General features: G+C 42.5%; 1 protein-coding gene, 1 non-coding gene and 1 pseudogene across 2 annotated transcripts; 2 read left to right on the top strand and 1 right to left on the bottom strand.

Moving 5' to 3' along the window:
- Nucleotides 1–53,842: 53,842 nt before the first annotated feature.
- Nucleotides 53,843–53,915, top strand: TRNAE-CUC (transfer RNA glutamic acid (anticodon CUC)). Its single transcript has one exon. It is a non-coding gene; the product is annotated as a tRNA-Glu (tRNA).
- Nucleotides 53,916–65,428: 11,513 nt separating this feature from the next.
- EIF2AK3 (eukaryotic translation initiation factor 2 alpha kinase 3) lies at nt 65,429–134,232 on the bottom strand. Its single transcript, XM_060027383.1, has 17 exons — nt 133,724–134,232; nt 118,723–118,852; nt 99,000–99,194; nt 96,812–96,945; nt 94,932–95,166; nt 94,188–94,350; nt 93,073–93,213; nt 91,980–92,102; nt 90,506–90,726; nt 90,020–90,132; nt 86,577–86,699; nt 83,804–83,953; nt 81,364–82,141; nt 78,926–79,093; nt 74,910–75,011; nt 67,961–68,023; nt 65,429–66,635 (listed from the first exon to the last, which is right to left on the bottom strand). Exons 1-17 carry the CDS (start codon nt 134,053–134,055, stop codon nt 66,435–66,437), a joined length of 3,372 nt encoding a protein of 1,123 aa, XP_059883366.1. The 5' UTR covers nt 134,056–134,232; the 3' UTR covers nt 65,429–66,434.
- LOC132434782 (eukaryotic translation initiation factor 4B-like) lies at nt 134,080–142,938 on the top strand (annotated as a pseudogene).
- The last annotated feature ends 1,241 nt before the right edge of the window (nt 142,939–144,179 follow it).

The raw sequence follows: 144,179 nt of genomic DNA, 5'->3' as shown, positions 1-144,179 counted from the left end.
TTGGTCATTGCCTTTCATAGGTAATAAGCGCTCTATAGATGGTTTTCGAGGGTGATGATGATGATGACAATGTTCATGACAACCTTGACCCTACGGCTGCCTCCTGACTCTAGTTCCACCCAGCCAGGGCAGAAATTGGAAAAGCTGGACTGACTTAATTTTCCAACCAGTGCTTCCCTGTCCTGTGGCAGAGTGACCCAGGGAGACAGTTAAAATGCAGATTCCTTGGCTCCACTCGGTGGAGTCTGAGTCTCTAGAGTAGGATGCCCGCAGGCTCTGTACTTAACCTCCACCCCTAATGATCCTAACACTTGAGTTTGGGAGCATAATCACCTGCTCAAAACTTTAAAAAGGAGGGACTTCCCTGGAAGTGCAGTGGTTAAGAATCCGTCTGCCAATGCAGGGGACATGGGTTCGATCCCTGGTCCGGGAAGATCCCACATGCCGCGGAGCAACTAAGCCCATGCGCCACATCTACTGAGCCTGCGCTCTAGAGCCTGTGAGCCACAACTACTGAAGCCCGCGCGCCTAGAGCCTGAGCTCCGCAACAAGAGGAGCCACCACAGTGAGAAGCCCACGCACCGCAAGGAAGAGTAGCCCCCGCTCGACACAACTGGAGAGAAAGCCCACACGCAGCAACGAAAACCCAACACCGCCAAAAATAAATAAATAAATATATAAATATATTAAAAATGAGGAAAAACAGTCCTTTATAGATACACAAAAGTGATAAAGCAATGATTCTCAAGTTGGAGAGATCAGAGAAAACTGTCAGAATCAATCAAAGTATTTTTCAAATCATAGGAGTCCTTGACTTTATCTCCATGTGGAGATGACGTGGAGAGCCACGACTAGCAAACACGTGCCTGTAGCATCCCTCAGAAATGGAGGGGCAGAGGCGGAAAGTTGAGATACAAGATATGGGAATAATCAGGATCACCTCATATGAATGTGTATATATATATATATATATATATATATATATATATATATATATATATATTCTGTGGGTTTTTAAAGAAATTTTCATTGAAATATAGTTGATTTATGATGTGTTAGTTTCAGGTATACAGCAAAGTGATTCAGTTATACATATATGCATATATATGTATCTATTCTTTTTTTTAGATTCTTTTCCATTATAGGTTATTACAAGATACTGAGTGTTGTTCCCTGTGCTATACAATAGGTTCTTGCCGGTTAACTATTTTATATATAGTAGTGTGTATATTTTAATCCCAAACTCCTAATTTATCCTTCCCTCCCCTTCCCCTTTGGTAAACTATAAGTTTGTTTTCTATGTCTCTGGGTCTATTTCTCTATATATTTTGGGGGAAAAGGAGGTGGTTTTGGGAGAAAAGAAAATCTCCTAAATAGAGTTGAGAGGTGAAAATGGAGTGAACTTGAATACAGAGGGCACAAGTCATTGTGGGATGCTAGTTCAATCTGCCCTTCTAAAGCAGAGCCTCCGGGACTTCCCTGGTGGCACAGTGGTTAAGACTCCAAGCTTCCAATGCAGGGAGACCAGGTTCGATCCCTGGTCAGGGAACCAGATCCCACATGCCTGCTGCAACTAAATGTTTGAATGCCCCAACTAAGGAGCCCACGTGCTGCAACTAAAGAGCCTGCCTGCCGCAACTAAGACCCAGAGCAACCAAATAAATAAATATTTTTTAAAAAAAGAAAGAAAGAAAAAGCAAAGCCTCCCATGAACCTCTGACAAAGGGCCTCAGAGGCTTTTTTGGCAATAGAGCAAAATGTTTCAGCTCTCTGGTTTCTGTAGTGGGAGAAACCTCGGTTCTGATCTCAGCTTAGCTGCTTATTAAGCTTAGGGAGTAACACCACCAGCTAAAGAACTACTTAAATCTCTAAATCATGATTTTCTCATGTATAAAAGGTTGATGGCAATACTAAAATTGTTCCAAGGATTGAATGTGATAATGTGTGTAAAATACTAGGCAGTCAATAAATGATAGTTTTTATCATTGCCTATTATTTATTTTCTGAATCGATAAACCTGGGAATGAAGTGCACTGCCTTTGATCATGGATAAGGCACAGATCAGAAACACAAAGCAAAGGTAAATGGGCACTTCCCTGCTGGAAAAATTAAAATATGAGGTTTCGCCTTGTAGAGCGTTATTTGGACAAATCTTATTAGGGGAGAGAGTATCTGGCAAAATGGTTGAAAATGCAATATATAACATACGAAACTTCTTAAATTAGCAAAAAAAACTAATGGAGTGACAAAGATGTGCCAGGTCCTGTACAAGGCAAAAGAAATAGAGTTTCTAGGGGCTTCCCTGGTGGCGCAGTGGTTGAGAGTCCGCCTGCCAATGCAGGGGACACGGGTTCGTGCCCCGGTCCGGGAAGATCCCACATGCCGCGGAGCGGCTGGGCCCGTGAGCCATGGCCGCTGAGCCTGCGCGTCCGGAGCCTGTGCTTCGCAATGGGAGAGGCCACAACAGTGAGAGGCCCGCGTACTGCAAAAAAAAAAAAAAAAAAAGAAATAGAGTTTCTGTCCTCAAGGTTCCCCCAGCTAAGGAAAAACAACAACAAAAAGGAAGTAATTAGGTTGGAAGTTGGATCTGTGGGAGTTGTGATAATACTTTCTTTTAAGGTATTAATAATTTTCTTATGAATTTCTAAGAGCTCCATATATTTTGGGGAGATTGAGCCCTTTGTCTGTAATATGAGTTACAACATGTTTTCCCAGGATTCTCTTTTGACTTTTTCCAGTGATATTTTTGTTTTTGTTTTTTTTTTGTTTTTTTTTTTTTACCATGCAGGTATCATTTTTATAACATCAAATGTCAATATCTTCTTTAAGGCTTCTAGAATTTGTGTCATAGTTGTCAGGTCTTCCCTATTCTGAAATTATAAAATAATGTTTTCTTCTAGTACGTTTACAGTTCTATTTTTTATATTCAAGATGACAGTTATTGATTTTCATCCGTGATGACCCCGAGTCTTCAATAAAAGATTAAATGACGTGTGTAGTCTCTGTTAAGAGGCAAGAGGAGGAGTGATTTATGTAGAATTATTTTATTTTATTTTTAAAATTTATTTATTTATGGCTGTGTTGGGTCTTCGTTGCTGCGCGCAGGCTTTCCCTAGTTGCAGCAAGCGGGGGTTAGTCTTTGTTGCAGTGTGCGGACTTCTCGTTGCAATGTCTTCTCTTGTTGCAGAGCACAAGCTCTAGGCATGCGGGCTTCAGTAATTGCAGGACGCGGGCTCAGTAGTCTTGGCTCCGGGCTCTAGAGCAAAGGCTCAGTAGTTGTGGTGCACAGGCTCAATTGCTCCACAGCATGTGGGGTCCTCCTGGACCAGGGCTCGAACCCGTGTTCCTGCACTGGCTGGTGGATTCTTAACCACTGCACCACCAGGGAAGTCCCAACATAGAATAATTTTAAACACTCATGTTAACATTTTTTGCTTTGTTGCCTTTTTAAAGGCAATTATTTCAAAAGTTGACACCTTATCACCCCAAAGCCAAGGTAAATCCAATACAAAATATACAATGAAGCACTCTTTCTTTTAAGCACTGAAATAATAAAAATTTCTTGGTAACTAAACTTAAAAGAAATGTGAAAACCTCAGAGAAAACCTTGGTAGTGATGAATTGCTGACTGGTGAAAGGTTGCCCATGTCCTGGGTCAGTTGGCAGTTATCCTAGATCAGAAACCCTGAGTATTGTTTTTTAATTTAATTTTTATTTTATATTGGGGTATGGTTGATTTATGATGTTGTGTTAGTTTCAGGTGTACAGCAAAGTGGTTCAGTTATACGTATACATATATCCACTCTTTTTCCGATTTTTTTCCCATATAGGTTATTACAGAGTACTGAGTAGAGTTCCCAGTGCTATACAGTAGGTCCTTGTTGATTATTTTATATATAGTAGTGTGTATATAAGAAACCCTGAGTATTTAAGGCATCCTTTTTTTTTTTTTTTTTTTTTTTTTTTATGGTACACGGGCCTCTCACTGTCGTGGCCTCTCCCGTTGCGGAGCACAGGCTCTGGACGCGCAGGCTCAGCGGCCATGGCTCACGGGCCCAGCCACTCCGTGGCATGTGGGATCTTCCCGGACCAGGGCACTAACCCACGTCCCCTGCATTGCAGGCGGACCCCCAACCACTGCGCCACCAGGGAAGCCCCTAAGCCATCCCTTTTTTCTGAAACTCTGGGTAGGAAGAAGCCTCATGAGATGACTTACAGGCCCATCAACGGTGTAAGAGACAGTTTCCTCACCGCTTTATTCAAGACTGAATATAACCAATGTTTACTAATCTGAGAGATGAAAAATGTCTCATTTATTGTTTTAACTTTCACTTCTTTAATTATGAGTAATTGTGTATATCTTTTTGTATGTTTTTTTTTCTGTGAACAGCGTCCTTTGCATATTTTTGTTGGATGATTTGCCTTTTTGTTATGCATCTATAAGAATCTTCATTCTGTAGCAGAGAAATCACTTAGCCTCTCTAGGCCTCCGTTTTCTCATCAGGAGAATGAGAACAATGTTAATGACAATCGTTAACTTGTACTGAACACTTACTGCAGGTATTGCTCCCCCACTGACTGGCTAGTCTTCCCAGGGAGCATTTCCTAGTATCTCATTTCATGGCCCCTAGTCCACAGGTGCCTTTGTGAAAATTAGAAAAAGGCACCCCTCCCTCAAGCTGGTTCCACCCTGCACTAGGGCACCTGGCTTGGAGAGCAGGTGCTGAGTATTAGACCTAATTATTGCCTTAGTAGCTCGTCCTTATGCAGGGCACAACCTGCCCCACTGTTCACAGCAATGCTGTCACAATTTTCATAAACAACCCTAGGAAGAAGGTACTATTATCCCCATTTTAGGTCACTTCCTCAAAGCCCCACAGCAAGTCAGCAGTGAATTTGGAGCCCATGATTAATCACTGTGCTGTATGGCACCTACCACACAGGGTTACAGTCAGTCTCAATCAGGACAATCCTTATAAAGCACTCAGCCCAGTGCCTGGTCGGTGGTAGATATTTAATGAAATGTATGTGATGTTAGCCTTTCATCCGTCACATGGTGCAAAACTGTTTTCCACTTTTGTCCTTTGACGTTTGATTTGACTTGTGGTGTTTGCTAACTTACAAAATTTTTACATAATCAAATTTCTTCATCTTTTCCATCATGACTTCGGTGATGACTTTTGTCTGGTTGGTATTATAAAGACAAAATAATTGAGTAAGATAACCGCTTCTGTGTTAATTAGGGGACAGGCTAACTTGAAGAAACCCCAAATTCAAGATTATAGTGAACTTCTCTCACAGGGAACAGTCCTGACCTGGGATGTGACTCTGCACCAGAGGCTTCCCAGTGACCCAGGAACTTTCTCTGTCAGAAAAGAACATGGTGGGACTTCCCTGGCTGGTGGTCCAGTGGTTAAGATTCCACGCTTCCACTGCAGGGGGCAAGGGTTTGATCCCTGGATGGGGAACTAAGATTCCACGTGCCACGTGGCGTGGCCAAAGCAAACAAACAAAAACGTGGCCACGGGGAGGGAAAACAAGCAATCTCCCTTAAAGGAAGCAACATTTATTTCCACTTAAATCCCGTTGGAACTTAGGTAGACACCCCATGGCTGCAAAGGAAGCTGGGAAATGTAGTCTCAAGCTGGGTGGCCTGTGCCCTGCTAAAACAATGGATCCAGTGAGCAGGGGCATGGCTCTTGTGCTAAAAGAAGGAAAGGGTACCAGGGTGTAGTTGGCAGTCAGGACCACACCTCCCCAAATCCTACATCCTCATATGTGAAATCCACCCCCTTCCTGAACTTACTTCTGGTAACTACTGTTCAGCTGCAAGAATTTCATTTCTTGTAGATGCAGTTCCCCCCCACACACCCCCCAAGCTCTTTTGTTGGGGATAATTATAAGAGTAACTCAGAGCTGAGAAAAGAAAAGAGAAATAATACTCCTTGCCTCCTGAGGGTCTTGGCAAATTCTCCTTCCTGGGCCTGGACCACCTTCCCAACTTTCAGCCAGTTAATTACTACCTGTTCTTCAGATGCCCGTGCAAAGCTCCATCCTCAGAAAAGCAGCCCTAGCCCCTTCCCTCCTACCCCTCCCAAAGTAGACGAAGCCTCCTTTATAATCATCTCATATTACTTTTATTCATAGTACTTTCATAGCTGGTAACTAAGATGTAGTTGTGTGACTCTTTGGTAGATGCGTTCTTGCAGTGCTGGACTCTGGACTTCCGGGGCAGGAACAGTGTCTGTTCGGCTCACCTCCAGGGATGGAACCTCATGCTTCATAAATATTTGCTGGATGAATGAATGAATGTTGAGAGAAAAAGGAAAGGCAGTGGAGCTCTGAGAGAGATGAAGGAGGCTGAGAAAAAAGTAGCTGATATCTTAGGATGTCATGAGTGGCCTGAACTTGGGGAAGGGGCAGGCCTATTGGATGCCAATGAGCTTGATAAGTTCCAGTTCTGTACTCTGGTCTGAAGCTGTCCACAGGCGGGGCTGAGAAGGTGCAACCCCTTCCGGGGCATCGGAGTGCTGATGAGAAACACTTGCTCAAGTCTGGTGCCACGGTTGAGGCCTCTGTCCCTTTAGCGGAGGCATAGACCCTTAATAACTGATTGTTGAATTAAGAAAACATTATGTGTTAGAATTTTCCTAGCTTTTTCTGTGAAATAAAATTACTTGTTCCATGACTTCATTCATTTTTTTTTGGGAGAAAGCTAAGTTCTCAAAGACTTACTTAAACAATTTGCTATTTAATCTAAAAGTGACACTGACATTTAAGGACAATCTGTATTAGGAGTGGTGGCAAAACAAACGTAATTAGGATTCCATTGTTTCCTATTGTCAGTATACTTTTTGACATTATTATTTACGTTTGACCAGTGTCCTAGTCAGTAAGATATATAGCATATTGACTATCGAATTAAACTTCTGAGATACTGTTTCATTTTGGATAGATGTAAGCTACACTATATATAATGTATCTATTTATGTACCTATCTTTTTTTTAAAAAAAAACCTAGACTGCTCAAAGTTTCTGCCTCTTTTGTAGGAATGGTAAGTCACTTATGAGCAAATATTTTAATTAAACGTTAAGAGAGAGAACAAGTGACTTCCCTGGTGGTCCAGTGGTTAAATTCTGTGCTTCCACTGCAGGGGGCATGGGTTTGATCCCTGGTTGGGGAACTAAAATGGCTCAGCAAAAAAAAAAAAAAAAAAAAAAAAAAAAAAGGTGGAACTATATTCAATAGCTATAATGGAAATAATAATAAACTGTAATGGAAAAGAATAGGAAAAAAAAGAATATATATAGATATATATGTATAACCGAATCACTTTGCTGTACACCTGAAACTAACACAATATTGTAAATAAGCTACACTTCAATAATAAATAAATACATACATACGTACATACAAAAAATGTTAAGGCCGGGGGAACACTTTGGAAAGCATGCCGTAAAGGTAGTTGATGTTGAATCACTTATAAAATGAAACACAGAGAATCTAAAAAAAAGTACTTTCAGTCTTTTGCTTTTTAAAATTTCTTATTTGGCGTCACTAGGAAATGACAGCAGCTGAGAGACGTATGGAGTCAAGAAGACTCCGGGAGAATCAGAGGGGTTGGGGTTATACTTTGGTGGTTTCCTGATCTTCTCTTCCTTAGTCTCACTTCCATCTCTCACTATCACCAGGGGCTGTGCAGAGCCCATGGCAACCTACTGTGTGAAAATGCTTCGCTACATCCAGTGATCTATCTATTCGTGACCAATGAAGAATTTTTGCATTGGTTCAATTTGGAACATTAAAGCACTTTATAATAAACCATCTTCCTGCCCGTTATTCAGGCTTTCTCCCATCAGATGATCTCAGCTTCCAGGGGGTGAGAAAAAAAGGCAGCACGGGTGAGTCGGCAGCCCCTCCAATCTTCTGTCTGTTCCATTACACTCAATGCAATGATGGCTCTTGCAAAAATTATTAGAAAAGGAAGACTTTCCCATAAGAACACATCTGCTAGGCTCTATTGCCTTAAATTAATCCATTTTTATTGTGGACGTTAGTTACAGAGAGTACTTGGAGGAAGGTCACTTGAAAATAAGAATTTAGCATTCCTTATATCCAATGATGCTTTGCTACTGTTTGCTGAGTTGTCTTTAGCGGAACATTTGAATGGCAGCCGCTTCAAAATAGGCAGTGTCCCTGCTACCGAGCATGTGAAAATGTATCTCAGTGTCCCGATATTTTCCAATCTAGTCTGGCAAAAGAGTTAGATCTGCTAAGAGACCTAATTTTGAGTTTAAAGAAAGCATGGAGGCAAAGTCTGGGAGGACCGGGGCTAGAAGCGCCAGCCTCAGATGGTGACGCCAGAAAGTCATCTTGTGGATGGTCGTGTTACCCATTTCCAAAAGAAACTGAAATCAGGGGCGTGGTTTGATCTGCGTCTCCAGACTTGAAGGAAGCAAGGAGATGAAGCCTCCCACTGTGCTCTTCACAAAGCAAAGAGGCACCGGGCATGAGCCCAACACCTTTGTCAGGTAGGCTTTCTCTATTGTTCTCCAAATGACAAGGGATTAAGATGAGGGGGTTGGAGCGGCAATTTTTTTTATGATTCTTCTTAAACCAGAAGAGACACTTTTCTTAGAGAGTTGTGGAAAGGAATGCAGACTGCTGAGTGTGTTGGGAAAGTTGTCTCAAAACACCAGGTGTGTGTGTCTTTAAAACAGCTGACTGCTGCTTCCTCAAAGCCGGCTCCCCTGGCTGGACCCAACCCCTTCCCTTGCATGCCACTGTTCTGCTGGCCTCCAAAGGCTTGCTCTTTGAATTTTGGGAAGAAAAGAAGTCTTGTGCCCACAGCTATAAGCGGGACGCATCACATGTCTTCTCGAGAACGGGGAAACTGTGCCACCCTCTCCCCGACCTCCACTGAGGTTCCAGTCAAGGAGGAGACTTGGATTTTCAAAATGATCTGTACCTATAGCCGCTCAAGCGGACAAGGTCTGCGTTTGCGACTGTTTATGCAAATGTGGGCCTGGGGCTTCTGTTAGGAGATGATGTCTCGTTAGTGTTATTATTCTCAGCGCCTTTGAACCCTCAGAGAAAGGCCCTGTAGAAATCCAGAAAACAGAAGCCGGTCCTCCTTGAATTGCATCTTGACTTGCTGCCCATTTTTGGACAATTTACTCCCCGAGAAGTCCTGCAAGCCAGCATAGAGACGACTGTATGACACAAAACGTCACTGAAATTTTTCAGAATGGATAGGCTTCGTGGAATTTCCCCCCTCACTATGGGGTGGTGGGCTAGGCACTCGGAGAACTCTCATGTACACCTTTCTCTGTGGACTCTATGAAGTAATAGCCGTCAACAGAGATACTCAGAGATTTCAAGCTGCGTAAAAAGGTCTTAAACTCCTCAGAAACAAAGGTGGTTCTGTAAGTAGTACGCAAAGAATGAGAATCAATTCTGCCTCAGGAGGTAAAAGAAGTAAGATGATCATATCTTGTAATAACCTATATTGGGAAAGACACTGAAAAAGAATGTGTGTGTGTGTGTGTGTGTGTGTGTGTGTGTGTATGAATCACTTTGCTGAAATTAACACATTATAACTCAACTATAGTTCGATAAGAAAGAAAGAAGAAAGAATGAAAAAGAAAGAAGGAAGGAAAGAGAAGCAAGGTGACACGTGACTGGTCATCTCTGCTCTGTCCACAATGCAAAGAACCTGGTTTATGTTGCTTGTGTAACTCCCATGCCCCGAAGGATGCTTGGTGCCCAGACAGCAGTCATGGGTGATTACCTCCAAGACTACCATGCTAACTGAGAGCGAGGGCTGTGACCGCTGTGTCCCCTGCTGTATTGCTAACCTGGCACATAATCAACCAACACTGATTGTTGAGTAAATGCTTGCGATGTGTCTTGTTATTAATCGGTTAGAGGGTCTGATGCCACCATACCTCCTCAGGTGTGTCCCTTTAGCTTCCTAAGAATCTAGGGGTAGGGAATTAAGAGGTACAAACTATTATGTGTAAAATAATCTGCAAACATATATTGTATAGCACAGGGAACACAGCCAATATTTTATGGTAACTATACATGGAGCACAACTTTTAAAAATTGTGAATCACTCTACTGTACACCTGTAACTTATTTAATATTGTACATCAACTATACTTCAATAAAAAATTTTTTTTGTAAAGAATCTGTTTCTGGGACTTCCCTGGTGATCCCGTGGTCCAGTGGTTAAGAATCTGCCATCCGATGCAGGGGACGCGGGTTCAATCCCTGGTCAGGGAACTAAGATCCCACATGCCGCGAGGCAACTAACCCCACGGGCCGCAACTACTGAGCACCCTGGAGCCTGCTCACCACAACTGGAGAGAAGCCCACGTGCTGCAACAAAGATCCTGCATGCTGTAACTAAGACCCAACACAGCCAAAGAAATAAATTTCTTTTAATTTAAAAAAAAAAAACAATAGGTCAAATAAGAAATTAAAAAAATAATAATCTGTTTCTGTGAAAGGTAAGGGGTGTTTATTTTTAATCTCAAGCGTATCCTTGAAGGAGCCTCTAATTGATGACAGCACGGAAGGTTCCAGTTTGCTGTTACTCAGCTCTTTTCACCTACAAACTATACATCGTGCTTATCGGATGATGGTTCCTTCAGAGCCTGGGTTTCTGGAGGAAATAGACATGTTCAGGTATGTGAGAAAATTGCATGTTCTCCATCATTTCTCCACTCTTGATTCTCCCATATAAATCCTACATCTTTTTACTATAAAGATTTTATATAAAATGGGGAACATTGAAAACATTTTCCTGCTTAGATCATTCCAGGTTTCAATTTTAAAATGCATTTCTAAATAAATACTTTCAACAATATGAATAAGCAGTACTCAGGTAACTCACTACTTTGTAATATATTCCAGTGCATAAATAAGATTAATCCCAGATAATAAATTTTAAAGTGCATAGGAAGAAACTATTTACGTCTAAATAAGGCAGGGGTTTGCCATGGTTTAGGTTTGGAGCCCTGAAATCCTAGGAACTGGATGCAGCTGGGTTGCAGCATTCAAATCTAATTATTAATTGAGTTGTAGAAGTGACTACATTAATCTCTTTTGTAGAAAAAGAGAAAATGTCATTGCTAGAAAAACTAACATGTAGAAACGATGAAAATGCAATCCAGTGGTTCTCTCTTACCAGGCAGATTATTGAGAGTGTTTCTCAAGTGATCCAGCATCTCCAGGTGGCAGAGAAAGTCAGGGAGAAGTTATAGATAATAACCAGCTTATTATTTAATCAAAGGCTAAGCGCTAGCTTTAACCTGGTCCTGCATCCTCTACCTGGGCAGATCTAAATACAGAGAGAGAGAGAGAGAAAAGAAAAAAGAAAGCTGGCTTTCTCTATAAGGACAAGAGCATTTCTTTAGATATGTCTGCAGAAAAAGCCAACTTTGTGATGTACCATCTCTAAATCACACACACACACACACACACACACACACACACACACTACTTTCTATATATGTATATATACTTTTTGTTTTTTAACTAAAGGAAATGCTTAGTTGCCTGGTTGATTTGCATTCTGATTTAAGCCCCTCAGCCATCTCCTTGCAGACTAGTAAGAACAGGTAAGTGACTGCACTGGTGGGCAGATCACATTTTAGGTGGCTCTGCTCTAGAAAGGCGTGAGCAGAGATGGGAGGGTGATTAATTCTGAGGTGTGTGCACTCACTCTCTGGCATTTATGACATTTGGCCTCAGGGCAAGCCAGCATATTTCAAGAAATTGCAACCATCGAAGACCTTTAAAATTATACGTTCCAGGACTTCCCTGTAGTGGTTAAGAATCCACTGGCCAATGCAGGGGACACAGGTTTGAGCCCTGGTCCGGGAAGATCCCACACGCCGCGGAGCCACAAAGCCCATGCACCACAACTACTGAGCCTGCGTTCTAGAGCTCGTGAGTCACAACTACTGAAGCCCACGCACCTGGAGCCTGTGCTCCGCAACGAAGAGTAGCCCCCGCTCGCCACAACTAGAGAAAGCCTGTGCGCAGCAACGAAGACCATAGATAAATAAATCAATAAATATAATAAAGAAATATTTTTTAAAAATTTTAAATAAAATTATACTTGCACTTTAAAATTAAAACAACCAAATTAACCCTGCACTGCATGTTGTAAACAATAGGGAATTAACTCTTTGACAAATGAAATAAGTGTATAATAAACATAACAGTATTTTTTACTTATCAACTTTTGAGGACTAAGTGACATTTTATATCAACAAGACGTTTTATCAACATCATCATCCTGTCAACATGGGCACTACATTTACCAAGCACGGAAGTACCATCTTTTATTATATAATACAGAAGGACAATGTTTCCACCAACTTGGCAAGACAGCTGTGGCAGGCAAAGGAATGCTGCCCCAAAGATATTCCCAGATTCCCTGGCAACTGTGACTGTGTTTGCTTACTTGGTAAAATGAACTTTGCAGGGAATTCCCTGGCGGTCCAGTGGTTAGGACTCCATGCTTCCACTGCAGGGGGCATAGGTTGGATCCCTGTTTGGGGAATTATGATCCCGCAAGCTGCGAGGTGCAGCCTATATATATATATATATATATATATATATATATATATATATATGGGCTTCCCTGGTGGTGCAGTGGTTGGGGGTCCGCCTGCCGATGCAGGGGACGCGGGTTCGTGCCCCGGTCCGGGGGGATCCCACATGCCGCGGAGCCTGCGCGTCCGGAGCCTGTGCTCCACAGCGGGAGAAGCCACAGCAGTGAGAGGCCTGCATACCGCAAAAAAAAAATATATATATATATAATATATATATAAAAATATATATATATTTATAAAATATATAAAATATAATATATATATAATATATTATATATAATATATATTATATATATAATTTATATATTATATATAATATATTATGTATTATATATATATTTATATATAAATATATATTTATATATAAATATATAAATATAAAATATATATATAATATATATATAATATATATATATATATTATATATATATTACATGAACTTTGCAGAGGTCATTAAATTCAGGATCTCAAGATGGACAATGATCCTGGATTCTCCGGGTGGGCCCAGTGTTATCACAAGGGTCCTTGTAAGAGGGAGGCAGGAGGATCAGAGTCAGAGATGTGACAACAGAAGCAGAAGTTGGAATGATGTGCTTTGAAGATGAAGGAAAAAACCATGAGTCAAGGAATATAGGTGACTTCTAGGAACTGGAAAAAGCAAGGCAACAGATGACATTCCCCCTTGAACCTTCTAAAAGAAATGTAGCCCTGCTGACATCTTGATTTTAGAACTTCCGACCCCCAGACCTGTAAGATCATAAATTTGGGTTGTTTTAGGCTACTAAACTTGTGGAAATTTTTACAGCAGCAATAGGAAACCAATACCAGAGGACAGGGGCTAACAGCACTGCTCAGCTAGACCCTGTTCCAAGTGCTTCCCACACAGTAACACAGCTATGTCTCACAGCCACAACATGAGTAGCTTCTATTATTAACTGCATTTTACAGAAGAAGAAACTGAGACAGGAGGAGTTAAGGTCCAAGATCCCACAGCTTGTACAGTCAGAATCAGTATGTGAAATGAGTCTCTTGGGTTTCAGAACGTGTGCACTAAACCACATACTCTATTGCTTCCTGAAAAGGTGAAAGGCTTCAGGGATGGACAGGAAGGGTTACAAGCCACATGTCACCCCTAAAGGACATTTTACTTTATAGATTTACCATTATCTTCCACAAAATTATTGTAGAAGACAAGGAAAGATGAGGACCCTCCTCTCAGTGCCTTGCCCTCTGCCCAAGGGGCCGACTTACCCAGGTCACAGAATGGCCACGTGTAAAAGAACAAACACATGGGGACAGATTACATATGAGATGGGTTATGAGCTGTTATTCAACAGAAGGTGCACACAATGTAACCCACAATAAGAGAACCTTTACATGCTTTTCATTGTCCTTTAAAATGTTTATTTCAAAGCTTGCTTAGTGAGTAATGATCACATTCTACTGTGAGAACAAAATACTCAGATATGTCACTTAGAAAATTGATCGCCGGACTTCCCTGATGGGGCAGTGGTTAAGAATCTGCCTGCCAATGCAGGGGACACGGGTTCGAGCCCTGGTCCAGGAATATCCCACATGCTGTGGAGCAACTAAGCCCATGCACCACAACTACTGAAGCCCACACACCTAGGGCCTGTGCTCCGCAACTAGAGAAGCCACTGCAATGAGAAGCCTGCAGACCGCAACGAAGAGTAGCCCCCGCTCGCCACAAATAGAGAAAGCCCGCTCGCAGCAGCAGAGACCCAACACAGCCAAAAATAAATAAATAAAAGAAAGTTGATGACCATTTTAATAGGAAAAGACACACACATACACACCAGTTTAACAGAAAGTTTAGAAACTGAAGTTGAAAGAATGTCCTGGAAACTAGAACAAAAATACAAAGAAATGAAAAGTAGGAGAGGATAAGAAAGAGTTTCAAGCCAGAAGATCCAACATCCAATAATATGAATTCAAAAAAGAGTCAAGAAGATGGAAGAAAAGAAAGTGAAAAGAGATAATACAAGAGTATTTCCCAGTTTTGAGGCCTCGGGTATCTCAATTAAAAGGGTCCATTGAGAGGTCAGGGCACTGAATGATAAATGACTCACCATGGCACACCATCATGAAATTTCAGCACTAGAAATGGAGAGGATATTCTGAAAGATTATAAGAGAAGAAAAGTCAAAAGTCACACACAAAGGATTGCATTAGATTGCAATAATAACTGGATAAGAGGGCGAGAATCATAGAAGTGTCATCAAAATTTGGAGAGAGAGCCACAAAGGGGAAACAACCCAGGGGTCCATTAACTGATGAGTAGATAAATAAAAGTGGTATAGCAATACAAAGGAACATATTTGGCGATAAAAAGGAAGGAAATACTGATACATACTACAACATGGATGAACCTGGGAAACATGATGCTAAGCCAGTTACAAAAGACCATATACTGCACTTCCCTGGTGGTCCAGTGGTTAAGACTCCGAGCTTCCACTGCGGGTAGTGGGCTTCGATCCCTGGTTGGGGAAGATCCTGCATGCTACGTGGCACAGCCAAAAAAAAAAAAAAAAAAAAAGACCCTATACTGTAGGATTCCATTTATATGGCTTGGAGGGCGGAAGTGTCTGCTAATGCGTATGGAGTTTCTTTTGGGGATGATGAAAGTTTTTTCAGCTGGTGTCTTGAGGCTATTCACTGTTCCAAAATATCATTTCCACTCATTTGTCTGTTATAACTTTGCTGTTTCGTGTGCTAAAATCTCTTGTTTTCTAGAATCATCAGACTAAATGGAAATATCTTTTGGAATGGGTATATGTTATTATTAATTAACACATCAGTTAATACCTTACTAGAGTTTAGCTGCCTGATGATATATAAGAATCTCCCAGACCCAAGCTTGTCGGTCACGGATGCTCGTACCTGCTCACCTGTCCTTCAAACGCCAGCTATGATAGTGGAAACAAGTCTTTCCAGGTGACCAAGGAAGGGGTCAAGACACACAAGGTAGGGAAGGCACACAACTCTCCCTGCAGTGGAGGTAACAAAGAGAACAATGTTTCTCTTGTTTATCTGTGCGTGCAAGGACATTTTAAAAATTAGTTTGTTCATTTATCTACCCATCATTTTGCCTACCTGGATACAGGTATTCTGCCAGGTGCAGGAATACAGGGGTGAACAAGGCATCACCCACCCCCACTCCCGCCCCGTGAGCTCTCGGCCTCTTGAGAAAAGTAGGAGAATGCTTGAGACACAACGTCTCATATTTTTGCCAAACTTGATTTATTCCAGATCACCCTTCTGCCACTCTACCCCTTTAGTGCCATTAATTGACTATTAAGGCAAATTCTCTTTTCTTAGTAAAATATGTTGGATGGGAGGGTTGCATGATCTGTGACGGGCGCCCCTTTGACTGTCTGGGATGATACAGCCCGTGAGGCTGGCTAAGCCCGCATCATTCAGCAAATATTTTTTGAGCTGCTTCTATGGGCCAGGTTCATGGAACCATACAGAAGAGGTCCCTTCACTTTGGCCCGGGGGTGGGTCAGGAGGGAGGTGAAGGGCAGGCCTCTCTGAAGAATGAGAACGGAACAGCTAGGCAATGAATTGGGGAAAAGGTATTTTTCAACCATACTGCCTTGGAGCCCCACATTATCAATCCCACTTCACAGAGGACGCATCCAGCTCCCAGAGGCTGAGGTCCTGCAGCCTTCAGTCGGCAAAGAAGACCTTCAGCCCCACCCTGTCCCCCTCCACCCTGGCCATTCTCTGTCTGCCACTTCACTGTGTCAGCCGGACATGAAAGATTAGAGGACCAGGAAATCAGATGGGGGGAAGTGGGATCCAAGTTGAATGTTAAAGGATGAGCTGGAGGTAGAGGGGGCCCAGAGGAACAGGTGAGAGGTCTCCTTCCTTCTCTGCTGCTCTCCGGCCATTTTCCCTAAACACTGCTCCTGGTTGGGGAAGATGAGCTTTTCAAAGAATGGAGGCTTATTTTTGCACCAAGAGAAGGCGTGAATAAAACATCTGCACTGATTTTCAAGCATCTGAGAAGGGTGTGAGGCTCTCCCTAGCCAAGCTGGCCAGCCAGGGACGCTCGTATCTCCATGCCAGCCAGGGACGCTCGTATCTTCTTATCTGGCCTTCAAAGACCAACCACAGGTGGTGGGAAGGAATCTTTTCAGGTGGCCGAGAAGGGAGGACAGAGGGAAAACACACAGCTCTCTCTGCACTGGAGGTAACAGAGAGGATGGGTCTCGTGTTGTGCCTGAAAACATTAATGCACATGCATAAGAAGCTGGCCTTTCACAGAGTGCGAGGCCCTCAGTCTGTCATCAGCCGGGCGGGGAGACGGGGATCCCACCTGAGCCATCCTTCTTCTTCAGGATGCTTCACCGACTGGGCCTCTGAGAACCATAAATAAAGACCACTGCGAATGGCTTTTCTGTCTGACCCTTTAACCTGAAATAAAAATAAAGCTTGGAGAATGTCATCCTGACTCGAGGTTCCTTTACGGGCTCCTCCTTCCCTTACCTGTTGACAGGTGCCTGCCAGACCTCACAGTTACCTTTGATTTAGCTGTAATGGCATCTCCACACTTAGCCAAGGTCTGCCCTGTAATCCTCTCCGGAGCTTAAGTCAATTTATATGGTAACCTGAGAGCCATTTCTTGACTCCAGATGATGTCACTGTCTGTTAACACATTACTGGAATGACCATGAAACTCATGCTTAGGGCAACAGAGCAGGAGATCACTCTCAAAGCCAGAGCTCGGTTCAAACAAATGTTAAATGAATTTTCAAAATAAAAAGCAAGATTAGTTCCATACACCCTTTTGTAAACTTCTAAGATAGTTCAGTACTTGTTTTCAGAGAAGTGGTTTTTCTGAATCGATAATCCTTACCTGAGAAGTCTAAATGCATTAGGGAGATAAGGGTGGCAAATTTGAAAATGGGAGCAGAAAATTATGGACAGAAATGATCAAAACCTCCAACTGAATTTTAAACCATGTATTTGTCTCCACTCAAGCTCTAAAGTGAGTTTGCATTAATAAAAGTTACCCCCAGCATTTGTTTGAGCACAGTTCTGGCTAGAAAAGGATTCTAAGTTTATTCGTCCTTACTTTATTTGGGGTTCTGGAGGGAACAGTATAACAATTTCTTGTGTTAAACAGTATTTACTAAACATAGCAAAAATTAGAATCATTTTGTTATAGGATGGATGGACTATATTAATTAAGCCACAGACAGAGATGTGTGTGTGTGTGTTCACATTTTGCTTCGTTTTAAATGTGGGGCAATGATTAAAATAAAGAATCTCTGGCTTTACATTTTATAAATACATCTAATTCCAAAATATCGATGTTCTCCTTCCCTACTGTATGTCTCCTATTAATGCTGTAATAAATTACCACAAATTTAGTGACTTAAAGCAACACATTTTTTCTCTTACAACGCTGGAGGTCAGAAGTCTAAAACGAAGGTGTCACTAGGCTTGCATTCCTCCTGGTGTTTTCAGGGGAGAATCCATTTCTTTGCCTTTTCCAGCTTCTAGAGGTCGCTTGCATTCCTAGGCTTGTGGTCCCATCCCTCCATCTTCAAAGAACATCACTCCAACCTCCGCTTCCATCTTCATGGGTTTTTTTTTTTTTTTTTTGACTCGGACCCTCCAGCATCCCTCTGACAAGGACCCTGGTCATTACAATGGGCCCACCTGGATAATCCAGGATAATCTCTCACCTTGAGATCCTTAATTTAATCACATTTGCAAAATCTCCTTATCATGTGAAGTAATATATTGCCATATTCTGGGAATTAGAGCCCTGGCATCTTTGCAGGGTCATTATTCATCTTATGCACCTACTATCACACGTATTTACAAACCTGTGAACTGGAAGTAGGGCTTCCAGAAGCAATAGCTAATATGTAGACAAAGAGTTGTTTACGCACCTGGAGTGCTCTCCGTAGCTCACTGGAGGTACCGAGCTTTTCTGTCTGACCCTCAGCCCAAAGCCTTCTCCCCAGCCAGTCACCGCTGCTCTGCCCCTTGCTGTGGGATGGCCGAAAGAGATTGGACTTGGCGTGACGTTAAGTGAGACTGTTTAACGGTTTCCTGTGTAAAAGGCTAATAACGACATACACTCCACAGGGCCTCCAGCGGGTGAATGAGGTTGGTGCTAACAGTGCTTCATAAACTGTAAAGACTTTGTAAATGTGTATTTCAGTAGGACTCAGGGTATAAATTACGTAACCAGAAGACTGTTAGAGGAAGAGGCTTGAGAGCCATCATTCCAAACCCTCCTGACAGATGCGACGTCCGGCGTCACACAGGCCATTCCTGGTTGGGCTGTGGCTGGAACCCAGATATCCCAACTCTTGGCTCCATATTCTTTCCATTGCATCCTGACATCATGGTGACGTGCTCAACTCAGTACATAGTGATCCATTCACTGGGCTGCTCTCTCCAGGGTTGTCCTGTGTCCTCCTCCATTGTTACCACAACCAGACATCAGCCATCGCCCTCCCGCTGTGTTGATCAAAGGGTAATTAAGGTGCCAGTGGGGCAGCCCCTGTGTTCTCATGTCCATGCTTTCCTCTTCTCTGTTTGCTTGATCATCTCTTCTCCAGCTCCCACTTTGACTATTTCAAATCCTTTACTGATTTCTTTGTTTTTTACCATTTTCAGACTCTCCCTAGTTGTCTTTGCCTCCAAACCCAGCCAACGCCACTGCATTTGTCACCTATAGGATGATTAGTTCCTAACAAACTTTGCATTTACAGAGTTCTAGTATTTACATGTCAGACTTTTTGTTTGCATTTGATTTTTTTATTAAGTGACAATTGACATACATTAAATTCACCATTTTTTTAGTGTACAGCTCTGTGAGTTTTGACAAACACATATAGAGGTGTAACCACTACCACAGAAATAAAACCAATTTCTTCATGGGTAGTGCTTTTAGTGTCTTATCCAAAAAATCTTTGCCTATCCCAAAGTAACAAAGATTTTCTTCTATATTTTTTTCTGGAAATTTTATAATGTAAGATTTTACATGTAGGTCCATGATTCATTCTGAGTTAATTTTTGCAAGGTATAGACTGAGATTCTATTGTTGACCTTATATACTGTAATCTTGCTAAACTTATTAGTTTTGGAACTCTTTTGTATATTCTTTTTTATTTTCTACATAAGTAATTATGTTCTTTGCAAAGAGTGACAGTTTAATTTGTTCTTTTCCAATATGTTGGGAAACATTTCTTTTTCTTGACTTATTGCATTAGCTAGGACTCCAATATGACCTTGAATAGGAGTGGTGAGAGTAGACACACTTGTCTTGTTTCCAATCTTAAGGGGAAGGCATGTAGTCCTGTACCACTGAGGACGGTATTAGCTATATGTTTTCTGGTTGAGGAAGTTCCCTTATAATTCTAGTTTACTGAGAGTTTTTGTGAATACATGTTTAATTTTGTAAATGCTTTTTCTGCATCTATTGAAATGATGATATGTTTTTTCTTCTTTAGTCTGTTAATTTGATGAATTTATTAACTGATTTTCAAATGTTAAACTTTTCATTCCCAGAATAAACCCCATCTAGTCCTGAAGTATTATCATTTTTGAAGCATATTTTTGGATTTGATTTTCTAAAATTTTGGTGAGAATTTTTGTGTCTATGCTATGTTCATGAGGGATATTTGTATGTTTTCTTTTCTTGTAAGGTCTTTATCCGGTTTTGATATAAGGATTATGTCACCTCACAAAATAAATTGGGAGATGTTTCATCCTCTTCAATTTTCTGGAAGAGTTTGTACAGAATTGATATTTTCTCCTTAAATGTTTGGTAGAATTCACCAGTGAAGCCATCTGAGCCTGGAGTTTTCTTTGTGGGAAGTTTTCAGTTACACATCCAATTTCTTTAATAAATATAAAGCTATTCAGATTATTGTTTCTTCATAAGTGGGTTTTAGTAGTTTGTATCTTTCAAGGAATTTGTCTGTTTCTCCTAAGTTGTTAAATTTTGTGACATGAAGTTGTTCATATTTTCTTATTATCCTTGTAATATTTCTAGGATCTGTAGTGATGGTCCCCTTCTCTCATTCCTGATATTTGTAACTTTTATCTTTCATGAATTAGGCTAGAGATTTATTAATTTTATTAATCTCCAAGAATGATTTTTGGTCTCATTGATTTTCTCTATTTTTTTTCTGTTTATTTTTGCTTTGAATTTTTTTTTTTCCCCTTTTCTCTGGTTCCTTTGACTTTGATTTGATCTTCTTTTTCTACTTTCTTAAGGTGGAAGCTGAGTGCATTGATTTAGTTAGGTTGCTTGATGGAATGCAGGATGCTCAGTTAAATTTTAATTTTAGATAAACAATAAATAACTTTTTAATTTATCTTAAATATTGCATGGGACATACTTATACTAAATTAAATTTTATTATTTACCTGAAATTCAAATTCAACTGGGTATCCTGTATTTTTATTTGCTAAGTCTGGCAACCCTAACTTAAGACCTTTCTTCATTTCTATTATAGGTACTTAACGTTAAAAATCTCTCTCTAAGGGCTTCCCTGGTGGCGCAGTGGTTGAGAGTCCGCCTGCCGATGCAGGGGACACAGGTTCGTGCCCCAGTCCGGGAGGATCCCACATGTGGAGCTCCTGGGCCGCTGAGCCTGCACGTCCAGAACCTGTGCTCCGCAATGGGAGAGGCCACAACTGTGAGAGGCCCGCATAACGCAAAAAAAAAAAAAAAAAAAAAAAAAAAAAAAAATCTCTCTCTAAGTTTTATCTGCATCATTCAAATTTTGATGTTACATTTTTATTTTCATTCAGTTTAAAAATACTATCTCATTTCCCTTTTTGATGTCTTCTTGAGTTATTTAGAAGTGTGTTATTTAGTTTTTAAACAGTTGATTTGATTTCAGCTAATTTAATTCCACTGTAGTCTGAGAATGTGTTTTGTATGATTTAAATCATTTAAAATTTCTTAAGACTTGTGTTATGGCCCAGAACATAGTCAACCTTAGTAAATGTTCTCTGTGAATTTGAAAAGAGTGTATATTTTGCTGTTCTTGGATGGAATGTTCTATAAATGTCAAGTAGGTCAAGTTGGTAGATTGTATTGATCAAGTCTTCTATGTCCTTACTGATTTTCAGTCTCCTTGTTCTATCAGACATTGACAGAGTGTTGAAATCTCCAACTTTAACTGTAGGTTCATCTATTTCTCCTCGTATTTCTCTCAGCTTTTTTTTTTTTTTTTTTTTTTTTTTTTTTTTTTTTGCGGTATGCGGGCCTCTCACTGCTGTGGCCTCTCCCACCACGGAGCACAGGCTCCGGACGCGCAGGCCCAGCGGCCATGGCTCACGGGGCCAGCCGCTCCGCGGCATGTGGGATCTTCCTGGACCGGGGCACAAACCCGTGTCCCCTGCATCAGCAGGTGGACCCCCAACCGCTGTGCCACCAGGGAAGCCCTCTCAGTTTTTAGTTTTGAAGCGCTGATATTAGATGCACAAACATTTAGGATTGTTCTGTGTTCTTGGTGAACTGACATTTTCATCATTATGAAGTGACTCTCTTTATCTCTGGAATGTGAAATCTTCTTTATCTGATATTAATATAACCATACCAAACTTTTCATTTCAGTGTTAGCATGGTATATATTTTTCCATATTTTTAATTGATTGTATCTTTATATTTAAAGTGGGTTTCTTGTAGGCAACATCTAACTGCTTTTTATTCAATCGGATAGTTTCTGACTTTTCATTGTGATGTTTAGATGTTTATCCTATATTTACATGTCAGACATTTAAAGTAGCTCTTTTGCCTGAAAGAAGGAATACCAAGATACATATATTGAACAGAAGGGCTGGGGGAGCAACGGGAGAGGCCACAACAATGAGAGACCCGTGTACTACAGCAAAATAAATTAAATTAAATTAAATTAAATGTTTTCAAGATCCATATTTCATTCTTGGCATATTTATTTATTTGCATTTGTTCTCAAACTTGAATGAATGAAAAAGCACCAGGTTTTTAAATTCAATTCTTGGCTCCACTTCTGAAGGGTCTGATATGGGTCTGGGTCTGGTCCTGGAGCCTGTACTTTATGACACACACTGCCCCTCCCTCCGTTATCACCATGGTCATACCACCCATGCAGGATATTCTCGGATCACAGCTGGAGGAAGAACACTGTGGAAAGCAGCCTGGTCCACTGAATGTACTATCATCTATTGTTCTTCTTTTGAGGTTACCAAAAATATTGATCAAATATACTAGGGTTCGCCTTCCAAGACCCAGCTGTGTGACAGAATGAGCCAACTTCCATTTAACTCAAGCCAATTTCCATTGACATAAGTTGAACGTCTTAGGGAGGCAAACTTGTTCTTCCAGGCTAGATCTCCATCCTTTAGCAGAACCTATGTCACCAAGAAATGGAAGAAAAGAAGGCAGCTACTAAACAAAATCTTAATCTAACGAAGACAAAAGGTTTTGACGATTTATTCAGTTGTAGCAATAAGAGCATATATAACCACCAGGAAGTATCCTGTATTCACCAACCATCTATTTTGAAACTATTCCCCCCCAACCCCCTGCTTCTTTTGTTAGAAATTTTTTTGCTCATATGCTGGTTCCTTCCTCTGGAATGTCCCTTTTCTCTTCTCCCTTATCATGGCTCATCTGAATTCTGCCCATTCTTTGAGATCCAGCCTAAATACCTCCTTTTTCACAATTCTGCCTCCCAGACTTACTATAAAGATAGGGTTGATTCAGCTAATTGGTCATTTGGTAAATTGATATTCAGTTAGTTGGGCTGCTGGGCCCATGACATTATAACAAATCAACAGTCTTAGAAACCAGATGTCAAATGAGGAGGAGAAATTTTTTTAAGTTCTCCAGTATTGGTTCCTTGGATGCTGGGATGGATAGGAAATCCCACCTGCCAGAGCAGCTACTGAGAAGGAACAACAGGTATAAGGAGAGAATACTGCCAAATGCAGAGCACTAAAGTTGTTTTTTTTTTTTAATTTCCTTGTGCTGGTAAATATATATGTAAATAAATTCAATAAGCTTTAACATTCCAGCAGCAAGGAATCATTCAGCATCTCCCACACCAGGAGTTCTCAAATATAGTCTCAGCCTATTTGGGACAGGAGTCAGGCACATAAACAGACGGTGCGGTGAAAATCCGGGGCAATTAGAGAAGGCTTCTGGGGAAGGTGGCATTTGAGCTGGGTAATCGCTAAAGAAGGAAGGATGGGCATTTGGGACAAAATGAATAACACAGAGGTTTTTAAAAAAGGAAGAGACAGCTGGTGAGGAAAAGGAGTCGTTTTGGGGGATGAATGGAAGAGCTAGATGAAGTTGGAGAGGTGAGAGGCTGATTGGCACCAGACCAAGGAGGGCCTTACCTGTCCCAAGTTTATAATTTGTAAGAAGCCAGGATGCTTCCAGTTGGCAGTGGGAACTCTTCAAGTCACTCAGGGTCTAAAGGAAGCCATACAGAGATACAGAAACAATATCTTGCGTTTGTATAGCAATTAAGTGAGCATTTGATTTTTTTTTTTTTTTTTTAATGCCTGTTGAGGTTTCTAGGCCATTTCACCAAGGATAGGCAGTGATCCGTGCATAAACCAAGCAGGGCAAGAAGATAGATCACCCAGAGAAGGGGCTGTGTTTATCCACAAACACCCTGACAACTTGCAGTGATGGAAGAGGAGACATAGGCAAAACGTCAGGTAGAATAGGCAACAAACTGGCAGTGCTTCTCATAACTCTCTCAACTTTGTTCTTTTCCTCGCCATCTCTCTGCCCCCTTGTGACTGCTCAGTTTTCTATGTGAATAACGCTAATGCAGAGATCTTTTCAAAGTATTGCTTTGAGCAGATGTTTATGGGCTATCAAATATAACCCAGGGAGTTTCAAATCCAGGAACAAACCCAGGAAGAGAAAATAGGAGTATCAGACTTTCCAGATGGTCTCGCTAAAATACGTGCCACTAGGAAGCATCTCCCCAGCTGTCATTCAAACTATGCCCAATTTTTGGGTCCTCATGTAGTTCAGTGTACCTCACAAAGAGTAGAGACACTCAACATTCAATAAAAATGGACTTCTCTTGGTGGTTATTTGAATCTATACTTGATATTAGGATTCTCCTCGTGGAAATGAAAAATGAGATTACGAAAGGAGCGCTGGAGAGAATGGAGCTCACGTATTTTAAACATTGATTCAGATCATCGGTGAATAGTTTCTTTAAAAAAAAAAAAAGTTTGTGAAGGCTGGTACCCAGACTGGAGGCTCTGCAGATCCCTATGCATTTATCCTCCTAGCCCCTGACCTTGTTCTGTGTTTTGGGTAGGCGCTGTTCGGGCCTGGATAGATCACAGCAGCATTAAAAGTTAGTTGGGGACATAAGTCAGTGTGACTATAAAAGAACTTGTGGGAAACTTCTGTATCTTCACCTTATGGATGTCAGTATCCTGTTGTGATATAGTGCTACAGTTTTGGGGGGTTTTTAATTTTTTATTTATTAATTGAAGTAGAGTTGATTTACACTGCTGTGTTAATTTTTGGTGTACAGCAAAGTGATTCAGTTTATATATATATATATATATATATATATATATATATATATATATATATATATATATATATCTGTTTGTTTGTTTGTTTTCTTTTTCAGATTCTTTTCCCCTATAGGTTGTTACAAAATATTGAGTATAGGGCTTCCCTGGTGGCGCAGTGGTTGAGAGTCCGCCTGCCGATGCAGGGGACACGGGTTCGTGCCCCGGTCCGGGAAGATCCCACATGCCGCGGAGCGGCTGGGCCCGTGAGCCACGGCCGCTGAGCCTGCGCGTCCGGAGCCTGTGCTCCGCAATGGGAGAGGCCACAACAGTGAGAGGCCCACGTACTGCAAAAAAAAAAACAAAAAAAGAAATTAAAAAATACAAAACTGTATATGGTCAAAGCTCAAACATATGACAGGGTGACCCGCTATAAGGGCACGACCAAGTTGCTTCCTCGGGTAAACTTCCTCCAACTTCTGGATAAAGTGAGTGGCAGAGGGAGACCTTAGGGAGAGCAAATTTCCTTCAGAGGAACCCTGCTGCTTCCCCATCAGGGACCGTTGTGGAGACAAGGCAGCCAGATCTGTCATCCACTCTCTTACATCTCACACAGCTCCCCTGGACACACCCTCATTTATTGATAGCAGCTAAAGTCCAGAGAGGTCCAAGAACGTCGGCAAGCCCTCACAGCCCAGGAGATGTTGAAGCTGGCATCCAAACGGTACCTTCTACTCTTGAAAAACGAAATGTCTCAACTCTTGGAGCAAAAACATTGCCCTGTTGGCGGTACATGGGTAGGAGGTGGGAGCACGGGGGGGACATAAGGATCACACTCTCAGGTCCCCAGAAAACCATATCTACACATCAGAAAGCAATAGCGCCACGTTTCAGTCTACAATGAGTAACTAATCACTTGAATCAGTGTCACCTTCAAATTGTAACAGCAAATATATATATATATATACATATTTTAATAGTGCTGTAACAGCAAATATTTTATTTCACAGTTGTACAGGGTAAAAAATAGAAACCTTGAGTCCTAGAGAGCCCATGTTTTTGTCTACGGGCTACCACTTCCACAAAGCTACTAGTGACATCTCTGCTCTTTTCTAGGATTTCTGATTTCTAAAATTAGGAGGCAAGTACTTTTGACAACCAAATTAAGAAGGGTGGGGGCAGGATTCCTGAGATAGGGGGTGAGGATTCCTGGGATAGTGGCTCTGGTTCCCTAGTGCCTCATCTCTGCTCTGCCTAATCTCTTTGAAATTAATGGGGCCTCAGGGCCTTGCAGTTGGGGGTGACACAAAGATGCACAAAGAGAGAATTTCAAATTTTACTGCGCTGTCAATGGTATGAAAACATAGGAGGCAGAAAAGATAAGAAGAAAGTTTTAAGGCTAGAAATAGTCAGTGGAAACCTCCTTTAACATTTCCCCTCCGCCTCCAAGCCAGATAAAAGCCCTCTTTTTGCATAGGGGTATCTGTAGGACCCTCAATGTGTGGTAATCTTCATGGAGTAAGGGATAAAGAGGGGAGTTGTAATTGAGGGGTTAAATAAAATGCTGTGACTTTTACTTAAATTATAATGAAGACGATTTTCAGTAGTACAGAGATGCTGCCTCTAGATTGATAACAAAAAATTTCCACATACAAAAAAAAAAAAAAAAATCAGAAAAACCTCCAAAAAACTCCCAGCATGTTTTAGAATACACAGATTTCACGGTATTTTAGAAAGACATCACTTCATTTGGAGCTTCCTAAAGTTTTGGGAAAGGCAGCTGAAGAATGCCAGGGTGGGTTCATTAAGGAATATGGAGGGTAGATTTTCACTAGAGAGGAAGTGAGATGAGATGTCTGGTGAAAAGCAAACACTTCACACTTCAAGGTGGACTGAAATTTCTCTCTTGCCCTGCCCCTCTTCTCCCATGACCCCTAAGATCCGTGATGCACCTTAACTGAAGTACAGATCAAAGGAAGAGGGTGACTCTTGACACAAACTGAAACCATCCAGTTGCTTAATTATCTCCTGATGGGAAAGGCCAGGTCTTGCTTTGCTTGTCTATCAATGAAAGCAGGTGGTTGTCTGGTACTGGGGGCTTTTATTTTCCGGCACAGGTTTATGTTACCTAACAGAGCAAAAGTGGGCCAATGGGAGAAAATCTTGGACTTTTAAAATCTTGGATTTTAATCATTTTGGAATGATTCTTATGGACAAAAAAATTTTTAGGCATATATGGAATGTAGGTTCTACGCTTTCAATTTAGAATCTGATTCTAGCCATGCATGTGCTTAGGTTAAAAACAAAATGCTCTAAGTTAAATTGCCAAATTCTTTGCTTACTCTAAAAATAAACAGATAGTGTGGCAATGTTAAAGACATCAACCTAAAAAATTCTCTGCTAGTTCCCCTAGAGGATCCCCTTTGTGTCAACTTCAAGTTTTAGGGACATAAGGAGTTTCAGTAAAGGCAGCCCTGTTTAAGGATAAAAAGAACATTTCTACTTGCAAGGAGAGATACCCTATAAACACGGGTCCAGGTCCAAATTGAAGCCGAAGCCAGAGAGGCAATGTGGTAGCTGAAAAAAAGTGGGCTTTTAAGCCAAACAAATCATGGGTCGCTTCCTAGCTGTGTGATCTTGGGCAAGGTCCTTAAATTCTCTGGTCCTCAGTTTCTTCGTCTGTAAATTTGGCATTCTGATCCATTACAGGATCGTTGTGAGGATTAGCGATAATATACATGGAATAGGCAGTGCACGATCGCTTTTTAAGTGACCTTGGGTAAAGATTATAACCACAGCATAATCTCAGAGTCACACCATATTATACCATATTATAGTTCATCAATTAGCACCATAATTATAAATGCAAGTCTGGTAAATTTGGAGATCATAAGAGTTGTGCTCTCACATCAAATTTGGACCCACCCATTAAATATCATGCTGTAAGTGAAGTGTGTGAAGAACTTTTAAACCCAAAGTCCCCTGCAAGTAGTAACCGAAAGAGATGACTATATTGTCAACAGTTCGTATCTCTTAGGCGAACAAGTGGGCTACTTCTGTAGCAAGGGTGGAAACTATTCCCCAACTGCTCCCTCAAATCGATCTGGTTCTATAGTTCTAGGGCTATAGCAATACTGAACATATTGACATTTTGCAAGAAACCTACAAACCAATTCAAAGACAAAATCAGGTTGAAAATGAAAGATCTGCACATTCGTTGCAGTATCAGTTTAGCCAAATGATGTAGCTAAAATTTTGCTTAATTCGTGTTTTGGGAGATTCAAGGGCTTGTTATGGTAACATTTGTTTGCAACACAGAATATAAAAAAGGGAAAACTACTCTGATGATAAATAAACATGATGGTCGACAGTTCATGAGTGAATATACTGTGATGTGTGTGTGTACAGAGGGAGAGACAGAGAGAGAGAGAAAGAGAGACAGAGTTATAAAATGCAAGTCAGAGGAACAACATTTGCTTCACAAAGGATTTCCCCGTTTGTAAACCCGTAGAACAACTCTTATCATTGGGGTGAAAGGATGAGCCTCAGGGGCTCTGAGAACTCCAGGGGCTCTGAGAACTCCTTGACGGCACAGATATGATTTTTTTGGCATGTAAAATCCACGTTTCTGGAGAAAGTGTCCATGGCTTTCATCAGATTATCAAAAAAAAAAAAAAAAAAGGTGTGGAGGCACTGACTGTTGCATTAAACATTGAACTTTTAAAAACACTTCAGGGACTTCCCTGGTGGCGCAGTGCTTAAGAATCTGCCTGCCAATGCAGAGGACACAGGTTCGAGCCCTGGTCTGAGAAGATCCCACGTGCCGCAGAGCGACTAAACCCGTGCACCACAACTACGGAGCCTGCACTCTAGTGCCCGTGAGCCACAACTACTGAGCCCACGTGCCACAACTACTGAAGCCTGCGCACCTACAGCCCGTGCTCCACAACAAGAGAAACCACTGCAATGAGAAGCCCGCGCACTGCAATGAAGAGTAGCCCCCACCCCTCACCGCAACTAGAGAAAGCCTGCACACAGCAACGAAGACCCAACGCAGCCGTAAAAAAAAAAAAAAAAATTCACATAGGTTTTTGTTACCTATTCAGGGGAAATGTAGTTAAAATTGACTGTTAATCATCCTTGCATTAGAGTTCATCAGAGCACCCTAATTTTAAAATCAGTAAAATTTCAGATCATAAGAATTCTGTTTTCATATCACATTTTGACCCACCCATTGGATGTCATGTTGTAAGTGAAAAAAGAAAAAAAATAACATAAAAGTGCTTTGTGTTGTTGCTGACATGTAAGGTGATAAAATGTGGAACAAACTCACTTTTCTCAGGTGATGCTACAGCACATTGATCAAAACCTAGAGAGTCGGGATTAGATCCTGCCTCTGTTACTGTTGTGTGATTCTGGACCTGGACTTGACCTTACTAGGATAATAATAGCTGGTTTTCATATGAGAACACCGGGAGGATTAAATGGACAGTGCATGTGGATTCTTGGTTTTTTTAAAAAAAATTATTTTATTGAAGTATAGTTGATTTACATTGTGTTAATTTCTGCTGTACAGCAAAGTGATTCAGTTATACATATATGTATACATATAATCTTTTTCCTATTCTTTTCTATTATGGTTTATCACGGGGTATGGAATATAGTTCCCTGTGTTATACAGGACTTTGTTGTTTATCCATTCTATAACTGCGAGTTTGCATCTGCTAATCCCAAACTCCCGATCTTTCTTTTTTTTTTTTTTTTGGCCATGCCCCGTGGCATGCAGGATCTTAGTTCCCCGACCAGGGATCGAACCCGGGCCCCCTGCATTGGGATCATGGAATCTTAACTACTGCACCACCAGGGAAGTCCCCCAAATTCCCAATCCTTAACACGGTTTCTGGATCAGAAAAAAAACGCTCACAGATGTCTGCTGTGGTCTCTGTGGGGCAGGAGAGAGAAGAACCATGTGCAGAAGCGGCCAGGAATTTCCCCATTAATATTGCCCTTGAGCTCCAGGGTCTATTGAGCTGGGCATTACCAGTTGTTTTAGGTAGAACAGTGGTATGTAAAATATAAATGTCCTTGCTAGAATGGGCACTGCCATCGGCACTCTTGGAAATGAGCCTCACTGTTGGCTTTCTCAGCTGAGGGCTGGAGCAGTGCCCCGGGCCAGCACAGAGCTGGGACCGACAACACCTGCCAGAAGCCAGTAACTGAACTGAATTCAGTAGTGGTGCTGGAGGCCACGAAGCAGAGTGGCAAAGTCAGCCTGGGTTTGATACTCAGTGCCTCAGTTCTTTCGCTGTGCAACTTAGGGCAAGTTATTTTTTTATTTATTTATTTTTTTGGCCGAGCTGCGCGGCTTGCGGGATCTTAGTTCCCTGACCAGGGATTGAATCCGGGCCACCGCGATGAAAATGCAGAGTCCTAACCACTGGACAGCCAGAGAATTCCCAGGGCAAGTTAAGCCTTCATGTCCTCCTCTGTAGGATGGGCTTGATAATGGGAGCTCCCTCCCAAGGCTGTCGTGCGGACGAAAGGAAGTGAGCCTTGCAGGGTGTTTGCAAAGTGTCTGGCACCCCAAAGTAAATGATAGATATTACGTGGCATGAGTTAAGAAGTGCTTACTGCGTGTCTGGCCCTGTGCTGAATTTTTTATCTGAATTAGCTCTTATAAAGTACCTATAGGGAATTCCCTGGCCGTCCCGTTGTTAGGACTTGGCACTTTCACTGCCACGGCTCAGGTTCAATCCCTGGTTGGGGAAAGAAGACCCCACAAGCTGCGTGGCAAGGCCAAAAAATAGAAAAACAAAATACCTGTAAATTAGGTGCTAGTAACTATATTGCTATTTTACAAAATGAGGAATCTGGGCACAGAAAGTTTGAGAAAGCTGTCCAAGTTTAGACAGCTAGAGAAGGAGAGAGGTAGATTCATCTCCGAGCATCCCCAGTGTACCCACTCCACTCCCAGTCCGGGTCCCTGTTGGCTCAAAAGAGTCCTATGTGCCCTCCACTTGCCTTGGGGTCCCCAAGTCCCCCTGCTTTTAACGTGGCGGGAAGCGGAGAGAGAGCAAATCCCTTGACCCAGGAATCTGTCCTTAGATTACTCAGAGCTCACAAAATGTGCAAAATGGACACAGAACAGGGATATCTTAGGTTTGTTTAGCATCTTCTATGCGTGGCCACATAAAAACACGTACACAAGACATTTGTGCTCAAAAAAATATTTGTGCACATAGGTCATGATTCGTCAGCACAGTAATAGATTCTTCAATGTCTGGCTTCTAGTTATTGGGGGGCTCTGGTATTACTACGTGGGTTCAAGCCTGTGGATTGTGAGACATAAATACAAGGGACTCTGGATCCTGCAGAGTAACATTGATGAAGGATGATAAACACAGAAGGGCTTCCAAGAAGCAGCGTGCTTGGAGGAAACTAGAGAAGAGCGATGCTTTAAGCAGCTGCGGTGAGAAAGTCTTTGAGGAAAAAGATAACCTGTGGCATTTAGGTAAGGGCCTCACTTCAGGGTATGGTTGGCCTAAGGCACTGTCTGAAGGAACTTTTGTAGGAGTTGCCTCAGAAGTACAGGTCATGGGGCGGGGGAAGGGGAAGCTGGGACAAAGTGAGAGAGTGGCATGGACATATGTACACTACCAAACGTAAAATAGATAGCTAGTGGGAAGCAGCCGCATAGCACAGGGAGATCAGCTCGGTGCTTTGTGACGACCTAGAGGGGTGGGATAGGGAGCGTGGGAGGGAGATGCAAGAGAGAGGGGATATGGGAACATATGTATATGTATAGCTGATTCACTTTGTTATACAGCAGAAACTAACACACCATTGTAAAGCAATGATACTCCAATAAAGATGTTAAAAAAAAAAAAAAAGAATTACAGGTTAGATTCCCCACCCTGTTCTGCAGCCAGAGAGAACCTGCTTTGCCTCTCTGGCCCAACAGTGTCCTCTGAGTTAACACTAGGGGACCTGGGCTTTGTGACACCAGCAGCCCAATAACCCTATCTTTATGGTTATTAGTGGCAATATCAGTGTAAATGCCTTACCTAGGCAGAGCCCTTCGTTTGGCCACATGGGTGGGCCTTGTCATTCCAATGAGATCAATGCTGTCAGAACTGTCCCAGGGCAGTCAGGGGAGGAGAGCATGTAATTTTAGCTGTTCACATCTCCTGGTCCTGAGAACTAAAAGAACTCACACTTCTGCAGAAACAGATCTTTGCACACCCTCTGATCTATTGAGTCATGTTATTTTTCTGGAAATTAACTTGACATTTAAGACTTCACAAGTAGCAAAGGAAATAGCGTTGCAGCAAGCCCTGAAACTCTCACCATCTTTATTATTTTTATGGCCACGCTGCATGGCTTGCAGCATCTTACTTCCCTGACCAGGGATTGAACTCGGAGCCACGGCAGTGAAAGCACCATGTCCTAACCACTAGACCACCAGGGAGCTCCCATCTCACCATCTTCTTTAAGTATTTATAATTTTGAAGCATACATGATGTTGTCATGGATGGCTCTCCTCCTTCCAGCCTCAAAAAGGAAATAGCTTTAAAGGATGTGAAGACTTGGCCACATTCCAAGGCCCTCCGAAGGCGTTAGAAGTTGAGAGTTCTTTGTATTCAGACATTCTCATGGCAATTCAAACGGAACTTGGCTGATGTGTACTGCGGGGGATAAACTGGAAAGAAAATCAAGGGGGCAATACTCTAAAAATCAGGATATCAGTTACCTCTGCGGGGAGGGGTATCTGATCAGGAAGAACGTTGGTGGGGTGAGTCGTCTGCAGGGTTCTATTTCTTGATCTGGGTAGAGATTACATACATATGTTAGAATAATTTGTTAAATTGTCTGTGTACATTTTAAGCATTTTTCTTTATGTGAACTTTTTCACAATGAACTAAGGAAAAAGCTGCGCTACACGCACAGCCGAGTCTTCCTCCCTTTTCCACCGTTTCAGTAATTGCTGGTACCACCATCCATCCAGTTACCGAGGTCCAAGACCTGAGGGTTATTCTTGACTCTCTTTTCCTCCCTTTCCTCCACCCCTAGACCCATTCCATCAGCAGCCTCAAACGTTCTCTCCCTTCCCTCCAAGCCCCATACCTCCCCCGTCACTACTCTGTCCCACCTCCGTCAAGTCTTTAGGGATAGCTGGACCACTTACATCCACTCTTTCTTCCCACACAAAGACCATAAACTTTTTTAAAAAACTGTTTATCTGAAATGATTGCAGAGTCACAGGAAGTTGCAAAAATAGTACAGAGAGTTCTCTTGAGTACCCTTCATCCAGTTGCCTCAGTGTTAACATCTTGTGTAACCTATTGTGCGATCAATACCAGGAAATTGACATGGATGTCATCCAGGGAGTTTATCAAGATTTCACTAGTTTGGCCTGCACTCATTTGGTTTTTTTTTTTAATTTTATTTTATCATTATTTTTTAAATTTTTGGCCGCTCCGCACGGCATGTGGGATCTTAGTTCCCCAACAAGGCATCGAACCCGGGCCTCCTGAAGTGACTGCCAGGGAAGTCCCAGACCGGCACTCATCTGAGTGTGGGACGTGTGTGTGAGTGGGTGGGTGGGTGTAACTCTACCACGTGTAGATTCATGTAACCACCACCACAATTAAGATATAGAACAGGTCCATCACCACAAGATCTTCCTTGTGCTGTGCTTTATCGTCACACCCAGTCTTCTCCCCCTAACCCCTGGCAACCCCTCTGTAATTGTCTATAACTCCACCTCTATCACGTTGTCATTTTGATAATGTTCTATGAATGGAATCATGCCGTATGTGACCCTTCGAGATCAGCTTTCCTTTTTCACTCAGCATAATACCCTTGGGATCCATCCAAGTCATTGCGTGTATGAATAGTTGTTCCTTCGTATTCTGAGTGGTATTCCATGGTATTGATGTAACCTTTTAGAAACAGAACCTGTCACTTCCAGGTACAAGCAGGGCTTTCCCGTTGCACCGAGACCAACATCTGCGTTCCTGGCTGGCAAGGCCGTCCCCGCCTGGCCGGCCTGCTGCCTTTCCCCTGCCTTCCCTTGCTACCTTTCCCCTCCCTCTCACACACCATCCTTCTGTCCCTCCCAAAACCCACACAGCTTGTTTCTCTGTGCTGCTCACCTGGGATGACCTCCCCGACATCGTCTTGTCCTCCGGATCCCTGCTTAAGCGTCCCCTCCTCAGAGGCCTTGCCTGTACCTTCCTGTAAAAACACTGCCCTCCTTCCCTATTTTCCTGCTTATATCCTCCCTCGCACTAATTCTACCTGGTAACAATTGTCTTTCTTTGCTCATTTAGTGTCTGTCGCCCACCCCCTAGCAGGGTGAGCCGTATGTAACAGACACTAACAACGGAATGACTTGAATAAAGGAGTTCATTGGTCTCTGAGAAAGAATGCTCATCATTAATAATATACTTGTTTGTACCTGGCCTTATTCCAGAAGGATTCAGGGTGATTTGCAAAAACACAGACAACACAACAAGATACAAAATACTAAGTAGGGAAAATAAGAATAGGAAATGATGAAGCCAGGGTAGAGATGGCCCCCAGCCTGCAGATGGGATGCAGAGCTGGCAGCCATGCAACATGTGCGAGAAGAAAAGAGGCACAGTCTCTCCTTATCTCTGAGCCGGGCACTGGGGCACCAAGCCCAGCAAATAAATAAATACTCCAGCAAAGGTAATTTCAGGTTGTGCTAAGGGGTAGGAAGAAAACGAGAGTTAAGCGCGGCCACAGGGTTTGCAGTGTCCGTGAAACGTAAAACAAGTCTGGTTTTGGATAAACAGCAAGGTCCTACTGTAGAGCACAGGGAGCTATATTCAATATCCTGTAATAGACCATAATGGAAAGAATACATATATATATATAAAACTGAGTCACTTTACTGTACAGTAGAAATTAACACAGCATTGGAAATCGACTATACTTCAATAACATAAATTTAAAAATAATAAGAAAAAAACAAGTCTGGCTTGTTTTCCTGAAGAAAGTTATTCCTGATTCTGAGGATTGAGGGAGAAATTTACCACGGGTCCTAACATTATTATTATTTTATTTTATTATTATTTTTTTTTTTGCGGTACGCGGGCCTCTCACTGCTGTGGCCTCTCCCGTTGTGGAGCACAGGCTCCGGACGCGCAGGCTCAGCGGCCATGGCTCACGGGCCCAGCCGCTCCGCAGCACGTGGGATCTTCCCGGACCGGGGCACGAACCCGCGTCCGCTGCATCGGCAGGCGGACTCTCAACCACTGCGCCACCAGGGAAGCCCTAATATTATTATTTTGATGTTAGTTTTTTGCTTTTTTTTGGGCGGGGGGAAACCTAGTATAGTCTGACCCTAGGGATATAATGAAGAATATAAGGATGAGGGCTTCTTGCCTTCTAGAAGTCTGTGTCATGGGGGAAACAGGTCCCAGGTACCAATGATGTCTCTCTCTCTCCCTGTCTCATCACTAGGTCCTGTTGCTTCTACCTCTCTCCTGCCCTCTGAAAGATTAAATGAGCTGCCCAGAGTGACACAGCTAGTCAGTGGCAAACAGGCCAAGAAAACAAGTGTCTGGGTAGTTGGTCCACTTCCCTTCCACAACATCCACCCCGTCATCAAGTGTCAGAAGCTAAGCTATTCTAGGTTCAGTCTTGGCCAGCCATAGGCCCCATGTAGACCCCGCAACTTTTCCTTATCAGTTCAATTCGGCTCAGATGAACACCAAAGACAGCCTCAAATAAGGGCGATGATTCAGCAAAGACTAGCTTACCTGCTGAGGTGTGTATGTGTGTGTGTATGTGAAGGGGAGACCCTTTCTGCTCCCACACCCCACCCGCCATCCTAGGGCTCAGCTCCTCCAGGAAGACTTTGTCACCCTCACCATCCCCCTCGCACACTTATTCTGAGTTCTGAGTCCCTCCTCTGGGTTCCCGAAGGGCCCTGTGTTGGCCTTATTTCCCCGCATTGTCATTGCCTCTGGAAGGTGCCTCTTCAGTGTCACTGTTTCACTAAATGCAGTTCGGGAAGCCCCTGCAACAGAATAATGTTCAAAGTGCAAGTCCCCTGGCCCTTCTCCAGTCTCCCTGAATCAAATTCTCTGGGGGTGAGTGATGTCCAGGCACCAGAATTTCTGTGAAGTTCCCCAGGCAGTTCTTAAGGACTGTGTCTTCATCTCTGTTTTATTCTCAGCTTCTGCTGGACTCTTTATAGTCTCTTCATCTCTATTTGTCAAGTCATCGACTGATAATAAATAAGTAAACGTGTATGGGGGGTTATACGTGGACAACGTGTCTTGGAGTGTCATAGCTCTGAGCTGGCCCTATCATGATTTCTCTTTGCCAAGAAGCCTGTTGGAAAGTGCACAGATTTAGGCTTCAGGAAATGTCCTGGGACAGCGGAGCGGAGGGTAGATTGAGAGATCGAAACTAGAGGTTTCTTCAGCAATCCAGACGTAAAGAGCTAATGATGAGGACCAAGAAGTATTATGAGGATGGAGAGAGACGGGCAGATGGAGGGGTGGGCAGGAAGGAATGAGGTAGAAACAGTAGGACCTAGGGATGTGGGAAGAGGCAGGAAGAGGCACTGAACCAACTCTCAGGTTTCTGGTTTAGGGGACCGGTGACGATTTTGTAGAGATCAGATGAGTCTAGGTTTGAGTCACCCACTTAGGTCTGGATAAATTACACAAATTCTCTGAGCCTCAGTCATTTCATCTATAAGAGAGGGCTTATTGCAAGGGTGAAAGTGCTATTAATAGGGTTACAATGCCTGTTGTGGCATCCAAGATACGTTTAGCTGTGAATATCGTTGTCATCACTACCGCTGTTAATACCAGAGTGGTACTAGCTATGGCTGGGATCGCTGATGGAGAAGTACCCTCGGTGTGGATACGCTGAGTTGGGGGTGTCTGCCGGACATCCTAACAGAGACACCCGGAAATCTTGGATGGGGGTGTGGAGATCTAAAATTTGGATTTTGGTTTCTGCTCTCACAGTCCTCATGGTGCCACCAGATGCGCCGTCAGCATGCAGAAGGACACCGGCGAGTTTGTGGATCTGTACCTGCAGCGAAAATGCTCTGCCAGCAACTGCATCATCGGCGCCAAGGACCAAGCGTCCATCCAGGTGAACGTGGCCGAGGTTGACAAGGTGACAAGCAGGTTCAACAGCCAGTTTAAAACCTACACTATCTGCGTGGGCATTCACAGGGTGGGGAAGTCAGATGACTCCATTCTTTAACTGGCCAAGGCCAAAGGCATCCTCTCGAAGAACTTCTGACTGAAGAGGATCGCAGATGTGGAATGTTTGTCATAAATAAATAGTAATAAATAAATAAATATAATTGGATTTTGTTGAGCCATTGCAATAGGTGACCGTGGTGAGGGAGCTAGAGCATAAGAGAGTGGCTGTAGTGATGGGCCATGGGGGTGAGGCCGGGAGGGGAGAGACAGAAACAGGAGGAGGCTGAAAATGACATGGGTGAGGACTGCCGTGGAATTGACGGAAAGTGCAGTGGTTTTCAAAGGAGGAGAAAGCCTGAAGGCATTGAGTTCACGGTTGGGGTGCAGTACCGGTGTTTAAGGTTTCGAAGGGGTGAGAGAAGACAGATGGAACCTTGAAGCTGACGCGGAGGAGAGGAGGACGTCACTGTGGAGGGGCTGGTACAACGCTGAGGCTGGGCTGTGGGACGGACCTTGCAGGGACCTAGAATCATGCCTGACTCGGATGGAGAGGGACAGAGAGGAAAACCTGTGCTCAAGTCTGATGGAAGTCAGGAGCTGGGCGGGTGTCTCAGGCACACTGGGGCTTTGAGAAGTAGAGCCAGGTGCTACTGACCTCAATGAGCAGGGGCCGTCTACACGGGCAGTTGACGGATGCTTCAGACACGCTATTCTGGTGCTGGGAGAAGGCCTTCCCTGCCTGGGGCTTTCTGGTACGTGAAGCCTGGAAGAATGAAAAATCATCACCGAGGGCTTGGAGGCTGTGTCTATGATATGTTACAAATAAATATAAATAGAGAGGAAATCTCGGAACTAAGGGTAATTTTTTTCAAGTTTTAAAATTTTTTTCGATAAATTCTTATATATATCTATCTATATATCTGAGCTGTTTAATAAATGTTTGCTAACTATCAGTAAATGGCATGTATCTACACACTACGCCTTGAAATTTTCTTTTTTTTTTTTTTTTTTTGCGGTACGCGGGCCTCTCACTGTTGTGGCCTCTCCCGTTGCGGAGCACAGGCTCCGGACGCGCAGGCTCAGCGGCCATGGCTCACGGGCCCAGCCGCTCCGCGGCATGTGGGATCTTCCCGGACCGGGGCACGAACCCGTGTCCCCTGCATCGGCAGGCGGACTCCCAACCACTGTGCCACCAGGGAAGCCCGAAATTTTCTTATTTCTCTTCCTAATGTTGTTTTTGGAGTTGTCTTCTGTCTGATGTTGCCAGAAGAAAGCTTCGTTTATTTCTAATTATTCTCTACACCAGAGTCATGGAGACATAAGTTTACTTGACGTTGCAAAAATGCTTCATGCAAAGATATAATCAGTCATCATGGGATCCTGAAAGACGTGCCTAAAATATCACCAAGGTCTTCCTCAGTTGTCCCCAAGCTTCAGGGCACAAAGGAATCTTCTTGAGTGCTTGTTTAACATGCTGGCTCCCATGCCTGACTCCAGCTTCCCCCATCAAATTCTGATTTGGAGGTAGGGAATGGGGTCTTGAGACTGTATTCTTAGCAATTACTTGTGACAGTCCAAGGACCACACTTTAAGATGCACCAACTTATCTTGAAAGTGTCTGTGATCAAAAAAGTCAGTCTTTTCCCCAACCTCTCGCTGCCAGGTTTGCGTTATGAAGTATGAGGGGGCTGACCTCAAGGTGACTGACTAATCTGTCAACACAATTCCTTGGGAAGATGCTCCGCTCGGCACCTCATTCCAATGTGATGGCACAAAGGCAGATCCTCTCACAGATTACGCCGCCAGTGCCAGGTCAGGCAGGGAGGGGATGGGAGTGTGACTTACTGATCACCTTGCCCTTTCAACATCTAATGGCCCGACCCACCACTGACCCCAGACCCATGGCCCAAAAAGCATTTGAAGGAATTTAGGAAAGTTGACAGAGGTACAAGGAAACAAAATAAGCACTGCTAATTTGTTGCCTCACAGAAGTAACTGTTAGGCAAAGTAAGATCTTTTAGGGATAATAGTCTTCTAATTCTTTGGGGGCATAGAATCGTCACCATTTCTATCTTCACCATCATCATCAACATCACAGTAATCAATGGTTACTAAGCCCTGGTAAGATACGTCTTAGATGTATTATGGGAAAGAGACCCTGAGAGGTATAATTTTCCATTGCATTTCCAGGCCTTTGGGCAAAAGGATTTTATCGAGCCATCTCTAAGGGTATCAAAATTATTCTTTAGTATCTGCACAGAAATGATATCTCCTTCTCATAGACATGAACGTCCTTCCATTTCAATTCATCTGAAGGTCTGTCGTACTTCCTTTAAAGACGTACTAGTACTTCAATGTGGATTTATCCATATTTATTTAATCAGTCCCTGCCAACGTAGATTTCATTTGTTGCAGGTTTTTTGCCATTTCAAGCAATTCCATAATGAACCAAGCCATGCCTATCTTGGCATATCTGAGCGATCATTGATGTGAGATCAACATCTAGAAGTGTAATTGCTAGGTCAAAGGGTATGGCCATTTAAACTTCTGGGAGGTACCTCTAATAGTCTTCGAAAAAGTTATGGTAGTTTATACTCATGACGATAATGTATGAAGAAGTACCTGTTTCCTCATGTCACTACTGGAGATTATACTTAAAACTTTTTCTGGCACTCTGATAGGTAGGAAACTTCATGTTTATTTGTACTCCTTTGATTTGCAGTGATGTGTCTATTAGTCATTTGTGTATTTGTATTCTGAGAAATACCTAATCCTGTGTTAAACATAAGAAAAAATTTAAAAATACTACACAGGTTGATTTTTATAATATTTAATTCTTAGAATAGTAAGCTTCATTACTGGGGAAAATGTATGCTATGAGCGCACTGAATACCTCATTTTTCACCTATATCCCATAATTTGAGTCTTATTTTAATAGAATAGAAGCCAATCATCTGGATGAATTTTTTTAAATGATTTGAGCACTGCTGAAATAACAATAAATTAAACAAATTAAGAATTGCAGGGTTTCCCTGGTGGCACAGTGGTTGAGAGTCCGCCTGCCGATGCAGGGGACGCGGGTTCGTGCCCCGGTTGGGGAAGATCCCACATGCCGCGGAGCGGCTGGGCCCGTGAGCCATGGCCGCTGAGCCTGCGCGTCCGGAGCCTGTGCTCAGCAACCGCAGAGGCCGCAACAGTGAGAGGCCCGCGTACCGCAAAAAAAAAAAAAAGAATTGCAGTCTGAGCTCTTTCTGCTAGTCACCATGCTAGACATTGCTGCATGTTCTAGTATTGATGCTCCCTAACAATTCATTGATGTTGATCTGAACATTTCACCCTCACTTTAACGGAGAATTCTTTCCCTTTTCTACCGAGGAGATTAGGGAAACACAAAGACGGTTATAGTGATTCTTTCTGAGAATCCCAACCATGGTACAGCCTGACCAAGATCCCACTTCTGACTAGGAGAGGCCATCTGGGAAACAGCTTGGATACTGCAACACTGGGATTTCCAATGACTTGTCAGTGACTTCCATCCAAAGACCATCAGGAACCCTCTTGGGATTGGACAAATTGGGTTCGTGTCCAGTTGCAAAGAGCGAGAAGACACACAAGGGGTTGCTGTCAGAATGGGGTGTCGGGAAGTATTGATCATAGAATTTGGGCTTGTGTTAGGTGATTTGAGGGAGGGTCCAAGGAAGCGGAGCTTTGCTCCAGATTGGACACTGTCAGGAAGCAGGTGTAACTCTATGATTGGGTATCTTGATAATTCTTGTCTATCAGGCAGGAGGATTAAGTTGAGACTAAAAGACAGGAGCCACTCATTAGCCAGGATGGAGATGTTTGGTCATTTTTGTGTCCTGGACAGTGTTCTTGCTTTGTCTGTGTTGAAACATAATGACAGAGTGGTCTTGTTTCTGTCTTGATCCATTGTGGTCACAGGAGTCTTGTCCGATGTGTGTGTTGTGTGAAACTATTCATGTTTAACAGGAGGACACCACAGCCCAGCCGTGGGTGCCAGCCCCCAGACCAGGGGCCGCTTTTCACTTTCTCAGGCAATTTCAGGACATTGAAAAGAATACCATCTCCTGAACTGCAGCATAGAGGTTGCCCTCTTTAGAACCCCATTCTCTTTCTCTTCAGGTGTGGAGAGGCCATACGGCCCTGTAATGGAGAATGTGGACTCTGGTCCCAGGCAGCTGGGGCTGGAATCCTGCCTCTGCCACTTATTAGCCACGTGAGACCCTAAGCAAGTCACTTAACCCTTCTGCGCCTCATTTTCCTCATTTACAGAATGGGGGCGGGGAATAAAAAGGATCTGTGTTGTAGGGTTATGGTGATGCTGTCAGGACAGTAACCAGCACAGAGGACGTGCTCTGTTGTTACCAGCATCCCCAACTGTCCAGCCAATTCTCTGTCCAGCCTGGCTGACTGTAGAGCCTCCAGCTGTTGTCATTTCTAGTGCTGTGTCCCATTCCCTGTCTGGGCTGCGCGCGCGTCCACGCTGGTCTCCTTAAAAAGTCCCTTTCATCGTGTTACTGTTGAGTGGCGGGTTCCACGCTCACTCTCATTCATTGAGTACATCCCCGTTTGTACTATGCGTCAGGCATCGCGCTGAGCGGACCCAGCACAGCATTTTATTCCTTTCTCCCGCCAGCCAGGCATTTTCAACCCTCAGCTGACCACTCGAGGATATAAGGAACTTACCCAAGGACACAAGGCCAGTAAGTGGTAGAGCTGGGATCAAATGCGAAGTCATCTGACCTTTAAACTCTTTGCACTTGGCCTCCCGTCTGAAAGTCCACACTCTTTAGCGTTGTGGGCCTTCAGTGTCCTGCCCCAGCCTGCTCTTCCAGCTTGACCTTGAAAAATCCCCCAAACAACCAAAGAGCGTTGTGGAGGATCCAGCATCCACAGGTCTGGTCTGGAAGGCTGAGAGAACGTCGAGAGGCAAAAGGCAGTTCAAACCTTTTGAGGAAGTAAATAATGCATAACTGGGCTTCCCTGGTGGCGCAGTGGTTGAGAGTCCGCCTGCCGATGCAGGGGACGCGGTTCGTGCGCCGGTCCGGGAAGATCCCATATGCCGCGGAGCGGCTGGGCCTTTGAGCCATGGCGCGTCCAGAGCCTGTGCTCCGCAACGGGAGAGGCCACAGCAGTGAGAGGCCCGCTTACCGCAAAAAAAAAAAAAAAAAAAAAAAAAAAAAAAAAAGCATGACTAATGGAAATGGTATCAATTAAGTGACAGATGTCTGCTGGAATGTCATAAACGTTCAGAGAAAAGGGATGTGGGCAAGCATGAGCGCACAGGAAGTGGTTCCCACCAGAGGTCAGAGAGTGGCTGAATCTTCAGAGAAAAGCCAGATTTGGGCAAAAGGAGGCTCTTCATTTAAGACTTGGTCCCATGCATGGCCACATCTCTGCCATGTCTTCAGGCCCCGCTCTGTACCAGGTGGTCCTGCCTCTGAACCCCTACATGTGCTGGTTCCTTCTTCCTCCTTCCTCCCCTGACCAGGTTATAAAGTGCTAGACGGCAGGAAACTTGCGTTTGTCATCTTTTATCATCACTCCAACAACACGCCCTTCCTACTACTATACACACAACACACACACAGCGTCTAACTCATGCTTCGCTCACCTAAGGCAGTCGTGTATGAAGCCAAAGGTCCTGCATTCTTAGCCCAGTTTAACAATTTTCCTGGCTCTTTTGGCTTCTTTACTCAGGTACTGTGCACATCCACCACTGCTTACCAATCCCAGGCCGGCCGATTGGCCGTCTGCCCTTGTACGAGTCCCTGGAAGCCTCTGGGCCTCAGCTCTCTCCTCTACAAAGAGCTGGGGGGTAGCCCAGCCAGGATTTCCTTCCAGAGGAGCATGAGAATCCTAAGAATTACCCATGAAGCTTGCTAAAAGGCAGATTCCCAGGTTAGCTCCCTCTCCCAGAGATTCTGACACAGAAGGTGGCAGCAGAAATCTGGGTTTTAATGCGCATCCCAGGGGACTCTGAAGCAGACGGTCACGGCACTGCCCTTGGAGACCCTGGTTGGAGGGCTGGTGAAGGCATCCATGTGGGGACAGACCTCTCTGATGCACAAACACGACTTAATTTTCAGAGCCGTCCACTTGAAAGCTAATGACCCGGTTGTGAGCGCACAGGGAAAATCTAGAAGAGCCTCCAGCGTCCCCCCGCCTCCCGAAGATGCTTCCGATTCCGATGGACTCCGCGGATCTGCTTTTGTTTGTTTGTTTGTTCTTTGCGCGCAGGGGTTTCTATTTCTGCTGAGGGCCTTCCCGGCTCAGATACCCCGTTTGGGAAAAGCAGCGTTTGCTAAGCCCTCCGAGGCTCCTGGCTCCCGGAGGGGGATCAATGTCCCCACCGCTCTAGGAGGAGGCCTTTGTAGTGTCGACTTGCTGTTTGTGCTTCAGGCGCTCGGGGAAGGTTTGCTCCTAATTAAAGGCGTAAATGCTTTAATCCTCGGCCTGAGGGCTTCCCAGAGCGCATTAGCCGAATTAGGAAGGAAATGGATTGTAATCCCTTTAATATCAGCCTGGAGGAACTCGAGGGCTTCTGGTTTGGGAGAAGAATTTCCTCCTGTGATTTCACAATATTAACATGCAGAATTTGCATAGACAGAAACTTGGGGCTCAGCTTTCCCTTCAGGGAAAGCCAAGAGGAGTTTCTCTCGGATGAATGAAGGTTGCAATAATTAAGCTCCTACAACATACCAGAGCACTGTGCGTGTCTTTCTCCTTTCGTTTCCCATCCAGTCTGTGAATATGTATTTTATCAGTAAGGAAATAAAGACGACTTGCAGCAACATGGATGGACCTAGAGATTATCATACTAAGCGAAGTAAGTCCGACAGAGAAAGACGAATATCATATGATATCACTTATACGTGGAATCGAAAAAAAGAAAAGATACAAATGAACTTTACAGAACAGAAATAGACTCACAGACACAGAAAACAATTCACGGTTACCCAAGGGAAAGGGGGGGGGGCGATGAATGGGAATTTGGGATGAACAGATACACACTACTAAATATATATATAATAAACAACAAGGACCTACTGTATAGCACAGGGAACTATATTCAATATCTTGTAATAACCTAAAATGGAAAAGAATCTTAAAAAGAATATGTGTGTGTGTGTGTGTGTGTGTATAACTGAATCACTTTGCTGTACACCTGAAATATTGTAAATCAACTATACTTCAGAAAGAAAAAAAAAAGAAAGAAAGGGAAATACAGATGTAGAGGTGAATATGCTCACGGAGGAAGGAGGCAAGGATTTTTTGAGAGCCTTTGGTGTGCCCTGTGCTTTGCATACACTATTTATTGAATCCTGTCCAGATAATCTATTTGTGTGTGCTCTTTTTTTTTTTGCGGTACACGGGCCTCTCACTGTTGCGGCCCCTCCCGTTGCGGAGCACAGGCTCCAGACATGCAGGCTCAGCGGCCATGGCCCACGGGCCCAGCCGCTCCGCGGCATGTCGGATCTTCCCGGACCGGGGCACGAACCCGCGTCCCCTGCCTCGGCAGGCGGACTCTCAACCACTGCGCCACCAGGGAAGCCCAAGGATCTTTTTTATATCATTAGCTATTGGATCTTTCTCCCTTGAGTTATCTTTTTTCTCATCAATTTACGGAGCTTTACCTAGCACATGCTTCAAATACGTTCTCTCTCGAGTTTTAAATATAAACATTTAAGTGTGTAACCTGAATGTATTTTTCTCTAATATAAAATTCATAATACTTGCATTAGAAAATGTTGTAACGTGAAGAAAGGTTTGAAGAAGAAAAAGAAACTGCGTATAATCACACTGCTCAGTCAGTGACAACTGCTGTTGACATTTTGACGCCCAGGGTGGCAGGGTAACAGTTAAATCTTTGGGCTGTGGAGTCAGACAAAACTGGAGTTCCACCCACACCTACATTTACAACGTACCAGGGGAAGGGGATTCTAGAAAGTTATTTCATCTCTCTGAACAGCAATTTTCCTCATCTGTAAGAAGTATTAATAATGGTCATATCTTTGAGTGAACACAGCGTCTATGATATAGTTCGTGCTCTGTGAGATCTTTTATATGTATAGTTTACTTATTTACAGGCATATTTACAAATCATACACTGAATACGTAATTGTTGCATTAACTATAAACAGTGCTACTCAACCTTAAAACCTTATAAATATTATTGAATGAACATACCATAATTACTGTTGTTCAACATCTGAGTTTCCAATGATGTATTTTCTCTTACAAATAAGGCTGCAGAATAAACTTTTTTCTCCAATTAGGTAGAAAAAGAGAGAGATAAAGCTACTGGGTCAAAGTGTATGAATAGGTTCTTGATACATATTACCGAACCGCTTTCTAAACAGGTGTATTTTTGAAATTTTATTGAAGTATAGTTGATTACAATGTTGTGTTAATTTCTGCTGTACAGCAAAGTGATTCCATTATACATATATATACATCTTTTTTCATATTCTTTTCCATTATGGTTTATCACAGGATACTGAATATAGTTCCCTGTGCTCTACAGTAGGAACTTGTTGTTTATCCATCCTATATATAATAGTTTGCACTGCTAATCCCAAACTCCCAATCCATCCCTCCCCACTCCCCCAACCTCTTGACAACCACAAGTTTGTTCTCTATGTCTAAAAAGGTGTATTTTTAATATTAAGGGATCATTACTAATTTTGTTAGGTGTGATCATGGCATTTTGATTATGTTAGAGATACTTCATTTTGAAATATTTACAGGAGAGATGATATCTAAAATTTACTTTAAAATGCTCTAGCAAAAGAAACAACATTAGTAGGATGAAGAATAATCAGTGAAACAATTTTAGTGACAAAATAAAAATTGACCTGGGTGATGGGTGTGTGGAAGTTCATTATCCTACTCTCTCTACTTTTGTGTATGTTTGAAATTTTCCATTATAAAACATTAGATCAGAAAGGAAGGGAGGGAAGGTGGAGGAAAAGGAAGAAAAGAAAGGAAAGAAGGAAAAAAGAGGGATGCACTCCTTTTGACTACCCCTAGCCATTTATAAGTGTGTCTAATTCATGATATTCTTGTCATCCTCACTATCCTGATTAAGAAAGAAAAAGAAAGAATGAAAAAAAGAATGAAAGAATAAAAGAGAGAAAAAGAAAGAGGAAGGAAGAAAGGAAAAGAAAAGAAGGAAGGGAGGAAGGAAAGAGAGAGGAAGACTGAAAGAAAGAATGAGAAAAAAGTCTGTTAGTTTGATAGTATAGCCTTTTTGATCTATGGTGAGGTTGAACAATTTTGCAAATGATCTTTATCTCTTTATTGAAGTACAGTTGATCTACAATATTATAGTTGATTTCAGGTGTACAGCATAGTGATTCAATATTTTTATAGATTAGGCTCCATTTAAAGTTATTATACAATGTTGGCTATACTCCTTGTGCTGTACATTACATCCTTGTAGCTCATTTATTTTATACATAACAGTTTGTACCTCTTAATCCCTTACTTCTGCCTCTTGCCACTCCCCCCGTCCTCTCCCCACGGGTAGCCACTAGTTTGTTCCCTATGTCTGTGTGGTGTGTGTGTATATGGATACAATGGAATATTACTCAGCCGTAAAAAAGAATGAAATTTGCCATTTGCAACAACATGGATGGACCTGGAGGGTATTATGCTTAGTGAAATAAGTCAGACAGAGAAAAACAAATACCGTATGTTATCACTTATATGTGGAATCTAAAAAATATACAAATGCGTGAATATAAGAACACAAACAGACTCACAGATCTTTATCTATCTCTTCATCAGTTGTAAAATGCTTTCTTGCCTGTGTGTTCCCATCTCCTTTATCTGTTACAATCCTTAGTGGATCTCCTTTTTTTTTTAAACTATGCTATTTTTTTTAATAAATTTATTTATTTATATTTTAAATTTTTTTGGCTGTGATGTATCTTCATTGCTCTGCACGGGCTTTCTCTAGTTGCGGCGAGTGGGGATTACTCTTCGTTGCAGTGTGCGGACTTCTCATTCTGGTGGCTTCTCTTGTTGTGGAGCACAGGCTCTAGATGCCTGGGCTTCAGTAGCTGTGGCATGCGAGCTCAGTAGTTGTGGCTTGAGGGCTCCAGAGCGCAGGCTCAGTAGTTGTGACGCACGGGCTTAGTTGCTCCACAGCATGTGGGATCTTCCTGGACCAGAGCTCAAACCCCTGTCCCCTGCATTGGCAGGCGGATTCTTACCACTGTGTCACCAGAGAGGTCCCTTAGTGAATCTCTTTCATCCATGGTGCCTTCCAAGATGTCCAGAAAAAAAGTATCTGCGAATGAAATTTCACTACTTCTCAATACTTGTTAATAAATAATATTTTCTTTCCAGTGTTGAGTCAGGTAGATCAGCTGACCATTTTGAAACATAGTTACTTCCACAAATGACTTAGTTGAGGTAAAAACATTAATAACAATAGCTACCCTTCATCGATCACTTATCATACGCCAGGCTCTGTGTTGCACACATCACGGGCATTATTTCATCCTCACACACAAATAAAGAAACAAAGGTTCAGGGAAGTAGGTTAAGTGCCTGGCCCAAGGCCACACATGGCAAAGCCAGAATGTGAATCCCAGATTTATCTGAGTCCAACCCCAAGGATTCATTTTGGGAATGTCGTGTGTCCTTCTCTTTTTTCTGAATAAATGATGGAAAGCCCCTTAATACCATCATTGTTTTGCTCCTTTATGTCCAAATTTCCTTGATAAACCACCCATTGGTGTGAAAAACTGCCTGGACCAATAAGATGGGCCAATGCGAGGGGTCTTTCAGGAGCTCTTAATCCGAGGTGTTCAGGAGGTCATAGCCTTTATCTCAGCCTTACAAGGGGTGTGAGTGGCTGTGCTTAAGATAGAAAATGGATCACCCAGACATGCCTGGACAGCACCATGGGAGTGGAGAGGGCAAGAAGGTTAGCTGGGCCCTGGGTCCCTTGGAGCAGGAGAGGACAGTGGAGGGGAGCCCAGGAGGGATCTGCTCAAGAGACAAGGATGAGACCCCAACAGGCTGCATTTGAGGTGCTTGCCCACAGAGAGGCCCGAAGGCTGATAAACTGGTCTCTGTCTCGGCAACAGCCACCAGAGTCCCAAGATCCTGCCTCATAAATCTCTGAATTGGCCCTCTGTCCAGAGGCCACTGCAGAAGCATCCAGCTAGCACCCAGGAGCGCCCCCTGCAGGTCCTCCCCGTATTCCACCCAGAGGAATCAGAACACACGACAGATTATTTCTCATCTCCCTGCATAACCGCCCCTATGGGGTTGCCACTGCAAAGGCCCTTCGTATGTGGCATCAACCTTTCCAACACACACACACACACACACACACACACTTCCCACCTCTGTGCCTCTTCACTTGCTGTCTGTCTGCTAGAAAGCCCTTCTGTTTCCCCCAGCTGCATTTCTGTCTCTTCCAAAAAAGCCTGTCTTGATAATCTCCTGTCCCCATCAGTTTGGGTTCCCAAGTCCCTTCATTCCTCCATCCCTTAGGGAAGTGCTGTGAGGATTACATGAGTGAACTCCTAGAGCCTGGCAAACAGCGAAGTCTCAGTAATTGTAAGACATTTTTCATTTTTATTCTCTTTACAATTGTTACTGTCTTATTTATCCCCGAGAGTATTTTACTTAGCTTGGTGGCTCCTGGCACCTGGCACATAGCAGGTGCTCGATAAACATTGAAGGGATGAATGGTGGAGACGGGGTTTTCCAAGGGGAGGCACAGGACTGAGGTGGCCCCGGGCCTGACCTCCGGGCATTTCAGCAGCTGCTCACCAACCTCTGGCCTCCAGCAGTGTCAGGCTCCAGGCGACTTTGTGCGTCCACCTTCAGCCAGGGAAGCTCTCTGCCCCTGGCCGTGTCAGGTGAAGTTACCTGGGCAGACGTTCCCAAGGATGGCCCACAACTTTGCCCACTGAATTCTACTCTCTACCAATCGGAGTCATCTTTGGGAAGAGCAGGTGGTGGGAACTCCAGACTGGGTTTGGTGCCCCCCTCCGCCCCCGCCCCGTGCCTTCCCAGTCCTGAAGCTACCCTGGACTGTCTGACCAACGGACCCAGGAGAAGCCTGCTACGGGTCAACAGATATTTCAATATTCTCAGCAGAAGACTCTTAGCTCCTTGCCTAGTTATTCCTGGGGCAGAACATGCCTGGATGCAAGCAGTCACCCCATCTGTCTTCATCCATCTGCGTTTTTAGAGCTCCCTGAGGTCCCTGAGCATAAGGGTAGAGCACAGAACCTGGAGCAGGGGCTGTGGAGGTGCACCCAGTGTCAAGCCAGGCACATGCCCTATCTTAGCAAATACCCATCATAACCATTGAGATAATCCAGCTGTGACCCCACTTTAGAGACGAGGAAACTGAGGGATCAGGTGATTTGGCCAAATGTCACAGGACTTGAAGCTTGGCTTCTTTCTTCCGTGAACTCTCACTTCCATGAAAACCTTCAGTTTTCTCATCAGTAAAATGAGGATAATTACACCCACCTTATAAGATACAAACAAGAATGTACATGATAGCACAGGGAACTATACTCAATGTCTTGCTATAATTTATAAGGGAAAAGAATCTGAAAAAGAATATATATATATGTATGTATAACTGAATCACTTTGCTGTACACCTGAAACTAACACAACATTGTAAGTCAGCTATATCTCAATTAAAAAAAAAATAGGGCTTCCCTGGCGGCGCAGTGGTTGAGAGTCCGCCTGCCGATGCAGGGGACACGGGTTCGTGCCCTGGTCCGGGAGGATCCCACATGCCGCGGAGCGGCTGGGCCCGTGAGCCATGGCCGCTGAGCCTGCGCATCCGGAGCCTGTGCTCCGCAACGGGAGAGGCCACAACGGTGAGAGGCCTGCCTACTGCAAAAAAATAAATAAATAAGCAGGTGTACTTAAGAGAAAAAAAAAAGAATGTACACGAATGGACTTTTAAAATTTTTTGGTAAAAGTTAATAAAGCGTTTTGCTGCACTTGCTTGAAGACTTGCCACTGCCCGGCCCTGTGTCCCCCATCCCCACCATGACTTCAACCTGATGGGATGTTTTTGTCATTCCTTGGCCTGGGGAGGGGCCCCGATGATGAGACTGCAGAAGCAGGACTGGGAGGCTCCGAGATAATGCTAACAGCCCTTACATGTGTATATTCTTCAGAGTTTACAAAACACAGCCGCAGATGCTATCTCCTGCGATGCTCATTTCAACTCCAGGAGTTCTTACCCTCATTTCACAGAAGGATAAGTAACGAAGGCCAGGTGGGGATGCAGAGCCCAGGCTTATATTGCAGTGTGCCCTCTTCTGGATCAAGTGGCCACCCACTGCTGATCGTGAACTCTGAAGACGTGCCTAGCAGGCGATCACATCTGAGCACCTTGATAAAATGCCGATTCCTCAGCCCCACCAGGTGTGGACGGAGGGTCACTAGGTCTGGAGCAAACTCCAAGCATCTGCATTTTTATCCAGTTCACCTGGAGGTTGGGTCGCTGGTGCTCTGAGAAGTAGCAGAAGAGGCTGCAGAGTTCCTGGAAGTCTCAGTGGCAGACAGTAGTAAATCTCTGCTGGAGATAAATTACGAAGTGGGTGTGCAGGGGTTGGCATGGAGTGGGGGGGGGGGGGATCAGAGCAACACCTATTTTTTTTTGCTGCACTGCCAGGCTTGTGGGATCTTTGTTCCGCCACCAGGGATTGAACCCGGGCCCTTGGCAGTGAAAACGCCAAGTCCTAACCACTGGACTGCCAGGGAATTCCAGCACCTATTTAAATATCTCGAGAGTGTCTTGGCTAAGCAACAAGCCAGAAAGCATGCATTAATTTCCAAACGTCAAAAAATACGTGTATTTCACTTATAAGAAGTACTTAGTGTAGTTAGACTCATAGAGACGGAAAGCAGTATGGCGGTTGCCCAGGGCTGGGAGAAGCGGGGAAGGTGATGATGAAAAAGTTCGAGAGATTGGGCCTTCCCTGGTGGCGCAGTGGTTGGGAGTCCGCCTGCTGATGCAGGGGACACGGGTTCGCGCCCCGGTTCGAGAAAATCCCACATGCCGCGGGGCGGCTGCGCCCGTGAGCCATGGCCGCTGAGCCTGCGCGTCCGGAGCCCGTGCTCTGCAACGGGAGAGGCCACAACAGTGAGAGGCCCGCGTACCACCAAAAAAAGAAAAAAAAAAAGTTCGAGAGATGGATGGAGGTGATGGTTGCACAAAATGTGAATATACTTAATGCTACTGAACTATACACTTAAAAGTGGGTGAAATGGTAAATTTTATGTTATGTGTATATTTCATCTCACACACACACTATATATATACACATATATATATATCAATATATATGAAAGGGAAGCTGTGACATAAAACCTGGAAACTCTAAATTTAAAAAATTAGCACATTGCCTACATAATAATTCAAATTTCTGCATGGGAAAAATACCATAAACAAAATCAAAAGGCAAAGAACAAACTGGGAAAATATTTGTAACACAAATGACAAAAGCATCCGAGTCCCTTACACACCAAGAAGAAAAAGGCCAACGATGCAGGAGAAAAATTATTATTATTATTATTAATTTAGTTTTTATACAGCAGGTTCTTATGGGTTATCCATTTTATACATATTAGTGTCTACATGTCAATCCCAATCTCCCAATTCATTCCACACACACACCCCGTGGCTTTCCCCCCTTGGTGTCCATAGGCATGTTCTCTACATCTGTGTCTCTATTCCTGCCCTGCAGACCGGTTCATCTGTACCATTTTTCTAGGTTCCACATGTATGCGTTAATATATGATATCTAGAGAAAAATTATTTTTGAAATCAAAGATTTACTTATTTAACAAATATTTTTTAACAGTATATGCTAGGCACACGTCTAAATACTGGGAATACAGCAACAATAAAAATAATAATAAGACAAAGAGATTCCATACCAGATGGGAAAAATGACAATAAACTAAATAAGGGAAGTATATAATATGTTGGAAAGTAACAAGTGACCTGGAGAAAAGTAAAGCGAGCACAGAGGGTAGGAGGGCTGCGACCTGGGCACAGCCTAAATAGGTTCGTCAGAGCAGAGCTCACTGAGAAGGCAACTTTTGAGCAAAGCAGGAAAGAGGACAGAGACCTTCTCACGGGATGAGTGGGACCTACTGACCAGGCCAAGGCCCTGAGGGGGACGGGCCTGGGAGGCCCGTCAGGGCAGTAGAATGAGGTCAGAGAAGACACGTAGGACTGTCCACAGACCGCTGAGTCGTTGCAAAGGCTCCGAGCCTTATTCCAAACGAGCCGGGGGCCACAGGGAAGTAACGAGCAAAGGGATGCCATAACCCGACTTCTGTTTTAAAAGGATGACTTTAGGGGCTTCCCTGGTGGTCCGGTGGTTAAGACTCCGCACTCCCGATGCAAGGGGCACGGTTCGATCCCCAGTTGGGGAACTAAGATCCCGCATCCCGCATGCCGGCACAGAGCGGCCAAAAAAATAAAAATAATAATAAAAAATAAAAGGATGACTTCGGCCGCTGGGTTGGGAAAACCGTGGGAGGGCAAAGGCAGAAGCCGAGAAGTCGATTAAGATAATCCAGACAAGAGGTGGTGGCGACTTGGACCAGAGTGGCAGTTGCGAGGTGGGGTTGGTGGGAAGAGGTGGGTCTTGGGGGCGTGTGAAGGTCCAGCCAATGGGATCTCCAACAGATCGGGGGTGCGGAGGGCGTGTGAGAGCAGGAGAGGCAGCAGTGGGGACTCCGGTTTTGGGTTTGTGCAAACTGGAAAGTTGAGCGACTGCTCATTGAGTTGGAGAGGACAACAGTCAGAATGGGTTGGGAGGGAAGACCAGTTTGGCTTTGGAAATGTTAAGTTTGAAACTCCAGGAGGACATCCGATTGTGGATTTGAGGAGGTGGTTGGCTACGCTGGGGGAGGTCGGCACAGAGGTCAGGGGCGGCTGGAGACAGAAACGTGGCAGTTAAGAGCCTATGCATGGTACTGCAAACCAGGGCACCTGACCCCATTGGCAAGGCATGGAAGTAGCCCAGGGACTGAGGTCTAGGTCCAGGCTGAGAAGTCACAGGGATGGGGAGGCGCGGGGAGGCGCTGGGAGGCGGGAGGAAAACCAGGGGAGTGGGCGTTCTGGAAACCCCAAGAAGAGAGGTGTCAGGGAGGAGGGAGCTCTCAGTGGACCGGCTGGGCCAGATGCCGCCGCTGGGCCTGGAAGCATGAGGCCTGAGGACGAAACTCTGGGCGCAGTCACAAGGTTATGGTGACCTGGCAAGGTGCCTGGGCGTGAATGGGGGAGAAGAGAGGGTGGGCAAGTGGGAATGAGGCAGAAGAAATGGGGGGGGAGGGAGATGGGCAAAGACATGGAAAGTTCACAGAAAAAGAAATATGCATGGCTTTTAAACAATGGAAAGATACTGAACTTCATAATCAAACAACAGAGGGAATTCCCTGGTGGTCCAGTGGTAAGGACTCCGCACTCTCACTGCCGAGGACCCAGGTTTGATTCCTGGTTGGGGAACTAAGATCCCGCAAGCCACGTGGCAAAAAACAAACAACGGGGGGGGGGGGGAATTCTTTTTACATGTATCAGATCAGGAGAGATTAAACATTGATACTACACTGTGGAAACCCAGAGAAGCCAACTGTCACCCATCACTGTTAGGACTTGGTATTAGTGCAGCCTTTCTGTTCAGTAAACTTAGACTTCAATCCAGTAATTCTGCTCCTAGGAATTTGTCCCAATGGACAGATGGATCTCAGTGATTATGTACAGGCATAATCACAGCATTATTATTTAGAATAGCAAAGCCCTGGAAGAAATCCAAATGTCCACCAACTGGCCATCAATGGAACACAAGCTGCGGCGGACTAGGAAACAGGAAAGTGAGCGCGTATCATCTCCTCCCATCCATAAGGACTTCTTATCCTTTTGCAGTGTTGGAAATTTTAACCGCACACCGGTACTGCCTTAAGAATTAAATTTAAAAAAAAAATGTACACAGTGGGGTCACATCAGGTAGACTTGGAAGGGGCTTTCAGGTCGTCTACCCCAGTGGTTCCCCCTCCCCCTGTTCCCCCACCCCATCCATGGCTGGGCTGTATCCAGATCACCTAGGGGCTTGTTAAGATGCAGAACTGATGTGCAGAGTCAGTATCTGGGGATCTGGGTTACACTCCTCAGGCTGTTCTGAAACACAGGCAGGAGAATGCAGTGGGCAGTGGACCCACCACCGTGTACAATTCCCTGAAGAAACTGAGGGCCTTACAAGTGTCAAGCACTGTTCTGGGGGCTGTTTTCCCCACAGTGAACAGACAGGCAAGAAGGCAAAAAGATCTCAGGGGGCTTCCCTGCCCGTAAGAAGAGACACCTGATACAGTGATACAACAGCTAATATTAACTATTTTACAGAAATAACTTATGCGCGTAACAACCTTATAATGATAGGCACTATTCTTTTTTTTAAAGATATTCGCCATGTATTTCTTCTTTAGGTCCTTTTCTAAAAATATTTATTTATTTATTTTTATATTTATTTTTGGCTGTGTTGGGTCTTCGTTTCTGTGCGAGGTCTTTCTCTAGTGTGGCAAGCGGGAGCCACTCTTCATCACGCTGCGCGGGCCTCTCACTATCGCAGCCTCTCTTTGTTGCGGAGCACAGGCTCCAGATGCACAGGCTCAGTAGTTGTGGCTCACGGGCCTAGTTGCTCCAGGGCATGTGCGATCTTCCCGGACCAGGGCTCGAATCCGTGTCCCCTGCATAGGCAGGCAGATTCTCAACCACTGTGCCACCAGGGAAGCCCTAGGCACTATTCTTCTCCCCATTTTATAGATGAGAAAACAGAGACACAGAAAAGTCACACAGCCAGTGAGGGGCTGAGTTGGGACTAAACCCAGCAGTCTAACTCTTAAGGTTATAAACATGATGAAATAGAAAGTATGTGGACTGACAGGGGCGGGGGTAGTGGGAGCACACCTCTGGGTCTGGTGCTCAGAGTGGACCCCTCTGAGACTCAAAGGACAGGAGAGACGCATGGCAAACTCAAGGCCGTCTGATGGGGAAGACAGATGGGTGCACTTATGGAACAGGAAGAAGGCCAGTGTGACTGTGGTGGCTGAGAATGTATAATTAAGGGACAGACGGAGTATCTGGTCACTCTAGAGCAGCACTTTTCCACTGGTGTGATTCCTTCCTCAGGTGGCAGGGAGCACACTGCCTCTTCCATTATGCAACCGTTCTGTTCTTTAGGAAATCCTTCCTTGGGTTGATTTCCTCCAATAGCCATTTTCTCCTCTGTATTAACAGAGCCCCCAAGTTTTCTAGCTGGGCCACAGCCACCTGGAATAAAGACTACATTTCCCAGTTTCCCTTGGATAAAACGTGGCCCTCTGACTACATCCAGCCAATGGGCCATACCCAGAAGTGATGTGTGCATCTTCCCCTCCTCACCCTGTAGTTTGGACAAACTGAGCCAGTTGGACCACGTGGGTGGGATGAGAAGGAGGCTGGATTCCTGAGTGGTACACAGTGGTCACATCGGCTCTGGAATGTCTCATGGGAGAGAAATAAATCACCAATGGTTCTCCACCTCGGTTGCACATTAGAATCAAAGGTAGGGGGCTGGGCTTCCCTGGTGGCGCTGTGGTTGAGAGTCTGCCTGCCGATGCAGAGGACACGGGTTCGTGCCCCGGTCGGGGAGGATCCCACATGCCGTGGAGCGGCTGGGCCCGTGAGCCGTGGCCGCTGAGCCTGCGCGTCTGGAGCCTGTGCTTCGCGACGGGAGAGGCCACAACAGTGAGAGGCCCGCGTACGGCAAAAAAAAAAAAAAAAAGGTGGGGGGCTTTATAAAAATACTGATGACTGCCCCCTCTTCCTCAATTTCTGATGTAATTGGTCTGGGGTGTACCCTGAGCTTTCGACATTTCAAAGAGCTCCCCAGCCGAAGTTGAGAACCCTTGTTTTCTGTTGATCTGGGTCTGTGTGACACACACCTGCACCTCTATGCTGATATGTCCAAGGAGGGTTGGCTCTTGAAAGCTGTGTCTGTAAGACGGTCCCACTGCTCTCACTGGACAGGCCTTCAAATCCGAAATCAGGTGACACTCCTCCTAATGACATCATGTTCAGCTCTTCTCTGGGATGAGGACTGATTAGGAGCAGAGTCATAGACTGAAATCCTGAGACTTAATCTGGGAGGAAGACTTTCCAGGGGCCGAGGGCAGTGTGGGCGAAGGAAGTGTGTGGGGGGGTGACTAATACAGAAGCTGGGCACACAGCAGCTTGAGGGAAGCCCAGTGGTTCAGTCATTATTCCTGAACAGAGTTGGCACATGGCGGTTCTCCAGAGTCGAGGCTTAGCCGGGTCAGTTGGTGGAGGGCTTAGTATGCCAAGATCATGAGTCTGACTTTTAATGTGAGGATGCCCCAAACCTGTCAAGGATGGTAAGCAGGGAATAAATAGCATAGGCAGATTCGTGCTGTAGAACATTCTCTGTCGTGTCATCGTGAATTGCTTCAAGATTGGAGGTGGGGAGACCGATTTGGGGATCTGGTGAGAGGTGATGGAGACCAATGAATGACGGAGACTTGAATCTGAAGTTTCACTAGATGCCTCCCATGGTTGATTTACTTTATGCTTTTAATCCACCTGGGGTTCGGATTGTCTGCACTTACACTGCTTCCAGGCCAGCCCTCCCTCAGCCTCTGCTTGTCCAGATTTCAGGGATCTGCACAAAGAGGTATAGCTCCCTCCAGAACTGCCTTTCCCCTGAGGAGTTGATCAGGAGATGTTGGCAGGATTAACCATGGCCCAGCTGCTTTTGATCTCGTAGGTGGCAGCCCAGAGTTCCAATCTGCTCTCCAAGCTATCAGAATGAGGTCAGGCTACAGGAGGAATGTTGAAATAAATCTAAAACCTCACCCCAAAGCAACCATACTCCAATAAAAATTAATTAAATAGAAAAACGCTCACCCACGTCTACCTCAAACATTAATTTGCGTATGAATCACTGGGGGCTCCCGTTAAAATGTGGATTCTGATCCAGCCGGCCTGAGGTGTTGAATCTGAGATTCTGCAGTTCTGCCAATACTCCCGGGCCAGCAGCTATACTATGAGTGGCAAGGCCTGTTGTTCTCTGCCTTGGCTGTATCTGGGAATTACCTGGGAGCTTTAAAAAAAAAACCGTGATGCCTGGGCCTCACAGACAGAGGGTGTGGTTTTATAGGGCTAGAGTGTGGTCTGGATATTGGTATTTTTAAAGGTCCCAGTATTCTAACCTACTGCAAAGAGGGAGAGAGCAGAGCTTTCAAAATCACCCAGGGAGTTGTTTTTTTTAAAATGTAGGTTCTAGGATAACCACTCCTAAAGCTTTTGTTTCTTTAAATCTGGGAAAAGGCCTCCAAAGAAATGTGCATTTTAGCAAGCATCCCTAGAGATTCCGCTGCCGTGAGCAATGCTCAAACTGGAACCCTCCCCTCACCCCGCCTCCGATGTTGCCCAAAGGCAGAGATTATCAGAATCAGATAGCGTGGGATTGGACCCCCAGGCTCAGCCAATAGCTGCATAATAGCAGGTAAATCACTTAAAAAAAAACAAAACAAAACAAACAAAAAAGCTTTATTTGCCTTTCCCACTAAGATGAATATACTTGTGTGGTTATTTCTGTAAAATAGATTCCACAAGGGAGATTTCTGTATCAGGAGGAATTTGCTTGCAAATTTTGACAGATACCAAACATTCACTGAAATGCATTCCTCTTTGCATTCCTAACTGTGTAGAGGAGAATTCTTTTTTATTACACTTGCACCCACACAGGTAAATCTTTCAAATTCTTGCCATCTAGTAGTGAAAAAATGGGATCCCCGTTGTTGCTCTCATTTGCATTTCCCTGATGAGCAGCGAGGTTGAGTTCTTTTCATTCATATATTTACTTTAAAAGATTTACAGGGTTTCCCTGGTGGCACAGTGGTTAAGAACCCACCTGCCAATGCAGGGGACACTGGTTCGAGCCCTGGTCCGGGAAGATCCCACATGCCGCGGAGCGACTAAGCCCTTGCGCCACAACTACTGAGCCTGCGCTCTAGAGCCCGCGAGCCACAACTACTGAAGCCAACGTGACACAACTACTGAAGACTCCGCGTCTGGAGCCCGTGCTCCGAAACAAGTGAAGCCACTGCAATGGGAAGCCCACGCACCGCAACAAAGGGTAGCTCCTGCTCGCCACAGCTAGAGAAAGCCCACGTGCAGACAAAAATAAAATAAGTAAAATAAATAAATGAAAAGATTTACAATTCTCCTTGCTTGCCTGATTATACCTATTAGGGCTAAATCCTCCGACTTAGTAAGTTTCAGTTTCCTCCTCTATAAAATGGAGGCGATAATATTCCCCAAGGTGGTTGTGAAGATTAGATGAGATTTCACGAATAATACAGTGCCTAGGAGAGGACTTGGTATACAGCAGGCGTTCCAGAAATGTTTGCCTTTGAAACTTGCTAAGGCGGGTCCATTTAACCCCAGGGAAGGTGGGCGGGCGGTGCCTGGTAATTCACAACGGGTGGTGGCCCGGCTCCCCGCGCGCAGCATCCGGGCCGCCTCACACCCGCGCAGCCGAGGTGCCCGCTGCCCAGTCCGTCCTCCTGCATCTGCCCCATTAAGGGACGGGCCACTGGACCCTCTCGACGACACCCAGGCAAACCCCAAGGCCCTTGGAGCCCCCCGCCTTCCCTCGGTGTCTTGTCGCCCCCACGTGGCCAGTCGGAGCTCTTCTTTCTCCCAGACCGGTCTTTGCATCAATAATTCCTGGCGCCGCTCCCGGCTTCGCCCGAGCCAGACATCCGGCCCCGGGCCAGAGAATGATGTCTCATCCACATATCTTTGTTCTCCAAACCCTCTGGCCACCCTGAGCCCCGGCTCCCCGCCGAGTCAAACGGGGAGGGGCGGGGGGGAGACTCGCAGGCTACCCTGTTGACCCGCAGCTTAGCGTCAAAGTCCTGAAAGAAAGGGGATTCTCAGCATCACCCCCACCTGCCCGGCCCTACACTACACCCCTCAGCTAACAAAAGACGTCTCTTGATTGCCTTAATAATAATCATACTTTCATCTTAACCTAACACGTTACCCTCATATAATCAACTGTCAGCCTCTGGTCCTTGTCACGTGCATATTCAATGTCTGTATTTTTGCCGAAACATTATAAAGTTTTATAAGCTACATATTTTGCTATGTGATCTTTCCTTCTTCCTTCACCTACTGTTTCCTTCCTTTCTACTCCTTGAGGACAGTAGCAGCCAGGGGTTCTTTCTGTACCTCCCCACCCCCCCATCGTGTAATCGTAGATTTGCATATATGCACATATTTGTATGACTCTTTAACCCAAATTATGTCCGTTAATCCTCACAAGGACTCTGCGACAAATTATGCCCACATTAGAGTTGAGGACACTGAGGTTATGCTTTCATTTTAAGCCTCTGTTTATTGAATGCTTACTACTTACGGGATTCTACGCTAAATGTTATTATCCCTTAACCTTCACAACGGGTTACTTGCAGTTGAGGAAACAGATGAGAGGGCTCAAGGAAAATTATAAACAAGTAAAGAGTAATACAGCCGATTGTGATTCCAAAGCGCAGGGTCTTGTCACACATCACTCCTCAAAATGCCCTCTGGATTGAAGGGAATTCAGAGACGTGAAATTGTTATGTTAAAATGGTGGTGGGATGATAAGTGGATTATTACGAGCTTCCTGTTATGTTACTGTGTTATTTTAATAATTGTGTTGTTTGCTTACAGATAAAACAGCAGATATTACAGATATGAAAATATACAAGTTGCAGACCACATTACAGCCTTCTAAACTATAGAGCAGGATACAAAGATGAGATCAATTAAAATGTTGTAAATATGGTTTATTGGTTTCCTTTTTCTTGTTTTATTAATTTAATATTATTAATCCTGAGAGTAGTGCATCAGTAGTTGGAAGAGGTCAAACCATAGTGAGATGCAGGTTGGAGTTAATAATCTCCCTTGGGCTTCCCTGGTGGCACAGTGATTAACAATCTGCCTGCCAACGCAGGGGACACGGGGTGGAGCTCTGGTCCGGGAAGATCCCACATGCTTCAGAGCAACTAAGCCCGTGCGCCCCGACTACTGAGCCTGCGCTCTAGAGCCCGTGAGCCACAACTACTGAGCCTGCGAGCCACAACTACTGAAGCCCATGCGCCTAGAGCCCGTGCTCCGCAACAAGAGAAGCCACCACAATGAGAAGCCCGCGCACCGCAACAAAGAGTAGCCCCCGCTCGCCGCAACTAGAGAAAGCCCGCATGCAGCAATGGAGACCCAACGCAGCCAAAAATAAATAATTTATGGGGAAAAAAAAATCTCCCTCGGTCCTCCTCTCCCACTCCTCTCTCCTAAGGTAACTGGTGTGGATATTCCTAAACTTTATGCCCATGAAAATATTTAAACAGATACAGGGAATTCCCTGGGTGTCCTGTGGTTAGGACTTTGTGCTTTACTGCCGAGGGTGTGGGTTCAATCCCTGATCGGGGAACTAAGATCCCTCAAGGTGTGGGGTGCAGCAAAAAATAAAAATAAACAGATATAGAAGCCATTACATTTGTTTGCAATCATACTATTCCTACTCCTCTGCAACTTGCAAATGTGTCATTTATCTGCTGAATAGACATTTTAATCATTCCATGAGGCTGCTGACTCATTTGCATAATATCCAGCCATTTATCTATTCAGCCATTACTGTGAGTATTTCTTCAAAAGCTCCTTTTGGAGAGAGAACACCCTTTCCCCTTCATTACTTCTCAGTATCAAAGCCTTTCCCTGCCTCTGGACACATTTGTGACCTTTCTGGGAAGGGCAAATTCCCTCAGGCTCTTACTGGAGGCGTCTGAACTCTGGGCCAGCGAACTCTGCATTGTCTGGGTTCCTCTTCCTTGCCCACATTCTGGCTGCTAGCAAGAGATGGGCTGATCCCAACGTCACTGTCATCTTTCTTGACGTGCTCTCTAGGCGAGCTCTAAAAGCTCCCGTCTTTTCAGGAGGTAGGAGACGGGGAGGCTCGCACTGCAGCAGCCCCTGAAGAAATCCTTCCAAACTCAACACTCAAGAGAGCTCCTGGGGACCAGCACAGCTTTAGTCGCTGGACAGGGGGTGTTTTCTGGCCCCCACTGACCAGGCTCAGGCCCTCTGCCCCTCTGCCGGGTGAAGCCCTCTCTATCTCCAGCCACCTCTGCCTCACTTGCTGCCGAGATCCTAAAACCTCATGACATCCTTCCCCGGCTCGGGAACTTTCAATGGCTTCCCATGTTCTCCCGACTAAAGCCCCAGTTTTTTAACCACAGAGACCTAGGAAATTCATCATTTTTGAAGGGTAACATCTGTCCCCAAACCACACCCTCCTTCTTCTAGATTCTATGGAAGTTTCCACACCAGAAATTCAAGAGCTATCTTCTCCTTTACCTATTATTCACTTAATTCCAGTGTCCTGGCCTTCCTGCCTCAAAAATACTTCTCAAGTTGCTCTAATTCTCTCCACTCCCACTACCGACAGCTCTTTCTCATTCCTACCCTTCCCCACCAAGCCTTCGCTAGGGCTGTTCCCACTGTCTTTCCCATCTTTGTCTTTTTTGTCTGTCGAAGATAATTTTATTTTTTCACCAGATGAATGTTGAGCCATATTGTCTGACAGTAAATAGCAAGACATACATCTATAGAACTACTTTTGGTCCATGCTGTCAATGCCTTAATATTTGCTATTACAGAAACACATGGATCCAATTAATTTAACTGCAGGAAATTGCAAAGAAGAACTAAAACAGTCTTATTTTATTCCACTAGAGATTATGATGTGGTTGATGAAAATATTCCTCATGACCTCCAAAGGGTTTACAAGTCCATCTTTTCTTAGTGCACCAGCCCGTGCAGGGGAATCAGAGAAGGAAGCTACTCTGCTGCTCTAAGAAGCGGCGCGGAGCCAGGGATGAGGGATGCTAAGGCTGTTGGAAGTAGCCAGGCGCATAATGCCCTAGGTTTATTGGGTTTTTTTGTTGTTTTTTTTTGCGGTACGCGGGCCTCTCACTGTCGTGGCCTCTCCCATTGCAGAGCACAGGCTCCGGACGTGCAGGCTCAGCAGCCATGGCTCACGGGCCCAGCCGCTCCGCGGTATGTGGGATCTTTCCAGACCGGGGCTCGAACCCGTGTCCCCTGCATTGGCAGGCGGACTCTTAACCACTGCGCCACCAGGTAAGTCCCACATGTAATTTATTGAATACAGTACTGAAGTGAAAAACAGGATGGCTGTCTGGGTACAGCACTGTTGTAAGTGTATCATCGTTTCCCTTCCTGATTGGCTGGCTGACTTCTGTCCAGCATCATGATAGTTTATCTACCACTCGCCCTGGAAAAGATCAAAATTTAAAATTCGACGTACAGTTTCTACCAAATGTGTATCACTTTTGCACCACTGTAAATTTGGAAAATCATAGGTGGGGAACTTCCGTATTTACTTCTAGGGGAAAAGGTGAAAAGGAGGCCCCTGGTGGCAGCTGCAGTAGTTGCAGGGCTAGAACCTGAAGCGGGAAGTCTCCTTAAGCAGTCCCGTGCAAATCTAGTTCTAGAAAGAGTAAACGTCACCAGACATAAGCCAGAAAACGTCCAGAGTTCCTGCTTCGCCCTTGACTTACTCCAGGAGTAAGACTGAGTCGCTCTATGGCCGGTGGTTGGATTGAAAGCTTGTTCGGTCCCCATTTACTTGGAGAAATAGAATCACTTTCAGTGTAAATGCATCCAAAGTATCACTGAGAAACAATCTGGGAAAAGAAAACTGTCCGAACATCCTAAATGTCTGCTGTTCTCCTAGGAGGCAAAGGGCAGGCTTGGTTACTGACCTCTGGACCAGCACTCCCGTGCTGCTGCCTTCCTGAATGAGGGAACCTGGAAACTAGAAGCCCTGCGGGCTCCCGTGGCTCCCCCATCGGGATCTCTCCCCTGCAGGCCAGGCTGGCGGCCGGGGATGTAACGCACTCCAGTAAAAGATGGAGAGGGAGGTAGGCTAAAGCAGACAGCATCAGACAGAGCCACATGGATGCTAGTGTCCCAGCCCACCTCTCCTCTCATTTAAATTAAACCCTAAGGTCCCGTTCCTTTAGAAAACTTCCAGGATTTGAGATTTTTATGTTTTTTTTAAAAATTTTTTTTAAAACTCAAAGTCACAAAAATTATAATCATCCTCATCTGTCCACTCAGTCCCATGTAATTTTTTTTCATCTTGATCTTTTGTTAGCACTTTTATGAATTCATCAGTTTTCCATTAGAGTTCTGAAAATGCTTATTCATTCATTTCAGCAGTAGAGTCAGTTACCAGAAACCCGTGCTTGTCAGAGTCTTTTCCATGAATTCCTTGAAGATGAAACCCTTTTATAGGAACGTTTTTGCAAAAGCATCAGAGTACACCCAGAACTGTCTGTAAATGACAGAAGACTTAAAAGCGGCCACGGTTAAAGATTTGATGAAAGTTCATAATAATTTATGTTTTTAACATCAGGATTGTTCAGCCATCTTTTCTCCTTCACTTTGTCAAATACTTATTGCAGTGACCGGTGCATTTCTTTTCCTCCTTACTTGGCTATTTCCTGAGGGCTGCAGCTATGTGAGTTACACGTTATGTTTTCCAAATTCAATTCGACAAATACGTAATCAAGTACCAGACATTATGATAGATGTTACTGGGCTTACAAGAAGGTGTGTCCCTACCCTCTGGGACCTCAGCTATTTAGGAGATTGATTTGCACCAGTTACAGGCGCGTCTGAGGACTGACAATGGTTAAGTGTTATTAAGTACAAAGTGTTAAAGGGAGAGGCAAGTGTGGAGGGAGGGGACTTGGAAAGATGCCAGAAAAGCAACAACTTGAAGGGAGGTAGGGTTTGGAGTCGGGAGAAAGGGCCCTGGGTGAGAACGCAGGAGACTCCGTGCCGGCTACCACTGAGGAGTTGCTAGGCCCTGCTAGCCCAGCCCCTTAACTTCCCATGGCTGCTTTCATCCTAGTGGCCAGCAAAGGCACAGGCAGAATTAAAATGAAAGAAGGCCTGATTATATCATGTAAGATATTTGCAAACCTTTGGACAACTTGGTGCAAGGGAATAGACAAAACCCTGACTAGGAACTGGAATTCCTGGGATCTGATCCCAGTTCCGCTCTGATTGGCTTTGTGATCTTGGGCAAATTACACCTTTCTGGACCCGAGTTTCACCATAAGAACGGCAACAATAACACCCATGACGGAGTTATTATAACATTTTCATAGCTAGCTCTCAGGGTGGTCGTGAGGGTCCAAGGTCCACAGCTGGGACTGAGTGGGCAGACTGGGAAGAAATCAACAGGATCCCTCGCTGGGGTGAAGAGGAAAAAGGTAACTGAAGCAGGCCGACCAAGAGATGAAGCAGAGAGATGGGCTGGCCAGGAGCCAAGCAGGATGGGGAAGAAAGACAAAGTTAGAGACTCACCGCGAAGTGAGAGTGAGGACAGAGCACACAAAGATCTGCGACATGCATGTCCAGCTTAAAAATGGCTCAAACTTTGTGGGTCAGACATTACGTATCTGTAAGATGGAAATAATCATGCATCTGACCCTTAAAGGTTGTGTCTAGCTGGTTTGTGCCCTCATGACACACGCCTCCTCATGGTACACGTCAGACACACTGTGATCCCAACACAACTGGCATCGCCAGAGCCTTTGCTCTTCGAGGTCTCCCTTTAGGGCAGGGTGCTCTTTATGCCCCTGGCACTGAGTAGGAACTGAGCTAATGTCTCTGGATTATGAGTCCAGTGAACTGTGAAAAGGACTTGGTCCTGTCAAGTCCTTGGGAAATGACAAGAAGATGCCTGTTTAGAACAGGTTAGGAGTAAGCTTTCTTGAGAGTAGGGTTATGACTGTTCTTAGACCTATGATCCCATTTTATAAATTTGAAAAACTACCATTTCAGGGCTAGTTCCCCCCAAAATAACAATCAACCATAAATCATTTTTTAAAGTTTTATTAAATCATTTAGACTTGAAAGAAGTCACAATAGTTAACACACTTAAGTGCGTTCTATACACCACCAACCCAAATGGATTGAGTTCAGAATTTTTATAAATAAAAAATAAACATATTTACAGTGGAAAATAAAAACATGTTAGCAAGTTAGATGATTAAACTGTTATCTACAGTCAGTTTTGGGAAAAAACCAACCTACAGTATTATATTTAAGACACTTAAGATTTCGTTAGATTTCAGAAGTTCATAATTGAAGAAGTTAGTTGTAATATATGATTCATTTCTTACTACGGCTTTTCTCCTCCCCAAACCAGAACTTTTGACCAATTTACACAAAAAGCTTCATTTTCCCTTTACTGGAGGTAAAAGTACAAAAAGCTCTTGAACGCTCCCTAGAACCATCTAAGGAATAAAGCTATTTAATGCTACAAACGTCACTAGAAAACTAGCTCTGGACATAAACCGCTGTACAATTTGTGCCACTTGTCCTCCAAAATAATGCAGATTCCTTTTACCCACCAGGGACAAAAACGGAGTCAGCTTTTTTGGAAATCAGTTTCAAAATCACCACTGTCATCTCTAGAAAGTGTATTTCTAGAACAGTATAGTTACTACATGTAGGGACTTTCATTTTTCTGTACTACAAAAATATTTCCATTTTATAATTCTCTCTATACATTTTAGGGGTTGCTTCCACCTCCTTAGACAAAACGTGAGGGCTAGGATGCTTGGCCGGCCGATTTCAAGAGACCAACGAAGGAAAAGGACCACGTGTGATCTAGTGACAGCCCTCTCCTTGAGCAGAGCAAAAATCAAAGAGTTGGCTCAAAGGTTTGAGCTCCAAAATCCAGTTTAAATTTGATTTAGAAAAAGTAGTCCAAAATGAAATCGAGCAAAGAACAAAATTTTCAAGGTCACGATTTTGGAAAAATCAACATTCCTTCGAAGTGGGCTATTCCGTGTCACCTGTTAGGGAGGCGAGCAGAGCTTAAGGCTAATTGCTTGGCAAAGGGCTGTGGGAGCTGCTGGAGTGTCTTGACTGTTTTGTTCCTGATGAGCTCATGGAGCGAGACCTCTGTCTGAGAACTGTTTTTCCTGGAAACTCCAAGTCCTCGAATATAGCATTTTCAATAATGTTTGCAGCTTCAGGCCGTTCCGTAGGGGATGGGGAGAGCATGTCTTGCACCATTACATACTGAAAGATAAAAACTGTTTTGTAATAAAAGGGCCACTAACCAGCTGCCTAATTCAGAAGTCAGCCAGATGTTTCTATAACTATACTAAGTTTGCGAGCCAGTTTCTGACACAACTTCTCAACTCTGCTACTGAAATACAAAAGCAGCCACAGACCCTATATAAACAGGTGGGCCTGGCTGTGTTCCCATAAAACTTTATTACCAAAATAGGCAGCAGGCTGGATTTGGTCTGTGGGTCATAGTTTGCCCAATCCCTGCTCCAAATACACATGGACCATTTTGGGGTAATTGGTTGTTTTCTAACATATAATAAAAGGTCTTCAGTCACATCTTTGAAACGCAGGCATACTCTGACTTTTAAAATAAATTCATCTTACAATTGTATGTGAATGTACAATTATCTCAAAGATTTCAATTAAAAAATAACCATGCCAGTGATCAGTACCTAGCCCTTTTTACTGATTTTTTGAACCCCTTTAATATAACATGGATTCTGATGAGCCCCCCGCCCCCCCGCCCCGGGATTGAATCATCGACTTTGCAAAATACACAACAGAATAGTTTTTGTAAAATAGATTTCACTTTAGGCCGGTATATCTCTATATTGTTATAAAGTTCATTTTTAATGCAACCCTTCGTTATACTTATAATACTGAAAGATCAATTAGACTTTTTCCAACTTGATGACTAGCCACACAGTCTAATTTACCTAAACTTCATTTACTAAGAAAATTCAAGATTTATCAACACATAAATTTAAAGTGATATGTTTGTGGACATATAATGAAATAAACAAAAGCTGCAAAAAGAAACTTGAAAAATTCATTACACACAGTTTTCACCATCAAGACCAGCTGAATTTTCCCTTCCCACTTCTTCTGGACCATTTACTGTGTCACCCTGAGGGGCATAACTCCAACACACAAAATCAGTGGAAATTAGTGACTTTTTTAAAAAAAGAAGCCAGTTTTTAAGATCTCTCCCAAATTTACTAAGATAAAGAAATTAATGGCATGATCATAATGGCAACTCTACGGCTGTTAGGGTGAGCTAGGAGCTCAGCCTTATCGAAACACAAGGTTGCTACAGTTCCCAGATGGGGTGTCATGCAGCTTGGAGCACAGGGCACTGGGCCCAGGACCTGGGACCGAGTCACAGCCTTTGGTTTTAACAAGTTGTGTGTTCTTCGGATCAGGTCCCTTTCCTCTCTAGACCTTAGGCTTCCTCATCTGTAAAACGGGGAAACTGATGGGCTGACTGCTAAGGACGCTTCACGTTCTAAGTAAGATTCTAAAGAAAATAAAAGATGAGAATTAATACCAACCTCACAAGGATATTTCTGAGTAAATAGTGGTGGAAATTTGAGATCTCTTACATCAGTTAAGATCTGAAAAGAAAGAAAAGTGTTACTTATCTTTAAGTCTATTTTGATATGTGAATCTATTTAAACATAGAGAGATTTTTTAAAAATTTATTTATTTTATTTATTTTGGGCTGTGTTGGGTCTTATTTGCTGCTCACGGGCTTTCTCTAGTTGTGGCGAGCAGTACTCTTCGTTGCTGCGCGCTGTCTTTCTCTAGTTGCGGCGAGTGGGGGCTACTCTTTGTTGCGGTGCGCGGGCTGCTCACTGCAGTGGCTTCTCTTGTTGCGGAGCACGGGCTTTAGGAACGTGGGCTTCAGTAGTTGTGGCACACGGACTCAGTAGTTGTGGCTCACGGGCTCTAGAGCACAGGCTCAGTAGTTGCGGTGCACGGGCTTAGTTGCTCTGCAGCATGTGGGATCTTCCTGGACCAGGGCTCAAGCCCGGGTCCCCTGCACTGGCAGGTGGATTCTTAACCTCTGCCACCAGGGAAGCCCACATTTGTGTTCTTAAGCGGGTAACTTTTTCTACTAGTCACTAACCTCTTGTATTTGATATAAAAAGACATAGTCTTTTTTTTTTTTGCGGTACGCGGGCCTCTCACTGTTGGGGCCCCTCCCGTTGCAGAGCACAGGCTCCGGACGCGCAGGCTCAGCGGCCATGGCTCACGGGCCCAGCCGCTCTGCGGCATGTGGGATCTTCCCGGACCGGGGCACGAACCCGTGTCCCCTGCATCGGCAGGCAGACTCTCAACCACTGCGCCACCAGGGAAGCCCTCTTTTTTTTTTTTTTTTTTTTAGTGAAGAAAACCAAGTCAATTACGCTAAATTCTGAATATAAAATTAAACTAGTTATTTGAGAAATTTTCATACAAACAGGATAACAGGGCCCACCGTGTGTGATTGCTCTGAGACTTAAATGAGGTAATTCAGGCAAACTACTTAGCACAGTGCCTGATGTTCCTTTTGTAATGATGATAAAAACCAGTTTTGAGAAATGAAATAAATTAAATATGTCTTCGTATTTCTTGAGAAATAAGCTGGAGTGTACTTGAACAAAAATATGAACTGGGTTGGCATTTGTCACTTCCCACTAAAGGGAAACAGATACTTCACTAGAAGAATCTATGCTGCAGGCCCTAGAAGGGAGGGTTTCACCTGCTAATAGGTAGGTCGTACCAAACTAAGTGCAGATAAATGCTTGAGTCTGGACTCATGGAATTAATTTTTAATCACATAACATTCTTAAAGTTTTTATTTTATAACTTAGAATTTAAAAGAGACCTTGGCCATAACTCAATGGGGGAACAGAGAGTCTTTTCAACAAAAAGCATAAGCACAAAAGAAAAGAATGGTAGGCTGAACTTTAAAATTAAAATCTGCTACCCTGCGAAAGACACCATTAGGAAAATGAAATGGCAAGCCACAGACTAGAATAAACTAGTCACAATACATATACTTGGCAAAGGACTTGAAAAGACTGTCAAGGTCATTAGTTATCAGAGCAATGCAAGCTTAAACCACAGTATGACTCCATTATACCCCAATAGAATGTCTAAAAATGGAAAGACTGAAACATAAGTGTGGAGTATGTGGAGGACCTAGGTCTCTCCTACGCTGCTGGTGAGGATATGAAATGACACTTTCTTATAAAGTTAAACCACTTACCACAGACCTTATCAATCCTACCTCATAATTACCCGAGACTAAGGATACATATGTATGTCTACAAAGAGACTTGTTCACAAATGTTCACAGCAACTTTAGTCGTAAATGTTTCTCAACAGGTAACTGGACACATGAACTGTGGTATATATACCATGGAATATTAATAAAAAGGAAGGAACTACTGACTTCATAGTGAGTCAAAGAAGGCAGACACAAAAGAGGATAGACATGTATGATTCAATTTATACGAAACTTTAGAAAAGACAGAAAACAGATCAGCAGTTGCCTGGGATCCAGGTGGAGCCTGGAAAGACAGGGGACTGACTGGGAAGGAGCCAAAAGGCAACTTTCTGGGGTGATACAAACGTTCTATATTTTGAATGTAGTGGTGATTATGTGGATGTATAAATGTGTCAAAACTCATAAAAATGTACAAAGTGGGTATGTTGTATGTATGTAAATTATGTCTCATTAAAATTAATTAAAAAAAAGATCTTGGTCAAATCATTGAATAGTCTCTTTTACATTTACTAATGGAATTTCAGAGGGGTTCTGGCTAAACACGGCAGATTTTCTACTATATTTCTAGTAAGCATTTTCACTAAAACAAGTGCCAAGGAAGGTAAAATGTACTGTAAGTCTATAAGGATGACTGCAGTGGAAGAATAGATTGCATTTTTGAAAGAGAGAAAGCAGTGGAAGCACAGCAGCTTCTTTAGCAGAACAGAGGAAGGTAAACCAGGCTGCCTGTGAGGGATAAAGCCAACAAAGAGGGAACTGATTAGCTGAGCAGAACCTGCTGGGCATGGGGGTGAGGCTCAAGGATGGCAGCAGGAGAGCCGTCGAAAGGTCTGTATACGGACGGAGTGATATATCCCCAGATATATATATCCCCACATAAGGTCTGCTCTCTGGAGAAACGGAACCCAGGCATTCCAGACTTAGGGTTGACAGAACGAGGATGAGTCGGGGGTGGGCATGGAACACAGAAGGATGCAGTGAAGATCTGCATGTGGAACAGTAAGAACTCTCCACACCCCATCCCGACTCTTTCTCAGGCAGGAGAATGAGAGCTTCTTCTCTGGAGAAAATGAGGAAAGGCCTATAGATGCTGACATGTGGGAGTTCGGCGCCCCGCACCCCAAAGTACGAACTGGATCGTTACCCCTATAGTGATGTCCACTTCTAGTCACCATTTTAGAGCCCTATTCTTCTTCCATTTTTTTTTTTTTTTCTGTTCTTTTTGGCTGTGCTGCACGGCTTGCAGGAATCTTGGTTCCCGGACCAGGGATCGAACCCGGGAGCCGGGAGGGAAAGCGCCGAGTCCTAACCACTGGACCACGAGGGAATTCTCCAAGAGCCCTATTCTCAAATATGAATGGACAGCTAAGGATTACCAGCATGAGAAACACACACACACGAATCATTAAAAGACTCAGAGATGCTGGTAGGGAGGGAAGTAAGTGTGACTATAAGGGGGTAGCAAGACGGAGTTTTCTGTGTTGATGTGACAGTTCTGTATCTGGACTGCAGTGGTGGTTACACAAACCTGTACTGAAATAAAATAACATGGAACTACATACATACACTGTACCAATGTCAAGTTTGTGTTGTACTGTAATTATGTCTAATGTAACTGTCAGCAGAAAGTGGGTGGAGGGTATCTCTCTGTCTTTGCAACTTCCTGTGGATCTATAATAATTTCAAAACAGAAAGTTAAAAAAAATATACCCAGAGGAAAGAGACAATATAGGGGGAAGAAAACTTAAAATATATACATACATGTAATTGAGATTCTCAGCAATGTGAAGATACTGAATTCATGTAAACAGAGCGAAATACTATAAAAACGGTACAATCTTGGACAATAAAAATTGGATTGTCAAAATAAAGGACTTAGGAAAGTCAGAATAACAAGTTAAGGAACTCCTGCAAAAAACAGTACAGTGCTTCCTTGGTGGCGCAGTGATTAAGAATCCACCTGCCAATGCAGGGGACACGGGTTCAAGCCCTGGTCCGGGAAGATCCCACATGCCACGGAGCAACTAAGCCCGTGCGCCACAACTACTGAGCCTGCGCTCTAGAGCCCGCGAGCCACAACTACCGAGCACTGATAAAACTAAAGCCCTAAAGATTCCAGAAACGAAAATGTAACAGGTCCAAGATACCCTATATTAAAAAATCAGGCATCAGAATGGTATCTGCTTTTCAACAGCAGCGCTGGAAGCTGTACGGAAATGGGGCAATGCTCTCAAGGTTCTGAAGGAAAGTTATTTTCCATCTAGAATTGGAACCTGGCCAATTTATCAGTTACGTATGAAAATGGAAAAAAAGGTACATTTTCAGATACCTGAGGACTCTAAAAATTTCTTTCTCATACATTGTTTCTGAGGAATTTACTGCAGAATGTGCTCCAGCAAAATAAAAGTATAGTGCAAGAAAATAAAACAAAGCAAAACATGGAAGCTAGGAAACAAGGGATCCAAGCCAGGAGAGTAGGGAAGTGCATCCTTGGATGACAGCTCACAGAAGGTCTAGGGGGCAACTGGTCCAGACTGGAGAACAAAGCTTTGAGAAGAAAGACTCCAGGGGAAAACAAATTAAATCTATCTATCTATCTATCTATCTATCTATCTACCTATCTAGATAAGCTATACTGAAGCACAGAGAAAATATTGTTTGATATTTGACAGACTTTTGCACATTTGTTAAAAATTACGTCAAAGGTTCATAGAAAACTAAGCAATTGAGAAAAGGCAATTCTGAAAAAAAGGATTGTATCAGAAAAAAAAGAAAGTCAGGGTACATTATTTGGTCTAGCATAGAACAATATTTGCATGGCTTAATTTAACCAAAAAATTTTTATATAACTACATATTTTCGAAAATGTGTTTATTGAAATAAAATTCACATAAATAAAATTCACCATTTTGACCATTTTAAAGTGTATGAGTCTGTGATTTTTATTCTATTCACAATGTTGTACAACCATCACCACTCTCTAATTCCGGAACATTTTCATCACCCGAAGAAAAACCTTGTACTCATCAAGCAATCACTCTCCATCCCCTTCTACCCCCGGCTCCTGGCAACTACTAATCTACCTTGTCTCTATGCATTTGCCTATTCCGGACATTTTGCATAAATGGAATCATACAGTATGTGGTCTTTTATGTCCGCTTCTTTCACTTAGTGTGATGTTTCCAAGGTTCACCTGTGCTGTAGTATGTATCAGTATTTCATTCCTTTTTCATGGCTGAATAATATTTCACTGTATGGGTAAACCACATTTGCTTTGCCATTCATCAGCTGATTGACATTTCGGTTGTTTCTACTTTCTGGCTATTATGAAAATGCTACTATGAACATTTGTGTACAAGTTTTTGTGTGGACCTATGTTTTCATTTCTCTTGGGTATATACCTAGGAGTAGAACTGCTGGGTCATATGGTAATTCCATGTTTAACTTTTTGAGGAACTGTCAAACTGTTTTCCACAGTGGCTGCATCATTTTACATTCTTACCAGCAATGCATTGAGGGTTCTAATTTCTCCATCTCCTCGCCAACACTTCTTTTCCGTTTTTGTTTTGTTTTGTTTTATTCTAGCCATCCTAGATGGTGTGAAGTGGTATCTCACTGTGATTTTGATTGGCATTTCCCTGATGAATAATGGTGTTGTGCTTACTGGTCATTTGTAATCTTCTGCAGAGAAATGTCTGTTCAAGTCCTTTGCCCATTTTTTTAATGGGGTTGTCTTTTTGTTGTTGAACTGCAACAGTTCTGTATATATTCTGGATACTAGAACCTTATCAGATACATGATTCACAAATATTTTCTGTGGGTTGTATTTTCACTTTCTTTTTTTAAATAAATATATTTATTTTAATTATTTATTTTTGGCTGCGTTGGGTCTTCGCTGCTGAGTGCGGTCTTTCTCTAATTGTGGTGAGCGGGGGCTACTCTTTGTTCCGGTGTGCGGGCTTCTCATTGCAGTGGCTTCTCTTGTTGCGGAGCATGGGCTCTAGGCGCACAGGCTTCAGTAGTTGTGGCTCGCGGGCTCTAGAGTGCAGGCTCAGTAGTTGTGGCACATGGGCTTAGCTGCTCCGTGGCATGTGGGATCTTCCCAGACCAGGGCTCGAACCCATGTCCCCTGCATTGGCAGGCGGATTCTTTTTTTTTTTTTGGCAGGCGGTTTCTTAACCACTGCACCACCAGGGCAACCCTATTTTCACTTTCTTGATAGTGTCTTTTGATGTCCTTACAGCTACACAAATTTTTTAAAAAATACTTTGTTTTTTTAAATTTATTTTATTTATTTTTGGCCACACCGTGAGGCATGTGGGATCTCAGTTCCCTGACCAGGGATCGAAATCGAACCCGTGTCCCCTGCAGTGGAAGTACGGAGTCCTAACCACTGGACCACCAGGGAATTCCCCATAACTACTTAAATTTTGATGCCATATGATTCCTGATCCTTTAACATACATTGGGCCTGTTTTATTTTCCTTTCTGGAAGCTTTTAGTGCCTTTACCTCTGGTATTCTGAAATTTAGCCACTTTGATTTTTAAATTATTTTCTTTTTTTCCTATTTATTGTATAGAACACTTGGTAGGTCCTTTTGGTTCTATGTGAGAACTACATCCTGTTCTACCCTGGCCAGGAGTCAACAGATAAGGTCTAACACTGATAAATTAAGAAATGGTGATAAGGACATAAACTTTGGAAATACAGAAGTAAGTACAGGGACAACAGCTGGAAAAGTGGAGGGTAACCACTTATGAAGTACGGGGAAGAATGTGACAGAGGTCTACTTTTAAAAGACTTTCAGTACTGTTTTCCTTAAATGCCATCATCTTGGTTTATTTTGAGAGGGGAAAAAAAAAACCTAATCATGCTTTAGTTTGCCACCTTTTAAGTATGTGAGTGTATGGCCACTTGTCCTCTGGAAAATTCTTCTGTAACCAACCAACACCGTCACCCTCCCTCGCTTACCCTGTGCTTTGCACTTATTACAAATTTAAGCAACAACAAGGAACAGACAACTCGACTCAACAATTGTTGAAGACTGAGCTTTCTGTGGACGCAAATAGTCTACAAATCCTTTCTGCGTCACTCACGTGACCTCTTCTACGTCAACCAGTCTGCTGGTATTAGGAGTAAGTTACTCTTCTTCTAAAACCTTTCTTTTGTGAATTTAAGATTTAATATTTTCTTTTTCTACCTTTTTTGAGGGGGGAACACTTACCCTGACCCTCTCCATATGAGTGCCGAACGGGTACAGCAATTCAAATAGAATGAGGCCTAAAGAAAAGATGTCCACTTTATGAGAGTAGTTGTTGCCATGAATCTGAAATCCCAAATAAAGAAGAAATATTAGGAAAACATTCACGGAGATAGTACAACGGATAATACGGCATCAGTGAATCTAAGTGTACGTAGAAATGTTAGCAAAGAGTTAATCACCTCTCAAGCCTCTTTTCTTCAATTCACCACAGCAAGAGTAATTAAAGTACTCAGCATTACAGAAGGAAGCCCAGGTATAGCTCTGAGATATGCATCAGTAAAATAGGCCCAGCGGAAACCTGGAGCCAGGAGCCCGGAAGAGCTGCTCCCCCTTCCCCTGGGGTGAAGCTTTTCAAAGCAAGCACTATCTAAAGCGAATCTCTCATTTCTAACCATCTTAGTCCTCACCTATTTTTATGAGAAAATCTTCATTACTCCAAACCACTAATCAACCGTGGTTAGCCCTCATTACGGCACTTAATTATGGACTTCACTGCATTCTTGGTTGTATTTTTCATGTGTGTTATTTCTTATTCTTCACAACTAGATTATAAAGTCCTGGAGGGAAGGGAACTGCTTCTTTTGAATTCTCACCATCCAGCACTGGGCTAAGTACAGAGAAGGCCCTCAATACATACTTACTTGTTAAAATGAACAAATGAATTACAACCCAACTACTCTATTAAACAAAGCCTCATTCAAATTAAAAGTGACCTCCTGTGGACTCAGAAGAACCCTTTTATTTGGGAAAATGACTCTAGGCACATAACGACACTTGGCAAAGGCCAAGGAAGCCCTCCCTTTGGGGGATCACAAGGTATTTGTCAGGGATGAGGAATCCTTTACAACCTCCTCTCTAAACTACACTTGATACCTGTCTCCCTGGTTCCTTCTGAGACCCAGCCTGCCTTTCTGCTTATAGACTATCAGGTGGGAAGTTCCAGTGACTGCAACAGGCTACACCATCTTCCTCCCTTCCCTTAGCTGTTACTGGGGTCTGGGAAGCATTCAAAGAAAATATGTTCAAAACAGAGTTTACAGGGGTACAGTGAAAAGGACACCTCATACACTATCTGGAGAATATTAATTAACACAACTTCATGAAAGCAACCTGGCAATAAGTGGTTACTACCACTTAATGGTTCTATTTAAATTTCATCCACCCCAGGGTAGATGGAAATGCAGACAGAGATTTGTACACAGGGATGGTTATCACAGTGATATTCCTAACAGCAAAATGTCTAAGTCACTAAAACATCCAAAACAAATGTTTCCCTTCTTAAACTCGCTTTTAATAGGTAACACATTCACATGATTCAAAAAGAAGTATACAGTCAAGCTTCCCTCCTGTCCATCCCTTATCTGCCCAGTTCCCACCAGTCACTTCCCCTCTACCTACCGCCCCCAAAACTATTTGTTTCCTGTACATCCTTCCAGAGCTCTTTATATAAACATAAGCAAATATATAGCTATCTTTCCCCCCTTTACACACTATACACACATTTCTGCCCCTGGCTTTTTTCACTTAGGAGATTCTTTAACTCTTACCTATCTAAAAATGCCTAATTTCTTTTATATGAATAACTTTATGGCCAGAAACATGATTTGTGGGTCACAGCTATTTTTCATCCAAACTGTAAATGTTGATTTATTGTCCTCCAGGGTTGAGTGTTATAGAAAACAAGCTCTTTAAGCTGTAACGTGCTTTTTTATCGTACCTAAATACTTACACTATTTTCCCCTTATCTTGAAATTCCAGATGTCGAAGTATAGGGTTCTATTAAAAAATTTCTTTAATTAAATAAAAAAAATAAATTTACACATAAAAAAGAAAACACTTGAATAATGCAAACAACTCAAGAAGTCTAAAAGGATACTGTACAACAGTAAAATAAAGGCCAGTTCCTATGACTGGTCTCTGATACGACCTTCCAAAGATAAACTAATCCATCAGTTCTCAAAGTGTGGTCTATGGATCCCTGGGGACTCCAACACCATTTCAGGAGGTCTACAAAGTCAAGACTGTTTTCACAATAATTCTAAGACATGATCTGTCTTTTCACTGTGTTGACATTTGCACTGCTGAACCTTAGCATGAACCAAGGCAGCAGCACCAAACCATACTAGTAGTAATTATGTTCTTCAATGAAAGGAAGGAAGAAAGGGAGGGAGGGAGGGAGGCAGGAAGGAAGGGAAAAAGGCAGGGAGGAAGGAAGACAGTTTCACTTAAAATGTCCTTGCTGAAGCAGTAAAAATTATTAATTTTATTATATCTTCCCCCTTAGGTATGCATTTCTTTAATATTCTGTGTGACAAAATGGGCAGTATTCATAAAGCATTTCTGCTCCACACCGAAGTACAATGGTTGTCTCGAGAAAGCATTTGTGCAATTGTTTGAGTTACTATATGAACCAGATGCTCTTTTCATCGAGCTCCATTTTGACTTGAAAGAACAACTGGTAGACAAACTGTGGTTATTCATACTTGGATACCTGACAGATATTTTCTTAAAGATGAACAAAGTGAGAATGGAACTTCAAGGAAAACTGACAGCATTTGTTGCCAAAAATAAAAGTTGAGCTTGGAAGTGAATGTCAGAATTTTGGAAAATTTTTGTCCATCACTGGGAACCTGACAGCTTCCTAATACTTAAAGCCTTTTCTGGTGAGACTGGTGGTGATATTAACCAGAGTGATTTTTTTAATACTGTATAGTGAATTGTGACAACTTTTGGAAAAGATGCATAACTTAGGGAACCAATAGTTTCCAAATGACCAATGCACAATTTTATAAAATCATGCGTGGGTCAAAGGTCCATTCAGTGTGAAAAGTGGACCAACGGATGTTAAAGTAACAGAATACAAAATGTTCACTGCTATAGTTTTAGATTCAGGGCAAATGACTCTTCAGAAACTTTTGCTCATTGTATTTTGATATGCTGTCAAAGAAGAATCCCCACAACTACCTGAAAATGGTATTAAAATATTCCTCCTTTTCCAACTGCCTATCTATGCGAAGTCAGATTTTCTTCATATACTTCAACCAAAATAACATAGTGCAAGGGATTAAATGGAAAAGCAGATATGAAATCTCTTTTAAGTCACACAGTAAAGAGCTTTACAAAAATGTAAGTAAATGCCACTCTTCTCACTAGTTTTCTTTCGGAAAATATTTATTTTTCAGAAAATATCTTGAAGATGTGATAGATTTAATACTGTCATTTTTAACTGAATTAAAAATTTTACAAATTTCTATTTTAATCTCTAATATGGCAAATACTGATGGATAAAATTCCTTAAGAAAAATTCTTGAGCTCTCTATCATGTTTACAAGTATGAACAGGCATTGATCAGAAAGTCTGAGAACCGCCGATCTAAGCATATGTAAGCCTGTGAATACCATCAGCGTAGTGGTGTCCAGGGATGCTGTGCTGAAGCTCCCAGGATGCCTTGCTCCCACCACTCTTCCAGTCTCTGTTCAGTTTATGGAGCTTTTCCTTGGAAGACTAAGCATCCCACAAGGCAACATAGCTCAGCCTGTCCACCTTTATTTCCTGCCATGGTACGTTCTGGAAGCTGCCTGTGGATTATTGTAGAGAATAGCTTAGAACACTACCTCCAGCTGGCTCTGAAAACAGTTCCTGCATAGTTCACACAGGGTGAATGACAATTAAGTTTGGGAGGAGGACATTCAAAATCTCATTCTAAGTTTCTGGTTGCTGTCAGGTTCTGGTTCAGAGGGTGAGCACATTTGATGCATTTTTAGTATTTTTCTTCCTCCACACCCCCATTCACGTTGTGGAATTGTACCCTAGCTGTGTTGCCTGTGGAACACTTCTGCCAGTTTTCATCATTTTCAGCTTTTATTTTATTGGGTATTTTAAACACAGCACGGATGGAGAATCATGGCGCACATCTAGCTCACTGCCACCCTAATTAAGAATCTATTTATTCCTCAGAAGGAAAACGAAAGGCTCACCTGTTCTGGGCTCATATACAGCTTGGTCCCCACTTGTCCTGTGTGTCTGGCGTACCCTGGCATTGGGGTCAGAACCAGCTGGTCTTCTTCATCCTGGTCCATTGCAGTCACCAATCCAAAGTCTCCAACCTTGACCACATCATCCATTGTAAAGAATATGTTGGAAGGCTGGAAAAAAATGAAACAGACAAAAGCGTGGTGGGTGCGTATGGAGAAGGAAAGTGAAGAGAATTATTTAAATGACTACAGAAAATAAATACAAGACACTAGATATTCTCAAGCATGTTTCTCTTTACAATGGGCTAATATGAAAATAAAAACAATCCTTCGATGCTAGACAAGTACTGTGAGTAAAGAAGAGGCAAGGGTAGCAAAGGGAGTGAATATTTATTGAACATCTATTTATTTATTTAAATTTTATTTATTAATTTTTTGGCTGTGTTGGGTATTCGTTGCTGTGCACGGGCATTCTCTAGTTGCGGTGAGCATGGGCTACTCTTTGTTGTGGTGCCGGGCTTCTCACTGCGGTGGCTTCTCTCGTTGCGGCTCTAGGCTCTAGGCACAAGGGCTTCAGTAGCTGCGGCTCGCGGGATCTAAAGCACAGGCTCAGTAGTTGTGGCGCACGGGCTTAGCTGCTCCACAGCATGTGGGATCTTCCCGGACCAGGGCTCGAAGCCGTGTCCCCTGCATTGGCAGGTGAATTCTTAACCACTGCGCCACCAGGGGAGTCCCTGAACATCTATTTAAATAAATCCTTAGAGATTCACAGTCCCTAGGGTCTACGGTACTTAAACCTCAATCTCATTATTCTATATACTCTCCCTTGGCAAGCTCCTCTACATTTATGACCTAAGCCATGATAATAATAATAATAATAATAATAATAATAATAGCAAATGCATATATAGCACTTGCAATGAGCCAGAAGTTGATCTAAGTAGTTCATTACTATTAACTCAAGTAATACAATGCTTTTAGTCCTATTGGCCCCTCATTTCACAGATGTGAAAACTGAGGCCCAGAGAAGTTAAGTAAGTTGCCCAAGGTTACCCAGCTAGTAAGGGGTGGAGCAGGGATTCAAACCCAGGCTGTCTGGCTCTGTGAGAAAAGGACTTCTGCTCCACGGCCATGTGTCCAATTCTTGCCCTGCTGTAGCTAATCACTACTATTTGGTGAATGAACGAAACAGACTGATCTTCGGGCTTGTGTCTGGGAGGGGAATGTAGGCTGTCAAGGAGAATAAGAGCTCTTAACTACAATCTTGTGTTGCCTCTTCTAATACAGGCTCCCATATACCCCACAACCCCCGTCCCGAGTTCTAAACTCTCATATGCAACTGTTCATAAGATACATCTAACCACGGGCTCCTCAAACCCAAAATCCCCTACATGAAATACATCGTCTTTCCCTAGAGCCTACTCTCAGCCCACATGACCACCATTCATAGCCCTTGAAATAAGGGAAAAGGAAGCCATTGAGCTCACAAAATTGACTTTCACTGGGCTTCAAATACTGCCAGACAAAAAACATTTTATTGCAAAACTCCAAAGTACCATCATACAGTATGGACTTTGAAACAATGAGGTTATTGCATATAACCAACATCTACGGTGATACCCTCCTACTTTCCCTCAAATAACCTTGTAAGAGAGACAGGATTAGACTGCCTTAAATTTCATCTTTCCTCCCCTCTCCGTGCTCTGCTGTCAGCTGTTATCTACCCAACACTAACAGACTTTTTTTTTTTTTTTTTTGCTTCTCCAGCATCTTTCCATTGCCCTATGCTTCCACCAGAAGTATCCTGATGTGACTTTGGGAACTCTCTTCTTCTGGGCAGCGAGTCCATGGCTCATATGGGATGTTATCTGGAGGTTGCATCCAGAACTTGCATCCACCAATCAGCATAATCCCAGCCCCTGGCCAGGCGACTGGTTTAGGGACGCATATGTGTTCCTGGCTTATCGATTAGAAGAAAACCAGGTAAATCAACTATACTCCAATAAAAATTAATTTTAAAAAAAAGCTCATTTAAATGAAAAAAAAAAAAGAAAACCCAGGACTTCTGATCAATAGCAGGGGAAAGTGATACTTTTCTCCTCAACACCTCCCAAAGACTTAAAACATGGAGCCCTGAGAACTTCTGGCAGCTATGCTGAGACTGATACGTGACAAACACGTGACCAAAATACAAAAAGGTTAGAGGGCCTAGAACGTTTAACATTAGGCTCAATGATAGGTCAGAATGAGCACAGTACATAGCTTTTCAACTGGGAATATGTATATATATAAAAAACTCAATCACTTTGCTGTTCACCTGAAACTAACACAACATTGTAAATCAACTGTACTTCAATAAAAAGTAAATAAATAAAATAAATGACTTTAATAGAAGAAAAAAACACATTGAAACCCTTGGGTGATGTTCCACAAAAACAGACCTTGAGGTCCCTGTGCATGAGCCCTTTGCTGTGCAGAAACTCCACCGCCTCCGCGATCTGCAGGAAGATGTGCAGACACACGCTCCTCTCTCTTTCCTCAATGGTGCAGCGGCTGTTCAGCCAGTCTTTGAGGTTTTCCTTTCTGCACAGCTGCATCTGGATGTAAAGATACACCTTTGGTGAACTGGGATGGAGTTTTTCTACAGAGTTTTTAGTGAGATCTAAACTTAAAGTGGTTGGTCTTGAAGGAGAAATAGACAAAGTAGGTTCCGAGGAAGACTTGCTACTGGAATGCTGGACTGCAGTTAGTTTATCAGCACAATGGTTGCCAATAGGCGGTCGGTTCGTTTTGGGCTCTTTGCTGGATGCGTTATCACAGCCGGAATCTTCAAATACTATAGAAGAGGAGGTTCGCTCCCTTGACCTTACATAAGGGGAAGCTTCAGAAGGACGAAGTTCAAAAGAGTGTCCCTCATCATTGCCATCCCTAGTCCCGTCTTCCCCCTTGCAGTCTGTAAGGCAGCTGTCCTGGAGGTTGCACACTGCGTCCACCGACTCACTCGTGTCTCTGTGGTCCATTCCGGAAAATTCCAGTGGAGAGAACTGGCTCTTGGATGAACCTGTCTGGCCACAGGAAATCCCGACCGAAAAAGACCTACTGCTTCTTGGAGAAGGAGCTATGATTTCAACGCGTTCCTTTGTAGAGAAAGGATCCATTCTGCATATTTTAACGGATGGTGCATCCACGGGACTAGGAGAGGTGAGCGGCCAGTCTGTGCTAAGAGTGGGAGAAGTACAAAGGGATGAGCGTGAATACGTGTTGATTAAATTATGTGAACTACATCCTTTGTTTGCTTATTTATTGATTAATGTATTTTTAATGAAGTACAGTTGACTTACAGTGTTGTAACTACATGCTTTGTCTCCAAAGCTTCAACTATAATAAAGCCAGTTACCAAGTGACAACATGGAAATTCAATGAAAACATGCCACACGAGACAAAGAACATCACAGCCCATCCATTCCTGAACTGGAAATCTTGGTTTTAAACTGGAAACAGTTCTCTGGGACTGTCATGCCCAGAACAGCCAAGGCCTATGTGCAAAACACAAAGCACAGAGGAGCACCAAGGCCAGACCCCTTGGTGGCTGTGATTCGGAGGCCCCCATCCCAATTAGGGCTTGAGACACAGGGTCACTTCACCTGGTCCTTCTGTGGTTTGGCTACTGGCTGTGTATATAAGTGTCACTGTAACTAGGTACCTCATGTGGATCTAGGGCTGTGTTTGGTACTTTTAGGCAGGGATTTTACTCCAGCTCTTTACTAGATAGTCTATTTGTAGCCTGCTTCCTTTTTGTTCTCATTGAGTAGTTTTTAAAAACACCTTCCTTCCTAGAGAATAGCATATTTAACATGGGAATTATCTTCAGGTTGCCCAAGTTCATGGGTTTTTTTGCTTTTTGGTTTTTGGCCTCACCGTGCGGCTTGGGAGATCTTAGTTTCCCGACCAGGGATCGAACCTGCGCCCTTGGCAGTGAAAGTGAGGAGTCCTAACCACTGGACCACCAGGGAATTCCCATAAGTTCATGTATTTTTTTTTTTTTTTTTGATGTGGACCATTTTTGAAAGTCTTTATTGAATTTGTTACAATATTGCTTCTGTTTTATGTTTTTTTTGGGTTTTTTTTTTGACTGCGAGGCATGTGGAATCTTAGTTCCCGGACCAGGGATTGAACCCATACCTCCTGCACTGGAAGGCAAAGTCTTAACCACTGGACCACCAGGGAAGTCCCAAGTTCTTGTGGTTTTAACTGCAAATAGTTTAAAACTACTTTAGAAAGGAGTTGGAAATTGCTAACTACTAAGAAAGTAAATGAAAATTTAAAATAAAAAATGGAGGGCTTCCCTGGTGGCGCACTGGTTGAGAGTCCGCCTGCCGATGCAGGGGACATGGGTTCGTGCCCCGGTCCGGGAAGATCCCACATGCCGCAGAGCGGCTGGGCCCATGAGCCATGGCCGCTGAGCCTGCGCGTCCGGAGCCTGCGCTCCACAACGGGAGAGGCCACAACAGCGAGAGGCCCGGGTACCACCACCACCACCACCACAACAAAAATGGAGACAAAAGCAGACAATATCTCTTATTGAGAAAGGCTACTGTAAATCCTTCAGTGAATTATAAGTCATAGAGCTCTATCTACCAGTGATTTTAGAAATTCATGTTCTGGACAAAAAAGAAAAAAAAGTTCATGTTCTAAAAACTAAATCAACTTTTCACTTAACTAGAGAATGTTCCAAAACACGATGACAGAAACAGTAATCTGCTGTTATTTTTCTTTTAAAAAAATCATCTCTAAAGTTATAGAAAGGATATTTTGTTCATGTAAGCCAAAAACTAGCCTGAAATAAATACTAGTTTTGAAGTCTATGTCTAACCAAGTTACCTTTCATCTTTCAGCCAAATTTCATCCATTTTTTCTTGCCACTTCTCTGGTGGTGCTTCCAACCAAGCATTGAAATATCTAACAATTCCTGGGTGTTCAAGCTTGGCTAAGGCTTTAACTTCTCGCATGACCTTTTCCCGAGCCAATTCCCTGAAACAGAGAAACAATGAAGACCCTGAAGGTTGCTCGGATCTGAAGAAGCAATCATACCAAAGACAGTACAAAACAATAAAATAAAATTCTCCCTTGTTCTAAAATGGGGAACAGACGAGTCAGCCTAGTGGCATAATTCTAAGAAGCCAAAGAGTAAATAAGTCTTTATTAGAAAAAAATGTGTATTTATACTATTTCTTTTTTCTTCCAGAAATAAATGCTTACAAGTACATCTATCCATTCAAATAAAGAGTTCTTAGCTGACTCAAAATGAATGACTAAAGACCCTTGAAGATAATTGCTTAACGCTTGTTAATTAATAGGGGGATGAATAGGTGGAAGTGAAGTATTCAGAAAAGAGAGCTCAGCCTGGCAGCTCCGGAGGATGGAGAAGGACCAGCCCGACAAGGTACAGACAACAATCCGAAAGGCTTGTACGAGCACCTTTGTCTGTTTAAACTCAACTACTGAATATCATAGGCAATGATGTTTAACCAGAAAAGCATCTGGATTTGATCTTCTGCTTTGACAGCTTTTCTGATGGATCTAAGCTCACATTCTAGGGATCCCACCATCACCTGAAACAACATAATAAATAGAAGTTATATCCTCTTCCGTCCCCAAGAGACAGTCAGCTACTCCCACTTTTCTCTCTGTGTTTCGTGACTGTTAATGGTCCCACCCTGAGAATCCTGGTAGGTTTCTGAATTTTCCATATCCAGTGACCAAATCCTATCAGCTCCTCCTTTGTAATTCCTGATACTCATTCCTTCCTCATCCATCTCCACTTCTGCTGCACTAATGCTCTGTATCTTAGGACTGAACTTCCGCAAAAAAAAAAAAAAAAAATCTCCTAATGAACACGCTTGTCTCTTACTACATACCACCTCCACTTTGATCACGTCATTCTTCTGCTCAAAGGCACAACTGTCTATGGAATAAAATCTAAACTCCTCTGCTTGGCATTTAAGGTGCTGGAACCCATCTTTGCCATCTTTCTTCCATACTCCCCTTCATTCTCTTTTTTTTTTTTGGCTGCACAGTGTGGCTTGTGGGATCTTAGTTCCCTAACCAGGGACTGAACCCATGCCCGCTGTGCTGGAAGGGCAGTCTTAACCACTGGACCGCCAGGGAAGTCCCTCCCCTCCATTCTTACCCTTGCTCCACTTGTGGCAGAATCCTCAACTAACCTCTACATCCCCTGCAAATGTTTCCCTAGAGCCTATGCTCAGGCCATTTCATGTACTTGGCCATCCCTCCCCTACATGTGTGTCCACCAAGGGACAGGTTACCCCTGAACACGGCGCAGACAACACTACCACCACAAGGCTGGCTTTCCTTGACTGCCTTCGGCTACCTCTGCACTTTCTTCATGAGAAGCTACTTACTAAATTAAACCACAAGTCACAGTCTTCCTGGCTTTGCAGTTATTTGAGTATATATACAAAGGTCTCAAATAGTTATAGATTCTTGAGGGCAGAAGCCCTTCTTAATTTTATATCCTATGTGGTACTTTGTACATTTCAACTACTCAAAAATTATACACCAAAGAAAAGAATTAGTCCCATAGTACTCAGACTGTCCCATTCCTATGTCCCTATCTGTTGGACAGCATGTTTAACTGCTAATTAGGAAGACAGTCCAGAAATTAGTGCACATTTAATCAAGAATCCACAGGAGGCTTCCACAATAGATGAAAAGGACGGTGTTACTGAAAGCCCATCATCTTAAGCGTCACACTGTTCTGAGCCCAAAATTCCACTTCTAGGAATCTATCCTAAGGAAACAGACGTGATCAAAATCTTATATAACAGATGAGCAATGTCAAGTTGTTTTTTTTTTTTTTTGGCCGTGCCGAGAGGCATGAGGGATCTTAGTTCCCTGACTAGGGATCAAACCCATGCCCCCGGCAGTGGAAGCATGGAGTCCTAACTAATGGACTGCCAGGGAAGTCCCCAAAGTTATTTTTAATTGCAACAAGTTGGAAACCTAAATATTTAAAAATAAGAAATGGTTAAATGAGACATGGCACAAGTATTAATTGGACTATTTTCCAGTCATAAAACACTTCCAGTGTATTTTAGCATTTCAATAGCATACTCTTAATAGGAAGGAAAACACTGAGAATACAATGAAGGAAGCAATAGATAAAACTGTATTGTACTGATAACTGTGCTAAGAACTAGGTAAATTTATGACCAGAAAAAAAAAAAAAAATCAAAAGAAAATACCCTAAAATGTTAAAAGTGTTTATTACTAGGTAGAGTAGACACGGATTGTTTTTTGTTTTAATACTATTCCTTATTTTCCACAATAAATATAGATTATTTTTAAATGGTGCTATGTATTAAAGTCTATAGTTATTAAAATTCACTATGGGAATGCCCTGAGTTGTTAAGAATCAAAAACAAGGGCATATTTTTTAAGTAGATACAAAGCGGTCAAAGTAGATGACATTTTTAAAAGATAGCTAGTCACCTGGTAGTACTGAGAATATAAGATTCAGAAGGTCAGAAACTCTGTTTTCTATAGTCTCTATGGAGTATAGTAAGGACATATTGCCTATGAGATTAGATAACACAGTCCTAACTCCAAGTTAACTAAAAGTACCATCCATTACCTGTTTGGGAGACGGATTCTCTTGATAGCATAATTGCAGTCATCAACTTTGTTTCTAGCTTCAAAGACAACTCCAAACCCTCCACGACCCATGCACTGAATCGGTTCGAAATCTGTTAGATACCTTAAAAAAAAAAAAAAAAAAAGTAAATTTTAAAAAGTTTGTAATAGTTTTAAATTTTGTACTAATAGTTCAATCTTATTTTGTGATATGTAAAAATGTATAAACTAAGTTTCCTAGAACTTATTTTAATAGAGTGCAGTTTAAATTCTAATAGCATTCTTTGCTTTCCTGTCTGTATAAATGAAGCAAACACATTTTAATTTTGCCCCTGGGAATTTTATAGAAAATTTTAAAACTTCTGCTTAATGGGGAATCACTTGTTAATCACTTATTCTTACAGCAATTTTAGTACTGTTCTGTCCTATCCAATACTTTCCATCATCCATCAAAACAGTTTATCCTTAATTCTCTAACCTTTTACCTCTTGTGGCATTCTGTATTCAAGTAGAAAATGTATTTTCATCTTATGCCAGTGCCTGTATATTTTATGGAAAAGATTTAATCAGTCCCATTACATTTATGTACGTTTTTAGCCAGAAACCTTCTCTAGGAACCAAAGCTATCTGAAATTCGCTGGGGTGCCTCAGGAGTCAGTGTGCTCATCACCAAAGGTATTTGGACAGAAGCTAACTCACCATCTGGCACTTACAGATGGACCTCCACTTTGTAGCCTATTTCCCCTGTTGACCTCTCTGATCTGCTCTGTATATTCCAGCCAACTTGCACCAGGCTCTCTCACAACTTCAGAGCTTTTGCTTCTGCTATTTGCTCCAGTGGGATGCCCTACTTCTCTGGACTTAATAAAAAAACTCTATTTTTCTTTCATTCTGCTCATCTCACCACCTCTATAAGGCCTTCCTAGACCCCTATCTTAATGTTCTTATAGCACTTCACACATACTACTTGGAACTGTTTAAACTTAGTCTCAATATTTTGCAGTTATTTATAAGCAGCTTTCTCTCTCCACTACTACCGAATTGTAGGGACCTTGACTGCAGGAGAGAATTCTTTTCCTCTTTGTATTTCCAAAGCCTGGGCTCACCTGGCAAATAGAAGGTCTAACAAATATCTATCGAATAGTGCATGAATTAATAAATGAATGAATGCACGCATGCGTGCTGTGGAAGACATTCTTCCAGCCGTGTGAGGGGGAGTTGAATTAGATGATCTTTGGTGTCCCTTATAAGGCTAACTTTATTACCTTATGACTTGCACACTCATATTGATTTAGCGGTTGGCTCAGCTTTAGAGCATGGTGTTAAGGAGGAGAGACAATAGATCCCAACCCTCCATGGCCAATTACCTTCACAGAGAATGAAGAGTAATGATCTGTATCCCTAAGAATAGCTAGGCAAGGTACTTGAGTACAAATCCATCTCCCCAACTGCAAAAGCCCATGAAGTTCTTGTCCTACTCCTGGAGAGCCAATTGAATTATCTTCCTACATTAAAGAAAACACTCATATGAAAATGGAGATATCTTTGGAAAGGAGAAACATCTTATATATGATTACAGCTTTTATAAATATAATATCATCTTGCCTCAGGTCCCAACTTAGGACTTAAATTCATGACTGAATCCAGAGCGCATGTTCTTAATAATGCCTAGAACATAGTAGGCACTCAATAGACATCAGGTATCATACAGAGCTCCTGTATTTTTAAAAACAATCAGCTGTTCTCTTCATAGTGAATAAAATGGAAGGAAAGTTGAGTCTAATTCAATTTTAGAGTACATTATTCCAATTCTCTTCACAACAGCCTTATAAATATATGCTTAATCACCATACCCCACTCACCCTCCCATCTCCACCTGTCTCTTACTCATGATTTATTATGACGCCCTCTTGAATCATCACAGCCAGAGTTAGTTACTTATAGCTCATGGCTTTTTTCCTTATATGTTTATGTTTTCTCTAGTATCACCTTCCCCAGTAGACTTTAAGCTCCGCCAGGGGGTAGGACCAGTCTTTTTATTTCTCCCAAAGCCTGAGATACTGCACACAGTTGTTCAGAAAGATGCTGAATGAACGAGGAATGGCTTGGGTACTGAACTGCCCATGGAGTTGACGGGCCCCTCTCCTCTCCCTCACTATAAGTCAGCATTTTTATTAGCAAGGGTATTAAAGCCCTTACCACTTGCTAGTCACCTAGTACGTTTTGCTAAAACATACGGATTACAGCCAATTCTCAACTTTTGAGAAGACGGTACGAATGCAGCTTAGATTAAGTCCATAGATAATCGAAATAACCCACATTTTAGCTGTAATTTTCCATCTTTTCTGTCATAAAGCCATTTCCCTAGATATTTATTAAGCAGTAAGTTTCATATAGAGCGTCTCCTTGTCCCTGTATCATGAAAGTGCTAATAAGCATGATATCAAAACGAAGGGGGAAAGTAGCAATAGTCCATGTAAGAAAATTGAACCGCAGCACCATTCCTTGTCCCACAAAGCATGAAAATCTGTACACCTGACAGATCTGCTTACAGATTTTCTACTTTTATTTTACTTTCAAATTATTTGAATTGGCTGATTTTTAAGTAAGCCAACTCCCTCTTCTGTTTTTAAAAATGATCTATTCTATTGGTGTATTTCTCCCCAGTTTTCTGCTTCTTATTTTAGACAGAATAAGGATGAAATAAATAACTGAGGATTAAGTAACAGGAGATTGATGCCATATTCCAATAACATAAAAATTATTGTTTGGTATTAATGCCAAGCCCAGTACATGGTAGACCCTCAATAACTATGTCATCTGAATAACAACTCAATTCGGTGGCTGTAATTCTTTTTTTTCTTTTCCTTCCAGTTTTATTGAGAAATAATTGACATACATGGTGGCTATAATTCTAAACTTTTATAATGCTCTACTTCTATCCCTCTTCTATACCACCTTGAATCAGTTTAAGTAACTTGAGGGATATGTCTGTTTTATTTACCTAGTCATACATTTTTTTAAAAAAAAATTAAACAATATCTTAGTTTAGAGGTTGTTTCTTCTTTCTTAAGTGAAATACAGTCGGCATACAATATTATGTAAGTTTCAGGTGTACTACATAATGATTTGACATTTGTATACATGATGAAATGATCACCACAAGTCTAGTAATCATCTGTCCCCACAGAAAGTTACTGCAATATTATTAACCATATTCCTTATGTTGTATATTACAATCCCTGTGATTTATCATATAACTGGAGATTTAGAAGCAGATGTTGAACGAACAACTATTCTATTCTTCATCTATGTCACCCACCACTCCCCCTCTCCCTTCTGAACCATCCATTCGTTCTCTGTATCTAAGGCCATTTCTTCCTGGATTTGAACAGTTAGCATCAGAAGCTACAGCACACATACATTTCATGAAAAGACTCATACCGTGATACGTATCCAGAATTTTTTATGTCATTCCAGCTACTGTCATTCGCTTCTCCACTGACAGAATCGTATTTATTTTCAGTTTGACACTGAGTTTCAGATTCTTTCCTTTGCTGATAAGGTGGGGGAGAAAAAAAATCACTCTCAGTACAAAGCTGAATGGAAGTTAGCTAACAATATTAGGCTATAAAACACTGAAGAATAAATAATACTGAGAAAAATAAATGTATTATAAGAACATAAAACAACAGCATTTCCTTTGTCAAAGGGAAAGGGCATGATCAGGGTGGAGCCAGACTGCAATGGGTTGAGGAGTGAAGGGGACAAGGACGTGGAGGCAAGAGTATGGGCAACAATGATTTTAGGGTAAAACTTAAGGAAATGGACCCCTTGCTCCTCACATGCACACACGCACACGCGCACACCCCCCCTAAGTTTTCTATAGTCCCAACACTGAAAAGGATGAGATTCTAAAAGATGTCTTACTCTGTGAGGATGAGGATGGAAGAGTCTGCGCACAATGAAAGTTGTTGCTACGATACAAAACAGAATGGTTCCAACTATTTCTTTCCACCAGTGTAAGAGGAGCACGGGATCCTTTTTGCGGATACTCTTGCTGTAATTTGGGTTGTCGAGAAATCGGACTGTGATCTGTGTGCTCCGTTTGTTCCTTTCCCTCTTGTAGTATGGCAGGTAATAACCATTATCTTCAACAACAAACATTAAAAGTGGTTTTTTTAAAAAAGATAAACCAATATAGTTCCACCTTCAATTGCTAAAAATTATCTAATTTCCTATGACTTTTAACACTAATTCCTTTTTCTAACGTTTCATCTCCTCTTTAGCACATCTTTCTATTGAATAATAAGACTAAAAACAACCCTTAAGGGCTACTCCGTTCATTATCTCATTAATAATTCAATCCTTTAAATGCAAAAAAGAAAAAAAAATTAGACAGTACTCAAACCTCCTTTGAGGATTTGAAACTTTACTTTCATTTAGCATCAACAAAATATCAAAATTTTACCATGACGAGGAAAACATCTCCACCATGCCTCTCTGGTTCCTTTCAGGCTGTCAAAAGGAATTTGTCCTAGAAAGCAGCCTGTCCTTTTCACCTTCTATTTTATACCACATGGGCAGATTACACAATTCTCTTTTACCGTGTATTTTGATCAATATCAGATAGACAGCTGTCTGTAGTTCAGAGCTCTCTGATTTTCGTTAAATCAATTTAAATTCTACAGTAATTTCCCAGTTTTATCATCTAGGGTAACTGATGAGGAGTCCATGTTTTTGCCTAATGCAGATCTGAGCAATTTTCTTTTTTATATCCGACTGTTCAAAAAATTTTCATAACTGAATATATCCTAACTTTAAATACACAGGAATGTGTTTCACGTCAAATGTCACCTATTCTTGACTTTTGTACTAATTTTCCTCGTCTGAAAACAAAATTAAAATAACCCCATTTTATAGCATTTTCACATAGCTCTATGGGAAACACCTATCTTCTTCATCATGCAGACTGATATTATATAGACTATATTATATAAGCTCATAACTAAATAAGAGCTAATAACAAGAACTAATGCTTATTGAACACTATTATTTGCCAGGCATGGTGCTAATTAAGACTGTGCATTATCTCATTTAGACCTTACCACAACCCAATAAATAGATATTAGGATTACTATACCTTTGTTTTACAGATGAAGAAACAGAGACACAGGTAAGTTAGGTGTGCCCAGCCTAGCATGTGGCAAAACCCTGGCAATCTGTCTTTTGAAGCCTTGTACCCTTGGCCACCATTCACAATATCTGCCTCCCAAGATATTTATTTTCTACCCTCCAACTGGCTACTTTGCATTTGAATTCTATTAATTAATTTCAAATTAATAAATTAAAATAAACAGAAAAATAAAAACAGCATTTTCAATCCAAGTGGAATCACACTTACCATATGGATACTGCAAGATTGAAAGTGCACCATTACTGTACTCTTCGTGAGAAAACTTATCATTACTAAGACATTTGTCAAATTCATCAGACCCCACCAAGACAGGAGTTCTGGAAGGAGAATCTAAAAGAAAATGGTAAAATCTTAACTGTTATGACTTTAATGAAAATGTGTGTGCCTCATTCATCCAAAAAACAGATATTCAAATAGCACAGCTCAGTTCAAATATGTAAGTCAAACAAACGGCCCCACGTTCTTTCTCTTGAAAAGCACAGTCTTGTAGAGAGATGAGTCATTTAAACGAGTAATTAAAATATGATGTGATATATGTGATAAAAAACATATACAAGGTACAGAAAGATGGCTGAAGGAAATAGATGGTTTAGTATTTGACTTCAACTCAATTTGAGTGTCTCAAAGAACATGATGTGATAACCAGATGTTTCATAAATACTCTTTTTTTTTTTTTAAATAAAGTTATTTATTTTAGGCTGTTTTTGGTCTCCATTGCTGCGTGCAGGCTTTCTCTAGTTGCGGTGAGCGGGGGCTACTCTTCACTGCAGTGCACGAGCTTCTCATTGTGGTGGCTTCTCTTGTTACTGAGCATGGACTCTAGGCGCGCAGGCTTCAATAGCTGCGGCACGTGGGCTCAGTAGTTGTGACTCATGGGCTTAGTTGCTCCATGGCATGTGGGACCTTCCCAGACCAGGGCTCAAACCTGTGTCCCCTGAATTGGCAGGCAGATTCTTAACCACTGCGCCATCAGGGAAGTCCCATAAATATTCTTAATATAAATATGTTAAGAGCTAAATGATATCAAGGCGTGGTCAGAGAATGGTTAAAGAGTTTTTCTAAGCTGTCTAGAGAAATACTTTATTGACATTGATTTCTATAGAAGTAGCTGCTGTTTCAGTGAAATCATGTTCTAAAGGATAATTAAAATTCATTAACGTCTGAAATACCTTCCCGGTTTATCAGAAAATATAGAGTATATAATAGTTGTGATCTCTGTGATATTCAAAACTAGGGCAAAGCCCGTGATTAGGCCTCTGAACATCTTAATAACATTTATAAAAGTTCATAATTCACTTACGAATTAAGGGTTTCCATTTGATTGTTGGCAAAGGAATAATTGCATTTTCACTGTTGACAGATTCCAAGGCCTTGGGACTCGTAGGAAACTTTTCTGAAATTCTGACTGATGACTGCAGATACAGCTGGCCTCTGTACATTCCTGAATCAACCAGAACACTGTCAGTTAGGTTTAGAATCAAGCACTGATGATTTTTTTTTTAAAAAAGGTTCACTTTGATTTAATAAAATTAGATGAATTCCAGTTATTTATTCATGTGCTACATAGCTCTTTTCAAAGAATCATGCCTGAAGCACTCAAATTTGACCCAAAGGTTATTCAACAACAGGGGAGGAAAGTTACACACAAGTTACAATGTTTCTCACTATATAATTTTTGGTAATTACTGAAAAACTCTTCCAGTAGGAAAATTCAAACAAAAGAAATCGTTGTACTCTTATGAAAGTAACAGCTTAGATGAGGTAACCCTTTCCTTAAGAAAACCTAAACACCTATCATTCAAGAGATACTGCTAACAATTCAGTTAAATACTATCATAACACGTGTGATATGTTATTTCAAATTCTTGCATTTCACTGAGATTGAGGGGCGGGTAGCACATTGACAGAGCTTAAAGAATTTTATGTGTATCTGACCACAAAACTAGTTCAAATAATTAGATTTGAGGGTTTTCAAAATGTAGAACATTGAAGGCTTTCAACCGCCAAGCAGCACACCAGAATTTTGTTTTAATTTTTCAGATAAGTTGTATAGATGCACAGAAAAAATTAAACATACCTTTAAGGGGGAGCAAACTGATGCAAATACAAATGTAGAAAGTTTTAGACTCTGAAGATACATAAGTAATGTGAAATCATGCTGTGTAATGGCAACATTTTTAAGCCTTTCAAATATAGGTCTCAGAGAAAAAGAACCCGCTATAGTAACTAAAAGTTTCAGAATTGGATAAGTGAAAGAAAATTGCAGGAATAGAAATCAAAGTACAAATCTTAAGGCCAGAGAATGTACTTAGGAATTGAAACTACTACAGACACACCTGAAGTAGGGAGAGACAATGTAGGAATAAAATCTAGATGTCAACATGTACTACTGCTAGATAAGAGAGATCCACTCACCCAAGTAAACACTGTTTTCTGTGGCTCCTCGGGCGGCTTCTACGATGTCTTCTTCATCCTCTAAAACTCCGTCATTAGTGGTGTAACTTGTATCATCAAAAAGACTGATGGGAATGACTTTGCCATCCTTAAGCAACCAGGCAGATGCAATGGGAGTACAAAACTAATCAAAAATGGAAAGGAAATTTTAAACAATTTCAAGCAGTATTTCTATGTATCCCAACTCCTGAAATACCCTTTAAAACCACATATTTCTTTACAAATTTTCACTTTTGCAGCTTTACTGAGGTATAATTGACGAATAAAAAATGTATTTATGGTGTACAGTGTGATATTTTGATATATGTATACACTGTGAAATAGTCAGCACAATCAGGCTAATTCATATATCCATCATCTCACGGTTATTTTGTATGTATGTGTTTTAAGAACGTTTAAGATCTATTCTCTTCATTTCTGTTTAATATTCTGAGGAAACTCCATGATGTTTTCCATAACATCTATGCCAATTTACATTCTCGCCAACACTGCACGAAGATACACTGTTGTACACTGTTCACCAACATCTTCACCAACCTTTTGACTTTTTCTTAATAGTCATTCTAACACTAAAATCACAAATTTCTTAGAGCACAGAGAACAAGCTGAAAATCCAAAATGGCAGTCACTTCCTTCTACCCAACGTGTTTGGTCAAAGTGAGAAGGAAAGAAACATATTTATAAATTCTCAGTGGTTCTAGGTACCTGGTATTCCCACTCCAGATGTCCTCCTTTCTTACTAAAGGCCATAACTTTCCAATCAGCAACGGAGACCTTTATCACTGTGTCCATCACGGCAGCTTCCTGTTCTTCCACGTCTGAAATAATTTTAGACTGTTCTTTGTTTCCACTGGGCTTTAAGGTGCTTTCAATAAATCCGGCTCTAGTTTCCATGTCTGGAATATACCGAAGTTCAAAGTGGCCAACACTGAAATTCCACCTTAAATTTACAAAGGTGTGTTTTAGAAATTTACATTTAAATAAAGGACCAAATAATTAAGAACTCTTCTAGAGTGAAGAAGCAAACACTAACATGTGGTGATGAGAAAAGGAACAACTCAACACAATCTTCTGGAAAGGAGCATGCTTGCTGATTTATGCCACAAGAGGGCGTAACTTGGTCCTGACCCTTTAGAAACAGTGGTTCTGAGAGTTGTGACCTGACAACGGCTACAGGACAGATTTTTCTCTTGAAATTAACAAATGTTCACATTTCTAAATCAGGGTAATTTTCTCAAAACACATCAGTCACCCTAAAATAAGGTAGCCTGCAGTCTGCCTTACTTCTTAATTAAAGTCTGACACATTTTGTTCAAGTGCAGAGAAATGAACACATCCCAACAAACCAATGCAAAAGATAAGACGAAAGCTACTGATTTTAGATTTTTATGACAATACAGCCTCGAAAGGCAATGTGACCCAGTACACCAAGCCTGAAGGTCATACCACCTCAGCTTCAATCTCAAATCTCTACTCACTGAGATCTGGCCAGTCATTTAACCTTTTCTGAGTTTCAGTGTCCATATCCAGAAAGTGGTATTAGCAATGTTTCCTCTATAACTAATACACAGGAAAATCACTTATCTGTTGACACTATAATGGTCTTGACACTAAGATATAAAATGGCCCTAGAATTCCGACATCTGTTAAAAAATAGATACTTAAGGAATATGGATCTTAGATGCCAGACTCTTCCCATTCTGATAACTCAAATTCTGTTAAGTTGAACATCTGCTCCTACGGCAGCTGAGCACCCAGCAAGCACTCAAACACTTAAGGAAACAAAATCCCATCAGGATAAAGAAGGTTGGGTCGCCAGCAGACACAAAGTCCAGGGAATGGAGAAAGAATACATTCTTCACTGAATTTGAGAAAACAGTTTTCAGGAAAGGAAACTGAATTAGACTGCATCAGATTAGACAACATCTGAAAGTCTGGTTCACTTTCAAAAGATAAAGATGGGATCTCAAATTCTCTTTACTGCGCAGCAATTTAAAATTTAAATATTAGGTTTTGAAAAGTCAAGCATGTGATTTACCACCAGCATATCTAATTCAATCACATTACTTTAAATGTAAAAATTTACATTATTTGAAAAAGGAAACAAAACAGTATTTGACCAAATAAATTAGGCTTTGACACTTTAAGAAAATACACTAAAATATTATTTTATAATTGAGGTGGTGGTCACACAAACCATGAAACTACGTACTAGAGAGAACTGCAGGGTCAAACAGACCCAAAGCACATCAGCTTTGTCTTAAGAGTTTTCTGCATTCTGCAAAGAACTTGGATCAGTGAGATTGCTATGAAAAATAACATTAACCTAAGACTAAGCTAATATAGAGTCACTGTATGGGACTCCTCTTCATTACCATATCCTGAAGCACATGGTGAGAAGTTCACTTCAGGATCTGTTAATAATCACGAAGCTGTTTTAAATTTAGGGGCTTCATTTCTCTTAAAAGAGTAGTATGCTTTTGGGGAAACAAAATAGTTCAGAAAATCTCCACAAAGAAAAAGCTGATGAATTCTGGTCTTGTTGAACTTCTAAACACCAACAGCAACGTTATCTGAATACACACTTCTCACTGCCACTACGAGGGCCGACGGCTCTAACGGTTTTCTGGGTGCGCTGCAGAAGCAGGATATCTTCTTCTTGTTCCATTTCATCATTATCCCATTGGCGACAACCCAAAGCTGAACAGATGTACCTCACCTGAAAAGACAGATGTAAAATTAGTAAAGAGAACAAGTTACAGGAGATCAGAGACAGTAAAAGACTCTCAACAGTTTTATAAAAAGTAAAAGGAAATTGAGGAAATGTGTAAAAAGTAGCCAAGCATTAAGAAGCAACAGCTAGGGGGCTTCCCTGGTGGCTCAGTGGTTAAGAATCCACCTGCCAATGCAGGGGACATGGGTTGGAGCCCTGGTCCGGGAAGATCCCACTTGCCGCAGAGCAACTAAGCCCGTGAGCCACAACTACTGAGCCCGTGCTCTAGAGCCCGCGAGCCACAACTACTGAGCCTGCGTGCTGCAACTACTGAAGCCCACGTGCCTAGAGCCCGTGCTCCACAACAAGAGAAGCCACCGCAATGAGAAGCCCGTGCACTGCAACAAAGAGCAGCCCCCGCTCGCTGCAACTAGAGAAAGCCCACGTGCAGCAACGAAGACCCAATGCAGCAAAAAATAAATAAATAAATAAATAAAATAAAATAAAAAATACACAGTTTCTGTTAAAAAAAAAAGGAAGCAACAGCTATACTATATAGCACAGGGAACGCCACTCAATACTCTGTCATGGCCTATGTGGGAAAAGAATCTAAAAAAGAGTGGATATATGTGTATATATCACTGATTCACTTTGCTGTACACCAGAAACTAACAAAACATTGTAAATCAACTGTACTGCAAAGAAATTTTTTAAAATAAATAACCTGAAAAAGAAAAAAAAGCAACAGCTAGATTACCACCAACTCCTAAAAATGAAACATTTAGAACCATAAAAGTACCAATGAATATTTATTTCGGGGAATAAGTCTTACTTTGAGCATTTCCATGGAAGAAATGGATAACTAGTTGTGATCTCTTAGTAATAATATCATTAATAAAATTCTAGGTGAATTAAAAAAAAAACACCTCGGAATTTCCATATGAGGGAAATATTTGGTTTTTAAAAATCTGAACCTTTTCTAACAGCTGCAGTATTTTCAAGTACTTCTTTGAAAACTTCACTCAAAGGAAAAGGAAGATTCTTTGGAATGATGTGACCAAATCCTCACAGAAAGAAGCATACCTGCTAGAATACCAGAATTTTGGAGCAGCACATCAAATCAGAGACCCAGGTGACGGGGTTCAATCCCATTGTTTTACAGATGAGAATACTGAAGGAAACAAAGGATCACAAGGCCGCCTCAATACAATACACATGCAGGTGGCTGGAGAGGGCAGAGAAGCTTGCAAAGGGCCTATGGGCCTAACACTCAGACAAGGGATCCTTAAAGTTTGAAAAACTTGAGGGCCAAGGATCTTTTTTCTATTCTTCCTTATTTTCGTCTTAAGTCTATATACAAATATTCAAGTATCAACGTATTAAGGGGTTAAAAAGAGATTTTTACCTTTCCAAAAGGCATAGTTTTAATTAGTTATTCCCCAAAATGGAGTTTTAAGACCCAATCTTAGAAGCAGATCATCTCCTAAGAGCTAATAATGGAGAAAGTCTAGGTTATTAACCGTATGACTTTTTCTTCACACAGATCTAAGTCAAATCTGACCTTGAAGTTTCTGAACTTTTGAAAGTCCTGGTTTTCTCATCTGTAAAATGAGTACAAACTTGCCTCTTGCACCCTCTTACGATAGGCTCAAATAAGTAGAGAAATAAGTAGCAGCAATTATTCTTATCATCAGGATTATTATTATTCTTTGGAGGGCTCCTCATCTATCCAAATGAAAATTGTAAAATGTAACCATTAGAAATATTGTGATGATTTCAAAATAAGGCATGAAGAATGCACCTGACATACAGTAGACCACAGTTATTCATTCTCTTCCCCCTGCTATTCCTGGCTCTGCTGTTCATTCTGTTATCTTGGATAAATTTAGTTTCTCTTAATAATATTCCCCCTTTCTACTTCACAGTTCTTTTATCAAAAGAAATGATATCCTCAGGGGAAAATTATTACAAAGCTCAACCAGTAATAGTATAGTTTAAGAAATTATCTCTTCTATTCCTAGTTATTTTGATTTCTCCCCAAACTGAACATCTTTACTCACCTTTCCGCTATATGCACTGAGTCCATATGTAGTGAGAGACTTTCCTCCAACCAAGACAACATCATCTCCAAATTTATAAGAAGATTCAAGAAGCGATTCAACTGTAAACGGAACTGTTTCCATGCTCTCACGGTCCCGGTCCCACTGGAAGAGGTCTCCATCCAGGGAAGGAATGATCATCTTATTCCCAAATACCTAAAATAAAAAGCTAACTTTTAAAAGGATTTTATGAATGGATAAAAAAGATGTGGGTCATGTAAACAATAGAATACTACTCAGCCATAAAAAGAATGAAATACTGCCATACTAGAGATTATCATACTAAGCAAAGTAAGACAGAAAGAGAAAGACAAATATCATATAATATCGCTTATATGTGGAATCGAAAACACGACACAAATGAACTTATCTACGAAACAGAAACAGACTCACAGACATAGAGAATAGACTTGTGGTTGCCAAGGGGGAGAGTGGGTGGGGAGGAATGGTTTTGGGAGTTTGGAATTAGCAAATGCAAACTAGTATATATAGGATGGATAAACAACAAGGTCCCACTGTATAACACAGGGAACTATATTCAATATCCTGTGATAAACCACAGTGGAAGAGAATATGAAAAAGAATATATATATGTATAACTGAATCACTTGGCTGTATAGTAGAAATTAACACAACATTGTAAATCAACTGTACTTCAATAAAATAAATCTTAAAAAATAAATTAATAAAAGGATCTGAACTGTAAGAGTAGGAACTAAAAGCCGTAGTCTCTCACCGGAGGTACTCAGGCCTCCTGAGCAGCATACGAAACGGCACAGTTCATCCACCAAAAGCAACTTAAAAGAACCACCCATCTCTCCTGGGACCCACAGGTACACTCCAGTCTGGTTTTCCTCGAACTCTGTTTGCCACGAGCCAAGCGTGTTCCATAACAATAAGGGAATTACTAAGGAGAGTTCTGTGACCAAGTGAGTTCAAGAAGAGGTTACTACTGGGCTTCCCTGGTGGCGCAGTGGTTGAGAGTCCGCCTGCCGATGCAGGGGACACGGGTTCGTGCCCCGGTCTGGAAGGATCCCACATGCCGCGGAGCGGCTGGGCCCGTGAGCCATGGCCGCTGAGCCTGCACGTCCGGAGCCTGTGCTCCGCAATGGGAGAGGCCACAACAGTGAGAGGCCCGTGTACCAAAAAAAAAAAAAGAAGAGGTTACTGTGGGAGTTCTTATAGTGATTACTATGTTAACATATAATATGATTTTCTAGTAAAGGGAGACTTTATGCAGCACTTTCCAAGTCTATTGTATCCAGGCCAATTACCATCATAGGTTCAGATCCAAGGAACACAGGTTGATTTACGCAGCATCCCATTCTTTCTTTTATTCACTTTCTCAGATCTGCTATGAGCTAGAAGCCTGGTAACCAAGCTTACTGATTTAATGCTCTTAGCTGTCCTTCCTTCTTTTATCAATGTTAACTGAGGGCCTACTACATGCTACGGACTATTCTGTTGCTTAGGATACACCAGGGAGCAAAACAAATTAAAAAAACAAAACAAACCCTGCCATTGTGGAGCTCAAACTCTGGTATCGGGAGATAAACAACGTAATAAATAATTACAGAGTATGTTGGGTGTTAAATGCCATAGTGAAAAAAATAGAACAAGATAAAGGGGGAATGGATAAATGTGTGCATGGGAGGGGACAGGACTTGTCAGTAACGGTTAAGTTCAGGGTAGGCCCCATTGAGAAAGTAATATTTGAGCAAAATCTAAACATAAGCGTTAACCCTGCTGATACCTGCGGAACAGCCTTTGCAAAGGCCTTAAGGGGGAAGTGCACTGTGAGGAGGAAAGGGAACAGGTTGTAGAGGCAAGGATGGAGGTGGGGAGAGCAAGCAGAAGGCCGGAGATGATAATGGTGGTGCTGGTGGTGGGCTACAGTGCAGCTGTTGCCTGCAGTTAGATTTGGGATATAACTGGAAGGTAAAGCCAACAGGATTTCATGGTGGATTCCCTGTACGGAATGAGCGGAAGAAAAGCGCTCAGGATGACTCTAAAGATTTTGGCCAAGAAAATCTTGTTTCTTGAGAGTTAAATTAGTACATGACTTTGTGACACTGGCCTTCTGGCATTTCAAAACAGACACAACTCGGGAATTCCCTAGTGATCCAGTGGTTAGGGCTCGGCACTGTCACTGCGGTGGCCCGGGTTCAATCCCTGGTCGAGGAACTAAGATCCCGCAAGCCGCACAGCGCGCCAAAAAAACACAAAAAAACAAAACAGACACAACTTGACTTATTTCAGCTAATGACACGATTATTTTCCTGATCGTCAAGGCTCAAAAATCTGGAAAAAAAGACTATGAAAGAAGCAGGAGTTTAAAAACCAGAAAACCTCCAGACAAATGTCGATTTGCTTTTTTAAACAAAATTTCTCTATGGACTTCTTTGTTCCTTAAGCAGCAGAATTCCTTTCTTTAAAGGGATACTTACGGGGATATTTTAAAGAGATCCTTTTCAGTCACAAAGTGTTCTCCGTTGATGCTCAGCTAATATATCCCTCCCCCCCCCACCCCAGCTGTGCCCCACACCCCTGGGGTTCTAGAAGACAGGTTGAAAAACACGGCTCTAATCCACTTCTTCCCTTCATTTTGTAGTTCAAATCCTCGTATCTCCTGCCTGAACTATTATAACAGCCTCTTTACAGTTCTTAACTGGAAATTCCCTCAATCTAATCTCTGCATATCTTCTAGATTAATCCCTGAATCAGAGTTAAGCTTGTTATGACACTATTCAAAAATCCTGGACAGCTCTCCATTATCTTCTTACTAAAGACCCCAATTCCTAACTCTGACATACATTCAAAGTCCTCTAAACGTGACCTCAAACAACCTTTTCCTTGTTGTCTTTCACTTCTCCCCACGTGGGTGGAAATCAGGTGTCATTACTTAAGCAGGATGTTTAATGTTTTTACTGTTATTGTTCAGTTATGTCATTGTCAATGTCATTTCTTCTCCCTGGAACATCCTCCTGTACCAACCCTGCCCACTGAAACCCTATCTGGCCTTCAAGCTAGCATCACTTATGTTTTTGCTGTGAAATCCAAGAAAATTGTAGCAGCGTAAGTTCGCTGACAAAAGTCTTAATACTGCACTTTTTGCTGTAACTGTAAACTGAGACAGTCTCAAAAATTGTTTATTGTACCTCTAACAAATATTTATCAGGTATACTAATGTGTATACATTTATGTTTATTCAGTGGCTGTAAAAGTAATGCACTCAAACCTAGTGCCCAGATTTTGTTATCTAATTCCATTCCCCACCGAAAGAACAAAGGCTCCTGAGAGAATCGGCTGCCTCCAGGGCTGGGGCAGGGCAGGTACAAGATGAGCCTTTAACATCTTATTAGTCTAAAAAGTAAAGATATGCACAAAAAAAGACGGAAACATGTCACTGACCACATCTGGAATTTAAGCACCAGAATGATTAAGTACTGAATTATAAAACATTGAAAACAAAATAAGGAATTTATGCATCCGCACTGAAAACAAATAGATAAAATAAACAACATATGGGGGAGAAGAGAGGGCTTTTACTGCAATGAAATGCCAAATGTCTACTGGTAAATATGAAGGGAGGACTGGAGTTGGAAAAATTAGCATCTTGCAGACATCATAGTAAAGACTGCAACAGGCAGAAATCAGCCACGGTGTTAAATCTGGGTGAAAATTTGGATAAGGAGCAGGATATCTGCACTGTCTTAAAGTATCTTCCCACAGGGCTTCCCTGGTGGCGCAGTGGTTGAGAGTCCGCCTGCCGATGCAGGGGACGCGGGTTCGTGCCCCGGTCCAGGAAGATCCCACATGCCACGGAGCGGCTGGGCCCGTGGGCCATGGCCACTGAGCCTGCGCGTCCGGAGCCTGTGCTCCGCAACGGGAGAGGCCACGACAGTGAGAGGCCCGCGTACCGCAAAAAAAAAAAAAAAAAGTATCTTCCCACAGACTGCTTATTAGTTACAAAAAGTTAAGAAAGACAAAACAGAAACAGTCATTATATAGTGGAGAATTCAGACAATACCTTGACTGGATGATCAAATGAGTGACAGACATGACACCCTGAGAGAGAATGCAACACCAGCCATGCAGCGTTCTGAGCCAAGCATACACAGCCTGGATCTAAGCACCGGGAAACATCAGACAAGCACAAAATGAGGAAAGTTCTATTTTTTTTAAATATCAGTAAAAGATAAGAGAGACTATATTCTTCAAAAATGTCCATGTCCCTATATACACTACTAAATGTAAAATAGATAGCTAGTGGGAAGCAGCCACATAGCACAGGCATATCAGCTCGGTGCTTTGTGACGACCTAGAGGGGTGGGATAGGGAGTGTGGGAGGGAGGCTCCAGAGGGAGGGGATATGGGGATATATATACATATACATATAGCTGATTCACTTTGTTATACAGCAGAAACTAACACAGCATTGTAAAGCAATTATACTCCAATAAAGATGTTAAAAAAAAATGTCAACGTCATACAAGATAAAGTCTGTGGGGAAAAAAATCCAGATTAAAAGAGGTTAATGTAACAAGTAAATGCATTACCTGACCCTAGACTAGATGCTGTACTGGGAGTGGAGAACGCTATAAAAGACATTATTTAGGTCAACTGATGAAACTGGAATACGGACGGTAAAGTGTCCATATAAATTTATGAAGCAGGGCTTCCCTGGTGGCGCAGTGGTTGAGAGTCCGCCTGCCGATGCAGGGGACACGGGTTCGTGCCCCAGTCCGGGAAGATCCCACATGCTGCGAAGCGGCTGGGCCCGTGAGCCATGGCCGCTGGGCCTGTGCATCTGGATGGAGCCTGTGCTCTGCAACAGGAGAGGCCACAACAGTGAGAGGCCCGCGTACCGCAAAAAAAAAAAAAAAAAATTTATGAAGCTGATAACTGTACTGTGATTATGTAAGAGAATAGAGAAATTTCCTATTTCTATTAGGAAATGCACACTGAAGCATTCAGGAGTAAAGGGCTACAATGGATATTTATCTTTAGATGTTTCAAGAAAAAAAGAGTATGTATGGGGGATCTGGAGATAAGAGAGACACACAACTCAAATGACAAAGCAAACACGTTTTGAGCAGATAAATCTGGGTATATAAGGGTTGGGTTTTTTTCATACCAAAAAGAGTGCAACTTTTTGTAGTGTGAAATTATTTACAAATAAGAGGTTAAAAAGAAAAGAAAGATACTCAAGAGCCTTGAAGGGGCTCTGTAACTAAACTCAGAAGGCTAGACCATTAAACTGAAGGCTCATCATAATTCTGGATATTTAAAGATCTCCAACTACTACTTTTATTAAAAAAACATTTGATTTTTAGTAAGCTCTCAAATGACATCAGTATGTATGTATACCACCTCATATTATCTTAGAATTCTAACATTACTATTTTATTCTTTGCTTTCTTATATTTCTTGATAACAACAAATAAAAGATTATATTTTCAAAAATTAAAACTTTTTATTTTTATCTTTTGTGGAATGTCCAGCTTGAGGCTGTCATTAAGAACAGATTTAGGTCATCGTTTATATACCCTACAGTAACAGCATTTGTAGTATTTAGCCAATGTGATCTCCCATTTTAAGTTACATATCAGTTAGAAAATCAAGTGTTTACTGTTCTCTACCTCCCATATTATGTTAGGCATTCTCTATTCCATTTACTAGAACAATAAATTCAAATTGTGATAAAATTAAAAAATAGGTATTGTCTGGTAATGTCAACAGTACTACTGGTTGAGTACAAATAGGGAGAGCAGGTGTGTGTCACTACAAGAAAGAGGAAGAGGGGTTAGTGGGTCTCTGGTAAACAAATAACATTTATTTTTACTTGTTTCCTTTTCCATTAAACAACTTCTTTTCCCCTAAAGAAGTAGCAGGTCCTTAGGGAACACAGTGGCTTCTAAGTGCAACCGCCCCCAATCCCCCCAACAAAAAAACAAACCGGAAAATCCATCAAACAAATAGGAGCTAAAATTCATCATTGCTTCCAAATGTAAAAGAAAGCAAACTTATTTGCAATTAAAAATATGGCTTAAACAACCTAGAAGATTTCACGTGATTGACCATGTTGTGAAAAACTGCCTTATTTTAAAAGAAGAGTGCAAAACCCAAAACAGAAAAGCATTATGATTCAATACTCAATCATGCCATATTGCTGGACTGTGATTTTAAAGTTCACTTTTAAATAGCTGCTCTTCACTAATTGGCTGCTTATGACTCATACCCACGGCTGCTAACCTCTGCACCAATCGCTGTGAAGTCTTTCAGGCTGCATCTGTGAAAGCAGATGGTGTGTTTTCCTTGAGAGCCACAAGAAGAGATATATGCCTGCAGTTCAGGTAGAGAGATGACATCACCCCTCAGAAGAGCATTACCTCACCCTCCCAGCATAGGAATGAGTCACCCGGAGAGTCAACTGCAAATCTCTTGGTATAAAAAAATGTGGGTTATGGTGATGCATTTTCCCATTCCACTGATTTGCCTCTGGAAGCAGCTATTTGTTCTGATTCGCTGCTCTGCATCTCAAACTAATTATGTGACTTGCTTCCCACTTCAGTCATTTTTAAAAATACAAATGCTTGTCATCTGGGGTTTTTTCCTCTATTTGTTTTTCCCTGTTAATAATTTCAAAATAAAAGGTTTGTCAAATCAGCTGGCAAACTCGCTACCTAAGATCCAATCAAGGTCTTCAACCACGCAATCACAACGCAGTTTAGTAAAGTAATTCAATTACCTTTTCTGAACAACCTCTAACTGGCATAATGAATACCATTGGCACATGTAATCAAGGACTCTATTTGAAATCAGAATGTGAGATAAGAACTCTATTTTCAAGTGGCAGAAGGAACTTCAACTGAGAAAATAAAGGAAGTACTACTACTAAAATGAATATAACCAGCAATAAAAACAAAAATTCTTCTAACATGCAAAAATATATTTTCATTCAGTTCTTCCTTCTTTTTCTATGCAACTACCTCCCCACCCACCCATCCGCAACCTCCCACCATCAACACATACACTTTTGGGGGTACATTCAACTTTATTTTAACTTAATATGAAAGTTTTAAAACATAAAATGTAAAGAGATGCATATAATAAACCCCCATGTATCTGTCACCCAGTTTCAACCATCATCGACATTTTGCTACTCTCCACCCATCCACTACATATATTTGTTAATGAAAGTATTTTAAAGTCAATCACAGGCATCATGTCATTTCACCTATACATACTTCAGTATTCATTGCTGAGAAGCAACTACCATGCCAATGTTACATCTAACAGAAATAAGAGTAGTTCCTTAAAATCATCTAATATTCAAATTTCCCTGATATTGCAAGACATACTACATAATTGGTTTGCTTCAACAAGGGACTTAAACTCCACATATTATATTTGATTCTTTTTTTCTCCCTATAAGGGCCCCTTTCATTCCTTTTTCCGTGCATTGATTTACTTGAGAAACCAGATTATTCCCCCTACAGAATGTCCCACAGTTTGGATTTTGCATGTCACTTAACTTGTTCCTTTATTCCCTGTATTTTCTAAAGAAGTGTAATTAGGACTGGAGCTCTGATCTGACACAGGTTTGATTTTTTTGGACAAGACTACTTCACAGGTGGTGCTATATACTTCCTATTATAACAGAGGTCAGCAAACGACAGCTCACACGCCAAATCTGACCCAGTGCGTGTTTCTGTAAGCAAAGTTTTATTGGAACACAGGCATGCTCATTCATTTCTGTATTGTCTATGACTGCTTTCCCACTACAACTACAGAGACCGTATGGCCTGCAAAGCCCAAGATATTTACTATCTAGCCCTTTACAGAAAAAGTTTGCCAACCCGAGTTGTCGTATTTGTTACTATTAATCAGTGGCTTTAAGGGAGTCAGCCTGACCCCTCCATTTTAAAGTGTCCCACCAACTTTTCACCATTTTAGTATCAATTGATGATCTACTACTTCAGTAAAATAATAAAATAATGACTTCTAATTCTATCATTCTTTCCACATTTATTAGCTAGAATTTTTCTATGAAGAAGAACTTTCCTCGTTCGGCTGTGGAAGCTGGAATTGTATACACTAGCATTTTCTCAAGTAATGACTCACATTAAACACTTTCCAATCCACAAAGTTGTATCCAGTGTGTACCCTAACCAAGAAAGAGGGAAAACGATCACACTGGCCCTGACGGTTATAAAAGCCAAGTCCCAAATACAAGCTCAGCAGCAGTAAGAGTTAAAAGGGAGGAAGGGGGAAGAAACCGAGTGAAAAAGCATGTGCAGAGATGCAGATTCGTGAGACAGAGATAAGGAACAATGGAGATAGACTATCTGGGAAAAGGATGGAAAAAAACCAACTACTCTAGAATATTCATGAAAGGGACACCCTTTCTTCCTCCTACCTCAGGAACTCCAAGCATCCCTGGTATAATACAACAAATGATGCTTCCAATGATGAGCTCAGGACTTAGTTAAAAGATAAAAGTCACTGAGATTGGGAAGATGTAAAATACATGAAAAACATTTCATTGAAAGTGTTAAATTGTTGACTTTTTTTTGATACCTGGAAATCCCCTTTGCCCAGAACAATTACTTTCCTTGCCATGCTAGCTGTTTCAGAAACCGAGGTAGGGCGAGGCAACAGCAGGCACCCAACGTAGGAAATAGAAACGCGTCCATGGGGAGGTGACTGCGGCTCATCCAGCCCCATCCCTGACTCCACCAGCCACTCACTGATGTGACCTTGGACAAAAACTAACACTCTACTCTTTTACAAAATGCCTCAAATTAACTTACTGCACTGGAGCCTCAAAAGCACTCTCCACAGCTTTTTGAAAAGGTATGTCTTCTGATCCCTAAACTACCAATGACTGTTTCTACCACTCTGGGGATCCACAGGCCTCCTGCTTTCCTCACTCCTTCCCCTGTCCCCCTCAATTCTTCCAGAGTCAAAACAGAAAGGGTTTTTAACATTTTCTTTTGCTGTAAGACTTTCATTGAGACTTTGATGAATCACAGCGTTCTCTTAATGAGGCATCTGCATTGTTAAGTATCTATGTTTAGTAAATATTTATAAAGAATTCACACCAACTAACCATTGGGGAAATGTGGAAGAAGGCAGGAAAATCCCTAACATCCTACTAAAGCCAATCTCTCCTTGAAACCCTTTCTTCTCTCTGACCCATCACTCTCTACCTGAATTTTAAAATGTTACGGAGGGACGTCCCTGGTGGTGCAGTGGTCAAGAATCCGCCTGCCAATGCAGGAGACATGGGTTCGAGCCCTGATCTGGGAAGATCCCACGTGCTGCGGAGCAACTAAGCCCGTGCGCCACAACTACTGAAGCCCGCGCGCCTAGAGCCCGTGCTCTGCGACAAGAGAAGCCACCACAATGAGAAGCCCGCACACCACAACGAAGAGTAGCCCCGCTCACCACAACTAGAGAAAGCCCACGCGGCAACCAAGAACCAACGCAGCCATAAATAAATAAATAGACAGATAGATAAATATCCTTCTAAAAAATTTTTTTTTAAATGTTAGGGAGTCTGAAAATTTGGCTGGAGGTCATCTCCTCACCCTGCTCTCCTTCCAGGTGATTGCTCCTCTCAGCTCCCAGGACACGAACACTTCTAACTTTTCTCTTCAGCCCAGACTTTTCCTCTGAGAGCACCAGACCCCCATATGCACAGGCTTTCTTAACATCTCTGTTAAGGTCACTCAAGGTCAAGGTCACTCGGCACTCAACGCATGTAAACAAATTTATTTTCTCCCTCTCTATATCTGTTCCTTTTCTTTTTTCTTTTTTTTAAAGGGGCCGGGGAGCAGTCTCGGAGGACACTTTTATTTTTATTTATTTATATATTTTTGGCCGCACCAGCGGCTTGTGGGATCTTAGTTGCCTGACCAGGGATTGAACCCGGGGCCCTCGGCAATGAAAGCATGGAGTCCTAACCACTGGACTGCCAGAGAATTCCCCCACCTGTTCTTAATTTACTACTGATTTCTCCTTTGGTCTTTTCATTTCATAAAGACGTCCCTCCTTAAACTTCTCTTCAATCTATCACTTCACTTCCCTCACTTCCCCGGTCACCTTATCATCCCCATCTGTACTAGACCTGGTCTCTTAACTAGTCTTCCCACTTCTGCTCTTCGTCCTCTTCCAGTCCATTCTCTACGGTCAGTAGAGACTGACTATGGAAGTGGTCAGTAGTCAGTAGACTACAGGAGAGATTGATTCTAGAAGGATTTTAGGGATTCACCTGCTTTCTCCCAGATTGATCATTCCTGCTGCAAGGCCTTGATGCCAGCCGTTCCCTCTCCCAGAGCAGTCCTTCCCAGCCTCTCTACCCATTTCTTGCAGCTCTTTCTCCTCATAGGATCTCAGTCGTAAACATAACTTCTTCTGAGAAGCCTTCTCTGACTTCTCTGACTTCCCAGCTGGGAGGTCAGGTATCCTTGCTAAGTCTCTCTTAGTTCTACCTGTCCTTGTGAGTTACCACAACTCAATTATGATACTGACATTATAATCATTTCATATCCGGCTCCACAGAGTGTCATGTAAGTTCCATGATGGCAAGGATCTCATCTGTCCTGGGCATGGTTGTACCCCAGCGCACAGCCCTGCAGGATCCCCTGTCCCCTTAAACACCAGTTCAGTTTTGGATGTGGTAAGTTCAAGTACCTTTGAGTCTCTCACTAGGGTTAAGAAGCAGTTAAGTCTCACAACGTGCTGAGCGCCATGCTAAAGTCTGCTCTCTATATGAGGTCTTTGAGTGATTATTCCTGATAAAGCACATTAAGAATTATAATGATTAGAGCAGAAAATGCAAACACGTTGGTAAGTATTGAGGCATTTCAAAAGGCATGAAATACTGGAAAGGGGGCAAGAAATAAGCACAAGGATCTAGGGTTGAGTCTCCGTTTTACTCCATCAGACAAACCTCTGAACCATTTTGAGCCCCAATTTTCTCATCTGGAAAATGGGGGTTAATAAGAGTAGTTTATAAGGCTATGTTAAGGAATAAATAAGAACGGATTTGATGTCACTTTGCAAACTATAAAGTGCTACTCAAGCAATACTTGTCAAGTAGATGTAATGATCCAGGGCTGCTATTTTGAACCTCTAAGGTAATTCGTGTGTGAGTGCATATATACGTATACTTGTTAAAGAAAAAAGTTAAAAACGAAAATACAAACTCTTAATCTGACTATCTACAAATTCATCATGAGCCTTCTTTTATCCTCAACAAGGAAACTTCAGAAATGACTATGGTTCGTTAACACTAAATTTCACATATTGCAAAAAAGCTTTTAGAATTCAAACAGTCGCGCTCCAAAAGTAAATTCAAGGAGAGAGCAGAAAGCTTAATTATGCCATGTCAGTAACAGTTGGCCCTTGAATGTGCGTTTGCACTGCATGAATCCACTTACAAGTGAATTTTTGTCACTAAGTACATACTCCAGTACTCCACGATCCACGGTTGAATTTGCGAACATGGGCCCACGGAGAAGTTATGTAAGATCTTCCACTGCATGAAGGGTTGGCACCCCATCCCCAAAGTTGTCCAAGAGCCAACTGTATCTCTTTCCCAATCCTGAATTCACAACACCCATCTAAAAACAAAGTCTTAAAATTATATAAAGATGAGTTTGATATAAGAATTAAATAGATCAAACTGTGACCAGTCTTTGACTCACCAGAAATCTCTATCAGCCCTAAAATTCTCCTTTGAATACAGAAGTTCTGAAGGTTCATAAAGTACTTTATTGGCCAAAAAGATAAACAATATTAAAGAGAAGTTAACAGGCATATTTTTGTATATTTTAATTCTTCAAAAATGTTGCACTATATATCGGACACAAAATGGTAATTCTTAAAGTAAAATGAACAACTGACCAGACTACTAGTTGACAAAATTGACTATTTGTGACTTTATGAGAAAAAAAAAAAGATGTTCCAACATTGTTGTGTTGAGGAAACAATTTTTTAAACATTTCCCTAGATTTCAAGGAAAACATTGAAATTACCATGACGGGGAAAGTAAAGGAAGCTTATCTGCTGAAAGTAAAGTGTTCCCAGGAATCATACCTGAAAGACTAAGGAGGAGGCATCATGGTTTATAACTAGTTACGTGATCTAAACGTGAGGGATTATGAGATCTTTCAGTAGATCTGGATATTAGTCGAAGAAGGCAGCCCATGTGACATGCTTAAAAGGAAATGTAGGTTAAAAAAAAAAAGAAAGAAAATGCAGAAGAAAAAAGAAATCCTGAAGTGAGTTGGTATTTATGATCATCAAAGATTGTGAATTATTGACCAAGAGCAGTGAGATACCAAGTAGATAGTTATTATTTCATTCTTTCTTTCCTTAACCTATAGTCAACCTACAAAACAAAATACCTCCAGGAAAACAACCAGGTTAATTTTTGAAGTATACTTTTTGCATTCACGGTGAAAAATACAGATTTAAGTACCTATCTTTGCCTTCACTTAGATTATTATTCACTCATAAAGGAGATAAATAATGTGCACAAGAAGTCAATTTCCTACAAAACAGAGTCAATTCAATGTCTCACTTGGCAACATGTGTGCTGGAATAAATCGATTTCGTTCACAGCACTGTTTTCAGCCATGCTAAGGGATTAATAAAACAAAATTAAATCAAATAACGGTTTCATTTCTATAATTAAAGAAAAGCAATTAACCTAAGCAATTATTTAAATATTGGCTTGCTCCGTGATTGACAGTGACTTTTCCAAATAAACCACCCTCTGAGATGGTGCTCATCTGAGGCTCAAATTGTGCTAGTTTATGTACAGATGAAAGACTGCCAGATGACCAGACATCTTTCAGTACAGACGATCTTTAAAACAGATTACAGATCCTCTTTTAATAAAGCAATACTCAAAACGGTCTACTGATGGACCCTCGGTGAACAAATCAGGTAGCCATTAAAAATGTGCTCTTTTCAAAAGACCCCCCAACCTGTGAAGGCCCTTCTTCATGACTGCAGTCTGACTCTGCAGTGCACAGGCTGGAAAGCTTCAGCATCATAGCTGTCTGTTTCTGCACCTGTCTGAAACAGAAAGGCGGTGTGTCCCTTGGGGAGAAACATGCCTAAAATAAAACAAAACCAAACCCCAAACTCTAACTATAGACTTGTAAGAGAGTTGTTTGTTCTTTTTAAGAGGAAAAAAAAAAAAAAAAAAGGACATTTTAACAGAAAACTGAAACAAAAAACAAATATGGTATCTCTAAATAAGGAAAAGGTAAAGGTATTGTCTAAGGACAGACTAGTTACATATACACAATTATAACATGCATTCTAAATACAGAGAAGGAAGGAGGTCTTTGTATTTACAAATGTGTTCCAAAACACAGACAAGTAGACAGTTCAAGGATATTATGTCTACTTAGATTTGGTGAACTGTGATCCAAATGCCACCCAGAGGGCTTCCCTGGTGGCGCAGTGGTTGAGAGTCCGCCTGCCGATGCAGGGGACACGGGTTCGGGCCCCGGTTCGGGAGGATCCCACATGCCGCGGAGCGGCTGCGCCCGTGAGCCATGGCCGCTGGGCCTGCGCCGTCCGGAGCCTGTGCTCCGCAACGGGAGAGGCCACAACGGTGAGAGGCCCGCGTACCGCAAAAACAAAACAAACAAACAAACAAATGCCACCCAGAGACCCCAAAGAAAAACTATGCTGATATGTCACGAAACAGAATTTTAAGACAATCAATGAGGAACCGCTGCCAAATCTCCTTAGTGCTTTTTCAAGGCTGAATCTGCATATAGATTAACAGTGGAAAGCAAATCAGGTTCTACCTCAGGTGGTCCCTCTGAAAGTTAAAAACAAAATTCTTAGCTATGATCAAAAGTATTAGATGTAGAACCTAGGGGCACATGTTAAAGGTAGCAGAGTAAACCTTAGGTTCATCATTTACTCTAACACACACACACACACACACACACACACACACACAGTTTTAGCTCGGTTTGTTCAGTATTCTTTTGAGGAAGCTTATAAACACCTAGTCAAGAGGACAGAGTGGCAAGTCAGGTCTGTGTCCCATGGCGCCTCAACCTTCCGGCAGCATACAACGCATAATGCAACTGTCAATCTCTCTTATCCTTTGGGAACTTATTTTTTTCCTTAACATAATCAAAACATGACTAAAGCAAAATAATAAACTATTTTATATGCTTTTGGATCAGAAAAGGTTAAGGACATCATGAAAGCAGGCTGACAGGCAATGAGATATGTACCTAACGGTAATGGATTTGTGCCATTTTTAAAAGAATCCTTAAATGTAGTAAAAGGGGAAGTTAAAAAATTCCTCTAGATAATTTATATGGGTGTTTCATGTGTTTGATGGTACCTGAGTCCTGACGTTAGGACAATCTTTAGAAATTTAGTCCCTGGTGGTCCAGTGATTAAAACTCCGTGCTTCCACTGTAGGGGGCGTGGGTTCGATCCCTGGTCAAGGAACTAAGATCCCACATGCTGCACAGCGCAGCCAAAAAATTTTAAAGAAGAAGAAATTTAGTCCAATCCATAATTTTACAGAGAAGGAGATTAAAGCTCTACTGAAATAATTAGCCGGGTCACAGAGCCAGTTAACAGCAGCATCAATACTAGAACTGAAGCCTCCGAATCCCGGTGCCTCCTCCACACCACACGGCCTACAAGGTTCCTGTGATGCTTTTGCTTTATTATTCTAGCAAAAGTACATGTGATCCATAACCAATTCCTCTAACATTAATAACTTAAAAATTATTATACAGTCTATCAAATCCTTTAGCTTTCAGCTTCTCATTAGATAAGTCACTTTAAGAATCAATGCACAGAGAATACATCTTCCCTGGCCTTCTGAGTTTAATTGGTTTCATCCTTGTACCACTCTTGATGAAAGGGTGGAGAAACTGACATTCTAACAGAGGAGTCTCCAAACGGAGCCTCCAATTGTCACCTGGGTGGTTCCTGCTACATCTCCCCACCAGTTCCTGCCTGCTGTACCCAGCTCTCCTCTGCACACTACCTGTCCTAGCAAACGCTGAGCTTCAGACAGAGAAAATGAACTATTTCTCCCAAAAAGTTAGGGACCATCATAAAATTGCCTATCAGATGCATTTAGAAGGGTACTGCATCCAATCTGGGGCATTTCAAATAGCAGTTTTTGTTCCTCTTTTGGTGGTGTTTTGTCCAGCTTCTGAACATAACTTCTAGATACTGAGCGATACACACCTTGCTGAATAACAGGTCACCCAAGCTCAAAATACAGTCCTCTCTCCTTGTTAATGTTTATAACCTTATGAATACTCTCATAATGGTGATATTTCTATTATGTACTAGATCAGTCGTTCTCAAAATGCGGTCTGTGGATTCTGTTTGAGGTGCAGAGGGTCAAATGGTTTTCATAAGAAGGTGCTATTTGCCTTTCCCTGGGGTGCTATTTGCATTGATGGTATAAAAGCAACGGTGACTAAGGCATGAATAAGGTAACAGACTCATAGTCCTCGCATCTTCACTGTCACACACTCGCAGCAAAAAAAAAAGAAGAAAAAAGTTTCACTCGAGAATGTTCTGATGAAACAATAAAAGTTAATTTCATTAAACTGTGACCTGAGAACATATATTTTTACTATTCTGCCCGACTAACCAGGAGGTGTGCGTTAAGGACTTCTGCCACAAACTGAAGCATGTTTTGAGGAGAAGCACTTGCGTGACTGAGTTTTGAGCTGAAACTAGTGGCATTGCTCACAAAGCTCCATTTGCACTTGAAAAATTGAGAGAAAAGCTACAGTGACGAGACTTGGGTATTTGGCAGACGCTTTCTCGAAAATAAAGTGAACCTCTCACTTCAAGGAAAACAACTGACTGTGTTAATGATAAAATCCAAGTTTTCAAGCGAAAATTAGAATTTTGGAATAGCTGTATCTACCCATGTGAGCTTGACAGCTTCCCAGTACTGGAAGACTTTTCTGATGAGATCAGGGGTGACAGTAAAAAATTTGAGTTTACAAAGTATTCTATAAGGAAATATGTCAACATTTGGAAGATCTGTGTAACTCAATGAATCAATATTTTCCAAATGATGTTAGAAAATCATGCACGAGTAAAAGGCAAGACAGACCAATGGATGTTACTGGTACAGAGTACAACAGTTCATTGATATGGTTTCAGATTCCGCGGTGCAACTAACCTTTCAGAAACTTCCACTTGTTCTCATGTAGAACCAAAAAAGAATGATCACAATCAACTGAAAAGGCTACTAAAATACTCCCTTTCTCCCCCTACATACGGATTTTATTCTTCATACAGTTCAACCAAAACAACATATCGAACGCAGAAGCATATAGGAAAATCAAGTTGTCTTCTATTAAACTGGAAATTAAAGAGATTTGCAAAAATATAAAACAATGCCACTTTTCTCATTGAATTATTTTTTGGGGAAATACACTTTTTCTTTCTAAAGATTTTTTGATGTGCACCATTTTTAAAGTCTTCATTGAATTTGTTACAATATTGCTTCTGTTCTGGTTTTCTGGCCCCAAGGCATGTGGGATCTTAGCTCCCTGACCAGAGATCGAACCCACACTCCCTGCACTGGAAGGTGAATTCTTAACCACTGGACCGCCAAGGAAGTCCCCACTTGTTCTTCATAAAAATATATTATTTATGCTATGTGCAATGCAATGGGGTTCTTTTTTTTTTTTTTTTTTTGCAGTACGCGGGCCTCTCACTGTTGTGGCCTCTCCCGTTGCAGAGCACAGGCTCCGGACGCGCAGGCTCAGCGGCCATGGCTCACGGGCCCAGCCGCTCCACGGCATGTGGGATCTTCCCGGACCGGGGCCCGAACCCGTGTCCCCTGCATCGGCAGGCGGACTCTCAACCACTGCGCCACCAGGGAAGCCCTGTTTTAATTTTTAATATGGCTTAAGTTTGATAGATATAACCCACGGGGAAGAAAGCTCTTTGGATCTCTTCGTAATTTTTAAGAATGTAAAGGGTCCTGAAACCATAAAGTTTGAGATCCACTGCACTGGATGAACAGCCTGAGTTGTAAAGGGGAGGAACATACAAGATGTAGAAAGAGCTCCAGAGCAGGTGGAGTGGAGTACAGTCAGGCAAGCCTGGTTTAATCCCAGCTCTGCCATGTAGTCGGTCTGTGACTTCAAGCAAATAACTTCCCTGAGCTTCGTATTCCTCTTCTGTAAAATGACACCAGCATATCAACCTCAGGAGGATGGCTGTGAGGATTACACGGTGTGTAAAGTACATTGTGTGTATATTATAGCTCTGGGAACAATGCTGTCATTAGCATATCTACACAGTAAACACACAGTCTCAAGAAATGGTCCCAAGAACTTAGGGCAGTAGTGATCTAGTCAAGTTTTTTGTGTGTAAAGTAGGAAATTAAAACCTAGATAATGCAAAGAGGTCTCAGAATTCTTTCCCTGAAATGGAAAGCGGTCAGTGAGCTTTGCATTTATTGTGTAAAGGTGACACAAACTTTTAAAATATGCTTGCAATTCAACATTTCAAAGCATTCTACCCAAAGGATCAAGGGTTGGGGGTGAGTGGGAAGAAGGATACTTAAAACAAGAGAGACCTAACAAACCACAGAAAATGGTAAGGACTGGGGATGGTGAGAATATTCAACTGTAGTTTAAAAAACAGCTAATGTAATTGCTATTGTAAGAAAATCTTCAAGCTCGACTAGCTGCTTATAATTTAAACACGCTCAATGGCACTCAGGTTATTACGACTACTTGTCATATCATGCAGTGTATGATTTTGTGAGTGTGCATACTTTAGTTTATAGAAACACACATGCTTTGCACCACTACAACACACTATAATGTTACCTCAGACGTAAACAGCTTACAATCTTCTGATTTTGCTCATCACCTTTCATGTCTAGTTTGAAAATAAAGCACAATGTGCATAGCCAAGCATAACCTCAGGAGGACACAAATAAACGAATATTCAGGTCTGAGTAGTAATTCATTTGACCATGACATCCAATTCAAACTTTTGAAGGCAATTTACAATCAAAGTGTTATTTATATTAATAATTCACAAGTTCACAATTCTCAACAGATGTTTCCGGTATACTGTCCGGTAAGCAACAGGCACTCTGAAAGTCTAGTCAAGGCTTAGCACACAGCGAGTGTGGAGGCTAGGCAGTGCCACCGCCCTAAGTACCTGCCCGGGTACCCCAGAAAGGAATCCAGGCTGGATTTTCTAGAGAGCAGCGGGGTCACTGGGAGCAGTTTTCCCATCAGAAAATTTCTTCACCACTCATCAGGTCATTCTCAAGCCCCTCGTGTTAGGTTCTGTCTTTTCCAAACTTGATACCAGCTAAGAAGCTTTTTGAAAGGGAAAGATTGATGATGAAAGGGAAAAAAAAAGAGTACCCTAGGGAGTATCCCATAGGGACACGGTAGAAGGCTGAGGGTATTCTGGAAAACAGGTGACTGCTTCCACGTCAGCAGTCGTAACTCTAAAGAGGGACTTATTTTAAATGATTTAGACAAGCGGGTAAAGCTCCAGAAAAGGAGAGAGATTTAATCTATTAGAGTCTAGACAAAAGGTCAGGTTGGGGGCTGTGCTTAAATGAGGGGAGTCTAGACTTCCCTCATTTAAACACAGCCCCAGGCTTCCCTGGTGGCGCAGTGGTTAAGAATCCGCCTGCCAATGCAGGGGACGCGGGTTCGAGCCCTGGTCCGGGAAGATCCCACAGGCAGCAGAGCAGCTAAGCCCGTGCGCCACAACTACTGAGCCTGCGCTCTGGAGCCCGCATGCCTAGAGCCCATGCTCCACAACAAAGAGAGGCCACTGCAGTGAGAAGCCTGTGCACCGCAGCAAAGAGTGGTCCCCGCTCGCTGCAACTAGAGAAAGCCTGTGCGCAGCAACGAAGATCCAACACAACCAAAAATAAATTAATTAATTAATTTAAAATAAATAAATAAACACAGCCCCCAACCTGCCCCTCATCAAGGTGGGCAGTGTCCTTACTTTACTGATGGTGACACTAAAGCTCTGAGGGGCTAAGTCACCTGCCCAAGTTTTGGAGTCATATGTCAGAGTAGTTTTGGAAGCAAGGTCTCTTTTTTTTGCAAATAATCCATTTTGTCTAAAATTACACGCCAAGAAAACTTCAGATGAATTATGTCTACGATTAGGATGTACAACTGAGGGAAAATGTAGTGAATAATTTATGGGATTTTGCAGCATGCATCCCTAACTATTAAAACACAGTTATTTATATTTGTTTTATGATGTCTAGGGACCCTGTGATGATGATGATGATGATAATAGGAAGACGAAGAAATTATGATCATGTTAGAGCTCAGATAATGAGATTTACTGATATAGCAGATAGTATCCTCAATTACTCATTTATATAATTAACTCATTCCATGCCCAAAACAATCCTAAGAAGTAGGTGACATTACCCACCTCATTTTACAGGAGGGAAACTGAGGAATAGAAAAGCTAAGTAAATGCCCCAAGGGGACATAGCTTGTCAGAGACAGACATGCCCTACACTTAGGCAATCGGACCCTGAGCCACAGCTCTCTAAGCAAATACCTACTATTAATAGCAGCAATTGATGATTTTAACTAAGTTTTCCGGTCAACATATAACAGAAAATTCTCACCTCCGGTTTGCTAAGGCTGGACGACACCAAGGAACCGGACCCCACGTCCAAATCCCACTGCTTTTGACCATGGTTCTCAGGATCCAGGGCAGCAATTCGGCCGTCTAAAGTGCTGATAATCACTAAGGATCTGTAAATTTAAAAAATAATAGGACAGAGTTAAAAAGACATCGAAGACATACACTCAAAAGGAACCAGCCTCTCCCCAGGCCTCTATCTGTGAGGGGGTGAGCACCTCCTCACGACACCTGTAGCCTTTCCGCCACTCTCTGTCTTGAGCCCTCCAAGACAACTGCACTATGCCCTTTATGGGTTTGTTCCACTTATGAAAAGCCCCAGTCTCCGAGGTCACCCCTCCTTCCCACACTCTAATCCCCACATGGAATTCGACATGCCCTGCTCTGTCCTCTTCCATTTCCCCACCTCCTAAAGCCTTCGCCCTGAAACAGCGTCCCCTGAATGTTCACTTACCTCCTTGCTCTGACAGAAACCTGGCTCTCCCTGAGCACACTGCTTCAGAAGCTATGAGAATTTTCTTCTCCATAACCCTTACCAGGCCCAGTGATGGTGTAGGCACACTCCTTGCGCCTCGCTACCATTTCTGAACTATTTACTTTCTCTCCGCTCTAAAAATCCTCAGGTTCAGGTCATTCCATCCATTACTCCTCCTAATAATTGTCTACTGACCCTTGGGTCACTAGCCCCATCCCTTGAGGTTTCTGGCTCCTGGTTCACTGTCACTATTAACATGTTCTGTGGGTTTTCATTATCTGTCTATCTCACCTCAGTCCCTAAGCCCTCGTCATTACCAACCACAACTTCCCTGTCCCACTGAAATTTCAAGCATTCCAACCCCAGTCACCAACCCCTCTTTTCCAGCTCACCTCCTCTACTTCCTTGACTCCAAAAAACCTCTGACCCCACCAGAACTCTATCAGCCACTGATCCTCCCGCTGTTCCCCTGAACTTGACTACCATTATGCCTTCACTTCTTTCTTATCCAGTTTAAATTCCATAGTCCTCCTTTTTTTTTTTTTTTTTACTTTTTGGCTGCACCGTGCAGCATGCGGGATCTTAGTTCCCCGACCAGGGATCGAACTCGTGCCCCCTGCAGTGGAAACCCGGAGCGTTAACCGCTGGACCACCAGGGAAGTTCCCATAGTCCTTCATTTTAAGCACTTCCTTGCTCACGCCCTCAACTCCCTACCCGCTCTCTTACATCTCACACTGAACTAGCAGAACTCCAACCCTGGTTCAATGAAACTTTCTGCCTTCGCTCAATCTTGCATCTGTGCGGCTGAAGAAAAATATAACCATGCTGACTGGTGTCACTCTACTCATGACCATCATCATCTAAAGGGCTCGAATGATGCTCCACAATCATGACACGTTTCCCTAGTCTATCCACTCTCCCACTGTCCCAGGTCAACTATTTCATTTTGCCTTTGCCCTCAAACTTCCTACCCTAGCTCTTCCAAGCTCGTGCATCTCAGGGACTATGCTTCCTAGACAGGTGTTTACTAAGGAAAACAGAAATAATCAAAAGAGATCCCACCATCCCATCTCTCCATGTAACAGCACCCGGACCCATGAAATCTACCTCCCCTCTTCCTGCAGGTGAATTGTCCAGGACTCCATCCACTACCAACACTCCCCTTAGGCAGTAGGTATCTCCCTGTGCATACATAGGGACTCACTCCTCAAAAACCTCTCCTCTTGCTCTCCCATCAGTTATTCCCCCTCCACCACAGCATTCCTCTCGGCCTTCAAACCTGCCATTATATCCCCCAACTTAAAAACCAAACCGGATTAAATATAATGATCCATTCTCCCCGCTCCAGCTTCCAATCCATTTCTCGGCCCCCTTTGGAACAAAACTCCTTGAAAGAGTTGTTATGTAGTCTGGGTCTCCAAATCCTCTCCCCCTTTCTGTGCTGAACTATTTCTAGTCAAGTTCTTCCCTCCACCCCTTCACGGACAGGCTCCTGTGATACTCACCACTGACCTTCACACTGACAAATCCCATTCACTTGACCATCCAGTGACATGTGATCAGCTACTTCTCCTGCTCTCCATCAACTACTCTTTTTTTTCTATTTTATTGATGTTTTTTAAGTTTTGTTTTTTTTTTTGTTTTTTGGTTTTTTTTTGCGGTACGCGGGCCTCTCACTGTTGTGGCCTCTCCCGTTGCGGAGCACAGGCTCCGGATGCGCAGGCTCAGCGGCCATGGCCCACGGGCCCAGCCGCTCCGCGGCATGTGGGATCTTCCCAGACCGGGGCAGGAACCCGCGTCCCCTGCATCGGCAGGCGGACTCTCAACCACTGCACCACCAGGGAAGCCCTTAAGTTTTTTTTTTTTTTTAATTTAAGTACAGTTGATTTACAGTGTTGTGTTAGTCTCTAGCGTACACCAAAGTGATTCAGTTATACATATGTGTGTGTCTGTGTATGTTCTTTTTCATATTCTTTTCCAATATGGTTTATTACAGGATATTGAATATAGTTCCCTGTGCTCTACAGTAGGACCTTGTTGTTTATCCTCTATCAACCACTCTTCATGCGGCTTCCAGGGCACCATCTTCTCCTGATTGTTCTTAGTTCTGTGCTTCCTTGTCTCAGTTTCATTTCCTGGTCCCTCCTCACCTCTCCTATCTCTGAAAATATTCTCTACCTACACGTACTTTTCTTTGGTGGTCTCATAGATGAAAATATCATCTATATACAGGCAACTTCCAAATTTCTATCTCTGGTTCCAGGCCCCTTCCCTGAACTCTGGGCATACATATGTAACTGCCTGCCAGATTTTTTTTTCTAATAAATTTATTTATTTTATTTATTTATTTCTGGCTCTGTTGGGTCTTCGTTGCTGCACGCGGGCTTTCTCTATTTGTGACGAGCGGGGCTACTCTTCGTTGCAGTGTGCAGGCTTCTCATTGCGGTGGCTTCTCTTGTTGTGGAGCACGGGCTCTAGGCGCACGGGCTTCAGTAGTTGTGGCACGTGGGCTCAGTAGTTGTGGCGCATGGGCTTAGCTGCTCCACAGCATGTGGGATCTTCACGGACCAGGGCTCGAACCCATGTCCCCTGCATTGACAGGCAGATTCTTAACCACTGTGCCACCAGGGAAGTCCCACTGCCTGCCAGATTCAGATTGTCCTACAGGCTTCTCAAAGTGCACGTATCCAAAATCAATATCCCCAGACTGATACCCCCAATTCCTCAAACACATCATGCATGATTTTTCCTCAGGGACTTTGCAGCTACTGTTCCTTTGCATCCTGCAACATATACCCCAGATACACGACAAGCTCTCAATAAATATTTGTGGAATGAAAGGGTTTGTTGAATAATTGTTCTAGGAATTTGTTAGGTATACCGGTCTGCTTCTGAAAGACCATGCAAATTCCAAGCACATATAGTTATGTTCCTGGTTCAGCTTATAAAATGTAACTTTTATCTATCCTACTTCATATACAATACATACAAATTCAAAGTAAAGCTACAAGTCGATTAAGACAAACCAGTTCAAGTACACTCATGTGAAACCTTTCAAAGAACTTAATTGTTTAGCAAATGAATACACTTATCAAGTGAATAAAAGTGTTAATTTAGTTCCCCAACTATACACTAATTCTCACTTTGAATTTTTCAAATGGTAACTCAGTCTCAACTGTGAAAATAAAGATTTTTTGCCACACTACAAACTAGTAATTTTCAATAACACAACAAAAGAAAAGTAACAATTCAACTCCTTTCCCCATGCATTACCCTGCATTCTCAAGAGATCTACTGGGAGTTGGATGAGGAGAATATGAGCCAAAAAATTATGTTATGATGAAGGTATAAAAAAATTCATACCTGACAAGCCAGAATGGAAAAGAATATGAAAAGAATATATACGTGTGTGTGTCTACATATACATATATATATGTACACACACACATCTGAGTCATTTTGGTATACAGAAGAAATTAATATAGCATTGTATATCAACTACACTTCAATAAAATTTCCAAAGAAAAACCTCATACCTTAGATGTGTCAATTTACAAATAAAAGCAATAGACTCTAATCCAGTTAGAGATCAAGGGTTCAGAGCCAAGTCAACTCTTTCCTAGTCCTACTGCAGAAAGATCCAATTTTTCTGTTCAATAATCATTAACCATAAATAAATGGTAGAATGAAAAACCCTCTAATTGAGACAAAACTTAGTATACGCAAAGTGTAACCCATGAAGAATTAAGGAGACCACCGGAACACTTCAGACGCTATTTCTTTAAAATTCAGAACCAATGCTGTTCATTTAATCATGCTAGGCATTCCACTGTTAACAACAACGAAAAAGCTACACTTTTTCCGAATGTGTAGTTATTTGTGCTAGAGGTTTATACAGAGAAAAATGGTAAAATTTTAACTTTCATTTTCAAAACGAAGAAAAACCCAACAATAAAGTATGCATATGTCTTATGTATATATAAAACACATTTTAATAAGTAATTTGGAGTTTAATATCTAACTATCACTGAAAACCTGTAATGTGAGGTGCGTTGAACTGAGTCAAAGATTCTGCTTTTTAAAATAAACAAGAAATTTTCAGATGATGAACTACTATATTTAGAGAATATGTGTGAATTCTAGCAATAACTGAAAGAAAGACAAACACGTGGGCAGGAACAATTAAGTACATCACCCTCTTAACTGCTATTGATATTTAGTATAATCTGATTCTTTGATTTGAATGGCGCATCCGTAATTCTTTTCACCTCTCTTAATGGGAATAACAGAAACTCCCATAACAAACCCTGTCAGGTATCAAAAAAAAAAATTCTTCATTCTCCTCTGCTACAAGTTATGGGTTCTGTCCCAAGCACGTCCCTGGAAGGGAGTTTCTCCCTCTGCCATGGCTGGAACTGGGCAGCACCACTCGGCCAAGGAGATATGTAACGATTTAGACTGTCAGACCTTATCACATTCTTGGAGAGAGAAGCAACCAGGAGACAGGCTCTGCTGAAAAACAAAGTCCTCGGGGTGTATGCAGGACAGTCAGAGGTGGCAATAAGATATGGCATTTAGAACAAACATCAGTGAGAGCTGAATAATGAGCCTGCCACCGCCCCCCACCAAAAATCAGGGAGAATCTAAGGCCCTTTATCTCCCCACGATCCACTCGCCCTATTTGGAGGTTTCTATGAGCAAGATGAAAAACTCTTAACTTATTTAAAGATCAAAGGAACTGCAGAAGCAGCATTTCCTGTGGAAAGAATCAGAGCTTTGAAGTCAGCCCTGTGTGCCCAGCCCCATGGCTCTGCTCTTGTTCTGCTCGCGGCTTCATTCGAATTGCTTTTTCATGGGTAAAACAGGACTATTTCACTCAGCTCAGCATAACTCAAATTTGCCTGATTATCAAAATAATCTGGAGTGCTTGTTAAAAACCAGTAAAGGTAGGGCTTCCCTGGTGGCGCAGTGGTTGAGAGTCCGCCTGCCGATGCAGGGGACGCGGGTTCCTGCCCCGGTCTGGGAAGATCCCACATGCCGCGGAGCGGCTGGGCCCGTGAGCCATGGCCGCTGAGCCTGCGCATCCGGAGCCTGTGCTCCGCAACGGGAGAGGCCACAACAGTGAGAGGCCCGCACACCGCAAAAAAAAAAAAACAAAAAAGAAACAACCAGTAAAGGTTCACAGGTCCCCTCCCCAGAACAGGGTTGGGAGACGATAGCTTAACAAGTACCTGAGGTGAGTCTCAGGATAAGGTCAGTCTGGCAAAGAGTGATTTATCTCAAAGCGCTATTGCCTAGGAGTAAAAAAAATAATCCATTACCTGGATGAAGACGGTCTATTGATCAACTCTGTCAGCAAACCCTTTTGAAACTTCTCTCACTTAACACATTGCTTCGGTTTACAAAGGCATTTGTTTCGATGATTCAACAGCAAGCACCGTTCTCTCACCCATAACCCCATTCTTCAAAGATCCTCTCAAGAAAGGTTTGCAATGACCTCATCCGACGGCCAGGTTCATCCCCTCATCAGGCATCCCTGCAGTGGCAGCTGGGACACTGGCTGCCTCCCATTCTGGCCCAGTCCTCGCCCCTCCTCACCTGCCATCCCGACAGCTCTCAATCTCTAACAAGCGGGCCGAGGAGTTCCAGCTTTATCCAAAGCCCGCTGCTTACTCTATGTGTAATCTGACAGCTACTTATAACCAAATACAAAAGCTGTATTTTTTCTGAATATGTCGTAACTTGTGCTAGAGGTATATACAGAGAAGAACAGTCAACTTCTTTCATTTTCAAAACAAAGAAAAAATCCAACAATAAAATATGCGTATGTCTTATGTATATATAAGAACACTATCTCTGCATTTTCAGCAGGGCATCACCACAAAGCCTTCAGAAAACTTCCCTTCCCTCTCCCAGCTTTCTGCATCCATCCCATCACTGAACATCTAAATCAGAAATCAGATCCACCCTTGCTCTACATTTAGACAACAGTCATGTACTCTGGGCTCTACTTCTATAGTTTCCTTTAAATCTTTTCATTCTTCTTCAGTCTCACTGCCCTTGTCCTACAACAGATTCACATGTCTCATTAGAACATCTTCAGAAAGACTTTCTGCCAGGCTTCCCTGGTGTCTCAGTGGTTGGGAATCCGCCTGCCAATGCAGGGGACACGGTTTCGATCCCTGGTCCGGGAAGATCCCACGTGCCGCAGAGCAACTAAGCCCGTGCGCCACAACTACTAAGCCTGCGCTCTAGAGCCCATGCTCCACAACAAGAGAAGCCACCACAATGAGAAGCCTGCACGCCGTAACAAAGAGTAGCCCCCGCTCGCCGCAACTAGAGAAAGCCCGCGTGCAGCAATGAAGACCCAATGCAGCCAAAAATAATAAATAAATTAATTAAAAAAAAAAAAAGACTTTCTGCCCCTGGTCTCGTCCCCCTTGCTCTCCCGACCGCTTTTTTGTTTTTTTCCCAACAGTTTTGTTTCTATAATAGAGATCCGATAAACTTCCGAAGTTCCCTGTGCCCAGTGAATAAAGGCCACACTGCCTGGTATAGCACGTAATCTGGCATAACCTAGGTTTCTAACCTTTTGAACAAAGTTCCCTTGTTAATTTGGTTTTTGTCGTATGTCTTCAATGATTTCATGTGCCCCTAAAACATCACTTCTAATGAATTCCCCCCATCTTTAGAGGAACTATTTAAGTACCAATCAAAATATTCAAGGCTTCTGGAAAGAAGTAGCTAAAATTACTAATTAAGTTTGGTATAATTCCAGTTCAAAACTGAGAAACTTGACTTTTTAATTAGCCTTCTCCTCAGTGAATGTCCAATTTCCATTAGGTTATTTGGAAAATAAGGGCGATCTCATGGATCCCGCATAGGCAGGTGCATAGGGGTCTAGGAGCCCTGGCTCAGAAACCACTACTCTGAGCCCTTGCTCACGTCATCCCTGCAGCTGAGACTGTCCTTGACACTTCACTTTCAAGGACTCACTCACTTGACGTCTCCATTCTCTTCACTCTCAAACTCTTCTTATGTCACTTTTCATCCATTCTAGTACAGCTAATTCTCTAACACATGCATCTCCCTCTCAGACCTGGGACTCCAGGACAGCCCAGGGGCCCATTTATCTACCCTCAGCACCTAACAGTGCAGAGCCCCTAATCAAATGCAATAAATGTTGGTTGAATGAATAACTCTTGCTAGGGCAGATACTACTATTCACATAAAACAAAAACAAAAAAGAAGCTAAGAAAGATGTGAAAAGATGCACTTGCCTAAGGCACCAGAAGAAGAGGTTCTGGACAGAATTCTGAAGCCTAAACTTCAGGGTTTTTAACTCTATCGTTCTGTTAGCCATATGTCTGCGTAAGTGGCAACTCCTATATTACTATAATGTGCAGCTTTTATTCCTCCCAGGAGTCTCATCAAGATGCCACATATCCTGCTACTGCTTTGATTTTGCCCTTAACCGAGCAGAAATGACCTTAGGCCACAATGAATACCCAATTTTTAAAAAAATTTTGTTTGCTCTGACTTCTGTCACTCAGAATACCTGGCTATTTACAATTAAGTTTATCCGAGTCTGATAAGTAAACGCTGAATTCCTTCATACAGTAACTTTGAAGGGGTCTTAACGCCTGTATAAATTTCCCAGGTGAAACAGACGCAGGTGACAGTAGAACATTGTATCAATTAAATGGTTTCTACAGTAACAACTGCTTATTTTAAAATTGTACATTTCCTGTTGTGGGGAAAAAGAAGTCACAAAGTTAAAAATGTGATTGGGTTAAATCTGCTCTTTTGATGTAACCAAGAATCCTCTTCCTAAAATACATGCTGTCACTCAAGGAAGCACAGATTCTTGTTGAAAAACAAACGTACTAATTGTACTTTACTTCTTAGTCCTCACCTACTAAGTAAATCTTCGAATCAAACTTCCTTTATTTAAACCTGTCACAAGACTAGCCATGCCCCAAATCCAAACATAGTGCCGAAACTTACTAACTATATAACTTTGACATATCACCTAAACCTTAAAGAAATACAATCTATGTTTTCAATGTTATAAACCACATGAGAGCGGCAGATATCATTTTCCAGTTAGATTAAAACATTTTTCAAAGCACTTTTTCTGCTTTATCCTAGGAAACCTTTTAAATAAAATGGTTAGTGACAGAGCAGCGTGAAAAAAATTAAAAATTAATCTCCCCTCTCACATTTAGTTCTGAAACCTACCAGCTCTCCTTTCTGTATTTTAAAACGTTTTGTAATAAAAATGTACAGGCAGCTCCTCTCTTACAAAAAAAGGAAAAAAAGCAGATGGAGTTTCCAGGCAGTACTTAGGAAATGAAGGAACATGTGGAAGCCACAGCTCAAGCAGCTGATAAAGACAGGTCGCCTTCTGCGCCCAGGAGTGTGAATACAGAACCGTTTCCTCAATCCTGTCACATATCATATCCAGAGTCCAGGTGTCAGTTAAGCTAAAAAGACAATTATAGGGGCTTCCCTGGTGGCGCAGTGGTTAAGAATCTGCCTACCAATGCAGGGGACATGGGTTCGATCCCTGGTCCGGGAAGAGCCCACATGCCGTGGAGCAGCTAAGCCCATGTGCCACAACTACTGAACCTGCGCTCTAGAGCCCGTGAGCCACAACTACTGAGCCTGCACTCTAGAGCCCGCAAGCCACAACTACTGAAGCCCGTGCACCTAGAGCCCGTGCTCCGCAACAAGAGAAGCCACGGCACCGCAACGAAGAGTAGACCCCACTCACAGCAACTAGAGAAGAGCCCATGCACAGCAATGGAGACCCAACGCAGCCAAAAATTTTAAAAAAATGTTTTTAAAAAAGACAATTATAGACAGGAAGGCTAATCCATTACTCACCTAAAGCATGTTTATTTTGGCTTACAGCCTGCCTTGATACTTATGCACAAATTCTTTCTTCAGTGTGATTTGTAGTCAAATTTAAAAGTCTGGGGTCAGAAAAGTGAGCAGATAACTGAGTTCCCTTTCAACAGTGTATCCTAAGACTCTATTATTCAATAGTCATTTTAGTTTCGAAAAAAAAAGACTTGATTATGAATCTGAAGATCTGAGGAAGACCACAGATTTCTGTACCACTGATTCAGATCAGATCAATTTGTAAAAGGACAGAGAGGAGAAAGAAATAAAAGGGAATTCTATGGAGAACAGTATGGAGGTTCCTTAAAAAACTAAAAATAGAATTACCATATGACCCAGCAATCTCACTACTGGGCATATACCCTGAGAAAATCATAGTTCAAAAAGACACATGCAGGGCTTCCCTGGTGGCGCAGTGGTTGAGAGTCTGCCTGCCGATGCAGGGGACACGAGTTTGTGGCCCGGTCTGGGAAAATCCCACATGCCACAGAGCAGCTGGGCCCGTGAGCCAGGGCCGCTGAGCCTGCGCATCCAGAGCCTGTGCTCCGCAACGGGAGAGGCCACAGCAGTGAGAGGCCCGCGTACCGCAAAAAAAAAAAAAAAAAAAAAAAGACACACGCACCCCAATGTTCACTGCAGCACTATTTACAATAGCCAGGTCATGGAAGCAAGCTCTACGCCCACCGACAGACGAATGGATAAAGAAGATGTGGTACATATATACAATGGAATATTACTCAGACATAAAAAGGAACAAAACTTGGTCATTTGTAGAGACGTGGATGCACCTAGAGACTGTCATACAGAGTGAAGTAAGTCAGAAAGAGAAAAACAAATATCATATATTAACGCATATATGTGGAATCTAGAAATATGGTACAGATGAACTGGTTTGCAAGGCAGAAATAGAGACACAGATGTAGAGAACAAACGTATGGACACCAAGGGGAGGAAAGTGGCAGGGGGCGGGGGCGGGTGGTGGGATGAACTGACATATATACACTAATATGTATAATATAGATAACTAATAAGAACCTGCTGTATAAAAAATAAATAAAGGGGCTTCCCTGGTGGGGCAGTGGTTGAGAGTCCGCCTGCTGATGTGGGGGACGCGGGTTCGTGCCCCGGTCCAGGAGGATCCCACATGCCACGGAGCAGCTGGGCCCGTGAGCCATGGCTGCTGAGCCTGTGCGTCCGGAGCCTGTGCTCCGCAACGGGAGAGGCCACAGCAGTGAGAGGCCCGCGTACCCCCCCAAAATAAATAAATAAATAAATAAATAAATAAATAAAATTAAATCATCTTACATTTGCAAAGTATTTTCAGGTTACAACTCATTAAATCCAAAAATTTCAGTTTACAGGTGCACTAATTAAAGAAGCACCATTAGATGAATGTCAAATTTAGTAATACTTTTGTTAGAGGGAACTCAGAGGCAAAAGGAACACATATTTTACAAATTAGTGTCATAGTTAAAACTAGTGCTTTACAACTACGGGGCTGTCAGATGTCAATATGAAGATGCTCATCCCATCACAAGAATCCCAAGTGACACTTTGCAGCTTGTTATTTGTGCTTAAGTCGGAAAACTGGTAACTCACAACTTATGCCAATGTGCGTGCATAAAACCAAACAGTGAGGTGAGATTTTGACTTTCTTCCCAATTTTCTGCACTGACCATCTCATTTAAATTTCAACTAAATGTAATATTTAACAGGACAAGCACTGACAAGACTGCTACCAGAAAAACAAGTTTATTTTAGCTACTTTTTAAAGGGGAAAAAAGTAGTTTACTCACTCATTCACATGTTTGAGATGCAGAGTAAGCATTTAGACTGAAACCAATCAAAATTTCATCAAGATAAAAAAAAATAAACTAGCGAGACTCATTCTGCTTCTTGGCATCAAAAGACAACATGCAAAAACAAAGACCTTCATTCCCCATCTCCCTCTTTTAAAAAGTTTTGCAAGGACCATGGTTTTTCACAGCTGTTTGCAATAAAGGCTTGGTTAATCCAAATTTGTTCCCCTAATCTTCCTTCTTTAAATAAACAGGATATTGGTCTATTATTATAGAACTGATATTCTCTTTTTTTTACTTTTTTCTGAAGAGCACTTAAAAACAAAAGTTTTACAAACACTGCATACTTATCTCTTGTTGATTCTGCCAATCTACTTACTCAAGATTTCTCGGGCTTCCCTGGTGGTGCAGTGAAAGAGTCCGCCTGCCGATGCAGGGGACACGGGTTCGTGCCCCGGTCCGGGAAGATCCCACATGCCGCGGAGCGGCTGGGCCCGTGAGCCATGGCCGCTGAGCCTGCGCGTCCGGAGCCTGTGCTCCGCAACGGGAGAGGCCACAGAAGTGAGAGGCCCGCGTACCGCAAAAAAAAAAAAAAAAAGATTTCTCAAACTTTCCACACTATCTTAAGTTACCAGGAAGACCCTTAAACCCTGGCCTATCTCTTCCCAGCCAATTCTGTTTGCCAAAGATCACTTACTCTCTGGCAGGCAAAATTCCTCTATTTTCACTCTTCTTTCTGAGAAAGAAGTGGTCCTCTTGCTTGCCAACTACCTTCGCCTCCTCTTCTATTCCTTCTTTTTTCAACCTGTCTGTATAGGCTCCCACCCTCTGAATGTATAAAGATCAGAGGCAGAGGTCCCATCAGGTTTAACAGTGAGGGACTAAGGAAGTGGAGCCAAAAAGGATGAATCTTTTTTTTTTTTTTTTTTGCTGCAGAGCGTGGCTTGGAGGATCTTAGTTCCCTGGGCAGTGGAAGCGCAGAGTCGTAACCACTGGACCACCAGGGAATTCCCCAAAAGGATGACTCTTTAACTCCTATAACTGTGCTCATGCCAAATCCCTCATCTTCTCAGTCCTCACCCTACGCCTCCAGCCTAGCCAGCTGTATCTTTGTCTCCTTTGCTGGCTCATCTTCTCTAAAACATAAGGCATTTCCTGAGATTTTTATCATCAGTCTCCTCTTCACACAGTTTCAACCATTTGCCCTGACATCTCTCCAACTGCAGTCGCTTGTTTCCTATTCCTACCTAATCTCTCCCTCTGGATGTCCTGCCAGCACCTCCAAGTCACCACGTCCAACACCAAACCCCTTACCTTTTCCTCCCTGCTCTCCTAAATCTTTCCACTTTCCCACCTGTGCTCTCACCTTTTAGCCACCCCGTTCTCCATCTTCAGACGGCGGTACCCAGGGAGGAGGAATCAATTCATTTGCCAGGAACCAAGGTTCTGCTTCTGATCTCTCAAATCTACCCCTTCTGTTCTATATCCACTGGACAGTACACCTCTCATCGGCACCGCTATAACACGCTCCTTTTGGTATCCTTTCCTCAAGTTTTCAGTACACAGCATTGCTGGAGAAATATTCCTTAAGCACAAACTTCAATCAGGTCTGGCATTCGAGATACTCTACACCAAGACTTCTCAAACTGTAGTGTGTATGTGAATTGACGCTGATCTTGTTAAAACGCAGATACTCTTTCAGTGGATCTGGGCGGTGCCTGATTCTGGATTTCTAACATGTTCCCAAGTGATGACGATGTTACTAGCATATGGCTGTATACATACAATGTGCCCCAACCTATTTTTCTAGCCTTATCTTCTATCCCTCGCTGCCCAGCACACATGTCTGTATCTCTCTCGTACGCACAGGTCTCACACACACACACACACACACACACACACACACACACAGAGATGCATACAAACAAAATAATGTTCCCTAAACATACTTCCCAGCTTTTGCACCTCTTGCTGTCTCCTCAAGTCCAGCCTCTGCCCATCACAGTTCTACCCACTTTTCAGGAAACAACTCATTCTGCCACAACATTTTCTCATCTTCTCTTCTACCTCACCTGGGTACCCCACCCACTGAACACTACAAAAACCCTGGGACACTGATGGCACGTAATTTGCATGGCTTCTGCCCTGTACAGTCATTATGGGTCCCCTTATTTATTTATTTATTATTATTTTTTTTTGCGGTACGCGGGCCTCTCACTGCTGTGGCCTCTCCCGCTGCAGAGCAACAGGCTCCAGACGCGCAGGCTCAGCGGCCATGGCTCACGGGCCCAGCCGCTCCACGGCATGTGGGATCTTCCCGGACCGGGGCACAAACCCGTGTCCCCTGCATCGGCAGGCGGACTCTCAACCACTGCACGACCAGGGAAGCCCGGGTCCCCTTATTTAATCCTCACTGCTGAACTGCAATTCCTCTTGGAGGACAGGGGCTATCTGCCTAACCTCTGTAACCCCAGGGCATCCTGGGGGCCTCTTAAGTGCCAATAAATACCTGCTGCAGTGGATGTGTATTTTAAGAAAAATGAAACATGTTTCTCTACTTCATGTAACTTACTTTGAGCAAGTGGTTCAGGAGTTTCTTTAAGAGAAACAAAAACACTCTTTCTGGATAGCTAACTCATTAGCAAAACCTATGAAAATTTTGCCAGATGTTTGCCACTTTAAAAACATCAACATATAAACATTCAAGGGGTGCTTCTAGAATTTTAGTACGTATCCTAGTTATGGTAGTCTCCAGGCAAAATATCAAGGTTCTGATATTTAACTGAAAAATTAAACCTCATTTGTCATAATCTAGTAATTACCACATTGTAAATTTACAATACATTCTAATCCAGATTCTGGATTAATTTATCTAATGCTCCTGTTATCATTCCATTTATTAAATCACTTTCCCCCTGGGTGTGCTAAGCTTAGTCATCTGCAAAATATTTTACCATTAAAATGCCTTACATTTGTGTCCAAACTTTGAAAAGTGCTTTAAAACATGTATCTTGAAATAACGTTTTTAAGGAGATGAAGCAACTCAACCAAGACAGCCCTATATATTAAATGTTTATATAGTAAACCCTATAAATATCAAAGAACTACCAAAATTCAAGAACACACCCATAGCTCCTAAACTTTAGTGTGTTCAAGAATTGTCTGGAGTGCGTGTTAAATTTGCAGATTCCAGGTTCTTACCCTGAGAAAGTCTAATTCAGTAAATCTGGAGTCGGACTTAGAAAACTGTACAGGTAACCAGCATCCCCAGGTGCTTCTGATGCAGGTGTTCCGCAGAACTCAATTACAGAAACACTGACCTCAACCCTGGTCCGTGGGCACTACAGGGATATGTTTAAAGGGAAACGTTGAAATCTCTTTGTGAAGTCTTTTCCCCAAACAGCTGTCACACCAGCACAGACATAAGGTAATTCACGAAAGAAAACAAATGGGGTCTGTAAGTCCCTTGGGGTACTAGTAAAGCTCGAAAGCAATGCAAGAGGGAAAGTGACGTTTCTCCCCCACCTCGACCTCCATTCTCCGAGCATCCTCCAGGTACCTTGGAGGATGCTGCTTGCGCCTGGGAGCTAGAATCGGGCGCCGGGGAGCGGAGCGAGGCCAGTCTCCGGTCCAGGGGCTGGCAAGGCGGCCGCGCGTTCTCCCCCAGGTCAGCAGCAGTCCTCCGCCAGCGAGAGGCCGTGGCCGAGGGGGGACCGCGGCCACCAGATCCTCCGCGGCGCACGCGCATGAACAAGTAGACTCCCGGGGTCAGCGGTCCGGGTGCTCTGCCCGCGCCCCTCACCTGCGACACGGCCGAAGATCGGCCTCGTCGTCCGGTTCCGGCTCCCGCGGCTCCTGCTCCCCCGCGGCCGCCGGCAGCGCCTCGGCGTCCTCCACCGTCACCTCCGCCGCAGTCACGGCGCCCGCCGCCTGCACCCGCACGGCCGAAGTTGGAGCGGCCGCGGCCCCCAGGCCGAACGCCGCCTCCACTGTCGATGCGGGGAAGTCGGACGCGCGCCGCGCGGCCACCGTCCCCGTCACGAGCCCCAGCTGCAGCGGTGGTGGCAGCAGCAGCAGCAGGAGCAGCAGCAGCAGCGCCCGTGCCAGCGACCCCGGGCGGGCGGCGCGCTCCATCAGCGGCCCGCCCCGCGCGCGGGCATGGAGGTGCAGCCGCCGGCGCCCGCCTCTCCCGCCGCTCGGAGCCCCGGACAAGGGCGAGGACGTGCTAGGGACCCCAGCCGCCGCCCCGACGGTCAGGACGTCCAGCCGCGTTTCTCAGGCCACGTCTTAGCCCGGCCTCAGCCACCGCCACCTGAGTGACAGCCTCCCTCGGACATCGCCCATTGAGCAAACTTTCCGCGTATCTGCTCTTTGATTGGCTGCGGCCTCTGCCACTCTGGGCTCCCAGGCTAGTCCTGTTGGAGAAGGTGGGCTTTCCCTGGTTGTCAACAGCACGCCTGCCAATCAAATTGTACTTCCTTAGCCCGAGGCCCGGCCCTCTTCCGGACGCGGTTACCAATGAGAAACGCTCCTCCCGGCAACCTTCTTACCTGATTGATGAGCTCCGCAGTTCCCAGAATACCTTTCCCCAGAGCAGATTGGCCATTGTGCTGGTTGGCCTCGCCCCTCAAAGCGAGGCGCTAGAGAACACTTGAAGATCAGTGGTGGAAGCAGATGCCCCTCAAAAGTCTGAGATAACTTCTTCTTGATTGGTTGGAAGCGGCACTTAATACGTGGCGGATTCTGAGTGTGGAGAGAAAAGTCCCAAGTGAAAGGAAGAGTGTGGGAGGCTAGTCCCTGGTGGCGGGGAGGCGGCCGACCTTCAAGGGGTTACCGCTGTAAAACCTGGTTCTTTTGGATAGGCAAAAGAAGAGCAGGAAAAATGAGTGACCGCACAAAACGTGTAGTTCCTGAAAGTGGAAGGGGTAACGTGAGTTGGGGAGACGATCCTGCGTTTTCCGCGACGGTGTTGAGATTTACGGCTGGTTAGAGATGCCGGTGACCTACGTGATCCAGTCTATCCGACACGCCCCTTCCTCATTATAAAGGAGAAGGAGCCCTGGGCCGGTGCACTTACGTCATTTTTCTAAAGTCACATAGCTAGTTATTTACAGAACCGTGACTTTCATCCAAGCCTTCTGATCCTGGTCTGCCATGCTTTGTACCTCACTATAGAGCAAAGAAAGAGTTAAAACCGCAAAAGGCCAAACTGGAGAAGATTTGAATGTTCGGCTAAGGCTTTAGAACTTTTCATGCAGTTAAGGACACCGTGAAGATTTTTGAGTGAAGTGATAAGAGTTGTGGTTTAGGAACAACCAACTTCTGTGGATTCTTCAGCAGTGTTTTCAAAAGAAGAGCACCAAAGATTAGAAGACTGGTTGGGCAGCTATAGCTGGGAGGCTATGACCCCATCAGAATTCTGAAGTTTTTTTTTTTAAGATACCGGCATACAGACATGCTCTTAATTTCTTGTGTCCAAAAGCAAAAGAAGCAAAACCCCCCACTTCGCCTTCCACCTCCCACATTTCATTGTTGCTCAGTACAGCGAAACTCTGAACTCTTTGTCTTTAATTCCTCTTCTCTCCTGTCAAACACACTACAGTCGGGCTTTGGGGCACACAACTCCACCAAACTGCTCTAGCTGTGGCCACCGTTGCTAAATTCAAAACACAATTCTCCATCTTCATTTTATCAGCTATAGTTAACCCAGCACATCAGTCTTTCCTATATAAAAACACTTTTCACTGGTTTTCCTGCTTCCACGTGGGCCAAATCATAACCCTCATTACCACCCCCATTTCAACTTAATCTCTTTGAAAGTCTTCTCTCCAAATAAGGTTACATTCGGAGGTACTGGGGGTAAGGACTTGAACATATGAATTTGAGGGGGGACACAATTCAGCCCGTAACACCCAGATACTCGTGAGACTTGTTCCCTCACTTCCTTCAAGGCTCTGTTACCTTCCGAGTGAAGACTCTCAGGACCACCCTTCCTAAACTCCTCCCCTGCTTTATTTCTCTCCTTAAATCTTAAAAACTCTACATACGTGTTTACTGTCTGTCTCCCTCCACTCCTATATAAATTCCATGAACATTTACTCATTGATGTATTCAAAGAGCCTAAAAACAATACAAAGTGTTTAGTAAGTGTTTAATAAATATTTCTTGAATGAATGAATATCTGAGGACAGAAGGGAAAGGGATAAATGGAAGAGATTATAGTTGCTGTAGATAGAAGGGGGCAATTAAGGAAGCAAGATCCCAGAGTATCTGGGGAAAACAGAGACTGCTATGCCTTCCATGTTGAAAGTGGAGATTAGAGAGTATATTACTTTGCAATGAAGAGAAAATAGATGAGAGAGAATAAATTACTTTGCAATGAAGAGAAAATAGATGAGAGAGCTCAAACTAGTTGATCACTATCTACTCAACAAAACAGGAGATAAGATCTCCTAAGTAAGAGGTATAAGAGGGATGTGTCAGAAAATTAACCTGAGGTGAAAAATGATTGTTGACTACTTGTAATGGCTCATTTGAAATTAGCTAGTATTGATATATATATTTTAGTGGACCTAGTCCTCACGGTTTTGTAACTTTTTCAAAAAATGATCATGTCACAAGCAATAATCTGAGCTAATGAATTAGGGATCTGCTTGCCACCTGTAAATGATGTGGAAGTTTTGTTCATTCATGTGTTCACTTACCATTCAGGGAGTACCATGTAGCCACCTGCATGTAATGGGAATAAAGATGTGAACAAAACAGGCATGGTCCTTGCCCTTCTGAAGCTTAATATCTATCTAGTTAGGGAGACAGACACTAATAATATATTATTAAAACCAAGACAAGTGCTATGATGAAAAGGGCACAGGCAGAAGGGCAGTGGTGGAAAATGTCAGGAGAGTCAAGCTTCATACTCAGAAAAAAAAAAAACCATGCAAATATTTCCATTTTGGAAAAAGAAGAAAGTCCTGAGTCATCGTCATCCGAGTGGGAAAAAAATAACTGGGAGGGGAAAGAGAGTCTGCCAGTTTTAGAACAGCGAGCAGAGCCGCAGTGACTGCATGGGAGCTCTGGAAAGTGAGTCTGAGCACCTCAGGGAAGTGTATGAAAAGTTGGGACCAGGCGTGATGCTGATCAATGAGTCTGAGCCAGGAAAAGAAGCTGGTGGTTCCGTCCCTGAGCCAGGGCTGCCCAGAACAATTAAGATTCTAAAACAGCTTGGTCAAGAAGGTCAGGAAAACAGGTTAGAGCTTTAGTATCATAAGCTCAGTCCATGAACAGAGAATGTCTGTATCTGTTGAGATTGTATCTGGTTGTAATTAATAAAAAAAAAAAGGCCACATAATGGCTGAAACAAGGAAGGGATTTATTTTTCTTAGTGACACGGCAGTGCCACATTGGTTTATTTAGTCTTACGCTCCTTCTGTTTTTCCACTCTTCATGTATGACTTTTGTTCCTCGTGCTTGTCATCTCATGATTTCAGGATGGGATGCTCAATATCATTTCTTTACTATGGGTAGGAAAAGGGGAACAACAGAAGACATTTACCACCTGAATTTGCCCTCTTTTAAAGAACTTCCCTGGAAGCCCCAAGTAGAGGACTTCCACTTACAATTCAAAGGTCAAGACTATGTCACATAGTCTGCTAGGATAGCATACTGCCACTCTGAACAAAACTGGGGTTCTGCTAGTGATGATGAGGAGGGAATTTGTAATCTGCTTTATCGAAGTATAGTACATGTACGATAAAGTCTTCCTATTGAAAGCGCATGCTTGGATAAGTTTCGACAAATGCATACACCACAGTCAAGATAACAGAATATTTCATCACCCCCAAGGGCATCCTCACATCCCTCTGCAGTTAGTTCCTCCTTTCACTCCCCAGCCCCCAGTTAATCACTGATCTGTTTTCAGTCACAATGGATTTTCTAGAATTTTTAATAAATGTCATCATACAGTATAGACTCTTTTGTGTCTGGCTTCTCTCACTCCTTATACATTTAAATTCATGCATGTTGTTGCATGCAGCCATACTTTGTTCATTTTTACTGCCGAGGAGTGTTCTATTGTAACTAGGCCACGTTTGTTTATCCATTCACCTAGTGGTGTACATCGGGATATTTCCAATTGTTGGCTATTACAAATAAAGCTACTGGGACTTCCCTGGTGGTCCAGTGGTTAAGGCTCTGCGCTCCCGATGCAGGGGGCCCGTGTTCAATCCCTGGTCAGGGAACTAGATCCCACATGGTGCAACTAAGAACCTGCATGCTGCCACTAGAAGATCCCGTGTGCCGCAACTAAGACCCGGCACAGCCAGATAAATAAACATTATTAAAAATAAATAAATAAAGCTGCTATGATCTTTCATGTACAACTCTTTTGTGGAAACATAGGTTTTTATAACCCTTGAGTAAATACCTAGAAGTAAACTTACTGGCTCATGTGATTGATGTATTTTTAACTCTATGACAATTTGCCAAATAGTTTTCCAAAGTGGTCGTACCATTTTACACTCCACTAGCCATGTGTGAGAGTTCAAGTTGTTCCAAATCCTCACCAACACTTGATATTGTCAGTCTTTTAACATCTGCTATTCTAGTGGATATGCAATGGCATCTCATTGTGGTTTTGGTTTGCATTTCCCTGATAACGAATGATTTTGAACATCTTTTAATGTACTTATTGGACATTTATATATCTTCTTTTGTGAAATATCTGTTCGAAGCATTTATAAATGAAAGAATTTATATAGGTAGGCACCCAGCAGAGTTTGCCATACAGTGAAATATGCTGTGTCCGTGGGCTATTGCCATAATGATAATAAGGAACCATCCCAACAATGAAGTGGCTTTAAAAAAATTTACGCTTTCACACCCTGTGCCTGAGGATTGAATGATGTAGCCAAGACACTTTATTCTTATGGCAATGGCAGAAACACAAAAAAAGATGAGTGGAAACTTACAGGCTGGAGTCAGAACCAGAGTACTGAAAAAGAAATAAAAGGAACCCAAATTGGAAAAGAAGAAGTTAAACTGTCACTGTTTGCAGATGACATGATACTATACATAGAAGATCCTAAAGATGCTACCAGAAAACTACTAGAGCCCATCAGTGAATCTGGTAAAGTTGCAGTTTACAAAATTAATACACAGAAATCTGTCACATTTCTATACACTAACAATGAAAGATCAGAAGGAGAAATTCAAGAAACAATCTCATTTACCACCACATCAAAAAGAATAAAATACCTAGGAATAAACCTACCTAAGGAGACAAAAGACATATACTCCAAAGACTATAAGATGCTGATGAAAAAAATTGAAGAAGATACAAACATATGGAAAGATATACCATGTTCGTGGATTGGAAGAATCAATATCATCAAAATGACTATAGTACCCAAGGCAATCTACAGGTTCAATGCAACCCCTATCAAATTACCAATGTCATTTTTCACAGAACTAGAACAAAAACATCTTAAAATTTGTATGGAGACACAAAAGACCTAAATAGCCAAAACAATCTTGAGAAAGAAAAAACAGAGCTGGAGGAAGCAGGATCCCTGACTTCAGACTATACTACAAAGCTATAGTCATCAAAACAGTATGGTACTGGCACAAAAATAGAAATATAGATCAATGGAACAGGATAGAAAGCCCAGAGATAAACCCACACACTTGTGGTCAATTAATCTATGACAAAGGAGGCAAGACTACACAATGGTGGAAAGACAGTCTCTTCAACAAATGGTGTTGGGCAAACTGGACCAACAAAAAAAAAGAAAAAAAAAATGAAATTAGATCATTCTTTAACACCATACACAAAAATAAGCTCAAAATGGATTAAAGACCTAAATGTGAGACCAGACACTAAAAAACTCCTAGAGGAAAACATAGGCAGAACACTCTTTGACATAAATCTCAGCAATGTCTTCTTCAATCTGTCTCCCAGAATAATGGAAATAAAAACAAAAATAAACAAATGGGGGGCTTCCCTGGTGGCGCAGTGGTTGAGAGTCTGCCTGCCGATACAGGGGACACGGGTTCGTGCCCCAGTCCGGGAAGATCCCACATGCCGTGGAGCGGCTGGGCCCATGAGCCATGGCCGCTGAGCCTGCGCGTCTGGAGCCTGTGCTCCGCAACAGGAGAGGCCACAACAGTGAGAGGCCCGCATACAGCAAAAAAAAAAAAAATAGAACCATAGGAAAAAATACACATTGCCTTCAAAGGAACAATAGTAAGATTGACAGATTACTTAGACGAAGACATGACAATGTTAAAGTGGTGTAAGAAATGAACTGACAACTTATAATACTGTACTCAGTGAAAACGTCTTTTAAAAAATGAAAGCAATACAAAAACTTTAAAAACAATAAAAGGACCTGGCTGTCAGCAAACTTAGAGTAAAATAAATACTGAAGGGAGTTTTTCAGATAGAGAGAAAATGATCCAAGATGGAAATCTGAAAATGAAGGGCACAAGAACTAATGATTATTGAAAAGGGTAAATTTGGGGATAAATATAAATGAAAATTATTGTTTTGTAGAATAATGCTAATGCCTTTTGGAGCTTTAAGTATTACATAGAATTTAAATGTACATAATATTAAAATACATGGGCTTCCCTGGTGGCACAGTGGTTAAGAATGTGCCTGCCAATGCAGGGGACATGGGTTCGAGCTCTGGTCCCGGAGGATCCCACATGCCACAGAGCAACCAAGCCCGTGCACCACAACTACTGAGCCTGTGCTCTAGAGCCCGTGAGCCACAGCTACTGAGCCTTCGTGCCACAACTACCGAAGCCTGTGCCCCTAGATCCCGTGCTCTGCAAGAAGAGAAGTCACCGCAATGAGAGGCCCGTGCACCACAACAAAGAGTAGCCCCCGCTTGCTGCTACTAGATAAAGCCCCGTGCACAGCAACGAAGACACAACACAGCCAAAAATAAAAATAAGTAAAATAAATAAATTAAAAATAAATAAATAAAATAAAATACTTAACAATAGCACAAAATGTGGGAGTAAGCAAATGCAGTTAATGTAGTCAAAGATCTTCGCATTGTCTGGGAAAGTAAAGTACTAATTTATGTTATACTGTATTAGGTCAAGGATGCATGTTACAATCTTAGGGTTATCACTTAAAGAATAAAAAAAGTTGTATAACTAACAGAGAGAGGAAATGGAATAAATAAAAATATGTGATTTATCCAAAGTGGGCAGGAAAATAGGAAAAAGAGGACAGGAAACAGGTGGGACAGGTAGAGAAAAAAAAACAGTAAGTGGTAGTTATAAATGCCCATATATCAGTATCTACATTAAACATGTATGGGATAAGTCCTCCCGCTATAACACAAAGCTTATCAGACTAGATAATGGTAAGAGACACACCTTACCTGTAAGGTGTACACACAAAACTTGTACATGCAAACAGTAGCAAAAAGAAAGCTGATGTAATCAGAATTATATCTGGAAAAGCTGATTTTTAAAATGACTTAAAATTTTTAAAAAGTAGACTTTAGTACTTTAGTACTCTAGGTTTACAGCAAAACTGAGCAGAAAGTACAGAGTTCCCAAATACCTCCTCTCCCCACATACCCACAACCACCCCCTCTATCAAAATCCGCACCCTCCCAGAGTGGTACATTTGCTACAATCAATGAACCTGCATTGATTCATCATTGTCACCCCAAGTCCAGTGCATTTACCCCGTGAACCCAGCAAGGAGGTTGAGACGTTTTGGTTATACTGAGTTTGAGGACCTGAGTTTGGATTCCTTGCTCAGTATGCTGAGCAACAGTGAAGTGTTTCTAGGGAACAGGGATTTCAAATGGACATTGCTGATCAAGTACAGGATGAATACAGGAAGGATCATTCTTTTGGCCAAGATAGAAATCGGTATTCTGACAAAACATGTATACACCGTAGGGCCCATCCTGCTGCAGACAGCTTTGATGACTACCTGCCCAGAAGAAGTGACGATAGCTTTGGACACAGATGTTGAGATCATTGTGATTCACACTGATACCATGATGGGTGTCAGGATGCATAGTAGGATGGTTCACACTGGGATATGGATTGATATGGGGGCTGGGATTGCTATGATGACTGAGGCAGTAGAGACTCTGACAGAGGCTATGATTACAGGACAGGCAGTGGCAGGAAGACCATTTGGTCATGCACCATAGGGATGATAACTACAGAGAAAGAGGGGACCACTATGACAGACGAGATGACCGGTCCTGGAGCTCCCGAGATGAAAATAGGCATGATGATAGAGGTCCTCCCACCCACAGACCCAACGTGAATGTAAAGCCTCAGGGTACTCCCAAGGAAGATGATTCCTCTGCTAGCATCTTGCAGTCCAGACGAGCAGCCTCTGTCTGTAGAGGGGCAAAGCCTAACTGACACAGTCGCTAGACACGTTCCCCCAAACTAGAACTTCAACCTCGGGAGAGACACAAAAGCTGCCCAAGTAAAGAGACTCAGGAAAGGGAAGGGTTGAGGAGAGGAAGTAAGTCATCACAGACGGACCTCAGCCGCATCTGGTAGAAACGCACGAAGAAAAGAGAAAGAAGTCTTTAGAAAAGGAAACATTCAATAAGGAGGAAGATTGTCGCTCTCCAACTTCCAAGCCTCCCATACCTGAGCAGCCTCCAAAGGTAATGCCAGCCCCTCCACCAAAGAAGAATGCTTGGGGGAAGCTGATCTCAGAGCTCAGACATAGAGCAACAACAGTAGTTCCGGCTCAGCCATCTGAGAAAGGACCCGCAGGGAAGGTGAAAAGAAAATAGATGGGTGAACGTCCCAAGAGGTCAGCGTGGCAACTCCAGCCCTAATCCAGTACAGGGAGGGAACAAAGACGACCAGAGGAGTAAGGTGGGAAGGATGGTAAAAAAGGCGCCTGAGCCAAAGAAACCTGAAGAAAATCCAGGCTTCAGGTTCAGTTCTGCAAGCAGTCATGCTACTCTCTCCTTTGATAGTGAACATGAAAGTGAGGGCGATGATTACAACGAATAGACCTCTACATCCTCTGCATTCTCCTAGTCTCTCTCTGCCCTGGAACATTCGAGAGCAAATCAAACCTCTATTCTGGCAAGATAAAATAAAACTCACCATCTCCTAGTGGGGAGCGGGGGAGGATCAACCCGCTAGGATGATTGAACAGTTCTGTGATTGAGGGATTTTCTGGGATCTTCTGTTTTAAAACAGGTAAAGTTCTGGGCAAACTAGGGTATATTGGTCCCCTTTTATGGCAGCAAAAGACCAGAGATCCTGTGTGTCACAGATAAGCCCTAGGCTTCCTTGTAGTCTCTGTTTTGCTGTATTTCCCACCTTTCAACACGGCCCCAACTCCACTCACTGTCTGATAACCCAATTTACAGCTCTCCTGCCTGCCTGCGCCTCCTTTCTGGGACCACAGCGTCTGTTACTCTCTGTCCCGGTAGTCGGACCCAATCTCTCTCCTAGGCTATGGCCCCTAATTCTTTTAGGACTCTGCCCTAGGATTTTGTATTAAAAAGAGGGTGATTATCTATCTATCTATCTAGATACATAGATATAGATATATTCATTCTATATATGTAAATGTATTTCTATATAAATAAATATCTATTTCTATACCTATCTATATCTGTATCTCTCTGGAAGAAGAAAACAGGTCCCAAGGTTGCTTCTGGAAGAACAAACAGGTTGGCCAAGGCACCAGGGTGGGAGGATAGGAGGAAGACTGTTTGCTTCTTTTAGCAGCTTTATTGAGATGTAATTCACATAACATACAATTCACCTATTTAAAGTGTAGCATTCAATGGTTGAATATATCGACAGAGTTGTGCAACCAGGAAGGAGAGTTTAAAATGTTTATCCTTTTGTATCTGTTAAAGTAGGTGCCCAGGAACAGTCCTCGGAGCTTTCTGAAAGACTGTCTCCCAGATTGTAATCCTCAGGTTGGCTTGAAAAGAACTTTACATTTCTTGGTTAAAAAATAAAAATAAAATAAAATAAGGCCTAAGGCACACTTCAGGCCAAAGGACCCCTCAGGATTTTCACTGCTTGGTAACTTTTGTTGTCAGAGGATGGAGGGGGACTCCTCAAAAGACCACAGCCTGGGATCCAGATCTCGCCCCTCTCGTCTCCCCAGGGAACTTGCCTCTTTGCAGAGCACTGATTTCAGCACAGCACTCTGTCAGCATTTTCAGGCACCTGTCACCAAGCATGGCATCCCAGGACAGGATGTGCGATCACAAGTTTAGTCTCATAAC

This window comes from Delphinus delphis, chromosome 12 (assembly GCF_949987515.2).
Source record: "Delphinus delphis chromosome 12, mDelDel1.2, whole genome shotgun sequence".
Classification (NCBI taxonomy): domain Eukaryota; kingdom Metazoa; phylum Chordata; class Mammalia; order Artiodactyla; family Delphinidae; genus Delphinus; species Delphinus delphis.
The sequence above is the reverse complement of the archived record's forward strand: the minus strand, read 5'-3'. Positions and strand labels throughout refer to the sequence as shown.

Coding starts and splice junctions, on each gene's coding strand:
- EIF2AK3 (XM_060027383.1), bottom strand. CDS start 134,055: ATGGAGCGCGCCGCCCGCCCGGGGTCGCTGGCACGGGCGCTGCTGCTG. Junction 96,946..98,999: donor TCAGTGCATATAGCGGAAAG/GTGAGTAAAGAT, acceptor CTGTCTTTTCAG/GTGAGGTACATCTGTTCAGC. Junction 83,954..86,576: donor AGAATCCGTCTCCCAAACAG/GTAATGGATGGT, acceptor TCTCTGTTTCAG/GGAATTGGCTCGGGAAAAGG.